We start from the raw sequence: 102269 nt of genomic DNA, 5'->3' as shown, positions 1-102269 counted from the left end.
TATTAAGTGCCCGCTATGTGCCAGCTACTGTGCTAAGCACCGGGGATATGAGGAAAGGCAAAAGACAGTTCTTCTCTTCAAAGAGCTCATTACCTAAAGAGAGAGGTGTCAGCAAGCATTTATTAAACACCGACTGTGTGCCAGAACTGTGCTAAATCGGGGATAGGAGGAAAGGCAAAAGATAGTTCTTTGTCCTGAAGGAGTTTGTGATCTAGTGAGAGAGATGTCAGTAAGTAAGGATTTATTAAATACCTACTGTGTTCCAGGAAAGTTAAAAAGCGATTTGTGCTCTCAAAGAACTCACAATCTAATTGTATAGAGGTCAGAATTATAGATTTGGAACCAGAGGCTTCATTTCTTATGTTATCTTGGCAAAACATTTCTCTGGGGGTTTCAACTAGACCTTTAGGGTCGCTTCCAGCTCGGAATAGATTATCTTTTAAATAAAATTAATAATACATCAATAAAATCAACACATCACAACATGAATCAATAAATGTTTAATTAATAAAGCGGTTTTTAACATTTTAAAATCTTTCCTAACTTTTCCAGTACAATTGACGTCCTTTGTGATCCTCTGTATTTTATTTTGTGCATTAAAAAACATCATTCTGAGAAGGACTCCATGGACTTCATCAGACTGGCTGAACTATGATACAGGGGAGCCTAAGAGGCCCAGCTTTAATTAATGATTAGATGTGGGTTAGCAAACTCTGCCAGCCCAGAACAGGCTTTGGCAATAATCATCAGCTCTTATTAGGTCCTTTAATGCTTACCAAATGCCTTGTGTGGAACATCCCTTTTCAATCACAATCCAACCCTGGGAGGTAATGTAGGGAGAGCCCTTTTTTACAGATGAGGAAAGGGGAAGCTTTTTTTGCCCTGGTCAAACAACACCATAGGTTAGATTCACATTGAGCTTTTCCTGCTTCTAAACCCAGCGCACTAGACCACTATTTACCACAATGCCCAGTAGGCGAATCTGTGCCCCTGCTCTGAAGGCCTGGTACAAAGCAAATCTATTCTTTTCTAGTTTCAGAGGGGATTATAGAATTGGAGCATTTTTAAATCTCAGAGGTGGAAGAGACTTTAGAAATCATCATATTTTAGGATCAAAGGGTCAGTCGAAACACCTACAATATGCCAGGCGCTGAGCCAATAATTGGGGGTACAAAGAAAGGCAAAAAAACAAAGAAGAAAACCCAAAACCCTCTGGCCCGGATAGCCAGGATCTCTCCTAATGATTAGTCTAATAATTAGATTAGACATCACTGGTCTAGTCCATTCCTCCTCACATTTACAAGGAAAAGCTGAGGCTCAGAAAAATAAAGAGACCTTATCAATGGCGAGACAGTGGTGCAGACGGGATAATGGCTAAGTCACCCACCCCTATTAGATCGAAAAGAAACTGAGGTTCAGAGGGTAAATCAGGCGGCCACCCGACAAGGCGATCGCAGGCAGAATTTGTTTTCCAGAGAAGGGGAAACTGAAGCTTAATTAACTTGCTGAAGGTAACAATGTAGCAAAAACAAAGCCTGGAAATAATCTCTGTTGCTCTCAGAACACCTTTGGCAGGCAGGCGGCTCGTTTTCCCTGGCTCACGTTTGAACTCGGTGGTTCTAGAGATGCAGAGCGCTACCCACCGCACCATCCAGCTGCCTCGTGCGGCAAAGGCGGGATGCAAACTCTCGGCTTCTCGGGCGCTTTCCCACAGAAGCGGGAAGAGCTTGGGGAGCCCTCGGCGTCGTAGGGGAAGGAAGAGGCGGCGGGTATCCGTGCGCCCGAGCCCAGGGGCAAGAGGTGGGGGCCCCCCGGGTTGCCCCACGCTGCAATTAGAGAATGGAGAGGCGGGGCTACCGGGAGGAGTTTGCGGAGTAGTGGGCGGGACTCCGGCAAGGGAATTTCGGAGGGATTGGGCGGAGCGCCACGGCTCTGGGCGTGGCTTGGAACTAGAGGGAGGAAGAGACCGAGAGTGGGCGGAGCGCATGCGCGCTATTATTGGCAAGAGCGTGGGGAGGCGGAGCGCGGCCTGGCTCCTCCCCATCCCTCGGTCCAGGGGCGAGGCTAGAGCAGGCGCTGTTCCGCCCCACCCCCTCCTCTGGGCCGGGCGCTCTTCGGCTAGGGCGGTGGCCCTGCGGAGGAGGCGGGGCTTGAACAGGCGCTGTCGGGCCTCACCCCTCCCCGTGGGCCGGGCCGGAGGCGGGCCCGGCTGCCGAGAGGGGCGCGAGCGCCGCCGCCGGGCCCGGCCCCGCCCCCGGGCCGCGCGCATCCCCGCGCGCCGCGCCGCGCTCAGTGCCAGGCGGGAGGCGGCAGCGGTTGGACACTCGCTCGGCGGCTGCGGAGCTTGCGGGACTTGGGCGGCGGCGGCGCCTCGGGCTCCTGGCGCGGGCACCTCTAGGCAGGTGAGCCGCGCGGGCGGCGGGGAGGCCGGGGTCGGGGAGTCGGGCCTGGGCGGGGCCGCCCGGCTCGCTGCTGGGGGGTGGGCGCAGGTGGGGCTCTGCGGCCGGGGGGGGGGGGGCGTCCCCTTCCCTGCCCCGCTCTCCTGCCGCTCCCTTCGCTCTGGGGGGAAGCTCCTCACTGCCCTTCCCCCTCCCCAGCGCCTCCCCCACTTGCCTACCCCTCTTCCCTTTTCCCAGCCTCCCTTCCCCCTCCCCATGCCTTCTTCCCCCTCTCCAGCCTCCCTTCCCCCTCCCCAGCCTCTTCTCCCCCTTCCTAGCGTTGCCTTCCCCCTCCCCAGCCTCCTTCCCTGACCCCCCCCTACCTTCTACTCCTTCCCCAGTCTGCTTTCCCTCTCCCCAGACTCCTCTCCCCGTTCCCAGGCTGCTTTCTCCCCATTCCCAGGCTGCCTTCTCCCCGTTCCCAGCCTGTCCTCCCCCTTCCCTACCTTCTCCCCTCTGCCTAGTCTCCCTCCCAGCCTCCATTCCCCCTCCTTTCCCCTCCCCAAACCTCCTTTCCTTTTTCCTTTTACCTCTTCCATGCTTCCTTTCCCCCTTTCTCTCCCCTTCCCTTCCTTTTCCTATTCTCCCTTCCTTTCTTCCTCTCCCCCTTCTACCTTTTCCTATCCCCTCCCTTTTCCGTTCTCCTTCCCTTTTCTTTTCTCCTTTCCATTCTTTTCCCCTTCCTTTCCCTCCTTCCTCCACCTCTTCTCTTTCCTCTTCTCCTTTCCTTCCTCTTTTTCCCTCCCATTTCTGTACCCTCTTGTTTTCCCCTCCCTCTCCCTTTAACCCTTTCTCTTTTCCCTTCCGTTTTTCTTTTCTCTCTTTTTTCCCTTCTCTCCTCTCTTTCCTTTCTTCTCCTACCTTTCTCCTTCTCTTTCCAGCTCCCCTGTTAATATCTCGGTGCTTCTGTTCTCCTCCCTCTCCCTCCCTCTCCATTTCTTTTCCTAGCTTCAGTGATTTGAATTTGTTCAGGGAAGCAGCTTGACAGGCTCAGCAGAACCTTAGAAAATGGGGCCTTTCCAGGCCTCAGTCCCTTGTAGTCCTTTTTGGGAGGTTTTGGAGCCCTGGGAAAGAAAACCCTGCTGGGTGTACTGTGTGCATCTCAGTGTGGAACATACACACACTCTCCCCCCTATATTTGGCTTTACTGTAGGCCGCCCATTTCTGGAGTGTATGGAAGGGCTCAGCATATTAAAGAAAGACTCAGTCTTAGTTGGAAGCAAATTGGGAGGGGTTCTCTTTGCTCACCCTTATGAGAATTGGGCAAACTCCCTTTTTTTTTCTGTACATTTTTTTTTTTTTTAGTCAGAATTAAGTTTTGTGGGGTTTTTCTTTTACTCTGGTATGGGGTGATGATATTTACTAAGGGTAGTAGTTATATATTTAAAAAAAAAAAATCAGATCCTTTTATGGTGTAGACTTCATGCCTGAGACCACATTTGTCTTCTCCAAATCAGTAATGGCAGAAATCTTAGGCACTCCAAGAAGGAATTTCATTGTCCTCACCCTACAGATCACTCACTCTCCTGACACCATTTAATATAATAGAGGGGACACATCTAATATAATAGAGGGGGGGAAATGATTAAGTATAGGCTGTTGCTTTGTGCTGTCTGCTCAATTGCAGTTCTTGCATTCCATATTAATCTATTCACCATAAAACTAGAGGGGATGGTGGTGTGTGGATTCTTGATAATCCACAGACCGATTTCAAAAGAAAGTGACTTAAGAAAAGGTTTTATTCTTTTGGAGCTATGTGTTGTAGCCTGTGGCCTTGATTTCAGTGATTATGAGAATATCGGTGAACAGAATGAAATAAAACTTAACGTGATTGAATTGCAAATATTTAACTGAAGTATTTTATCGTGGCCTTTTTTTTTTTTTTTTAACAGAAGGTTTTTTTAAAAAGTGGCTTAAAGGTCAGATCCATTTGTTATAAATTGAGAATGGAGTCTTGAGACCTTTTGGATTTTAATCGATTGCAGAAGTAGTGCACGTGATAGCCAATTTTGAATAATCATTTTGTTAAATCGCATGCTGATTGCTTTAAGCAGCATTTATGTCTATCCCTTTACGTATAGTTTGGGGGTCAGATTTTTAGCAAATAGCCTTTCTAAACGCTATTGGATTTTTTTTTTTTCGTTAAATCTTCATGCTTACTGCATCTGTCACTTCTGGGATCTGCTCCAAGCATGAGGTGGAGATTCACTATAATGCCAGTGAAATGGAATGTTCAAAAGGAAGGATAAATGATCAGTTCCTAGTTCTGTAGCAAGGAATGTAAAAAGATGTTATTTGATAGTTTCCTAGATGCTAATTACTTAACATTTAAAGCATGTGTGGCTTTTTGGACACAGTTTTTGTCTCTTTTCCCATTTATCATGTGAAGATGAATTTGTGTTCTTATTCAGAGCCTGAAAAACCTTTCAATCCCATTTGGTGATCTCAACATATGCCACTCCCTCTGTTTAAGAATGCTGTCTCATACTTGAGAAACAGAGCCTTTAAAACCCAAGAAGTATTTTCTAGATAAAAGCCTTGAAATCTTTATAAATACTTCAGCACCTCCTAGTACCTTGGATGTTCAGTAATTGCATCTCTCAGGATTTTCCTTGCCCTAGTTCAGCTCAGATCCTTCACAGGAACAGAGGATGATTCCATATTTCCTTTTCCAGGCTCACTTTGTACTTTGGTTAGAAATTGTTTCAACCTTTAAATCACAGCCTCATCAACCCTTTGAGATCAGAAGCCAAATGTGAACTTCATTAAGGCTAGAGGAGGCTTCAAATTGGTTCATTTTAATGCTATGCCATAGAGGAGAGCTGGATCCGTACCCTGAGGGCAGTGGACGTCACTGACTATTACTAATGAATGAATAAGCTACCCTTCTTTCTTAAGGTTGAAGTAGCTTGGGTACTGGGCCCAGTTTTCTTGCCATTTTCTGCCTCCCTCCTCACCAGCCAAAACCAGTACTTGGGGAAAAAATCATTCAGATGCAAAAACCAAACACGTTAGCGTTTTCCCTAGGTCGGGAATCCAATTTATCCAGGTGTTTTTCACTTTATCAACAGAAATGACTGGCTCGGAGCCTGTATTAGGGCATATTGCCAGGGAATACATTGAATATGACACATTTCAGTGACTAAAGAGAGGCGTTTGTAGATGGCCCTCCCCCGGGCCAACACTGGGGTCGCACCTGGTCTTATCTCAGAGCCTTTTCACAAGGGACGGAAATTGGATTTTGCAGGCGCATGTTTTCTCTTTGGGGGGAAGGAATGGGGTTGATTTAGTCATTTCGAAACCATTTTTAATGTTTTGCTTTGTTTTACTTTTTATATCGCCTATTTTGAATCCATTTGAGAAAAGTTCCTTTGCCCAGAACAACCTCTTTCTGGGCATTCTGAGAAGCAATTTGGCTTCTTTGGGGTCGCATTTTCTTCTGATGGTTCCAGTCCATTAAAGTGATTGGATACCCGGTGTCCAACATCATTTTGGCAAATTGGGCCCGGTGAATTTTTGGTGGTTTTGGAAAGTTTCTTTTTCGGATGAAGGTTCACGTTTTGGTTGTGATCATTCTTAAGGACCCCATTCTTAGGTGGGGTTTAATGAGTCCTGGGTATGAATTCTTCCTTTGATATTTCCTGTAAGGATACTCTTGGGGGCCATCTTCAGATTGGATTTTGGAAGCTATTTAGAGGTTTAACTTGTGATTCATAGATGTGATTCTTTTAAAAAAAAATTATTATTCATTTATTTTTTTCATAGAAATGATTCTTAAAAAAATTTTTTTGATAGTAGGATGACCATGGGCAAGTCACTTAACCCTGATTGCTTTGCCAAAAACCAATTTTTTAAAAAAATAATGACTTCAATATCATTGGTTTCCTTTGATATGTTAACATATTTTATTTTATGTATTTTAAACCCTTAATTTCCACAGTGGTCTGTGACACCAGAACACTTAATGATCTGATTTAGACCCACAAGAACCTGGAAAAGAATCCTCTACAGCTGACTTGACACAGCTATCCAGCCTTTGGTTAATGGTGGCCAGTGAGGGGCAGCAATACATTGTCTCTCAGGATAACCCATTTCAGTTTTGCTTCCATCAAACCTGAATTTGTCTCATTGTACATTGCTCTCCTGGGTCACCCCTCCCCCCAGTTGGCTGACCTCCTACTGTACGTTAGACTTCCTGGTTCCTTCAGCCAGTTCTTATATGGCATGGACTTAAGGCCCTGTATCATTCCGGTGGCCCTCCACCGAACAGTCTTCCCCCTTCCTGAGCCTATTATCTTCGTCTGTAAAATGAGCATCATAGCATCTGTTTCGCTTGCCTCTCAAGGTTGTGACGAGGAACCAGTGAGATCACGCGTGTCATGTGTGCAGTATTCTGTAAATGCTGGGTTTTGTAGCGTCGTGATGATAGATCCTTAGAGCTGCGAGGGCCACTTCAGCTCAACACCCCCTCCATTTGATAGCTGAAAAATTAGATGATAACACAGCTAACCCGCCGGGCTCTAGAAGCCAGCAGAATAAGGGGGAAAATGTCTTTTTTCTGAACCATGAAATCTTAGCCCTCCTCCTGTCAGAACTGAGGTTGAATGGCTAGAGGATTATATGGGGGAGAGCAGGGAAAACCTTTTAATGTGAAGGAGGGGGAGAAATGAGGGGAATGGGACAGTATATTAAGCATGTCTGCAATGCATCAGTAGGCCCAAAGGAAAAAAGCTTCTCCCAGACAAATGGCTCCAACCGAGAACGGACATGCATTTTAAGATCATGGCAAAAAATGGACTCTGCTGTGGTTCTGCAGGAAGTGGCAGCTTGGAGAGATAGCTGCACTTGGGGTTCTAATCGCACAAGCTTGGGCTGAAGCCTAATATAACCCTGGAGAAATGCAGGCTGGCTGGTAGTGATATTAGGTTCTACGTTCACATCTTTTGTGAATTCAGAGGAATGAGAAACTAAGTGGGAAAGGGTGGGTAGACCCTGTTAGACAACCAAAGGTAGGAGTGCAAACATAAAACATAAAATTAACTTGGGGGGGGGGTGAGTGGGATTGCCTAAGTACATTTTCCTTTTTGTGTAATGACTCATGTGTTGTATCACGTGTATATACATATTTTTAAGTGAAGGATTGGACTCTTAGAATGCTAGTATGGGATGAGATAATCTGATCTAACCCTTTGGTTTTGTATGTAGATGAGAAAACTCACGCCCCAGAACTGCTGCTTGCTTAAGGGAGACAATTAGCCTGTGGTTAATTCTGGACACAGGTTCCTGTTGGCCCTAACACTTAGTGTTCTTAAAATACACCACAGTTTCTTAGGTAGTGTCGATTCCTTTGTATCTTTTCACTGATTCATCATGTGCAGTTTGAATCTCGGTATACTTTTTTAGTTCCCCTCTTCAGAGCATTCCCAGCCCTAGTTCACCTGCTTTAGTTCCTGTCTTTCAGTTGGTCGATAATGTTTTAGAAAATGACTATATTTTTGTATTGCATTCTAAGTTTTGATCCAGATTTTTAAGGGATTTGTTGGATTCTGAATTCTGAAGAGAGATTATTTCAGAAATTCTTAACATTGAACTAAGATCATAGATTTTCTCTTGCAGGTGTTCAGATCAAACAGATATACCAAATTAGTTTTTTAAATTAATTAATTGATTTTTAGCACATTATGAATCATGTTGGGAGAGAAAAATCAGAGTAAAAAGGAAAAACCATGGGAGAGATTAAAAAAAAAAAAAAACAGAAAAAGGAAGTGAACATAGCATGTGCTGCTTTACATTCAGTCTCCTTAGTTCTTTTTCTGGATGCACAAATTTAATGAAGTATTTCCTTAATTTCACATTCTGATCACACACATCCATGATAATAGTTGTAGCCTGTTTGCTACTTAGAGGACTGATGATATTTCTGTGTTCTCTTGAGAACCTGTACAGCTTTAAGATATTATGTGGTTCTTGGATCTCTTTTTAATAGAGCCTGCTCTGAGTGCTCAATGCTGGCAGTGCTGTGTAGTATTGATAAGAAAAATATATCAGAACTCAGACAGGAGCAGCTAAAGTCCAGTTCTGACAGACTATACCAGTGGTAACAGACATAATTAAAACCACCAGAGATTAGTAAAAGATGATAATTGGTTCAAAGCTGGACCAGGCTGACTCTCCGGGGACTCAGACCAGGCGTGGTAGTCTGTGCATAGGAGCACTTTGAATATTCACCAACATGGAGTTGAATGTGTATTTCCAGATCTCAGCAACTGTTGAGGTTGACCCCAAAGCCATAGCATTTGAATTATTCTGAATAACTATAAACAGAGACTTAGGTACAGGAAGCAAAATGGTGACATGTGACTTCCAAGTTTTTTTTTTTTTTTTTTTTTTTTTTTTTTTTTTCTATTCAAGATCCTAGGAGTAGCTTAAAACAATTCATACTTCCTCTCTTCCAGCAGGCTCCCCCACAAATAACAACAAAACAAAATAACAACAGTAATTTGGTGTCATTTTAGTTGAGAGTCTAAATGAGTCTTAATGTCTAGGAGTTATTTTTCATTTTTCCACAGACATGCATAAGATAGGATGTTTGCTAATAGGTTTTTGTAAAGTAAAAATTCATTCACTATTTGCTTCCGTAGTAAGATAAAAACCACTTACATTCCTTTGCGTGATCGTCAGAGTCAGACATTCCTACTTAAAGATCTTAATTCCTTTCATTCTCAGAAACTTAAAAGAATGGAAAGCAATTTATTAATTAAAAATACAGTTATCTGATGCCCCATTAACATTTCATAGCAGTAACCATGCACACGTGCGTTGTGTAAATTTTAGTAAATGGGGGATCTCTTAGGAAGCCCTACCCCTTGCCCAGCACCATGTTGTATTAGCTTTGTGGTTAATTCCTTTGCCGTTTGCATATCAGTTTTTCTTGGCCAACAAGAGAGAGCAGAGAGCCTCTCACTGCTGGTTTCATCATTTTAAGGTGGTGCTTGAGGAAATAATGTATTGGTGGCTTTGGACATGCACAGCATTCTGTACTGGGGGCGTGCAGAGTAGTAGTGTTCCTTAGTCTTTGGAGTAGACCTTTTACATTTTAAAAAGTGACATCGTACATTTTAAAAAGTGACATCGTATCCCCCTCCTCGTGACCTACAGCTTTCTTATCCCTTCAACTTTGCTCTTTGAGCTCTGGAAAGTAGTGGAGCTAAAATCTTTGGTGGTACCGATTTTAAACAGATCCCCAGTGGCTTTTGAACTTTTCCCAAGACTGTCAATCTGCCTATCCGGAAGGTTACGGATGAAACAGCTTAAATTTGCCGAATTAAATTGTAAAGTTTATGGAATGAAATTACATGGTGGTCTGGTAAAATATGAACCATGTGATTCTTCAGTAAAGATGGACATACTAGAACCCAGATGTAGTTACTGTTTAGTAGGCAGCTTGGACAGACAGTGACCCCTCTGCTTGTGAATGGATGCTGAGCCACCAATTTCATAAGTCCATTGTTGAAGCCTGAGAATCATTTCCTTTTGAAACCATGTTAGCAATGGCGGGTAAAGTAGGCTAGGCCACAGGAACTGACTTTACCCCTAATGAGGTTGAAATCTCCTACTCACATCTGAAACATACATCAATGTTGTACCTTCTGATGGGGAGGGGGGGGAGAAGTTTAATTAGAGCATCAACCCTTCCCTGGTAGACCTGCCCATTTAGTGGAGGGATGAGCCATAGACACTGACGCTTTACACAGTGTCCCAGAATGAAAGCGTGAGAAACTTGTCAGAAAAGTGCCGTGTGATTTGCCAAGTGAAGGAAGATGGCCACGAGTGATTAGATTTAGGAAAGCTTTATTAGGGAGGGCAGTAGCATTGGAGTGAGGAACAGGCAGAAGGCCATTTTGGGAGTGGGGTGGAGGGAGGCAAGGAATCTCTCTGGATCAACAGTAGTTCGCTTTGGGCCCACACCCATGGTGGAATACATAAAGAATTGAAATAAGAAATAAGGTGGGAAAGTCGAGCTGGTACCAGATAGTGGAGGCTGTGCCAGGAAAAGACTGTTTAGCTGTGGGTTTTTTTTTTTTTTTTTTTTTTTTTTAGGTGTGTGAACTGGTGAAATTTGGGATCCTGAGGCCCATTCAGCACGGGATCAGCCTATGAGACCTTCAGTCTTTTCTAGATGCATGGCTGGTCCTAGACAGAATTTTTAACAGGCCAAATTTTTCTCTTTGTTAACCTTTCCACCACCTGTCTTTTTGTGTCCTAGTATCTGCCACGAATTTCTGAAAAGCTTCTTGATCTAAAATTACCCAACTCTTTCCCCCTCCCTTTCTTGGTTTCTCCATCTTTCAGACTCCGAATTTTAGCAGTAGAAAGGACTTTGGAAGCTGTTTTAGGGCAACCTATACCTGAAGAAAAATTCCCTCTACAGCAAACAGTGCCAATGGCGGGGAACCCATTGCTAAGGCAACCTCTCAGTCTGCTCAGAAATAGGCTGAACAGAAGGGTGTTTTTTTTTTCCCTCTTGTAAATCAGACCTAAATTTGCTTTTTTGAGGCTTCCACTCATTAACCTTAGTCTGGTCCTCTGAGACCAAATAGAATAATTCCATCCACATATCCTTCCTTCAGACATTTGAAGATAGTTGTCTTGTCTCTCCCTTTTTTACTTCCTCCTCCTCCCCTTCTCCAGGTAAACATCTGCAATTCTTCCAGCTGATTCTTATCTGACTTTGAGCTAAGTCCTTTACTATTCCGGTTGTTCCTCCCGGAACACTGCAGCTTATCAATGTCTTTTTTAAAATTTGCCACCCACAACTGAACCTACAAGTCCAGATATGAAATGACCCAAGCAGAAGCCAGGGTAATCACTGCCATATTTTTGGGTGCTCTATTTACCTTTAATATAGTCTCCAAATAGGTTTTCACTTTCTTGGATATCATGTCATACTATTAGCTCATTGAACTTGGGTCCCTCCTCCCCCCACTCCCATCCCTGAGGCACTCACTGTCCTGGAGAGCTGCTTCTGAGTCACATCTGTACATTCTTCACTCAGTTCCCCTTTCAGCCAACTCTGGTGGTTCCCTATTACCTCCAGGATCAAACATAACCCCCCCCCCCCCCCCCCCCCGACTTAGAGCTGGTCTTCCTACCTTTCCAGCCTGACACTTTCTTTACTCCCCTTCATGGACTCTGTGATTTAGTGACACTGGCCTCCCTGCACTTCCTAGAGGAAGACTCTCTATCTCATTTCTGTGCGTTTTCCCTGGCCTCCACCGCGCCCGGAACGTTCTCTCTTCTCATTTCTCCCTCTTGGCTTCCTTAAACTGTCAGCAGAAGTCTGTCTTCCATAAGTGGCCCTTTCCCCAGTCCTCTTTAGTACCATCCCTTTTAGATTACTTCCCATCTATCCCTTTTGTATCTTCTTTGTCCGCCATTTGTATGTTGCTTCCCCTGTTCATTCGTGGTCTTTGAGGACAGGGACTGTCTTGATTTTCTTTGTGTCCTCAACCTTTGACACAGTTCCTGGCAAATAGAAAGCTCTTCTTGCCTTAGCTTGACTCCTTGAGTCGGGCATTTAGACCTGACATCTAGGTTTGAATCCATCTGATTTATGCTGTCTTTTGCCATATACTCCATCTTTTCTGTAAGAACTGCATGAAAGGAGCAGCTAGGTGGCCTAGTGGATAGAGCACCAGCCCTGAAGTCAGGAGGACCTGAGTTCAAATCTGGCCTCAGCTACTTAACACTTCCTAGCTATGTGACCCTGGACAAGTCACTTAACCCCAACTGCCTCAGCAATAAACAAAATGAAACCAAAAAAACTGCCTGAAAGACTTATTAAATGCTCTGTTATCAAAAAGGGAGTAAAGATAACCTAATGGGATTTTGTTTTACTGGAAGTCAGGCTCTTTAGGATCAACACTTCCTTCCATATTTGATTCCTACTCCCATCTTAAGTTATTCTAGAATTTGTCTGGAATCTTAGTTCAGCTCACTTTCCTGTGGTGACAGAATCCAGTCTCTTCCCTTTTTTGAAAGTCAAGACATTTTTCTTCTCCAGTCTTGCTCATGTTTTCTCTCATGTTTTACATGATCCTCAAAGATCACTAATGATGGGAGCTCAGTAGTCCCAATTCCAGTTTTTTTCCTCACATATTGTAAAAATTAGTGATGTAATAACAGTTCGCTTTAAAAAATGCAGACTTTGCAAAGTGCTTGTTTTGTTTTGTTTTTAAATTTTATTTTTTTATTCATGATTTAGGCATTGAAAAAGAATATTTCCATATATGAGGCAGAACAAACAAGAGTCCTAGATGTGAAACTGTCATTCTTTATTTCATACCCCTTGCTTTTTAACATTGGTGAACATTCTATGTGTTCTTTCAACTGGCCTTTTTGAACTTCCTTTTGTTCTCTTTGGTGCATTTTTTAAAAAGAGCACTTTGGGGTTATTATTTCAGCCTCCCCTCATTTCCTTTCCCTCATTAAAAACCAAGAGAAAGAAAAAAAAAAAAAAAACAAAAACCCAAATCCTTGTAAGAAGAGTAGTCCAGGCAGATTAAAGCATATAGTGTCCCAAAATTTACATCTTTGACCTTAGAACTTATCATCCCCCTGTCTGGACTTGGTTCTTAAGTCTGCTGTGTTTTCTTTGTATACATTCTTTTCTTGGTTCTACTCACTTCACTTTGCATCAAGTTTATATTCCCCATATTCAGAATTCTCTTACATAGGCTTGCATTTGCTTTGCCTCCTTATCTCTTCCTGAATTTGGACTTTGTGCTCTGCCATTGTTCTGGGTCTTCCGAGTTCCTGTGCAGGCCTCCACTTCCTGGATCTTTGCAGTTGAACACATTGGATATTCCGGGGCCTTCATTGTTTCTGTAGCCCCAGGCTCTGCTGTCTTGGTTTTAGTGCCTCTTGTTGGTTTTCACGGTGCAGCTCTTTTAGCTTTCTTTCCTTTCTTTCTTTTTTTAATTAGCTTTTTATTTTTCAAAATATATGTGAAGATATTTTCAACATTGACCTAGCAAAACCTTGTGTTCCGAATTTTTCTCCCTCCCCTAGACAGTTAAACAGTGCAATTCTTCTAAACATTTCCTTATTTATCTTGCTGCACAAGAAAAATCAGATTAGAAGGGAGAAAATGAGCAAGAAAAAAAAGCAAGCAAGCACACAACAGAAAAGGTGAAATTGCCATGCTACGAGTCATACTCATAGTCTTCTCTCTGGATGTGGATGGGTTTTTATCCCTCTTTTATAATCTCTTTGGGATACAGGCCCAGTAGAGACACTGCTGGATCAAAGGGTATGCACAGTTTGATAGTCCTTTGGGCACAGTTCCAAATTGCTCTTCAGCATAGCTGGATCATTTCACAACTCTACCAACAATGTATTATTATTAGTCTTCCAGTTTTCATCCTTGGGGCTTTCCGACTCCCTTGGGCTTCCTCCCTTCACTGGCCCGAGACACACGGATCTTCTTTGTACGCCATGTAGACATTTAGTCTACATGTATCGATGCAGCCCTCGTCTCTGGCCTCTGCTGTTTATTGTGTGTACAATTCATGCTCTTTTTAAGTAATTCTGGAGTGAGAGGAGTATTTTTTTAAAAATGTATTTCTTAATCATTAACTGATCAAGTATAGATTTCGGATTTTTTTTGCTAGAGTACATATGTTGGATGGGGGTGGGGGGGTGGTTCCTTGTTCAAATCACCGACCTGGCTGGAAATCTACAGAGAATGTTTCAGTGACTTTGGTGGTCTTTTTTGGGGACCAAAAAGTCATTTTCCTTGTCTTGAATATAGTGGATGGAATTCCTTGTTTTGGCTTTTTAAAATAATAAAAACAGTACAACATTTGAAATATTAAAGTATTACTATATATGGTATACTGATATTTTAGGAAATTTATTTACTTGGTTTATTTTCTAACTTCATAACATGCCCTACACCTGGATCTCTATTGCAAAGTAGATGTTTTGGTAGTTTAGTTTATGATTCCAGTGATAGTTGATGGGGACCTTAAAAGGTTTCAGACTTTCTTAATCTAAAACTAAACTAAAAAAGATGGACGCATGAAACACTTGTATTGCTCCTTTAAATATTTTACTTGCTACGAAAAAAAATGTCTTTAATAAAGAGAAAATGTAATCTTGCAAATTGCTTGTCTTTGTAGTGTAATATCTGGAGCAGCAGTGTATATCCCAATAGCCTGTGTACTCAGGAGTCCCATTTCCTCTCTCCTTTTGTTTTTGTTTGTTTTTTGTCTTTATATGTGGCATGAGATAAAAGTCTACTTTAGGGAAAGCTCTTTCTGCTACTGTTGCAGGTTAGAAATCATTTATATATTTTGTATCTTGTGGTTGGCTAGATTGTTAGACATATATGGTGATGAGATCATTCAGTTAGTGTAGTCACATTCTGCAGAGGGATCAGTTACTAAAATTGGAAGGTGAAAATGTGTCAGAATTCTCCTTCAAGAGAGCAGCATGTTTTAACTGGAGTCTGGGTTCACATAGGGGATATCAGCAAGTGTCGGGATCTAAAAGTATCTTCATGGCCTGGAACATTGGGCTTAGGCTCATGAGGTGAAATTTAAGAAAATTTTACCTTGAATTATCAGCTTTACAAGTCTAATATAGAGGAAGTGTGGCTAGGTAGTGTTTCTGAAAAGGTTTGTGGGATTCTTTATTTGTTTTAGAGAAGGCTGTGAGCCCAGTGTCCTTTGCGTTGGTTAGGTTCTTCTGCAGTTCTGGACTCTCTCCAGGGAAAGTGACCAGCGTGGTGAAGAGTCCATGTCATAGAAGGTTGGTTGTAAGGCATGGGGATGTTTAATTGGGATAAGAGTCTAATTGAAAGGCTGTCTTGTGGAAGAGGAATTTTTATATAAATAATTTTTTGTGGGCTGTGGAAGCTAAAGAGAGGCTAATTTAGGCTTGAGGTTCAGAAGGGCTTCCTGCAATTAGACATGTGTGCCACAGGCTATCACTGGTGGTCTTCTCCTAGAACCCATGCTCTTAAACTGTGGATCCTATAACTGAATAGGGATAGCGAAATTAGGATCTATCATCAGTAAATGTTTGATTAGTGTGCCTATTTTCTATGCTTCCCTGCCTGAAGTCACGTAAACATTTCTTTGATGGAACGGTTCAGGAGTTTAAGAAGCCCTGTCATAGAGGTTCGATTACTATTTGTTGTATATGATGGTGATTTCCTTTGTGTCTGGATTGACCCAGATGGCCACTGAAAGTCCTTCCAACTCTCAGGTTTTGTGATTCTGTATCTTTAAAAGAAGGCAGTTTATATCAAGTTTTGTTGTGGTTGCTATGGAAACAAATGGGTATAAATGTTATTTTTTCCCCTGTACTCTACAAAGCTATTGATGAAGAGAAGGGGTGGGGTGGGGGAGACAGGGACTTGGGCTCAAATAAAAGAAAATAAAACCTAGCAAAGACTTAAGGAGCAGGAAAACTGATGCTTGGGGGGAAAATACCCTTGAAAGGTCTTCCTGTAATAATATTAGAAAGTGATCTCACCACTACTTAACTCTTAGTTCCTGCCTCCCAGTGAGACAAAGGCACTAGGAAATACCCGGGAAGGAAAGCAGCCAGGACTTGGCTGTCCCCTCATTAGTTTCCCCAGCCTAAGCAGGGGAGAGGACTGCTTGTGGGCACAGGGTAGAGGAGTTTGGAATTACACTCTGCCAGGAGCCAGACTCACCAGACCTCGGACAGCGGACACGAGCCAACAGGACCTTCGTGGCTACTGCCTCAGCCTTGTTCCCAGGCCCATCCGAAATCCAGTGGTGTGCCAGAATCACCTGTGAACAAAGGCAGCACGTCTGCTTCAGGCTGTACAAAGCAAGTTTCTGACCCCGGGAACCTTCCAATTTAGACTAACACATAGAACAGAAGAGAACACAAGAAAAAAAATCGGAATAGGGAGACAACATGCAGAAGCATCATACTGGGAGGTAGGGGGGGTCCTTGGGTTCTAGTTTTGGGTCTACCCATTTTACAGTTGGGAAAACTAAGGCCCCCTCCAGAGGTTTAATAAACAAGTTGTCCATTGTACATGAGTGGCAGAGCCAAGGTTTGAACATGAGTCTTTTGATTAAAACCCTGTGCTCTTTGCATTATATCATGCCTCGGGGATTCAGAAAAGGGAGCAGTCAGTATGGCTGGAGTTCTCAGGAACCTAAGCTGAACCTCAAGGGGTAAGTGGGTAGGATTTGTTTAGGTGAGAAGAGCTGGCTGCATCCGGGGCATAGCACCCTTCCCCAGAGTGCTTGGACTCCCATGAGCCTCCATTTCTCTTCATTTCCTGCCTTTCAGTCCAGGATGGGCATCCCCTAGTTTCTGTCTCTAGGGCTTTTCTAGCTCAGTAGTTTGTCCCTTAGTGATCTCATCCCTGTATGAGCCTTGAAGTCTTTAAGTCTTCAGCCCTAACCTCAGATCTGAATTGCAGTTCTCATTACCAACTGGACATTTCTACATGTCCTTTAGGCACCTTAAACCTCAACATGTCCCAAACAAAACCAGGTTTATCCCTCTCCTATTCCCCCTAAAACAGTCCCTTCGTCTGTTTCTTTGAGGGCATCAAAGTGCTTCTACATGACCTCTGTTTCCAAATTCGGGAGTCATCCTGCCCTTTTCTCAGTATCCTCTCCCAGTCAACCCCAGTATCCAGTCAGTTTCCACAGTCTTGTCCATTCTGTCCTTTCATATCTGTCTCCTCTTTTCATCTCACAGCTTCTGCCCCATTGCAGACTCATTCGTTCTTATCTGAACTCTTACAATGGTCTCCTACTTTCCATACCTTCCCTCTAATCCATCCATTAGTCCTAAAACACAGATCTCATCATATCACCCTCTCCCCCTACTCAAAAATAATCAGTGGCTCCTTCCCCATCCAGTCTAAGATAAAATACACCCTCCTCAGATTTGCATCTAAACTCCTCTGCAGTTGACTTCCACCCATCTTAGAGTCTTATTCCAGTTACAATGAAGAAGAAAAACAAAAAGAATGGGTGTGGATGCTCAGAAAACTTATGCTCCTAAGGAGATTTTCAAAGATGGAAACAGGGGCAGGCACCAATACCAAAAACATCTTGCTGGAGAGTGTTAGGAACACTTGGCCCAGAATGAATAATAAAAAAGTGATTGTGATTTTTATCTTTTTTGAAATTTTATTTGATTTTATTGGAAGAAAGAATTAAGGTTTCAGTAAATGCAGTGTGGGTGATGGTGATCAGGCTGACTGTGTGATCATTAGGAAGGCCCAGCTGCTCATTTTTTCTGCTTGGGAGAATGAATGACCTTTGGGCTGAAAAGGGTGAAATGAAAATGTATAAGCCATAAGCTCCGAGGTTGTAAAAGGCCTTGGATGTTCTTAGTGAGTCCAAGTTATCCGGTCCCAAGGAATCACATGTATCTTGGAGGTCCTGAATGAACTGGTTACGTGCAGGTGCAAGTCACTGATAGGAAAAGATTATGGGGAGGTGTAGGGCACACCTGGAAACGGGCCAAGGGTCTAGGAAGAAAATTCAAGGCAGCAAACTCTATTGGCAAGTGAGCTTGACTCGGATTCTTGGCAGAATTTTAACAATGGTGATTAGAGATGGCAGGGAAACTTGTGAGGAGGGGAGGATTCCTAAAAGCTCTCCTGGGGTCAAGAACCCAAATCCTGCAGACTTACAGGCTGGACCTTGTTGATAGGATACAAACAGGGAATCCGGGACATGCTCTAGTTTAAACAGAATTTATGGAGATGTTAGCAGAGTATTTTTCAAAGTCTTTTCTGATGAGGCATTGTGAAAGATGAAGAAGAGTGTGGTCTAGACCAAAGCTTCTTAAACTGTGGGTTATGTAACTGAATATGGGGGCTGCAAAATTAAGATTTATTATCAATAAATGGTTGATTTGTTTACCTATTGTAGATACCTAAATACCTGGGGTCACATGCAAATTTCTCAGGTGGAAAAAGTTAAGGAAGCCCTGGTCTAGACAAACCAGTCGATTGATTTGGAACCGATTGGCTAAACTCAAAGAATAGTTTTTAGTGTTTCACTGTTGGCTTAGCAAGTCTCCAGCAGAGTGGCTCAGTGATCTGTTTTCATTCCTGTATAGATCACCATTTTTTTTTCAGTGATTTGGTTAAAGGTATAGATCTGATAATCTGATTTGCAAATTACTCTAACCTAAGACAAATAGCTATCAAGTTGCATGAAAGTTAGGATCCAGAAATATCTTGATGTAAGATTAAATCCCTTTTTTCTTTCTCCTCCCCCCAACTCCTTTTGTCAGGTCACTTAACTTTAGCCTCAAGAGAAGAGAATTAAATTAAAGATCTCTTAAGGCTCCATTCAGATTGAAACTGTTGGTCTTTGAGGTTTATAAGATGAAGGTTATAGAGGCAAATGTAAAGCCTTACACTTGGGTTCAAAAAAACTGACATATTCAGAGGACACAGTTTATTGAGTTGGAATTGGGAAATGGAGAAGTTAGCTATGGAGGAGGGACGGTTCATGGAAAGTTTTGAAGATCTAGAATGAGAAACATTTGTCCAGCCATTAGCCTGCAAGCATTTATTGCTGTTTGCTGGGTGATACAAAAAGGGGTGAGAACACAGTCCTGCCCTCAGGTGCTCCCTGTTAATGGGAGAAAAGACTTAAATTTAACAAAATCCTTACTAGAGAGGTTTGAAGCAAATAGAAAGGGGTGCGGCGGGGCAGGGCCTGTGGAGAGGGAGAGAGCAAGGGAGCACAAAAGGCCTGGCCTTAGCAGCTGAGGATGGTAGTGGAGAGTTGAAACAGATAGACCAATCAGAGATGATGCAGTAGTCTGGGCCTAAGGTGATCAGGGCCTGGTAGGGCAGATGAAAGCTGTATGAGTCAAGAGAAAGGGCAGACCTCTGGGAGGTAAGAAATGAGAATTGGCCACACTGTATGTGGCCACTGTATGTGGGAGAAATTCAAATGAAGGGGCAAGAATGATCTCAGGATTGGGCAGCTTAGCTGGGGGTGGGGAGGGGGGGGGGTCGGTGCTCTTGGAAGTAATAGAGAAGTAATAGAAAGTAGCATAGAAAAGAGTTTGGGAAGGGAATAACAAGTTATTTATGGGGCAAACTGTGTGAAATGCCTCTTAAGCGTCCAGTTTGAGATGGACAAAAAACAGTGTTGCAAGACTGAGCTCAGGAGAGAGGGTATTATGTAACCTGGCAATCATCTGCAGAGGTAATGATTGTGTATGGGAGCTGAGATAGAATGAATGGGAAGAGAAGACAAGAACTATGACAGATTTCAGGGAGACCTATTAGGTCATAAACTCTTCAGAGCAGTTCTCTGTCTTCTGCCTTTATTTAGATCTCTAGTGCTTAACTTAATACAGTGATTGACAAACTAGTCTACTAGACATTAGTAAATGCATGACCTGGAAGAAGAACCAGCCAAGGAGACAGAAGGAACAGTCAGGCAGGTGGGAGGAAAGCCACTGGGGAGAGCAGTCATGGAACTGGAAAGGGCCAGAGTATCCAGACCCCACAGGGTCCTAGGCAATTGAGGTTAAAAAGACCTTTACACCAAAGAGGTCGGGGCTTCAGGGAGGCAAGGACCTGACATGAAAGTGAGTTGGATTGAAGTGAGGAAGGGCTGTGCAGTCACCAGCCTTACTTTCTCCTCCTTACCCTTACCTCCTGGGTAAGATGGACAGATAGACATATGGATGAGTAGAGGTGGTCCTGGAGGAAGTGGGAAACTTTGGCCTTTTTAAACTAAGCTCTTTAACAGCGCTCGCTCGCTCTCTCTCTCTCTCTCTCTCTCTCTCTCTTTTAATTAAGGCTTTTTATTTTCAAAATACATGCATAGATAATTTTCAATATTCACTCTTGTAAAACCTTGTGTTCCACATTTTTCCCTCCCTTTCCCCCAACCCCTCTCCTAGATCACAAGTAGCCCAGTATATGTCACATATGTGCAATTCCTTTATACATATCCACACTTATGCTGCACAAGAAAATTCAGATCAAAAAGGGGAAAAAATGAGAAGGAAAAAAAGCAAGCAAATAACAAAAAAGATGAAAATGCTATGTTGTGACCCACACTGAATCCCCACAGCCCTCCCTCTGGGTGCAGATGGCTCTTTATCACAAGACCATTTAGGGGATTTCATTTTGACTTAGAACAATGCCTGTTCTATGGTAAACTATAGTAAGATTTAGGCAAAGAATGGCCATTTTTGCCTAATCAAAAACAAAAATTCACCCCAAAATCCAATCTGGGAGGGGAAGACCCTTAGGGTTTGTAGTTTCTGGGTCAGTCTGGGACCAGTCAATGAAAGGCGGGGTGATTTAGGTTTTTGCCTTGGTCCTTTAAGAAATAAATCTAGTCTGTAAACTCCCAAGATACCTTGGGAGAGTTAAGGTATGAAGAAAAAAAAAGATTTCACATGCCTTTGGGTAGAGTACTCTCAGGTAAAGGTATAATGGGGGGGGGGGTGAGAAGGGAAGGAAAGGGAGAAGATGGGAAGTAGGGAGAAATGGATCAGTGCCAGTTATAAGAAAAAAAAAGTAGGGGAAGCACCTCCTCTAGGAATTGTCAGAGAAGGGACTGAGAGATTGAAGGCAGTGGCAAAAGGGAATGATCAGATCTAGTAAGGTTTTTAGTGTGTTGGAAAGATGGCTTGATAGTGTTTGCAGAAATCAGAGAAGCCCCTTGATGGGGATGGGGAAAGATTGACTTTGGGGAACTGGGGCATATGCTGGAGAAATTAGAAAGATGCAGGATTGAAGGGTTTGTGAAAAGGGCCACCTTATGAATGAGAGAAGGCCTCTCAGTCATGGAAGAGGGAGCTTACTTCAGTGAAATGTAAATAAAGTTTGAAAATTGATAACACAGTTGCAAGTGGAAAACTGAAACTGTATTCTAGGCTAAGATCCCAAATTGGGTTAATGGTAGCGTCTGTTAAGTCTTGGCAGTAAGGTTTAAAAAATATACAAAGAAGCAAAAGTGATGGGATGACCATGGGGATAACCTGCAAAGATTTTGAGCTTGTAACTTTTGAAGAGTCACATGTGCACAGGGTTCAAATTCAGGTCTCCAACATCAGTCTTCCTTGCTCAGCAACATTTTCCGATAATGTTTTAAAATCTTCATTGTCCTTTCATGAATTGATGCTGGGTGAAGCAAATAGAGCCAAGAGGACATTGTATACAGTAGCAAGATTATGTGAAGATCAACTGTGATGGACTTGGCTCTTCTCAACAATGTGGCAATTTGAGGCAATTCCAATAGATTTAGGAGGGAAAATACCATCCACATCCAGAGGCAGAATTTTGGAGGGTGAATGTGGATCAAAGCATAGTATTTTCCCTTTTTTGTTTTGTGGTGTCAGGATGCTCTCTTTGGATTCAGAGCTTTGACCTTTGATTCTCAGAATAACCCGGGAGGCAGGTGCTATTCTCATCACCCCTTTTGTGGTGACTTGCCCATTTTCTCATTGCTAAGTGTCTGAGGCTGGATTTAAACTGGTCCTCCTGACACCAAATTTAAAACTCCTTGCATTGTGTTACTGAGGTACTTCTGTGTTGCAGAGGACTTGGCAAGCTTGGCTTTTGACTTTGACCAAGTCTTTTTACCCATAAGTCCTTAATTTCCTCATCTCAAAAATGAAAGAATTGAACTAAATGATGTTCCCCAATGACCTTCCAGTTCTAAATCTTCAAATCTTTATTTAGAGCAGGAAGCTGAAGTGGCTCCTGGTCAAAGCCACTTTTGTCCACATAGCTTGTATGAGTAGCACAGCTCCTGTCGTGAAGGGAGGCAGTGCTGTTTTCCAGAAAACCTCCTAGCTTTTTTTTTTTTTTTTAAACCTGTGAGATAATCTCCGTTGGCAGCGAGTAAGATTATATTTTGGAGGACATTGAATTTGGAGTGAGGGAAATCCAGTTGCCACTCTATCACATCTCTTTGTGACCATGACAGACCATGTCACTTTTAAATTTCCTTTGAATCCTGGAGATCTGGATGAACTTAACCTTTCAGGGTCTTCTATACCTACTTCATCTTTAAAATAAGGAGGTTGATTTAGATTAATATCTCAAGGCCTTTTCCATGTTGCTTAGGAAAAGGCTGGGTTCCACATTCTTCCGTGTTCTATCTAGGAAAGCTCTCAGCTTCTGTGCCATAATATCTGGGAAGTTTGGGGCATTAATTTATATTTTAAGTGAACAGCTTTCCAGAAAATCCTTGCTTTTGTTATTGTATGTGACATTTTGAGTCTAGAAACTTCAGAAGTGAGGATGAGCTCTCAGCAGTGCCCAAAGCGTGTTATTTGTACTCCATTCAAATCTTTTCAGTGTGAAACCTCTGGCTTTCTTTGTGGCATAGTAAATCTTTATTTATTTAGGTTAATGCTGCCCAGTCCACTTTTTTTTTTTTTTTTAAGTTTTAAATTGGAAATTTTGGTGCTGAAACTTTTTTTTTGGTCTTGATATAATAACATATAAAAGAAAATGGATTCGTGGTAGTCAGGATTGCAGTTTTAACAGACGGGTCCTATTGTTTTATAATGGAAATTTTCCTTTCCTCCCTTCTTCCCTCCCTTCCTCCTCAGAAAGTGACCTGCAGTTTTTTGTTTTTTTATGTGTTGGGTTTTTTTTTTTTTTTTCCTTTCTGTTTTTCTCTTGGAGGAGGTTGCAGATCACTTCTTCAGTTTTATTTCTTTGGTGAAACTGGTGTGGTGTTTCCCTTATAAAAAAGCAGAGCTAGCCTGTGTCAGGTGTCAGGAGTGATAAAGTATTTATTTAGTAATAAATTTGTCTCTCCCAGCAACAGGTTATATTATTGAAGTTTTTAGTATTTTGTAAACAAAGGGGAATGTAAATTAATAAGATAATATTTGGAAAACTTAGTAAAAGGCATTAGGTACATATACCTACATATGTTATAATACACAGTATATATATATATATATATATATATATACATACATACATACAATTTTGTTCTCAGTTAAAATGGTCATACTTCCTTCCAATTAGCTTAGATTTGAAGAGCAGAAGTTGTTGCTTATTGAATAAGGAAAAGGTCCCTTTGGTCTCTTTCCCATTAGTGCTGTGGCCAACAGTTTTTTCTAAGCTGGTTTCCAGTCCTTTAGGTTTGACCAAAAAGTAAGAGGGGTTTAGGGTTGACCAAAGACTTTCCTCACCACTATCCTGGGAGATGGGAGTTAAGAATGTTATGCCCATTTTACAATTGAAGAAACTTAGACATAGAATAGTGAGCTTATCCATAAAATTGCAGAGTTGGGATTCAGCCCATCTTCTGGTCCTAAATGGAATGCTCTTTCTTCCCTTTTGATTTAATTAGCACTTATTCAGTGAGAACTGTCACAGTGAAGAGGCAAAGATGAGGTGGAGTGCAAGAACGTTGGCCTAGAAATATTTAACAAAATAAATAAAAATACCCTGGGACATAGATCACATTAATATGTGAATTTTTAAAAGTCAATATGAGTTCCTTATGTACCACCAGTTCTATTGAGTTTGAAACCTAAATTAACTAATCACAAAGGTTCTTTCCATGTCTAACATTCAAGGGACTGTGCCAGGTGTTGGGGGCACAGTGATGAAAAAGTAACATAGTCTTCTGTCCTCAAGATGCTTAGAATTTAGTTCATGGAGAAGAAATGTGAAATGATTATTGCAAAATTTAGACCGTGTAAGGGCATAAGAGGCTCAACACAGAAGAATAAGCACTCTCCAGGAAATAAAAGTTGCTTGCTAAGGGTGTGGCTTTGTGTAGAATAGTATCTGAGCTGGACCTTCAAAGAGCCATACATCCCATCTGTTCTGGATATGAGACCAGATTTACCCAAAAGTATGCTAATGTGGGAAAAGGTTGAGTGAAGAGTTTGAACAGCAAAAGGATTCCTTTCACGGTGATTGGGTCCCTCTAATGACTCCTATTTGCTGTTAACATTTCCTGGGCAACACCGGAGAACCTCCTAAATGATGTGTGCAGGCACGAAAGGGAGGGAGGGAGTTCCTGTCCACATTTTAACAGAGGGAAATAAATACCAGGGAGCAGAGTTTTGTTCTGAAAGCCCACAGGGATGATAATTGGACCTGTTGGCCAATCCATTGTCACACACTTTTCAGAATCAGAAGTAGAGCTATTGAGCCAGAGGTGGGAGGTAGCAAAATACTTGGAGACCTCTAGGGTGGAAGTACATGAAACATAGTTTGGGGCTGGCTACATGGGGGCCTTCAGATTTTTAGTATGAGTTTCCTGCTGCTCAGTGAGCACAGCCAGTTTCCATACTGAAGGGAGGCAACCCCTGCAATCTGGATGGAGATTGTTGTGGTGGGAGCTGGGTATAGAGAGTCTATAAATAGCTGCTCCATCAGGAACTCTCTTTGGGACAAACCCTGCTCTTGGAGAACAAGATGTGTGGGCCCACAATGGAATAGGAAGAGAAGAGTGTCTTGCCCATGCTTCCAAAAGCCCAGTGCTATCCATTTAATATAGCTTTATTTAAAAAAAAAAAAAACTTATTTCCCTGTTAGAATTCTGTTGATGCCTTTGGTCTTTATGGTCGCCATTTCTGAATGCATACCATAGCCCTGAATTCATCCTTCCCTGTGACAAAGAAAAGCAGAGCTAAGCAAAAGGCCCTGTTACGGTGCCCACCTCCAGACCCATGTTGGAGAAACCATCCATCTAGAGCCAAGTGAGATCCAGAAGTGATCCAGATCCAGGCCAATCCCTTCATTTCATTGAAGGAGAAAATGAATCCCACAGAAGAGAAGGACATGACCAAAAGTGCCTGGGGCAGAATTTGAATTCAGGTCTCCCTGATTCTAAGACTTCATGAGATGCCAGAGAGATGGTCCTGAAAGTAGAATTGACAGGACAGGGAAGATGAGGAAAAGGGAGAAATCAGACCTTAGCTGGGTGGGGGTGAGGAGAGAGGTTGCTGGTCCCATCAAAGAGATGGAGAAATTGCGAGGAAAAGATTTTGTGAGCCGAAATGAGATTTCAGCTTTGGACCTGTTTGCCCTCTTGCCTGGATACTTGAAGTCTGACGCCCAGCAGAGCTCTGGGGGCAATTGGGGCTGGAGAGAACAGTTTAAAAAATATTCATAGAAATGATTGGAGCCATGAGTGTGGATGAAGTTTTCCTTGAAGAGAGTGTATGTAGCTAGAGGAGGAGAGCGAAGGGTGCTGGTGGTGGAATGTTACTGGGAGTGAGTGAATGACTAAGCCTCTAATAACATTTCACATGTGCCAGGCACTGCTCAGACTGGAGAGACAAATAGAGACATGAGCAGTACCTAACATTGTTTCTGTTGTTATTAACTTGGTTAACATGAGCAACCCTGGTCATATACAGTGGCCAGAAAAGAAGCTTCTGGGGCACCCACTGTGCAGCTTGTTGTTAAAGTATGTATCACATAAGATATATATATATATATATAATTATTATTATTATTATTACATGGTATATATTATATATTGATATCAAAGTTCCTCGTGTGTGTCTCCTTTTTCATTTCTCCTCAATATATTTAAAAAATTGTTTCATTGAAATGAATCTTCCTCCTCCCCCCTTTCCCCACTCTCTGCCCTCTTCTCCCCACAATGTAACATTCTAATGGAGGAAGAAAACACACATAAATATGGGAGTGTGGTAAGGGAAGAGACTGTTTGGTGAGTCACGGTCATAGGGGTGATGAGTTGATCCTTTTGGTAGTCATTCCCTTTCCGGGAATAATGGAAGTAGTGATTTGATTGCTGAGCCCGGAATCAGAAGTTCAGGCCCTCTGTTTTCATTCCTTTTTAGTTAAACTATTGCTTTCACCTCCTGTTTGCAGAGCTCCCTGCCTGGGCCTGGAGCCAGGAAGAGCCAGCTCCCCATATTCCCTTGTGGCCTCCGACTCTTAGTGGCTAGCTGTCATCTTGGGCAAGTCTGCCTTAATTTCTTCATCTGTAAAATGGCAAACCACTCTAGTCTTTTTGCCAAGAAAACCCCAATTGGGTCACACAAAGACCTGGACACACTGAACAGCGATAACAACCCTGCTTCAAGCCCCTTTCACTTTAGCCCATCCTCTTCTCCCCATTGGTTTTTCGGAAATACAGCTCTGGCCTCGGGACCTCCTTTTTGACTCCAGAATTAAATCTGTCATTTAGATCTCTCTACCTGAACAAACCCTATCTTCTCACCAGTTATTCCAGCATGATCTTTGTTGTTGTCCCCTACTGGCCTGCTGCTTGAGGCTCTTCAAACTGGCACGCCCTCCTGCACCCTCCCCCATGATTGGAATTCCCTCATCACTTCCTGCTTTTTTATCAGTCAGTGAGCCTTCCGTGGCTGACCCCATGCTTGCCTCCCTGGTTGGAATTTGGGCCCCTTTAACAGTACTGTTAATGCCTAATGGGGACTCGATTCCTGGTTGTAGTGTGATGAAGGAGGGGGCACAAGGAAGACCTTGTGGTCTGGGGCCAGCTACATTTACACTTATTGAATTTGTTCTCACTGATTGAGACTAGAATGGGAGTTTCAGAAATGCTTCCACAGCTGGGAGCACTTTTTCTGAATATGAAGGTAAAAGAAGCAGGGAAGGGAAACCAAGAAAGAGCAACCAACAAGTAGAGTAGTGGAAAGGGCCTGGTTTCAAGTCCCGAAATTTGAATTTAACCCTAGCTCTCTGCCCTTTGTTTTGTAACTGTTGATGTAGGTGCGTCATTTTAGCTCACATCCCTCCTATTGAAAGTAGATGAAGTATCCAGACTTTGATTTCCAAGGAGCAGAATAGAGAGTCAGAGAAAACCAGAAGCCTTCTCATTCTCTTTGACCTAACGTGTAACTAAAAAGTGCTTGTGCATTATCTCTCTCTGTTTCTGTCTCTCATTTACTTTGGTCTCACTTTTTCTCTAGAATTCTTTATTCCTAGATGGGAAGCTTTTAGAACTTTGAATGTCCTAGTGACTTCATTTCACAATAGAAAAAAAAAAAAAAAGATTAGCCAAGAGTCATTATAATTTTATAGGAAGAAACAGCTGTCTTTGAGCCAGGCAAACAAACAGTGATGAGAACTGTAAGTTCTAGTCCAGTTATACACTGTAATCTTCAGTGAATTGTTGATAAGGAAAGTAGGTCATCAGTATAGAAAGAGGATTTGTGTTTCTTGACCACTTGTAGGATGATTGTATTGAAATTTTTGGGTTACTCATACTGTGAAAGGTCTACATTTGTTGGGAAAAGTCTTTGAGCATTAATTTGGAACTATGAAGGGCCTTTTTTCCCCCCTTTTTTCTCTTTTTTGAAGTGGAATGGAGAGATTGGACTTTGAACAGAGGTTCACATCAGAGGCAGTGCGGCTATAGAGAGCACAAGCATTTTCTAATGCTTTGGCAATGTTAGTAGTTTTCCCAGGAGCTATCTGGATCAATTTTCTGTCCTGAGGTTTCTTAAAGGAGCTCCTTCAATGAAGACTTGAGGAGAAGTTGCGCAGGGAATTAGTGGCCATTTTATAAGATGATAAATTGAAAGAGACGTATTGAATTTAACATTTATTCTTCTATGCAAGTTAATGTGATACAATGGAAGAGTGGTTCTTTTTTTTTTTTTTTTTTTTTGGAAGAGTGGTTCTTTTGAATTATCTCCTTCCTTGCACAAAAATCCCCTTCAGGTTTTCTGCTACTTGTTAATTTAAATGTGTCAACACATGTTACACCTTGAAGTATCTCTTTTAATATAAATATTTGTTATATATATATATATATATATATATGTATACATAAGTGTCAGCAAACATTTCTGTATGTTGGGTGCTAATCAGCACTTTGCTTGTGTGCAAATTTTCATTTCCCATGAGAAGATAATTATTAATCAGATTTTCTATGCCATTCTTTTCTTAAAATTCCTATTTTTTGTTTTTCTATCTCCTACAATTCCATTCTCCCTTGTTAGAATACATGGGAGAGCTGTTGGAATCCATGGGAGCCACCTAACAGTGGCTGCTGGAGATCCAACCCAGAATGGATCTCCTCTTGTGAGAGGATGATACAAGGAGACTGAGAGGCAATTGCTGTTCTCTGACCTCTCTCACTGAGAGGATGTTGCATTGTCTGACTTCTCTCCTCTTCCCTCTGCCTCCAATTTATCTCATTCCCAGTCCGCAACACCTGTGTCAGCAAAGGCTGCCTTGTAGCTCCTTCAGATGCTATGATCCACAGCTGTGGAGGCTTGTAGAGAATTGAATTGACCCATCCCTTAACACTTCCTTTCGCTCGCAAAGAGCCATTTTCTGATGACAAAAGAGAAGAGAAAAGCAGTCCAGGAAAAATGAAGCAACATCTACTCAATGATCAATGCTGTGATCCAGGGCAGGGTTCTTCCTTTGCCATAATCCTTCACTCCCCACAAGTGGGGAGATGTCTTCTCTATACTGTGGGGCCATACTTGATCATCAGAATTTCACATTTGATTTCCATTGTTCTGATGGGCTTTTTTCCATTTAACCTCATAATCATAGTGTGTATTTTTTACTTTCGCTCTTCAGATTTTATTTTGCATCAGATCATATAAGTTTCTCCATGCTTCATTGTACTCGGTGTGTGCTTCCATCTTTCCTTAATGTTTATTGCTTTTGGAGAGCCTTATTTCAGTGTGGGATCATTGAATGTTAGAAAGGGCCTTGGAAATTTTGTGTGCATTTTCATTGTTTTCCATGATCGGTATTCAGGCTTCTTGAGGGCTGGGGGCTGTTTAAACTTTTTTTTTTTTGGTCTTTGTAGGAGATTGGCACATAGTAGGAGCTTAATACTTATTGATTGATCTAATCTCATTTTAAAGATGAAAAAGTTGAAGTCTAGGGAGGAAATATTTGGCAGTAGCAGAAAGAAATGTGGATTGGAGATGAAGGATTTGGATTTAAGTTCTTGCTTTGCCACCTATCGTCTGTGTGACCTGAATAGACCAGTTTACCTCTCTGGGTCTTGGGTTCCTCGATGTAAAGTGATGGTGGTGTACCAGAGGAACTCACAAGCTCATTTCAGCTTAAATTCTGTGATTTTCCCATAGTCTTGTGAATGACTGGTGGCAACTCCTTTGGTTCCTGAACTTGGGAACCCCTTTTTTTAGTCTGCTGTTCTTTCCCTCCCTAATTTTAAAATTTGTGAGAGAAATAATTGATTTTATGATGTGATCCATTTGTTTTCGGGATCTCTTGATCTTTGGTGTTTTAGCATTCATGTTTATTTCAACTTATTAGTAGTCATTTAAAAAGTTAAAGTAGCTGATCTTTAAAAAATCAATTTGGTCAATAAATATTTTAGGTAGAATCATGGCATTTAGAGTCATTTCTTTTATGATTTTTTTTAACATTGTTTTGACTTCAGTTTTCTGTTTAACTAGGCAGATTCAACTGAACTTGGGGAGATTTTCCCCACACTCTTACTGAGCCTCAGTTTTCTCCCCTATAAGATGCAAAGTTACCTTTTATCCTTCCTAGATCTGATATTCTATTCTATGTTCTCTAGAAGCCTCGATAGGTTTTGATGTTTTATTTTCCACTTGTTATTTGGTGCCTGTAAAATCTTGACAGCATTTCAAGTATTCTAAGAATTTGGCCCAACTTCACACAGGAAAAACTAAATGGGATGAAGAATTCATCTTGTCCAGACTATATACCAGTGTATGTACAAGTGAATGAATAAGCTGGGGAATCTGTATCTTAGTCAGAAATTGCACATGGACCATGAGTTGGGTCCAGAATTCGACAGGAGATAGTTGCTGGGTCGCATTTGGGAAATTGTAAAGTTCTTTGAATGATCCCAGTCTTTTCCTTGATGTGAAGGACTGTCTTTTGAATGCCAGTAGTCTTGGTGAGGATGTATGGTTACAAGTCATGGGACATCACAGTCTCTGATGCTTTGAAGTTGAACATCGCCCAAAGGGCAAAGGAGAGGCTCGTGATGGACAGAAACAAGCTGTAGCACCCAAAAAAACAAGGCCGTAGGAGGGACAAGTGGTCTAAAGGATATCCGTTATACAGACAAAAGTCTGATCAAAAAGAAGCTTGAGTAGTCAGATTGGAAAGTGTGGTGAATAAACGGTGGATAGAATGAAGAAGATGCTATACTGACAATTCTGTACCAGGATACCATAAGAATGACCCACAGCATGTTGACCCTCATGTTGAACTTTTGGGTAACACAAATACTTGGATGGATAGTCATATATATCTGCTCTCACGGCCGGAATGTCCACTTCTATCTCTGTGAGGTGACAGATCCTTAGGAGCACAGAGATATTGAGGCACCTAAGAGGTTTGATTCTTTATTTTACTGTAGTTAAATGGTTTATTCCTGTAGAAAGCTGAATCTGTAGTGGGAGTGCAAGCTGGGGGCAGTCTCCTCTCTCTTCTTCTTGGTCAGATCTGTACTCATTATAGAAGAAAATGCTGGATTTGATGTTAGAGGACCTGGGTTCAAAGCCCAGCTCTGCCTCCCCTTTCTGGTTCTTCATTTCCTTCCTTGTTTCCCCTTCCCTTTTTTAGCTCTTTCTGTGACTCTGAAATGGTACTTGCAAGGGCTTTTAGAGCAAAGGAAGAAAGAAGTGGGTTTTCTTTCTGATGTTTCTATGCTCTGACAGTAATTAGAATTCCCAGGGCGTGCTTCCTGCCTTGTTGTGGTTTATATGAAATACTATAGGTTGTGCCTTCCTTTCTTTTTAGCTACCAGGAGACAAACTGGAAATATCCCACACGCGGTTAGATTGAAGCTCCCAACTTTGGCATGAAATGTATGTGTGTGGAGAAGACATTCCCAGAAGAATTTTGAAAAGGTGGTTTTAAAAAAAAAATTCTCTTGGTATATTTTGTTTTGCTTTTTTGTGCTAGATTTTTAAAAAAAGTATTTTAAACATTTTTTTAGTTCCAAATTTGCTTCTTCCCTGCAGTTCCCACTAGTGAGAAAGCAAGCAGTATAATATAAATTATACATGTGAAATCATGAACAACATTTTTCAATATTAAGCATGTTGCCAAAAAGAAAAAAATATATTTCATGGCAGAATTCATCAGTTCTCTGGAAGTGGATAGCATTTTTCTTCGTGGATATTTTGGAGTTGCCTTGGATCATTGTACTGATAAGAATAATTAAGTCTTTCACCATTACCTTATTGCTGTTACTGTAGATAGTCATAATCTTGGTTCTTCTCACTTCAGTTTGCATCAGCTCATATAGGTCTTCACAGTTTTGTTTTGTTTTGTTTTGTTTTTTAACCATTCTGTTCATTCTTTCTTAGAGTGCAATAGTATTCTATCAGAATCAGCTTGTTTGGCCATTCCTCAATTGATGAACATCTCCTCAATTTCCAGTTCTTTGCTACCACAGAAAGGGCTGTTATAAATATTTGTCATACACGTGGTTCCTTTTTCTTTTTTCTTTGACCTCTTAAGGTCAAAAACTAGAGCCAAACCTAGTGGTGGTGTTGCTGGGTCAAAGGGTATGCATGGTTTTATATATAGCCTTTTGGATGTAGTTCCAAATTATTCTCCACAATGGTTGGACTAGTTTACAAGTTCATTAGTGCCCCATATTTGAGAAATGAGACCTTTATTAGAAAAATTTGCCATAAAAATTTACATTTTGCATGAATGTAATCAGAATGATCCATTATACTTCTGTGATCCTCTCTGTTTAGTCATAAATTCTTTATGGATAGATCTGGAAAAAATTAAAAATTTTCATTTTTATTTTTACTTTTTATCTGGTATAATGATTGAAAAAGAAGATGGGGGGATCATGTGATGAATAGACAATCCTCCCTCCCCCCACCTCCTCCCTATATTCTCTCACGTCAGGAGAAAGAGCCCCTTAGCACAGTAGAGGGCTTCTTATAATCCAGGCTGCAATTTTTTGAATTGTGGGATGAAACATAGACATTGAGGTACCACCATATATTCGAATATTGGTTGACATGGTATTTTCAGTGCTGGGATAATTGAAGACACTCAAGTCGGATTTAGCCGTGGGTTTAAATCCTGACCCAGTTTTTCGGTACTAGTGCCAATCAGGCAAAAGTCACTATCGTTGATCCTCAGGTGCTTCACCTGTAGAATAAAAGACATGGATTAGAAGGATCTTTAAGGTTTCTTGCAGCACTAAATCTGTGATCCTAAGCAGAACATTTCCATGTTTGTTTGGATAGTGATGCTCTTTGGAAAGTTTTTTATTTTAGAATAAGAAGAAAATAAATATAATATTATTATTATTATTATTATTATGTTTTATAATATCCATTATATAATATTATAATTATGGAATATGTTATGTTATATAATTGTATAATTATAATATGTTATAATAATATAACAATAAAATAAAGAAAACGTAGGCATTAATCCAGCGATACCACTACTCTAGCAAGACAATCAATCTCCTCCCTGTGGAGCAAAAGAGGTCCTAAATATAGGGAATGCTAATGGTAAGTAAAGTAGGTGCCCATCATGTGGGAAATGACCAAAATGCGATTCAAAGTAACATGGGAGAACTTTTTGAAATGATGAATTGTGAGTAAACCCCACTAGCAGGCTTCTCACTCAGAAGGTTCTTATTTATTTAGCCTTCATTTTATTTTTCCAAATACTTGTAAAATAGCTTTCAGCATTTTTTTTTTTTGTAAAACTTTAAATTTTTCTCCCTCTTTCCCTTATCTCCCCCCATCCTAAGATAGCATGTAATCTGACATAGATTAGATACAATTCTTTTAAACCTATTTCCATAATTGTCATGTTATGTAAGAAAAATCAGACCAAAAGGGAGAAAACCACAAGAAAGAAAAAAACAAAAAGGTGAAAATGCTATGCTTTATCTACATTCAGTCTCTATAGTACAGAAGGTTTTTAAGTGCAGAAAATTTTCTTAAAATCCCTGTAATTAGAAATATTTGTCAAAATATTGCTAAGACTAGCTCAGGGGCATCATACTAAGAACCCTAACTTATATGGTGACCATGAAAACCGAAAGGAGAATAACATAGAAAGATTTTAGAACTCAAGAGTACCCCGATCACTTCAGAGCATTCATGGAGGAACATGCACCCAGACGTCTCTGGAGGTTCTGAAGAAAGACCATTTCAGACTCTCTATACATACATTACTTTGTTTAGCTGTACTGTGTTACTAGGTAGGGTTCTGGAGAAGGTCATTAGGAAGCAATATGGCTTTTTTTTTTTTTTTTCCTTAAGAATCTATGAAACATTTTCTAAATTTATCTAAAGTTTATCTACAATTTATCTAAATTTTCTAAGTTTGTCATTATGTATAATCCTGTCCTGAAGGACTGTTTGGCTTGAAAAGCTCATGTTTCCAACCTGGGGCACATTTAACCCTCCCAAGCAGGCTCTTCCTGTCCCCCCTACCCCAACCTCTTGAGCCTCCTGACATAGTGATTATTGTCTTGCACAACCACACTCCACCGTCCAGAATAGTCTTAACGTATTTAGTCTTTGCATATTTAAAATTCCATCTTCGTAAATTAATAAATAAATGTTTCTTTGACTTTGTGTTTACATTTAATGAACTTAGAATTCTGACTGGCTTTAGGGGATTTACCTTTGTATGCTCTTTAGCGTAAGAGATGTTGGCTGTCCAGTTAGATCAACCTCCTGCTTTACTCTTGAATCTCTTTTCTATCCCCTGGGATAAATAATGAGCCATTCAGCCACTGCTTCCACACCTCCAGTAACCAGGAGGTCTGTCCCACTCCAGTACATTGTTGTACAGCTTGGACTGTTAGACGTTTCCGGGGGTGCATCAGTTTAGGAAAGGCGGTCATGTGGAGAGGGCTACAAGCCTGGAAACTGTGCTGGGGGGGGGGGGGGGCCTGCCGAAGGCTCCCACTTCTGTGGAGAAGGCTGGAGGAACCTGAAGTAGGTCTTTAGCCATTTGCAGGACAGTTTCTTTGATCCCATGAATGTGCAGCCCTTCTCTCTGTTGATTGTCTCCAGTTTGTCCGTCTCTCGTTTCTCTCACTGGGTGTTGGGACTGTCTGTCTTTCTTATTTGTATCGCTAGCACTTAGCATCCTACAGGGAAAGGTGTCTAATTGCTTATTGACTTGTTTTGCCTTAGAGGTAAATATGGGTCAGTAAACATAAATTGTACCAAGCCCTGGGCATAAAAATCCCAAGACAGTTCTTGCCTTCTGGGAGCTTATGGTTGGGGAAGACTAGTTGGTTGTTGTCCTTCATTCTTGAAGAGGACCAAAATGACCTCATTGTGTTAGACTCTCTAGTACCATGTCCGACTGTGACCAGACCAATTCGAGCTCGGAAGGCTCTGCCACTGGTTGGACATACATAATTCATAGGAACGTCTGAGGTGGATTCTCCAACTTTGTGCATCTCAAGTTTTTTCTGAGCTAATTCGGTTCCGCTTTGCACAGCACCTTCTCTGAGGAGGGCACACCATGCCAGGTGGTGCTGTGCCAGTATGCCATGTCATTGTTCTAAAGTTCTTAAGAGAGACCTTGAGAGTTTCCTTTAATTGCTTTTCCTGACCACCTTGTGAGCACTTGCCCTGTTTTTGCCAATGTATATTTGGTGAACAATGTGGCCTGCCCAATGGAGTTGTGCTCTCTGCAGTAGAGTTAGCACGCTCGGCGGTTTAGTTCAAGAAAGGACCTGGTGTCTTGTCCTGCCAGGAGATCTTCAAAGTCTTCCTGAGACGATTCAGACTGACGTTTACAGAGCTATTGTGCTGACCTCATTATGCCTTTCAAACCTGGATGGTCTGCCAGCGCCATGCCAGGAAACTGAAGCACTTCCACCTGGAGAAGACTAGGCCACACCCAAAAGAAAACTGAAAGGGGAATGGGAAGAAGGATCTCAAATAAATCCAAAATGAGCACAGCCCTGTGGGAAGTTAGGCCGGGCCTGAGAAGTCTCTCCTGAGGAGTAATGGCTCTGCCCTCTGCATCTAGGGGCAGAAGGCCCTGATGGGATAATGTGAGATGAAATTGGTCCTTGATAAGTTCACTTTGTGCATGGTATTACTGATAAGGCCCTGGCTACAAGCCAAAGCAATCAGTTTTGGTATAAGATTAAGAAGGACCTCCTGATATTTTCGAGCTGTGGGCAGGTGAAATGGGCGGCCTCTGGCAGGAGGGGATGCTTGGGCTCTTCAGTTTTACACTTCTAAGCAGAGCCTCTTCTCGAGCATATTGTCACTGGTTTCTGTTTGAGCTATGAGTTATGCTGTGTCCCCGAGGTCTTCCAAATCTGATGTTCTGGGATTCAGTGTGATTCCTTGTTGAGCCAAAATCTGCCTTCTTGGAACTTCCACATATTGGCTCCGGTTCTGCTCGTCGGCGCCAAGAACTCTTGGGTTTCACTACAACTTCTGTGTTGTAGTTTCTTTATTTGAATGATGGGGATCCAGATGTCGACTACCTGACAGTGTTCCCTGGCTCAGATGTGATAATGGAATAATAGCAGTTTTACATTTACTTAGCATTAAAGCTTGCAAAGCTTTTACATACTTTTAATACAACTCCCTTGAACCTCTTAGTGTCCCAGAGAAGTTGGTGCCATTACTGCCCTCCTATTATGGATGAGGGAAACTGAGCCGGGAGAAGTGAAAGGGTTTGCCCAGGGCCGCACAGCCCTGGAACTAAGGGTCTGAGATAGATTGGAATCTGGCTCTTGCTGACTTCCGATCCTTTTTTCTCTATGGGAAAATGTTCTATCTCATCGTGTTCTTTGCTTCTTGACTCAATAACATGTCAGATCTTCAGATCGGTTTTTCATTGTAGTGATCTTAATGTTTATACACACTTGCTCTGAGTGTACAAAAATAAGTCTCCATTTTTAAAGTGTTTTATAATCAAAAGGGATTAGTCCTGCTTGTTTTTTAAGAAGGGAGGATGCATTTTTTCCTTTTTAAGCGATTTGGGGTTTACCTAATGTAACTATCGACCCAGTCTCTCCTTTTAGCCTGCTGCTGCTGGGTGCTGTTGAATAATTGAACCTTTGGAATAATCACATGGATGCCAAGCAGGATTTTGCCATTAGCTGAGGGGTTTTCCTGTGTGTGTTCCTAGCAGGATGCATTTCCTCTGTAATAAACAGACTAAAAGTTCTCAAAGCCCCAGAAGTACATCTGTTTGAATCTTTAGATGGATACATTTTTGGTTAACAGAAAAATCGGCGAAGCTGTGGCCATGTTTCTGCTCCTTGATGGAAATGGAAAAGGAAGGAAGAGAAGGAAGTTAGATATGCAGACATGTGTCATCAGGTGCTTGCAGTTTCTTTGGTGCAGTTTAAAAGACAAATCACTGTCTTTCCCACATATGTTCTCCCAAAGCAAGGGTTTCTCAACTTTTTTTTCCTTTGTCTTAAATTCTTTTTTTTTTTTTTTTTTCTTATTTTTTAGTAGCTTTTTATTTACAGGTTATATGTATGGGTAACTTTACAGCATTGTTTGTCTTAAATTCTTCTGGCTATCAGTCCACAGAGTAGAATAAGTGTGATTATAGTGAAAACTCAGTTTATTGAAATGCAGTTATCAAGGTGTTTAAACAACAAACCAGATTCATGGCCCCTGATTTGTAAGAAGTAAGGGCTCAGCATCTAACTTGGCATGGGTTAGGAGGTACAAACAACCCGGGTAGTAGCTCTGCTGGGGAACAGCTTTGGGAACTCAGGCAAGTCACTTTCCTGATGTTGGTCCCTGTGGGGAGTTGGACAAAGCTGATCTCTTAAGGTGTCAGAGCATTGCTGATATTCTCTGTTCTCCTGAAATGCATGGAAAAACTGCAGAGTGTCCCAGAAATGAAAAAGGCCTATATTGAGTCATTTCCTCAAAGAAACTGCTATTGCCAGAAGAAGTTAAATCACATAAAAACTAGTTTAATGTGTAAAGGCAGAGTCCTTTTGTCATTTAGATGCAGTGGCTTCTATTGAGTAAAAATGTTTAGTCTTTCATTTTGTTTCTTTATATAATTTCTAAAGACTGAGGAAAATGGTGACAAAATTTATAGATTAAAAAAATTTTTATCTGAAGGTGAAATAGGAACAGGATTATCTGCTGGTTTGAAGTTGGTGATTCCTGGATGTTCAGTACTATTCTCTTTCTTGACCTCCAGTATCACCTTAAATAATAAAATTCTTTTAAAAGCCAACAATTTTTAGTTATCTTGACCATCAAATTAATGACCTTTCATTAGTGGACTTATTAGAACTTGCTTATCTTTTCTGTTTTGTTTTATTTTCCTGGAGAAGAGCCAAATCCAGATGGCCTTGATCCAAAGCCAAGTATCATTCTCTTTGATATGGAAATTGGTGCCAGTAAATCTCTCTAGCTGGTGTTTAATGTACACGATTCCTATAGAGAACAGTAAGTGGGGGTAGGTGACCTCAGTATGTACTTTGTGTACCATTCTTTAGATCGAATTAGGTTTCTTAATTTTAATTAATTGGTAAAAATGAGGGCGATCTTTTTTTCAATCTCAATAGAAAACAGAAATTGAATGGAAAACCATAGAAAGACTGAGTTGGACAATTTCAAGTTTGAGGCAGTGCCTGGAAAATTGCAAATCGAGAAGGCTATTGTAATTCCTCAGAACATTAGCTCGAGTGGGTTGAAATGGTTCTGTCACATCCCCAGATCTGCCAGTTTTCTGGATTCAGAATTTTTTGTTTCCCAGTTGTAGCACTTTCTTTAAAAATTAGGGTGCAAGTTTGGAGAAACAGATTTGCCTAGTTCATTGCATGACCCTGTTAGTTTAGGGGAAGTTGAACTGGACTCTTGGGAAACCTCCTGGTAATCAACTCTTGCAGCTAAAGATTTCTAACTAAAAACAGGGAATCTCCAAAATGAACTCTCAGATGGGGCCAGCTTCCTAGCAAAGGGAGGAGTGGGGAGCGTTCCATTCTTTGCATGCATGCCCATGTTGCTTTTCCAATTGGGGGTGGTTCTCTTTGCCTTAAAAATTATTAGAGTGCTCTATTCTAATGCTCAGAGGAGTCAGTCCCAAGCTTGGTGAAGGGCCCATCATGCTCCAGTCCACATCTCTTTCCTGTGTGAACAGAATGCTGTTGACCCCTCAGCATGGGCCATTTCTCTTCTGGGTTTCCATTGGTGGCGATTGCCATTCTCTGGTAGTTCTTAAGTGACCTGAGCCACCTCATCGTGCTCCTAATCATTGACAGCACTGAATCCCCAGGAGACCAAAGGCCTTTTGAATACTGAGATAGTGCTCCCGGATAACTGGAAACTGTCACATGTGTTTGTTGTATTTGCCCCGGGGGAGAAGGCCTCTCATTTCTGACTTCTCATTATATCAGCTCACTTCTTGCCTTGTGTGGTGAGAGAGTGCCTCTTCGGCAGTTATGATGTCTGTGAAATAGTAAATTAAACGGAATTGCCAGTGAAACCTGACAAAAGCTAATGTTCATCCACCATCAGGTTTGATTTCAGTGAAGGGGCTGATGGCCACAGAACTCCAGCTGCCCTTTTGTACCAGACCTGTTTGTTAATTGACTCTTTTTGGAAGGCTTTCTGTAGGTAGAACCTGGATCCTTGTGAAAGGTGGGCTGAGATCTAAGGATGCTTGTCTGTTGTGAGGGACAAAGACATCCCTTCTCCTTCATTCCAGGAGTGTGCCTGTACCTAATGGAAGGCTCCACAGCAGCTCAGAACTGACTCTTACCTTGTACCCCTTGCAGTTGGAGTGGGTGGATCCATGCAGAATTTTGGCTTCCTGCAAGTTGGTCTGTTTCACTCATTTGTGTTTCAGCAGTGCTTTTTATTAGAAGTCATTTTTAACCATGTTTAAGTCTATAATTGACTATCATTTTTTCATCTTTTGAGTTTTGTCTGACTCTTCATAACCCCATTTGGGGTTTTCTTGGCAGAGATATTGAAATGGTTTGCTGTTTCCTTCTCTGGCTCATTTGACAGATGAGGAAACTGAGGCGGGCAGGGTGAAGTGACTTGCCCAGGGTCACACAGCTGGGAAGTGTCTGAGACCAGATTTGAACTCAGGAAGTTGAGTCTTTCTGACTCCAGGCCCAATGCTCTGTCCTCTGCAGCACCTGACTACCAAGTACTTAAAATATATGATGACAGTAGGCAACTTTAAAATCCTCTCATTGAGTGGCTTGAAAAAAGCAGATATTCCCTGCCCACATATCTGTGGCTACAGCCCAGCCTCATGCCACCCGAGTGGAGAGGACCTGCTTTGTACCGGACTCTGAATTGAGACACTGAGGCCTGGGTGGAAATAATTGGTCTGCTTTAGGGTGGGTGTACGGTAATCTACTGGAAAAATCTCAGAAGAGAATCTGAAGATTTATTTCTGCTTAAGAAGCCTGGATCCCAAGTGTATATGGGTGCCTTCTTAAACTCCCACCATTGTCTTTACTTTCTCTTATTGAAAGGCAACTATGTCCCCTTGTCCCTTTCATGGGAGTGAGGGAATGGTGGGAGTGACCAGACGGAGGATTTTAATTTTATGCTTTAAAAAAATTTTTAATTTTGTTTTTGATTTCTTATCAATCCAGCTTCTATGTAAGCCTTTCTCTTCATTTTATTTTAGCCAGTAAAGGAGGAAAGACTTGTTTTGACCAGCCATTAGAGAAGTGAAATGAAGATTTAGACCCTTCTTTGTTGGGTCATTCAGGCCCCAGTTCCAATCTTACTCCACCCCACACAGTCCTAGCTCCTCCTCCTCTGAGCTGCCACAGCCCCTGAATCTAAATCTTTTAATCTCTGTTTTTCATGCTTTTCTTTAGTCTGCCCAATTTACCCATAAGTGATTTAGTGCTGGGACGTTTATTGGACTCATTTCTGTCCTCTAACATTTGGAGCTCATTGCTGGGCCCATGAGGGAGATCCTTAGAAACTTGGGGGAGGAACCCTGACCCTCCAAGGGCTATCTCAGAATGTGGGAGGCGGGGCAGCCACAGAGTTCCCCAGCTCCTTGCTTTCAGGTTCCCCTGGATTCTTTCCTCTCTCCGATCCTCTCTAGGGTGGTGTTGCTGGTGAATTTTCTGGATTCCAACTTAGAAAATGCTCACTTGTAGATGACTTTCTCTGGCCTATTATTGCATTTTCTAGTGAAAGTAGTTTAGGTGGCAAGTTGAGCAGTTTGTGAGAGTAAGGAGAGATTCAGTCTCTCCTCTTCTCCTCTCCTCCCCTCTTCTTTCTCCTCTCCCCTCAACTCTTCTTCCTCCTCTTCCCTCACCTCTTCTTCCTCTTCTCTCACCTCTTCTTTCTCCTGTCCCCTCACCTCTTCTTTCCCTCTGCCCCCACCCCTTTCTTCTCCTCTTCCTGGCCCTTCAGGGGTGCTGACTGACCAATGCACCCCCTGTTCTTCCTCCACAGACACCATGAGGCGAGTGGTACGACAGAGCAAGTTCAGACACGTTTTTGGCCAGGCTGTGAAAAATGACCAATGCTATGATGACATCCGGGTCTCCCGAGTCACCTGGGATAGCTCCTTTTGTGCGGTCAACCCCCGATTTGTTGCCATCATCGTAGAAGCTAGTGGGGGCGGGGCATTCCTCGTGCTGCCCTTGCACAAGGTAGGTGCTCTTTGGGTCAGCTCCTGCTCTGGCCCAGGCGGGTCTTGGGGATGATATTTGAAGTTAATTGAATGGCGAGAACCCTAGATGGGTGCTATGGTGCTGATGGATGAATTCCATGCACTTTGGAAGGCATATTTGCTTTTCTATGATAGAACTAATCATTAAGTGGTTTATTGAGCTTTGTTCTAAAGATGAAAACATCTCTTTATTGAAATAATGTTTGAGTCTGAGGAATATTCTGCTTCTGTTACTTCTCTTCTGCTTTTCACAAATGTTTTTCTTTTGGATTTAAAAATCTTAAAACATTTGGATGCAATAAAATTGAGTTGGACTCTCTCAGGCCCGTCAGCATCTTTTTAGGGAGTTCCACAAAGGACAAAGGATAGGCTTCTTTTTGAGAAAGGAACCAAAACTTTGTTTTTTTAAGTATTAAAAGCTGTCTTGGAGATTGTAGTTTTTTTCTTTATCTGTTATTGTCAAGCAGCAAGGAGCCACGTTAAAGTGGAGAAGCCTGGTGCTCATTTTAATCCAAGTTTGCTTTAACTTTCCAGACAGCCACCATCCTTTTCTTCAGAGTCAAGGTGGCTTTTGAGAAACAGTTTTTGTGCATTCACATGGACAATTGTTGACATTCAGAGCAAGATTTATTTTGGCTTCCATAGTTAGAAACAATGAGAGAATATTGAATGATGGAAGAATTAGCGAAGGAAAAGAGAACCAAGGAAAGATCTCTTGAGAATTTTAAAGGGAAAAAATGAATTTTCCGTTTATGCTGCTGAACTTAAGCAGAAATGTCTACTTGTATTCTGAAGTTTTATAGCCTATGGAAAGTGGGAAAGTGAATTGTAATGGAGGGCTGGTTGTCTTGTAGAGAAATGGAGATTTGGCCTCTTTCTATTTTGTCCCAGAGGGCAGAGTTGGGAACAAGATGATCCCTAAGTGGAAGAACTTAATGCTATCACCATGTAAAAGGATTTTGTTCAGAGATATAGCACAAGAGAGTTACACAATTGAGAATAGCATTTGAAGACTTGATCTTCGTTCTTCTATTCCAATTGGCCCATCTTTTTTAGAGAAGTTTATCTCTGATATCTAAAACAACATGCACAAGTTTGATTTGGTAATGCCTTGCTGCATGAAATCAAGCCCCAGAAAAGTCTCAGCAGAAAATGTTCTTTTGTGTGTGTTTCACATGGAAAATTTCTTAAGAAGTTAGGATGTTGGTATTGCACTCAGGCTAATGTTTTCAAGTTTGTTGAGGAACTAGAGTGGAGAAATCAGTCCACAAGGCAGTCGGTGCTGCAGGACTGCAGTGAGAATTCGAGAGGGGGTTCCTTGTATGGACTGTGGTTTTCTTATTACCCTGGTGCACAGCCTGTCCTGGAGTGTTAGAGATACATGCAGAGACACTGGATGTGGAATCATCTGCATGGAGATGCTAACTGAACTGGAGCTGGGGAAAGCTACAAAGTGGTATAGAGATAAGAGGATACAGCCCAGGACAGAGCCTTGGGGGTATTCACAGTTAGAGGGAGTAAAGCCACTATTAGAAAGCAGTGCTGTGAGCTCCTGTCCACAAAAGCTTTCAAACAGATGTAGAAAATAATACGAAACTGAATCTTTTTTTTAAATTAAAGCTTTTTGTTTTCAAAACATGCATAAGTAATTTTCAACATTCACTCTTGCAGAACCTTGTGTTTCAAATTTTTCCCCTCCCTTTTTCCCATCCCCTCCCCTAGACAGCAAGTGATCCAATATATGCCAAACATGTGCAATTCTTCGATACATATTTCCACAAATATCTTGCTGCATAAGAAAAATCAGATGACAAAAGGAAAAAAAATTCAGAAAAAACAAAATGCAAGCAAACAACAAAAAAAGGTGAAAATACTATGTTGTGATTCACACTCAGTCCCCACAACCCTTTCTGGGTGCAGATGGCTCTCTCCATCACAAGACCATAGGAACTGGCCTGAATCATTTCAGTGTTAGAAAAAAACCAAGTCCATCACAATTGATCATCGTATAATCTTGCTGTTGCCATGTGGAATGTTCTGGTTCTTACTTCACTCAGCATCAGTTCCTGTAAGTTTCTCCAGGCCTCTCTGAAATCATTCTGCTGATCTTTTCTTATAGAACCATAATACTCCATAATATTAATATAGCCTAACTTATTAAGCCATTCTCCACCTGATGGGCATTCACTCAGTTTCCAGTTTCTTGCTACTTCAAAAAAGAACTGCTACAAAGGTTTTTGCACACATAGGTGTCCTTTTCCCTTTTTTGTGATCTCCTTGGGATATCGGCCCGATAGTGGTACTGTTGGATCAAAGGATATGTATGATTTGATAGCCCTTTGGGCATAGTTCCAAATTGCTCTCTAGAATGGCTGGATCAGTTCACAACCACCAAGAATGATTACTAAGACTGAATCTTGATGGGAAAACCTTGCCATGAGGCAATTGTTCAGTCTAGCTGGTCATAGGGATATAAAACAGGTTTGGGGGACAGACATCCCTGGAGATGGGCCAAGGGCATGTACCACATGGAGCACTCTGATACTCCAGGACGTGCACCAGGCTAATAAGAAAACCACAGTCCATACCAGGCATCCCCAAACTCATACCAGGGTACTGCAATGGGGATAGATGTGAGCTGGCAGTTTTGTCATCCACTATCCAGTTTTACCTGCTACCTGAGGGAAGTTCATCCTGAGTTAGAGAGGCCCTGAACTGTGTATGGAGAAAGGAGAAAGTTCAGAAGCCAGCATCAATAGCAGTAGTATTGTAGCAGAGCAGGGTCCAACTTGCTGAATCTAGCCCTCCCTGTAGAGGAATAACCAGGACAGAAATCTCAGATCAAAGAGGAAGCTACACTTCTGTTACTGAATCAACAAAGCTTTATAGTTGGCTGATAGGAGTTGAGTCCAGCAGTTATTCTTCCAAGAAGAAGAGAATGACTCTAAAATATCTACAAGCAAAAACCTCAGAGAAAAATTACAGCTTGGGCCCATTTAGTCAAATAGAATCCTTGGAAGAAATGAAGCAAGAATTTTGTAAAAGAGTTTAAATTTTTCATTTATAAATACTTGAAGAAAAAATTGGAAAATAAGTGTGAGTTATGGAAGAAAGAATCGGGAAGAGAAGCAACAGCTCGTCAAAGGAGGCATAAAATCTTGCCCAGACAACAAAATCCCTTAAAATTAGAAAGAACCAAACAAAAAGAACATATAAGAGATCACAAGCAAAAAAACTATGAAAAAAGATCAAGGAGAAAAAAAAGTCCAAGAAACATTGAACTGTCTGAATGCTGTGATGAAAAAAAAAGAGCCTAGAAATTAAAAAAAGTAAAAGCAAATTAAAACAAAAAAATTTGCTTAGCACTTTTAGAAGCATAATAGGGCAAAGTGGATGTAGAAAGAATCTAGTCCTTTCCTGAAAGACATTTCAACATTAAAACTCCTGGGAACATCATAGTCAAAATTCAGAATTTCCAAGTCAAAGAAGCAGTAAGAAAGGAAGTCTTGAAGGCCCTGAAGAGTGACAGCCAGGGATTGCATATTATTTAGCAGCCACAACTTTATAGGAGAGGAGAGCTTGGAATGTGATATTCTAGAAGTCAAAGAATATGGGCTGTCAGTCAGTAAACATTTATTAAACATTTAGTACTATGTGCCAGGCACTAAGATAGGCCCTAGAGAGTAAAAAGCAAACAAACAAAAGACAGGCCCTGCTCAGATTGCTAAAGAAACTAATGCATTTGTAAGATAAAGAGTAAATTAAAAGAAAAGACACTAGAATTAAGAGGAGTTTGAAAAGTCTGAAAAGATGGAATTTAATTGGGATTTTAAAGGAAATCAGGGAATGCACTAAGTGGAGATGATGAGATCAGCATTCTAGGCATGGGGACAGACAAGGAAAATGCCTGAAGATGAGGATGATGGAGTGTCGTGTTTGAGGAATACCAAAGGATGCCAGTGTCACTGGACCAAAGCATAAACCACGGGGTAATAAGGTATAAGAAGACTGGAAAGTTATGAAGGGCTTTGAACAGAGGATTTTTGTATTTGATTTTGGAGAGGATAGAGAGTTACTGGAGTTTATTGGTAGGAGGTAACATGGGAGGGCCTGTACTTTAGGAAAATCACTTTGGTGGCTGAATGGAGGATGGATTGAAGTGGGGAGAGACTTGAGGCAGGGAGAACCACGGGCAGCATCGTCTAGCCATGAAGTTATGAGAGTCTGCATCAGAGTAGAAGCTGGATCGTAACAGACCCAGCAAAAACCCTGTAGCATTAGAGGGGGACAATGAACCTTTAATGATATTGTAGACTTGCAAACATTCCTAGTGAAAAGACCAGAGCTGTGAAGAAACCTTGACTCACAGGTAGTTGGGACAAATGAAGAGCCAGCAAAAGAAACTGAGGAAATTTTAGATTGAGAGGAGAGTCAGGGGATGCTGTGGCAAGAACTTATGACAGGAGAATATATCCTGAAGAAAAAGGGGATCTGCGAGAAAAGGCCGTTCATTAGATCTGGCAGCTCATTGGAGAAGGCAGTTGCAATGGAGTGAAGAGGTGGGAAGCTAGATTGCAGGCTGGGTACTAATTATAGGGCATTTCTGTTTCAGGTAGGGGTTTGTTAAGAAAATCGCTGAGACCATTCTGTCTGTGGCTGTATTTGGATTGACTCTGCTGGAACTCTGGGGGCTTCCCCACCGGGGGAGAGGAGGTTCTTTCCTTTTCAAAGTACCTGAGAGTAGTCTTTATGGTATCCATTCCCTTGTCCTTTTTAAGGGCCCAGCGACAGAAGCTTGTTTAGAAGGAATATACTCGTCTTAGAGTTTAGGCACTTGGACTTTGTTTTCTGTGGATATATTAGATGGTGATACTATAGCAACACATTCCTCATGATCAGCGCACGTGACCTCTGTAGCTATTAGAGGCAGCATTGGGGTCGAGGAGTGAGAGGCTGAATGGGTTCCTTTGATGAGCCCATCTGCCAAGCTGCCAAATGGTGCTGGAGGAAGTCACACTACCATGATGAGTCTGCCACAACTCATGGGATCTCTTTTCAATTAGGCTCTCAGTTGATAGAGGTCCTTTCTTGATAGTCTGTCACCCTTCCCCCACTCCCCACCCCTTTTCTCCTTCAACTCCCAGACATCTCCAAGTTGGAGGAAATAGAAGCCAGGCTCCCTACCCCTAAACCTGCCTCTGCATCTCCACCATCATCCTCTCCGTTATCCCCATCTCTGAGATGTTCCTCTACCTTCCAATGCTAATACTGTCCAGTGTCCTGCTCCCTCATCTAGGGGCTTGGACACTGGCCATTCCTTTTCTGCCATTTTCAGTGACTTAGATGTACAGGTTTTTCTCTCTACAACATAATTGCCACTCCCTTCTTCCCTCTCCCCCCACCCCCCACCTATGTTTGACCCTGCCATTCTTTTAAGTTTTTGTCTTATGGCTCTCCTTCCACTGCCAGATATCCATGAATTGTCTGCCCCTGCTTCCTCACTACCCTTTCGTATTCTTCGGAGTTATCCTCAATGTCCTTGCCTCCTCCCAGCCATTTCTTGCAGTCGTCCTCTTCTTTTTACTCCCATTCAGTCACCCCCAGATCCCTGTTTACCTCCCACATGACTTCCAAAGCAGTCTTCCTAAAGCATGGGTCTAATTACCATTCCCTTATTCCAACACCTTTTGTGGCTCCGCTTTGCCTGACATTGAAAGACCTTCCCAGTCTTGGTTCCAAATGAATGATTCCCCCTCATCAGATCTTTAGGAACTAGAATCCACATCCCAGCTTTCCTTCCTCATCAAAAGCAGTCTGTCTTTGAGGCTCTGCTTGGATGCCTCTTCCTCTCTGAAGCACTCTCGATTGGCCCCAGTGGTTAGTGCTTTCTCTTCTGCCCCAGTTTTCCTGACTCTAGGATCTTCAAGGGTTCCTGATTGTCTCTGGGATAAAACACAAACTCCTTAACCTGGTATCACAAGCTCTTTTTTTTTTTTTTTTTTTTTTTTTTTTTTTAAACCTGGCCCAGCCTTCCTTTCCAGATTTGTTTCTTCTTAACTCCCCTTCTCATACACTGTTTTAGTTTTGGTCAAATTGGTTTACTTGCCTTGCCCAAACTCCATGTTTGGCTCCCACTGTCATGTTTGCCTAGAATTCTCTCTAGTTGTTAGTGCTTTTTTCTCCAAATTAGCCTATACATACTTGTCTGGGTATTGTTTGGGTAGAAGCTTCAGTTCTCTTGAATTGAAAGGAGGGAGATTTTATTTATTTATTTATTTGCTGAGACAATTGGGGTTAAGTGTGATTTACCCAGGATCACACAGCTAGGAAGTATTAAGTGTCTGAGGCGATTTGAACTCAGGTCCTCCTGACTTCAGGGCTGGTACTTTATCCACAGTACCACTTAGCCCCTGGGGAGGGAGTTTTTCAATTAGCAATTGTATAGTCTTTTTTTTTGGGGGGGGGGAACTTAACTGTGGGATTTTGGAATAGGAGAAGGTAAGAGGAAGAGAAAAGAGATCTTTATTTGAAAGCAAGATATAATATAATGAAAAACTAATAATAAGCCAGAAAAAAAAGCTTTAAGAAGAAAATATCTCCTTCCCAGCACAGTGCCAGCGCCTTTTCAATTTGGAAAAATAGGGGTGCTCCTGGTGGGAACATGCTTATGGGAAGTTTCTCATGCTGACTATCAGCTTTACAATTTATCGAGTTGCATGGCATGGACTTGTCCAATCAGAGGCAGGCCTTGGACCCAAGCTTCCACAATGCTCTCAATGCCTCTCTTCCTTGTACATGGTAAATGTGCTTAATAGAAATATTTGTTGAGAAAGAAACAAAATCTGTCAACACACAAATAACATGCTCTAAGTTATTGTTGATTAGAGAAATTGAAAACATCTTTGAGGTATCATCTCACACCTATTGTATTGACTAACATGACAGAGGGGTGTGGGAAAATTGGGACACTCCTGCACAGTTGAAAGAGTTGTGAACTGGTCCAGCTCTTTCTGGAGAAGAATTTAGAACTCTGCCCAAAGGGCTACAAACTTGCATACCCTTTGACCCAGCAATGTCACTAGTAGTTCTGTTTCCCAAAGAGCTCAAGCCAAAGGAAGAAGGACCCCTATGTACAGAAATATTTGTAGCATTTCTTTTTGTGATGGCAAAGAATTGGAAATTGGATCCGTGTGCTTCTCCACCGGGGAATAGCTAAACAAGTTGGAGTATTTGATTGTGTTGAGATATTGTTGTGCTGCCTGAGAAATGATGAGTAGGATGATTTCAGAAAAACTGGGAAGACGTATATGAAATGATGCAAAGTGAAGTAAGCCTAACTAGAAAACACAACAGGAACAACTCTGAACAGTGATCACCTGTAAAAGACTTAGCAGCTACTCTGAAAAAGACAGGGATCCAAGACAATTCTGAAGGACTCATGATGAAAAATCCTACCCACTGCTAGAAAGAAAATAGTGCAAATTGAAGTTTAATTGTTCTTTATTTTTTTCCTTGTACTTTCTTTTCTTTTCTTTTTTTTTTTTTTTTTTTTTGAATGTGACTGATATTGCTTGCCTTTTCAGTGAGTAGGGGAGGGCCTGGAGGGAGGGAGAGAATTTGGAACTCAATATTTATTTTTTTTAAAAAAGCACAAAATAAATACTTTTAAGGTCTAGAAATATAAACAAAAATATTGAATGGAATTGACTATTATAAATCCCCTTCCCTGTAGAATACAAACTTTTTGAATGTTGGGACCTTTTCCTTTGTCCAAAATCTGGCATAGTAACTTCCATAAACAATTCATTGTGTAGCCAACTGCTTTGAGAGGTCCAAGTGGATCTTGGCCTTAAAAACACAGACAGTGTGGAGACCTAGACTCCATAAGGCCAGGAGACCCAAGGTTGTGCACGAGCACTTCTGTGGCTCTGTGGTTTTCTTGGTATTGGTTTTCCTATCTTTGCTAAAGACCAGATTTCTGTTCTTGTTCATATTCTCCCATTGATAACTTCCACCCAAAGTAGTGAAGGCAGGTGTTTTGCTTTGACTCAGCACAGAAGACTTTGTGAACAAAAGGCTTTATTGCACGCATTATATACCTCTCTTCCCTCCCTTTGCTCCTTTCCCTCTCTCCCCTTCTCCTCCCCCCCTTGTGTTTTGCCCATTGAATCAACTTAAGATCACTGTTTTAGACCTTGGAGGTCCAGACACTTAAACATTTAACACTTTTATAATTTTCAGTGAATGGTAATACTAGGTCTCCCGACCCATAATTCTGATCTGTGGTTTTGTTTTGGCCATGAGGGATTTCTTTTTCTCCTGAAATCTAGGTGGTGGATTTTTTTGTTTGTGTTTTGCCAAAATTGCAGAATCCTGTTCCTCTGAGAATAAGCAGATTTTCAGCCCTCTCTGGACTCTTCTTTGTTTGGCTGGCAACATGTCTCTTCCTGTATGGAAGGTAGCTGGAGTTGATGATATAGGCCTGACTCAACACCATGCCTTACTGAGATAGGGCAGCCTGATAGCACGCTGATCCTTCCACACCCTCAGACTCTAAGGAGACTGCTCTGGACTTTGTGGTTCTGCCTGGAAGTGCAAGGGCATGTCTGGTTTCTTCCATGACTGCTTCCTCCCTGGCCTCCGCTTTCCTCTTCCCTGCTCCCCCACCTGCCGGGAGTGTGTCAGTATGAGACAGTAATGAGTTCTGCTTCTTAAGGTGCATTGATAGAAAATCCATGTTAGTCATCTGGGAGAATCACCTCCTTCCTGACTGCTCCCCTTCTGGTAACTTTGGGTGTGGTATTGGCACCTGCCTCATTCTTTTGACTCGTTGCCCCATCACATGCTCTCTGAACAGATCCGTGCCAGTGTGCAGAGCGGGCAGGAGCTCCTTTGCCTTCATTTATTTATTTATAACAGGTTGTCTGTTACAATAATTGAAACCTGTTTTACTGGTCTCTTAGAATTGTCCTTTCTGCTCATCAGAGATGCTCAGTTCTGACTGGGCCGGTGAGGAGAGGCCTGGCTGTAGCTCCCCAGCTCCTCTGAGAGCCTGATAGTGTGGGGGCCTCCTGTTCCACCATGCTGGAACCAACAGCACCTGGAGCCTCTTAAGGGATATTTTCCAAAATAGCAGCAGACATTTGGTTAAAAAGCTCACAGGGAGACTTATTATGAGGATGCAGAGGGTCTTACTGACAGCAAGAGGGATCCTGTGCCCATGTGACAAAACTGGTTTAATATGATTTTGTTTTAAACATTTGTTATAAGGTTGTAGAAAAACCTGCTTTTGTGTTTTTCTTGTAAAAATTTTTTTTAATAGTATTCTATTTACATACACACACACACACAGAGTTTTCAACATTAATTTTTGTAAGATTTTGAATTTCAAATTTTTTTTCTCCCACCTTCCTCCCCAAGACAGCAATCAATCTGATATAAGTTATACATGTACATCTCTGTGCGTGTGTCTAGGTTATATATGTGTGTGTGTGTGTGTGTATATATATATATATATATTTATTTATTTTATGCATATATATAATATGCATATATAAAATAGGTATAACATGAATCCTTTTAAACACATTTTAATATTTGATATGTTGTACAAGAAAAATCAGACCAAAAGGGGAAGAGGAGGGGACATGAGAAAGAAAAAGTACACAAAAAAGGTGAAAACATTATGCTTTGGATCCACATTCAGTCTTCATAGTTCTCTCTCTGGGTGCAGATGACATTTTCGATCCCAAGTCTATTGGAATTGTCTTGGATCACTACTTTCTTGTTACTGTGTACAGTGTTCTCCTGGTTCTGCTCACTTCACTTAGCATCAAGTCGTAAATCTTTCTAGGCTTTTCTGAAATCAGCTTGCTCATCATTTCTTATAGAAGAGCAATATTCCATTATATTCATCTATCATAACTTACTCTGCCATTTCCCAATTAAGGGGCATTCACTTAAGTTTCCAGTTCCTTGCCACTTTTTTTTTTGGCACATGGGGTCCCTTTCCCTCTTGATCTCTTTGGGATACAGACTCAATAGTGATATGCTTAATATTGATTATCCGTCCTATAATAATGTGTTTGTTTTGTAGATAAGTGCCTCCGTCCATACATCAGTCTGTCAGTTCATTCATCCATCTGTCCATCCGAACACATGAACATGGACCCATTCCTACCTGTAAAATGAAGGCAGGGCTGTCTTTTTTTGTCTGTGGATCCCTGGTACTTGGTATTTTGCCTAGCACAGAGGAGAGATGTTTAACAAATGTTCATTGATTCATTGAATTCAAAATATATGAACTGTTGCAAAATTATGGTATTGATAGAGTGCTGCAAAATTGTGTTTCCTCCTGATAGATCCACCTGCTTAATGGGTAGCTTATGGTGCTCAGTCTCGACCTACTTCCTCCTACCAGTTCTTAGGTATTCTTGGGGAGTGGGTGGGGGAGCTTAGCTTTTTTTTTCTGGCTCTAGTATTTGGGATATTGGAGGTGAAGGTGAAGGGACAGGAGGAGGAGTTGATTAGTAGTTATTTGACTCCTAATTGGGGTTGTGGAACAGTAAAAGCAACCTTAATGTTCCATGAAGAACTGTGAATGATTTAGCTATTCTCAGTAATACAGTGATCCAAGATGGTCCCAAAGGACCAATGATAAAGCAGACTATCTGGTATTGATTGAATACAGATGAAGCCTACTATTTTTCACTCTCATTTTTCTTTTATTCAAGTCTTGTACAAAATGACTAACATGGAAGTATTTTACATAATTGTCCATGGATAACCTTTATCTTACGGCTTCCTGTCTTAGGGAGGGGAGAGGGAAGGATAGAGTTAGGAACTCAAAACTTAAATAAAAATGTTTAAAAATTGGAAGAAAAAAACCTAGGACTGTGAAGTCTCAAGAGCTGCTGCTCAGCTCCCTTCTGGCTTCCAAGGGAGGTACTAGGGTGAAACTGGGCAAGAGCTTAGGTAAAGGAGCATTAGCCAAACATCCAGCCTGCTCCTTTCCAAGAGCCCTCACAGCCTTGGCTGTGTATCCTTAAGAATTGTGGCTCACCCCAAACCAATAGAGCATTTTCTTTGGGGAAGTGTGTGTCTGTAGTTTTGTTATAGGAGCCACCCATAATAATATACCTTTCACTTATCTCTCTAGGTCTTCATAATTTTAGGGTTATAACCTTTCAAGCATTAGGGACCCTTGTAATTATCTTGGCACTGCCCTTAAGTGGGATGTCTGAGGTCACCCTATAGAGGCAAGATGAGAAAAAACCCCAAGCCTTCCATTCTAAATCCCAGTCTGGATCCTGTGCTCCCTCAGGGGACTCTTCTCCCCACCTCCTACCCCCCACTCCCAATCTGCTTTTGAGAGCTAACATTTTGAGAGATCGGATTTCACCCTTTCCGGGTCATAGATCAGGTTTGTTATTATTGATGACAATAAATCTAGCACGTGAAGTTCTTCGTAATATCTTCCTAATTACCCCGAGACATAGACGCTATTATTTATTATTCTCGTTTTCTGATTGAGGAAACTGCCTAGCCGCGTGACCCTGGGCAAGTCACTTCACCCTGTTTGCCTCAGTTTCCTCATCTGTCAAATGGGCTGGAGAAGCACATGGCAAACCCCGCCAGTATCGTTGCCAAAAAAGCCCCAAATGGGGTCACAGAGAGGAAAATGGCATTGTGTGTGTGTGTTATTTTTGTATTCAGAAACTGTTGTGAGAGAGGGTTCCGGGGCTGTCCCGAGCGGGGAGGGGGCTTGAATGAGTCCACCCCTCCCCCTTTGCCGGGGCCCCAGAAGCCCGTCTCGTGGCTCCCCCGGTGCCGGAGCCTCCTGGGGTGCCGGGGTGGGCTGCGCCTCCAGGAGGGGACCGGGGCGGTGCCGGGGCGCAGAACAATGACTACTGGCTGATGACGTCAGTGGCAAGTGGGGTGCCGGCCGCCTCGGGGGGCTCTCCTCCGCTGCGGGGGGGGGGGGGGGTCTCCTCCGCCCCGATGCTGCTGGCCCTCCCGCAGACCCCGGGGGTGGAAAGCGCCCGGCGGCCTGGGGCTGCTGGGGGGTGGGGGAGGGCGGCGGCCCCCTCCCGTCCCCCGGGGCTCCCGTCTCTCCGGCCGCAGCCTGGTGCCCGGGCGCTGCGGGCTTCTGGCCCTGCTTTTTACCTTATATGGGCATCAGGGCTCGGAGATTGTCTGTCCGAGCCGTTTCCTCCCGTGCCTTTGATTGGCCGTTCTTGGCCCGGCCTTAGGGCCTGGGAGATCTGGGGCAGCCCCTGAGTCAAGTGCGGGCCGCCCTTGGACCCTCTCCTAGAGCCTTGGGCTGGAGGCGGCCCCGCCTGCTTTGGGCCTGGGGGCAAAAGCCTTCGGAATGGAAGGGCGGCGGCTGCGGGCCGCGGGGGTCCCGCTTCCTCTGCTCCCGGCTCGGGGACAGCTCCTGTGCGCAGCCCGGCGGGCTTAGCTCTCGGCGGGCGGGCGGGGTCCCTGCCTCCCTCTCCCCGGGAGGGCTCGGAACGTGCCGGCCGGGCAGCGCTGATGGGCCCGAGAGCAGCCGCTGCCGGAGCAGGCGGGGGCCGGGCCGCCGCGGGCTGCTGGGCGCACCTTGGGGCCGGGCCCGCTTTCGCACTTTCCCAAGTGAAGCGCTTGCCCTGCCAGAATCTCGGGGCCCGGGCCTTGAACACTCTCTGGCCACCCCTTCCTCTGGGGGAGGGGGAGGAAAAAGAGGTTTGTCTTAGGCCGCTGGCTGCCCAAGCCCAGAAGGAGCTCTTAGGTCAAGAAGGGCTCCCAGGGAAAGAAATCCCCAGTGCCGGTCGCCTGGGGGCCCGCTGGGTAGAGCTGCTCGGTTTCCCTTCCTGGCTTAATACCGAACACTTTGTCTTAATTTCCTGTTTTTGCCCAAGTCTGTAGCTTTGTGGCCAGCACCTCGAAGTGGGGATGTTTTATTTTGACTAGGTTCCTCCTTTTTTATTCGGTTTTTTGTTTGCACAAAGGCATCATATGGAAATGCATTGTTTGTGTGTAAATAAAACAATGTGCAGGGAAATAGGACCTTCGTTTTTTCAGACATCTATTAAAGCAAGGAAGTTGGGTAGCGACAGCTTTTATAGGTGCCTCTGAAGAATGAAGCCAACTTCTGGCACTTTCCTTTAAGAACTTTATGACCTGTCTCTGTAGTTCGTTAATCCCATTTCCCCCCAGAGAAGCAGCAGTACCAAAATGCACAAGTCTCATCCTTGCTGCCTCCCACTCCTGATCTCCCAGGAAACCTCAGCTGTGGCCCTCTTGGCAGCTGGCCTCGAGGGGGCCTCATGTTTTGTAGGGACTTTTTCCCTTGCCCTTTCCCTTCCTTGTCCACTTCTCCCAGAACACGGATTTTATGGCTTCCAAAGCCCAGATTCCAAGGTCTCTTCAGTTACCTACAGTGCTGGGGGCTTTCAAAATGGCATTCAATTTGTCATTTATTAGCACATGTCATTGCCAGTGGGTCAGTTCCCTTCCCTGGGCCACCCTCTGTGTTTATAATATTTGAGAGCTCTCTGATTTTATCACTGGGGCTCCTCCACTCCACTGATCAGATAGCAGCCTCCCCTCGACAGCGCAGCAGATAGATGGTCTTCAGGAAGATTCATTTTTTATGAATTCATCTTGATGTGTCTTTCTGAAAGTTAGTTAGGGGGATTGACAGGCCCATGTGTGTGTAGTAGGGCCTGAGAGACTTTGTACTTGAACTGCAGAGCCTACAAGAATTCAGATTCCTGGAATTCAAATGCAGCAGAGATGCTGCAGCTGGATTTCTCCCTCCTCTCCTCCCACCCCCAGTCTCTCTTTCCCTTCTGCTTTTCTCCTTTCCCTCCCTCCCCTTTCTTCTGTGCTTCCCTCCCTCCTCTTTCACTCCCTCCTTTTCTGTCTCCCCCATCTTAAAGATAGTCAGGATCAGGACTTGGTCCGCCAGCTCCAAAGGCATCAAATGAGACAAATGTAGGCAAAGAATTTTGTAAATTGTAAAGATGTCACTTAAGGGTCAACCTATGGGCAGCCAATCTGGATTTGCTCTGCTGCGCATCTGGGGCCGTTCAGTCGCTTTGGCTCCTTGGAGCAGGCCTGAGAGCCAGCTCAGAGATTCTGCCTTACTGGAGTTGAGCATGACCTTTGTCAGTATGAATAGTACTGTAAGAAGAAAAGGATGTTGGAGGAGAAGGGAAATCAACTTCAATAGACATCCTTTTGACTCCTTTGAACTTGGTACAATGTGAATGGAGCCCTTATGCTTGAGTAGAAATTTTCTTCTTATTTCCGCAGCACATGTTGGCTCACTATCCTCTTTGTGAGGACTTTAACAATTCTATACAATTTATGGCTCCAAACGGCAAAGGGTTTATTGTTGAGACCTAACAAAAGGCCCCAGTTTGGTGTATAGTTTAACAAAGTTAAATTGAAATGTGGTCTGCCTCAGTGACTCTCGAATCATCAACTGTTCTAAACATCAGAATTTGTTAGAAAAGGGACCCGGTGTAGATGACTAGTTAAAACATCCTCCAGATGGACCTTATTTCTGGAGTGGGGTAATGCCCAACCAGATGACGATTCCTTATCCAGGAAGCAGTGAAGCCTGAGGGAGCTGGAGCATCTTGGTGGGATTTAGAAGCACCTTTGAAAAGTTCAGGTGTCAGTTGCTCAGAAGGGAAAAATATTGGAAGAAGAGAGAGGAGTAGTAATGTCTGCGGAGAGAGGCATTTGTATCTTTTGTCAGAAGTAGTTGGGTCTTATGTTAACTGAACTCTACAGGAGACTGTAAGAACGAGGTTCCCTGTAGAGTAAATACTAAAGGGCTTGGAAACTTTAATGTTCACCCTTATTGGGCTTACGTTATTACTTTAAAAAAAAGATTTTTATTGATAATTTTTGTTTTTATATTGCCTAGATTGCCTGTTAGGTCCTTCAGAATAGAAAAATAAATCAATAAAATCCCCTCTTGCAGGAACTTGTAATTGAATGAGTGCAGATATGCTCCTGACCTACTGTCTGGCAACTTTTAGACATGGCTGGTCACTGAAAATTGACCTTTCATCCCCTTCATATGAGCCACCATGTTCCGTGAGGGACATATTCCTAACGTCTTCGTGTTCTGCCTTGAAGATTGGCTTGGGACAGTGATCATCTCTGTGGCTACCTGTGTAAGTTGTTGCAGATATCATCAGCGCTTTCAAAAAACAGATCCTAGCAGACCTTCTAGCAAAGAACCCCAGGGAATGACAGTTGCTATATATTTGTACTCTTTGGATTTAAAAAATGAGTAGTTGCTGGTTCAGCACAGGGTCCCATGCAGCTGTTCACAGGTTGGAGAGGCTGTGCTGATTTATGGATGTAAATGGAAACAGCTGGAGTCTTTCCGCAACCTGCCCCCTCAGCTGAAATCTGGCACCCAGAGTCCCCCACAGATCTGGCCCCTGCTGTCTTTAGCTCTGCTGCTCCCCTTTTGCCCCGCTGCTCCCCTTTTGCCCCCTCCTCTGCAGCAGTCCTGCCAGCTAGCAGAGCCTACCTGCACTTGGTACCTCTGCCCTGTCCCATGTATGCCAGCAGGCTCCCTCCCTCACCATCAGCTCAGGCTCTCTGTTCTTAGTTGTCATTTCTGAAGCTGAAACATCTTCACAGTTACAAGGCACTGAGAACTTTCTTTTCTAGGTATAGAGAAGTGGATCATTCTGCAGACCTCTATGTAAAATAATCTTAATATATGTCTTTGCCCATTGATGAGAGGAAGGAAGGGGGCCTGCACATAGTTCAGAGCCGTATGGGGGCTGGGGATAGCGAAGCAAGAGGAGGAGTATGGGGGACGGGGGCAGACACGGGAGGGACGGAAGACAGATACAGGACAGATGGGCAGAATAGAGCAAAGGGCTCGGGCTTTGGGCTTCATTCTTCTGCTCTCATGTGAAAGACTTTGGAATGATTGATTCTTATCTTTTTGCTTTGGGAGGGGCCTCGGTGCTGAGCCGAGGGGCAGGAACAAAGAGGGAGCACAGTACTATGCAGTAAAGTCAACATGGCTGTTTTGGGACAAGACTTTCTTAGAGAACTACTTACATAAAGTGGAATTATGCTATGCAAATGTATGTAAAGTGAGAAGTGTCTGTTTCTAGTAGTTGTGGTTGTGAGGAGACTGAGGCTGCTGCAGGTGTGGAATGGCAGAAATGCCCACCTTGCTGGCAGACAGCGAGAGCTAATAGTTCAGACCCTCATGATGTCAGCTGCTCTTTCTGGGAACTCGAAGCTCCCTGCTTACAATCTGCACCCGGTTATGCCATCCCTGCGTCTGGGCAGCTTTCCTCCCCTTCCCACCAAAACAAACCCCAGCTCTTGGTAACGATTTGCTCTCTTCCGATCCATGATAATACCCTCTTAGTTCCCACTCTTGCCTTTATTTTCCTTTGTGGGCCTTGTTTGTGCTTTTGTAACTCCTGCCCCTCTGCACGGAGCTTTGCTTTGTTAAAGTATCTGTATCTGTCTGAGAAAGTTGCTGAATGAAGTCTGAGTGTTTCTGAGTTTTCAACAACTTTGAACTCCAGGGAGATGATTGTCAAAAAGTTACTGCCCCCTGTGTGCTACATCTGCTCTGCTAACAGGGACTATCCTTTCCCAGTTCTCAGCCTAGTGTTTCGTACACAAGTAAGTACTTAATAAATACCTTTTTGTCACTTGGCATCTTTCTTTTTAACTACCTGTATTTAAGAGCTGTGGTCACTATACTCAAGGACTAGCAGGGATTCCCAACTACAGGTGTAATTATGCAGACACGGTCTCTCTCTGTGTCTGTCTCTCTGTCTCTCTGTATCTCTCTCTATCTCTGCTCTCTCTGTCTCTCTGTCTCTGTTTCTCTGTCTGTGTCTGTCTCTGTCTCCGTCTCCTGGCTGAGCAGCTGTGCTGTTTAAGCCCGAGATGCTGCACGATCCGATCCCCCCCTAAGATCAGGTTGCAGTACACCGGCCAGGCCACTGGATCTCTCTGATAGTTCTTACAAGCCAGTGTTACTGACCTTATTTCCATTCAGTCTTGAACTTCTTTTAGACACTTTCTTGACTTGGGGCCATGTCTGATTATTTTCCTCCCTTTTTCAGGAGTGTGTCTGCTATAAAAGCTGGAAATTAGAAATGTGGTTATCTTAAAAAGGCCTCTTTTTCTAACAAATGTGATTTTTCAGCTAAGAAGTAAAGGGGAACCTGGGTGGAGGATTGCTGCCTTGCCTGCGTATCATCTTTCAGCTGTGCTGCTGTTGAGGGTGTTTGCACCTTAGGTAGCAGCTGGCTCGGAGGACCTTGGAGGTTTAGAATGCGATTCCTCCATGCAAAGGGCTTCTCTTCCGTACATCTGTGTGGAAAATCAGCTTGGGCTCCCATGCCAGTCGTTTCAGTTGGTTGTCTCCTGAAAACAACGTTGGTCTTATGGGTTCTTAGTCCTTTCCTTTTTAGGTCAGTTGTAAATCCAGGGCTGAGAGACTGAAGTCATTTTGACTCGTATAATTATTTTGTCTCCCAGGAGCCTTTACATAAACCTGCGTGTTGAAAGGGCTTTGATCAGTGCAAATACAATTCCGAGAATCTGAAGGCTGGATCGCAGCCTCTTGCTTACCAGACTTGCTCACATTCCCTGGTCAGTGAGTGGCCTTAGGCTACGGTAATTGGGTGGCTATGGGCAAGTCACAGAAACTCAAAGAGCCTCAGTTTTCTTCAGTTATCATGGATCAGAGGATCATGTTTTCTTCTTTTGAGAGAATTGTGGTAAGTAAGGCACTTTGTGGAGATAAGCAATCAGGTTATTGATATTTAACATCAGTCTTCATAGCTAGACAACAAGGCAGCTTTGGACTTGGAGTCAGGAAGACCTGAATGAAAATCCTGCCTTTAGATGAATTTACTAGCTTTTTGATACCAAGCAAGGCATTGAACTTCTCTCAGCCTCAGTTTTCACATTTGTAAAATGGGGATGATAAAATAACACTTGCCTCCCAAGATTGTTGTGATGAGCAAGTGAGGTAATAAAGCGCAATATAGTATAATAATATTTAATATTTGCTTTTTAAAAAAAATAGCTTTTTATTTTCAAAATATATGCAAAAATGGTTTTCAACATTCACTTTTGCAAAACCTTGATGGCAAGGAATCCAATATAAGCCAAACATGCCCTACAAGAAAAATCAGATCAAAAAGAGGGGAAAATGAGAAAGAAAAAAGAAGAAACAAACAACAAAAAAGATGAAAATACTATGTTGCAATTCACATTCAGTCTTCATAGTCCTGTTTCTGGATGCAGAGGGCTCTTTCCATCACAAGTCTTTTGTAATAGACCTGAATCACCTCATTATTGAAAAGAGCCATGTCTACCACAAAGATCATTGCATGATCTTGTTGTTACTGTGTACATGTTCGCTTGGTTCTACTCATTTCACTTAGTATTAGTTCCACGTAAGTCTCTCCAGGCCTTTCTGAAATCATCCTACTGGTCATTTCTTACAGAACAATAATATTCCATAATTTTCATATACCACAACTTATTCAGCCATTCCCCAATTGATGGGCATCCACTCAGTTTCCAGTTCCTTGCCACCACAAAAAGGGCTGCACAAACATTTTTGCACACAGGGTCCTTTTACCTTTTTTTGGTTCTCTCTGGGATACAGGCCCAGTGGAGACCCTACTGGGTCAAAAGGCTTTCTTAATAAAATAACATAGATTAGTTTGGAAGTAAAATGAAATTACTCTGTACACAAATGACCCCATTTATTTTAGTGGGGAAACATTCTAAAAACCATTGTCAAGCACTCCATAAATACTCCTCCGAAGCTAAATCTTATTTTTGCACTTGCTGGGTTTAGCCATGGAGAGGTTGGAGTAAGTGATCAGGTTCTTCTAACATGTGCCAGTGGCTGTCTTGGGGGGCAGCCCTTTGGAATTTCCAGAATTAGCTTCAGATGCCTTAGTAGTTACTGGGTGATAACAAGGATTTGTCATGGTCACCCCGGGAGCTGGGTCATTTCCTTAGAGCCAGCTGTGTGAATCCATATCCTAGAGATGATAGTTTTCCTAGGTTTTGCCCATAGTGATTTTAGTTTGAGGATGTCCTAAGCAGTTCATTTGCCCAGTTGTGCATTTTTGTGCCCCTTTTTTGACTTAAATGAAACCCAGTAAGGTAGAAAAAGCAGAGTTGGGCAGAAGAATATTTTGCATCCAATTAGTATATTCACTTTGTGACTGGGCCATGTGATTCATTAGAGAGAGGTAGTATTGTAAAGAATGTAAGGGAAAATGCTGAACATTGGAGCCTCAGTTTCAACATCTGTAAAATGGGAATCACAGGATTTAGTGTTTAGAGGGATCTTAAACCTCTTCATTTTCTACATGAGGAAACTTGAGATTTGGAAAAAGTGGTAGAATGAGGCTTTGAGAAACAGATTATAAAATCCCTGATCTGGAACCAGGTAGGACTCCAGAGACATTGTGAGCACACCATGCCCATGAATACACACACACACACACACGCACTGCTCTGCTTCAAAATGTCAAACCTGCCCTAATACTTGGGCGACCTGTTTTGAAGGGGTGGTTCAAGCATTACAGCTCCTGTGTAGGTAGTTGTCCCTTGTTTCTGGATTTGTGACTTGGACCCAGTAACAACCATTTTGTGCCTCATTTTTCTCATCCACAGAATGGGTGCTTCATTAAGAATGCCACATGTAAGAAATATGAGGTATAGCTGATTTTTGTGGGTTCCCTTTTTACAGAAAGCAGGAATTGGAAGCACTGATCAGATCAGTTAGTCAATTACTCCATCAAACACTGTGGAGACATTCAATTTGCATTTCAGATCCTTATGTCTCCTTTCTCCCTCCTCTTCCTCCCCCCCCCCCCCACTTGCTTTTGAAATCTCTCCATCAACAAATAGTGGAAATAGTTTTTCTAACCCCGGGCCTTCTGTGTCTCAGATGGCCGGCTGCCAATCCTTTTTAACTCCCCATTTCCTGGGCTTTTTCTTCCTTCCCCAGCCTGGTTTAGACCAAAATTTCTCAAACTGTGGGGCATGACCCTCATGGGATTGTGTAACTGAATGGGGGGGGGGGGGAGTGTCACGAAATTCTGATTTATTCTCAGTAAGTATTTAAGATATAAGCCTGGCTTATACACCTATATACCCAGGACTGCATAAAAATTTCTCGGAAAAGGGGCCATCAGTAGAAAAACTTAAGAAGCCCTGATTTTAGATAGTCAGTTCCAGTGTGGACTCTGGCTTTTAAACCTTTATGCTTTGGTGATTGCCAAGAGAAATAGTACAGGTGTTGGTTAGCCAAGGAAAGGATATCCAGGCCTTTGGTAAAACTTGGGGCCCTGGGACTTTGTGTTCCCTTTTCCTAACCAATAATAATTCTTGCTCATACCCTTTTTTTATGCATAATCCTAAATATATTTTAGCAGAGGAAAGAGCCCTTTACTGGGCCTGGAAGACCCAAATGCTGTCATTCCTTTGCTACTGAGGGATCTTGGGAGTTGGATTGAATGAGCTCTCCTGACCTGGCTCTGCTGCCTTTTCCTCCGTGGGTTTTCCTGGCACTGTTCTCTCCCGAGTCTCCTTGTGGCTTCTCCCTCAGACTGGTGGAGGGCTTCCCCATTATTCTCTTCTCTTTCTCTCCTGAATTATCATCTCTATGCAAAGAGTATGCAGGTAGCTACATCCAGGCCAAGTCTTTCCTGACTCCTGTCCTGCATCACCATCTACTGAATATTCAAACTGCGTTATTTGGAGGCATCTCAAACCTTGGATCATGTCAAAACTCTGTCATTTGCCAAAAATGTCATATGTCAAAAAAAGGCTCATTTTGGTCTCCAAATCTCTTCTACTAAACTTAACAATGTCTGTTGAAGGCAGCACCATTATTTCAGGCTCCTAAGTCTATAACTTCAGCCCCCCAGTCCATCTAGTTCCTCACCAAATCACTGTCCTTAACTCCACAGCAATTCTCTCTGACCCCTTCTTACTACACACAATTATTGCCGCACTTAGTCAGACTCTCATCCCTTCTTGATTAGACTCATTTCAGGAGACTTTCAGTTGTTATTGATGTCTTTCCCCCCTTCAGTCCATCCTCCACTCAGCAACAAAAAGGATTTTTCTTAATTATGGAGCTCACAATAACACTGTTTAAAATCCAGTGACCTCCTGTTACCTCTAGGATAAAATAGAAACTTTGCCTTTTAAAGCCCTTTGAACCCAGCCTCTGCCTATCTTTCCAGCTTCCCCTTCTCACACTCTAGCTTCTGTCTATATTTTAGCTCCACTGCCCCTCGGCCTGGGTTCCCATACTTCTTTAAGATGCATCTGAAACACCAGCCATTTATCCAAAGCAGGGGCTTCTGCCTTCCTAACAGCCTAGTGGTTATCTTGTATTTATTGAGGATATACTTATCCACGTTGTCTCTCCTATAGAATATATATTCTTCAAGAGCAATGATTATTGCTTTTTTTGGTATTTGAATGCCAAATGCCTGGCACAAAGTAAGTTCTTAATGTATGCTTAATGATTGATTGACTGTGGCAATTCCTTTTCATCCCTTTAGTTTTATAATTCTAATCTTAGGGCCATGTCAGCTCCTTTGTGTAGGTATTGTCCCTATTTACAGATGTAAAATAAAGTCCTTAGCTACACAGTTAGATGCAGAACCAGAATTCCTAACTTTCAGGCCCGAGCTTGTCCCATGGTGAAAGTGTTTAAGCAAAATTTGGGAGGGAAATAACTCATTTTGAAACAGACTTGCCCCATGTGTGGCAGCTCCCTGGTGTGGAGGCTTAAGGATCTGTGGCATTTTGCCTTAATAAGGAGCATCCCTGGGAGCCAGGGCCATGGGATGAGCTATGTTGTCAGGAGAAGGGCAGATTTGCTCTTTTCTGTGGTAATGGGAAATGGTGCAGGTCAGAGCAGGACCCCTGGTGTGGAGGGGGAGATGCAGGGTTCCTCCCCTCTGAAAGTCATAGAAGTGGCATTTGTGGACTGCACTTGTGTTCTTTCTAAAAGAGAACACCTGCATTTTCCGCCCCCAAGTCATTCATTCACTCTACTTATTTCAGAAAACTGGGCGATTTCTGTTTCCGGAGATGTTCTTGTTTCTGAGATGCCCCAGAGCTTATTTTCATGTAATAAGAAGATTCATCCTTGGTCACTTAACCTTAACTTGTGTCCAGGGACCATGGCTGTGAGCAGACTTATCCAGAACAAACCCCTTCCAGCCTATGAGTTGGAGAGCACTCTCTGACTTGATTTGGCAGGACTGGCAGTGCTACTTCTGCTGCTTTGAAAAAGACTGAACTGGGTGAGTCTGGGAATTGAACACTGGTTAGCAGAGGTTGGTCATTTTACTCGATGATGTTCAGCCTGAAAGCCCAAGCTTAAACATTTCCTCTCTAATGTTTTTCAAATATAAAATTACTCTTTTGTAAAAAAGAGAAAAAAACAAACAAAAAAAGAAATCCAACTTTATTTGATAGTTGTATCTGTTTTTCTTACCTATCCATTTCTTACCTATCCATTATTCAAAGGCCCTTAATAAGTCTTGCTGCTATACTGAAGTACCGAGATATATACTGGGAAATACAGAAAGGCCCAGTTTATTTACCCTTGTGGAGCTTGCCAGGTTGGGAGAGAAACTGCTAATGAACGGCGCTATAAATGGTTGGTCAGGCTTAGATGATTGAAGGTGACAGAAGGAAAGGATCATTGTAGAAGAAGGTTTGTGGATGGATTCCTGGAAGCTCTTCAGGAGATCTGGGAGTTAGCCATGGGAATTTCTACTTCTAATCTGGGGTGGCTCCAGTTGACCTACCCAGGGCTTCTCTATTCCAAAGGTGATGCTCCATTGTTTTATCTAGGAAATATGCAGGAGGCAGAATCCTTTCCATTGCAAAGCCAGGGTACACTTTGGGTCCTTAAGTGTCTCTCAAGGGAACGCTGCTGATGAACATATTTTTCCAGGTGAGGATTATCGGTGTTGATTTTGCACCACCGAGGCCAGAAAGAATGCCCACCCTCACTTGGTGCTTTCAGATTGGTTTTTGATAGGATTGAGGATTGGAAGGGATGGAGAGATTGTCAAGGCTGTCATTTTCTATATTAGGAAGTTTAAAATCTTGGTCAACCAAACTGAAATTGGTCAGAACTCTGTTCAGGACCTTCCAAAACACCAGATCGTCTGGTAATTGGCCGAAGGAGGGAAGTGGTCTGAATCCAACGGAATTTCACATTTAATTGGGAAATGTTTTGCTTAAGAGACAGCCACTTGTCATGGAAAGATCACATGGGCTTGTGGAAGTCGGGAGGCCCAAGTCCTGGTTTTTGCCCCTCTTCTAGCTCCAGTATTCTGTAGATAGATGAGCATTCCAGGAGCATGCCGGGTCATGCTTCTGCTTGGGAAACTTGCCAGACCCCTGTTTTAAATTGATTCTATGTATTAGTTTGCTTTGTAAACTCTAAAGATACATTGATTGGAGGGGGGAGGGGCAAATAGAAGTTTTAACTGTAATTAAAATGGAAGAAATTTTGCCTGTAGTTATCTCCGATGGTTCTGTTGATTCAAAAGCACTTGTAATGTGACCAAGGGCCCCTTCTTTTTGTCTTCGGGATTTAAAAACTCATTGTCCTGTTTCATGGTTCATTAACTAGACTTGACAATAAATATGCAGGTTCAGGATACGTTTCCCTAACAGGAAGTTGATAGGCTTGCCAAGCTTGATTATTTCCCTTTTGAATTAGATTACCCCGATTTTCTCCCACAATCAATTCAAATTTACCTTCCCTCACCTCCCAATTACTCCACCTACCCCTCGGATCTATCTGGGAAGGGAGAGTTTGAATGAGATCTGAATCTGCTTTTAAGGTAGTTAGAATAAATTATGCTTCAACCTCTCCCTTCCTTTTGGGCCAAGGGTGGTTACAGACCTCTTTTAAGATGCAAATACTCCCTTACCTTCATGTAAATTTGAGAGTAGGATTTCGGGGAGGGAGAAGAGAGAGTGAAAGACTTCAACCTAGTCTCACATGGCCCATAGGAGCAGTGGCCTGGGCAGACTGCAGGAGGACAGGGTAGGTCTTCAAGAGTTGAGGCAAGGGAATGTGAAGAAAGAAGAGAAGGATTTGCTGTGTCTGCAGGTATCTAGGGTGAAAGGCTTGATAGCTCTCTTCATCCCTTTTGATTTACACTTGATGATAGCTTCTATTTCCCTTCCCCTTTAATGATTGTTATTGATGTTAAAGGGTTTTGAATTGCCAAGAAGGAACGCCTCATTGTTTTGACACATTGCCATCTATTTGGAAAATGAAATCTCATCTTTAAAAAAAAAAAAGGTGGGAGCAGAAAAAGATAATCTGACCAGAAGATGGTCATTTTAAGTGTGTTGCTGGCTGCCTTTAGGCATTAGTTACCTTCCTCCATCATGATCTTTCAGGATGTTGGATACATAGGATACACAAGGAAGAACCTCCACAGATCTTTACAATCTAATGGATAGAATTAGCTGTTTTAGTGGGAAGACCACTCTTATTAGGTGACAGTGTTCCTAGAGATGTCACATTTAAAACGGGAACATTGGCTTCGTGGAACAGATTGCCATTTGAGGTGCCTACAAATGGTGATGATCCTTTTTAGGAACATGAACTCATTTCAATCTGGTTGAGATTTGACATCGGGTGATGGAGGACATCTCAAGTACAGCTCTTGGCCCATCTAACTGGCATTCTGCTTGACTGAATTAAAAGAATAAAATGAGACACTTGCCTTTCTTTTTCACCCCTCATCGAAGCTTGGTTTTTGTCTGTTTTTTGTTTCTTTTGTTTTTAATTTCCTTCCCCTGTACTTTTTCATTCAAAAAGGGATGTCAGTTTCCAGAATCTTTTCATGTAAAATAAAATCTGTTGTGGTCCTGCTTTACAATTTAGGTAATTTCAGAACTTGTTAGATGTTGGGCTCCAGTGTTTGGAGTGGTTTAATGTCATTGTGAGTCTCTGGGAATTACCCTAGAGATCTGTGTTCAAGTTTGTTCTTTTAAAAATGTCTTATCAGTGATTTAGGAAAAGGTACCAAGTGACCTCATTTGGATTTGCAGGTGCTGCCAGGTTGTGGTAGAGTGGGCAGGTTGTGGCAGGGGGATAGATTGGGAGATTGACAACGCAGGGGACATCGAACTTGATGCTCTTTGTTAATAGCTTTCCACCCTTTTGTCACCAGAATCAAAAGTCCTCGACAACCCTCAGTGAATTATAAGAGGCAACTCTTCTGTGCGTAATATCTACCTATGCTAATTGTTTTTTGTTAGCTCTATGTGAGACAGTTTGGTTTAATGGCAACTGTGGTCTGTTGTGGCCCTTGAGGCCTTTGGCTTGAATCTCTGACCCTAGAAAGACTGGTCATTTATCTGTGTAAAATGGGGTTCCCCTCTCCCCCTGGATTTTGGGCACAGCTGTCCCTGAGGTAAAAACTTTGACATTCAGCCTCTGGTTTTTATTATGTCTTCGTAGGAGGTCATAGGAACCGAGGACTTGGTGAGGACAGTGACAGTTTCTAGTAGTGGGAGTTGGAAGTGCTCACCTATTGATCTTCACCACATCTAAACATCGCATCTGCCTCAAGTGTTTCCTCTCTCTCCCCTCCCCCCCCCAATTACAGTTTTACAGGTTTGGGATGGGCGGGGCATGTGTACCTGACAGGAATCCAGAATAAAGAAAAGATGTTTATAATATATTTCTCTCTCTTTTGCCGCAGACTGGTAGAATCGACAAATCCTACCCAACAGTATGTGGCCACACGGGACCCGTGCTCGACATCGACTGGTGTCCACACAACGACCAGGTCATTGCCAGCGGCTCGGAGGACTGCACAGTGATGGTGAGTGCGGCAGCCAGGTCTGGACCGTTTCACGGCCTTTGGGCCTTTGAAGTGGGTGACCTCATGTTTTGCCTAATTATAATGTTGAGTAATGTCAGTTCAGCTACGAACATGCCAGCCACTGGAGGGCAAGCGGGACCGGTACCTATAGGACCCCCGAGCCCGCTAGGAGCCTTAGGAAGGATCTTGGGCATCTTTTGGATCAGGTATCGCCAGGAAATAGGAGAGAAACCCAGAGCTCTCAGAGTTTCCCTTAGAGTGAGGGAGGATTCAGAGATTGTAGCATGGGGAAAAGAAAAGGACTGGATTCAGTTCAACAAAGCAGACCTTTAATAAAGGCCCTACTGTGTACAAGACAACACTATCCTAAGCCCAGGCGATACTCACCCAAAGTGGTTCTGAGGAACTTTTTAAGTTTTCTTGCTAGCAAAAGTTTTGAGAGGTGATTATGTGGGTATTGTCTGTTACGTAGGAGTGAATTCAGGCACTACTTTTACTTTTGTCTTTCTAAAACCTATAATTTTAAGTGAATCTTTAAAGTTAGGGTGCTTGAGCAAAGGTTTGTTAAGAGCAGAGGTTAGGTTGTGACAGCCAAGTTGGGCCAAACTGAAATTCAGACCATCTCTGGGAGCTGACCCCTCCCACCACCCCCCTATCCTCCAAAAGGGGTTGTGGCTGTGGGAACACAGCTGTGCACAGCGAGCGCTGTAGCATGGCGTGCTGTTGGCGGGAAGGCTGCGGGCCTGAATTAGAAGGTCCCTTCTGATGCCTCCCTGTTGTGCCGTCTGGGGCAAGTCATTTTTCAGGGCTGTATAGCATTCAGTCATCTTTACACAGTGTGACAAGGGTCCTGCAAGAATATGTGGGTTCTATTGACATTTTTCCTTTTGAAATAAATAAATCATAGGCTTTTAGAAATCTACTTCCACCTAATGATTGTATAGGAGAGGGCCAAAGATGTGGCGGTTCTGAACTGAGGTCTTCTCACTTCATGACTGGTGTTTAGTGGGACATTTCTCACTCGATAGAGCAAACTTGTATTGTGAAAAAAAAAATCTCTGGTTCCACATTTCCGCAATTCCCATAGATCAGGGCTTAGGAATCCTTTTCAAATCTGCCCAGGGCCATTTGGATATTGATAACATTATTCGTGGGAGGTACAAAATTGTCATCTTAGAACTCAAAACAGTGTAAAGTTGTCTTTCCTCGCTTGCACCTCATCATCACCTGCAGTTGCCTTAGCAAATGATTTCACAGGTCCCATACGGTCCACAGGATAGCTATTTCCTGCCCCCTCCATGGAAGCATAGACATGGATGAGCTAAGCCAACTTGCTTATTTTATGGATGAGGAGCCCAAGGTGCCATGGCTTTCATCAGAGGCTGGTGACCTCTTACCCTGAGGCTGGTGACCTCTTACCCTGAGGCTTCTGATATGGGTCTCCATGTGCCTCATTCTTTTTCTGTGTAAAAGCTAATTAAAAGTTTCCCAACTTTTTCCTGTTTTTTTTTTTTTTTTTTTCTCCTAAAGGTCTTTTATAGGTCTAGTCTCCCTGGAGGTGTATAGGCTGCCCTAAGTTACTAGATTTATGATTCCAAGACTTTTGTTTTGTGCCTGTCATCCCTCTTACACTTTGCAAACTCCTTATCGGTTTGCTCTAATTTTTAAAAATGCTTATTGGGATCATTTGGAGGAGCAGTAGCTCAGAAAGCTGCCATAAGAAGAAATGTGGGCATGGGGATGGGCTTCCTGTGGGGGCCTGGAGTAAGGAAGACCTTTCTGGATTTTCATCCTGCCTCTATTATGGCAGCCATTGGGCCATGACCTTGGGCAGTTTCCATATCCATGAGATGGGGATCCTTTTTTTTTTTTTTTTTTTTTTTTTTTAATAGCCTTTTTTGGATATATATGGTAACTTTACAGCATTAACAATTGCCAAACCTCTTGTTCCAATTTTCACCTCTTTAACCCCTCCCCTAGATGGCAGGATAATAGATTTAAATATATTAAAATATAACTTAAAATACAAAAGTATACATAAAAACATTTTTTGCTGTACAAAGAATCAGACTCTAATTATTGTACAATTAGCTTGTGAAAGGAAATCAAAGATGCAGGTGGGCATAAATATAGGGACTGGGAATTCAATGTAATGGTTTTATATCTCCCAGGTTCTTTTCTGGGTATAGTTAGTTCAGTTCATTACTGCTCCATTAGAAATGATTTGGTTGATCTTGTTGCTGAGGATGGCCTGATCCATCAGGACTAGTGAGATGGGGATCCTAATGCTCAGAGGACCCACTTGCCTCAGAAGGTGGACAACATGTTCAAATACGGACCCGAAGTATCCTTATTCTCTACATTGTGTATATAGACCCACATTTACTGATAATTTTGTAGGCCTTAACTAGTTGAAATCTTGTGGATTCAGAGAAGTTATCCCAACTCTCCATTTTTCTACATGGAGTATTTCTTAGATGATTTCACTAGTAGTGAAAACATACAAACTTTTAGGTTGCTCTTCTCCAGAAGAATTCTTCGTTTTGCAGGGATCCTTTAGACAGGGTGGTCTGCCACCTGCAGAAAAGATCTCTTAAGAAAAGAGGTTCAATAGAGGCGGTCAGTGGTCACATGGGGCCAAGCTGGAGGAGAAATTCCACCCTGCAAGTACTGGTGAGGGCTGATGTCCTGCTACTCCTGTCCCCACTTCTCCCTTCCCCAACGGAGATTTGTATGATTCAGAATTTTGCTCTTGCATTTGATTTTTTGATGAATTCTTTTTTTGTTTGTTTGTTTTTTAGTCTGAAAAAAGTTTCATTTTTATTTTTAGCCATCACACTAAGTTCTCTAAACTGAATTACTTAGAAATCATATGTTCTCATTGTTGTGGCCACAGAAATGAAAGTTTGTTGCTTAATAGTGGAAATGAATACTTTTAAAAATGAAGTACTTAGATGTTTCTTCACTGGTCTTCAGAATTCTAGAATTCCTCAAGAGATGAGGCCCTGGATTCCCCATTGTTTTCTTTCTTACCTTCCAAGTCTTTGCTTTGTAGCTTTGTTTTAATTAAATATAAAAACAAATGATCACTTTTATCTCAATCAAAAAAGTATTTACTAAACCCGTGTGCTAAGTTGGCCACTGGGTGACATGGCGGATAAAGCACTGGAGTCCAGAAGACCTGACAGCTGTGTGATGCTGGGCAAGTCACTTAACTCTTTTTGCCTCAGTCTCCTGACCTGTAAAATGATCTGGTGATCCAGTGTCTTTACCAAGAAAATCTCACATGGTCACAAAGACTCAAATGCCATGGCACTGTGCCAGGCATGGGGACATGAAAGCAAAAGATTGTCCCCTCTGCTGCAAGTTGTGTTCTGCCAGGGGGCTCTCAGGCCCCATCTTTCCTCAGAACACGGGGAGGGAGGATGCCCTGGAATACAAGCTCAAGGCATTCTCGCCTTGCCCCCAGAGCCCCCACCCACCTGGCCTGTCAAGGTGCATTTTTCTCTCAGGTCTTCTGAAGTTTGGAGAGGCTCAGTCCTGGGTTACACTCAAGTATTTGTTAATAAGTCACATGAATGTAGGACTTTGCGGCTGATAAAAGGTTTTCCTCCCATTTTTAGAGGGTTTTAAAGTTTACTTGGCTCTTTCTTCACAACATAAGCCTGTGAAGTGGACAAGGTGAGTAGATCCTTGGTAACCGAGGAGAGCAGCTTCACGGATGGATGGGAAGGCAGACCAGAGAGAGAAGCAAGTGGAGGTATGGAAAGGAATCTGGCCGGCCAGGGAAGAAGAGATAGAGTGATGATGGGGAGGGGGAGCAGTATTGGGAGCCTGGAGTCAGAAGGAGAATGAAGATTAGTGACAGAAGGAAAAGACCCGCTGGAATTTTGGATCTCAGCGATCAGCCTCAGTTTTCTCCTACGGATTAGGTAGTGTTTCTTAAGAGGAACTGGGGGAATGCTGGGTGGTTTGAGGAAGGATGAAAAGGTCTGGAAAAGCTGCTGTGGTTGGGAGAGGGAGATTAGAGAGAAGGCGGAAGGGATTGCTTGGCAGCAGTGAGGGCCCAGTTATGAATATCTGACCCAGATTTGTAGCTTAGCCAGTGAGTACAGTTTCCTGAGCAGAATCAGCAGGTGGTGGGACTCATCCAGGGTTGAGACATGGCCAAGTGGGATGTGATTTCTCTACTTTGCCCACAGCTGTCCTCTCAGTCACACTCTTTCTTCCAACAAGAGATACCGCATATAGTGGCAAGAATCCTGGACTTGGGATTTGTTGGTCCTTACTCTCTTCTTGACCTTGAGCAAAACTCTGCCTCTCTATGGGCCACAGTTTCCTCATCTGTAAAGTGCTTGCCATTATCTGATTCTGTGAAAATCCCTTTGTTTTAAGTGCCAACACAATACATGTGATATATGGCAAGTGCCACCAATAAATGTGGATTGAATCAACTTGAATATGTTGTTATCCTCACGGTTAAAATATTTATTTCAATATTATTTGTCAAGAACTAAAAATCCTGGAAATGTTAGAATTGATGACTTACATAGACCCCCTCAAAATTATTTCCTGGAAAATTCAGAGATATGGCCCCACCCTTTGGAGGAAGAAATCTTTTGGGTTAATTTAGGAATTAACTTCTAAGAAGATTATGAGGTTGGTGGTTTCAAAAGGGGACGGGACCAATCTGAAGCTGCAACAAGGTGCCACATGTGTGGTTCACCATCTTTCAAGATTTCTTCTTGGCTTTGCTTTCTGTTTTAGACCTTTTTTGGAAGGCTGGCAGGGTTAGTTTGAAATCCAGTGCATGTTCACAATAGGTAATTTTTGGGGAACGGTTCAGAGAGGAAACCAGAGTTTGTGTACAAAGAGGAAACCAGAGAGAGGGGAGAGAGGAGTGAGGGGTGTGTGTTGGGGGAGGGGAGATCAGAACAGTTTTGAACAGTTTTGGAAGATGTTGTCATTGAGGCAAACACAAATCTCTCGAAGATCAGCCCGGAGGAGCCTTTCATATCTTGCTCCTACTATTGCTTTCTTTTCTCCTTTCTCATTCCTCTGACCTTGGTAGATAAAGATAATAGTGGTCCACCATGTCTCTAGAAAAATCTTAGAGTTATCTCAATAGATTTTTTTTTCTCCCAGTTCCCCTTCTGCCACTTAGGACTACTTGTTTTTTAAGATGGTACGTGAGTGCAGGCCAGTGACATAAGGCTCAGACAGACCCGCAGAGCAATGACCTTGACCTCATTTGCACTCTCCTCAAATTGCCAGGGCTAATTAACTTGGGCTCCACCAAACTGGAGCAGACACCAGCTTTTGGACTTGTGCTGGAACGAGCCGTGTTCCGTGTTAAAGACACAGAATCGTGTGTTTGAAGTTGAAGCCGAGCTAGGAAGGAAATCTGACCGTTCTCAGTGTCCAGCCTGAAGTGGAAGAGCACATAAGTGAACGAATCCTCTTGGTGCTCTTTTGCCTGTATGACTGCATGGTGATTGCGTGCGCTGGGGCCAAGATAAGATCAGATTCCTATCTTTAAGGAGTTTCTAGTCCAGTATGAATAATAAGACAATGATGAATGACAGATATCTGAACTTAAATTCAGTAGAGGAGCAGCACTGGGCTCGTGATTTCCTCGGCCTGTGGTGCCCAGGCATTAAGTAGCTGCTATGTACCAGGCCCACGCTGGGGTGAGGGCACCAGGTGCTGCAATAGGGCCTACTTGTTTTTTTTTTTGCTTTGGCACATTATCGAAGAAGGTTTCTATATTTATAGGTACAATAAAATTGTATTTGAAAAATGCAAACCCCATAAATTTGCTGGCTCTTGGTATTTATTTCCCACTTTCTCTGTAATTTAGAGTCTTAGTGGCTGGCCTTATGTGCATTGAGAGGTTGCCCTGCACCAGGACTAATCCAAGGGGGAGTTGGAGAAGCCGGCCAGCCCTTCCAGTTTCTGAGGCTGGTTCTCATTCTCCTGTGACACGTTGTCTCTCAAGAAATGCTAATAAATTAAGTACGTGACATAGTGGGGAGAATACTGGACTTACTTGGTAGGAAGACAGGTTTAAGCTTCTCTCTACCTCGGTTTCCTTATCTGATGTAGGATTTGCCTCACAAGCTTGTTGAGTCTTAAATAAGATACTAAATTGAATTAAAGACAGCCGTGGAGATGTCAGTTTTTAACAATTTCTATCAAAAGCCTTCCCGTTGGCTTGGCCAGCTCCTACCACATCTGAAGAGGCTTCGGTGACTTGTCAGGGCCTGCCAGGCGATTGCCATCTCTCTCATGGGCAGAGGATGTTTCCTTGGTCTCCATGTGTTCCATGTGTGTTCCATGAAGGCTCGGCGTGTGAGAGGAAAAAGTCAAGGCCTCCATCATGAAAAGGGAGCGATCTGTGTTTGGGGGGGTTGAATTTGGCAAATTCTAGAGTTTTCTCCCCCGAGATTTCCGTTAGCTCTTTCTGCTGTTCCTGTTGGAGTGATAACTGCAAGTAACCCATTTTCAGTGAGGATTACTGGGGAGCCTCAGTAGCCGGCCCAGCCTGATCAGGCTCGGAAACGGAGACAGCTGACCCTGGGCAGTCCAGGGAGCCTGGGGAGCTGCCTCCATGGCCAGGGGGCGGCTGCAGGGCAGCTTCTTCATGCACAAGCTTAGCTGTTCACACCTCCCACGGCTGCAGAAGGGAAGTCCTTCAGAGAGATGATGCTGCGGCTTCCGAGGAGTCTCAGCGGGCGGTCCCCACAAACTCGGCCTGTTTGCTTGTTTGACAGAGACCAAGCCAAACTTCTCCCCCCTGGGAACTGCTCAGCTCCCCAGCGTCTGGGGTCATGCTTGGTGGGGTCAGCGGGCCGGGTCCTGTGTGTCCCCCCGGGGGAGGGAGAAGTGGGCACTCGTGGAGGTCCCCCTGGAGGGGAGGAGGCAGAAGGGGGGGGGCATCGAGAAGGTGTCATCTGGGAGCTGAGGCTGAGTGAGGGTGGGCAAGAGCCTGCTCTAAGCAGAGCCACTTCACACCAGATGGACCGAATTCTTGCATGTCGCTTCCCTTTGGGTGCTAGCTGGCAGCACAGAGCACGGGCCTGGAGTCGGGAAGCTCTGAATTCAAATCCAGCCCCAGCTGTGTGACTGGATAAGTCACTTCTCCCTGTTTGCCTCAGTTTCCTCGTCTGTGAAATGAGCTGGAGAAGGCAATTGCACCTGAAGTTTGAAATCTAGGGTGGTCAGCTGACATCGCCTTTCTAACGGGCACTGATTGACTAGAGGGAGAGAAGGATAGAAGACTTCCTGGACACGTGCCGCTGTCTGGGGCCTGTCAGCACTCATCAAGTGGACTGGGGGTCAGCGAGCTGTCAGGGGGCTCCAGAGAGGGGCCCTGACCCCCCGAGGGCCTGGGGAGCTGCCGGGCTCTGCCCTGCTGGAAGGCTTCTTGTGCCAGGCCCCACGGCCCCCTCCGGTGCCTCCCTGCTTAAGCCTGGGGGCTCCTCTGCCGAGCAGGGCTTACCCGGGGCCCCGTTACGGTGAGAGGCCTTCGGAGCGAGGTCTGGAGCCCGGTAAACAAGCCGACTTTCCCAAGGACTGACGGTCTCCAGGCTGATCCTTCTGGGCTGAGGGATTATTTTTAAGTGAGCCCGGATCACTTCCGCCCCAACCAAATGGGAGACACTTTGAGCCCTGCCCCTGCCCAGGCCCTCTCCCCTCCTGCCTCCAGCCAGCCTTTAGCTGGCCCGCAGTGTGCATGGAGCTCTGCTGCCCCCTGGAGGCCGCGGGCCGCCATGACCGGGCCGACAGCCCAGGGCCCTGCTGGCTCTGAGGTGCTCCCGGTGGGTTGTGGGAGACGGTGTCGTGGCCGGCCCAGGGCCCGAATCTCTGTGTCCCCCCGGGGGCTTTCTCAGCAAGGACCTGCCCCTCCCTTCTGCAGCTCATTTGCAGATAAGGAAGCTGACCAGGGCAGGGTGAAGTGACCCATCCAAGGCCGAACAGCCGGATCACTGCCGAGTCCTGCTCTGTGCTGGGGAAGGAGTCCTCCTGGCTCCCGGCCCCGCCTCCCGGCCAGTGCTCCTTCCAGAGAGCCCAAGACCGATGTCCCCGGGGCAGCCCCGGTCCGAGCCTCGGGCACAACAAAGAGCTGGCGGTTGCAAGGCCTGTGCCCGTGGATTCTGGTCCCAGACGCGGCCTGGCACTGAGCCTGGCAGAGAACCGCCCCTGCGGGTTAGGCAGCTCATAGCAGCAGGCGAGGAATTTGAGCCCAGGCCTTCCAGCCCCCACAAGACCCTGATCTTTGTTGCCTTCTGGGTCACAGCAAGCTCCACTTCCCCCAGCAGCCTCGGGCTCTTGAGCCTCCTGGATCTCTGCATCCGCCCCCTGACGCAGTGTGACCTGCAGAGGGAGCCGTACGTGGGGGCAGAGGCCGCCGAACGGCCGGTCCGGTGGTGCAGCGGCTGCTTGCTTGGAGGGAGGGGCCAAGGGGCAGAGGCCTCGAGCAGAACGCCAGCGGAGAGCTCAAAGGGAGCCATGTCTGGTCTCAGAGATGAGTGACAAGAAACGTCATGGGTGCCACGGGTGGCCTGTCGTGCAGCCTCCTAGAATTTGGTCGTAAACAAAGGGAACGTGTGAACTCTAGACCTTTCCCACATTTTGCTTTTCCTTTTTCTTGATGAGGCAGTTGGGGTTAAGGGGCTTGCTCACTTGCGCCCTATCCACTGCGCCCCTAGCTGCCCCCTAGCTGCCCCTTTCCCCACATTTCAGGACGAGGGACTTTTTAAAAGTTCAGTGTGGGTAAGACAGGAGAAGCTTCAGAAGGCGGACAGCACAATTGCCGTCTAGTTACCCAAGCACAGCGAGGCCGTCGGGAGAGCCCTGCCATCGGTCTGGAGCAAGCCTTAACCGTCAGGAGGGGCTTCCTTGGGCCCACACAAAGCTCTTGCTACACCGAGTCGGCTTGTTTTTTTGATCTCCTGGTGCCCAAGTCTGAGGTCAGTGAGCTTGGAAGAGACCAAGGAGAGGGAAATGTGGGCCAGGGAAGGACGACCAGATGCTCGCTCGCTCACTGGTGAACAACTAGCAGAGCTGGGCCCGGAACTGGGTTTCCTTGTGGAAGAAAAATGGCCCGCCCTTGTTCTCCTTCCCCGCGGTGGCAGCGACCCTGGATTCTTGCAGACGGGGGCGGCTTTTCCGAGTCCAGTGTTTCCCTCAGTCGCTGGGGGTTATCAGGCCTAGCGCTGGGCTCGGCTGAGCTGTAAGTACTTCCCTTAAGGGCTTCGGAGCTTGTTCTCCCAGCACCAGAGTGCTAGGATGCTGGAGCAGCAGCGGCGGCTTGTGCCCCCCAAGGCACTGGCAACCTGTGTCAGTGCTCAGGCGATCCCGGATACTTCAGGAGTCAGGTGGGAAGGTCCTGGAGAGCGGGGCCTGGTTTTCTTATTTCTTTCTCTGGCATATTTTTCATTGAACTGAAGTGTAAATAAGCCATACATATGTCGGTGATAATCACAGAGAGTCTTTTGGCCTTGTCATACTGCTTGATGTTAGCTGAGGCTCCACAGTGTCACGTACAGTGGGCTGTTACATGAGCCACAGGGGATGAGGCCTTATCCTCCCTCACCGTCCAGCCCTGGCCTCCAAAGGTGGAGCCCTTAGCCGAGCAGAAAGCTCTCAGGTGGCCCCTGACCAGTATTGAATGAAGCCGGTGGAGGCCTTGGTGCTTTCATCGGCCACTTCCCAGTCCCATCATTCTTGCCGTGTTGCGTCATCCTGGGATCGCTGTGTTCAGCAGGTCCTAAAAAGGAAGACTCCAGCCTCTTTGACCATCCAGCGCATTCTCAGCTTTTCTGTTCCTTTTTGTCTTGTGCAGGTGTGGCAGATCCCAGAAAACGGACTCACCCTTTCCCTGACGGAACCCGTGGTGATTTTGGAAGGCCATTCTAAGCGGGTTGGCATAGTGGCTTGGCATCCAACCGCACGCAATGTTCTGCTCAGCGCAGGTATGAGCGTCCTTGCCGCCTGGCTCTCTTGGCTGCCTTCTGCGGGAAGGCTCCGTGCCCTTCTGGCAGAAGGCTTACTCTTTTTTTCAGTTCCTCCCCGTCCAGACCTCTGGTCCAGGGCTGAGTCTTCACTTGCTGTCATTGAACAAAGACCACCTCCTTCTGGTGTCTTCTTCATTGCTGCCACAGCGCACCCCTTTATTATTAATATTTATTATATAATTTTTAATATGTTACATAGCAGGTACATAGCACACACGGTGGTGATTTCTTGCTGGAAATAATTTCCTGGTCATTGTCCTGTCCCATGTGCTCACATTTGGACAACGACAGGCTCTCCAAATGCTTGTCAGTCATGACATTTTAAGGTTGCTTATTTCTTATGGTGTCATGGTGGACAATTCTAGTCCTCCCAAATTAATTTGGGGGTTCTTGTCCATTGTCAATTTGCTCCTTCCTTTCTCTGATTGACAATAAGATCCATTGTGGATCAAAACATAAATTTTTTTGGTCTTGCATTCATTCTCAGAAGTAACTGATCCACTGCCTCATTTGAGACTGTTACCACTGTTGGTGAGATACCCTTTCCCTTTGCTGAGTGGCTTCCAATGGTGCTTCAGTCCTTGCTTCTTTTCTCTGTAAACACTCTCTCTCTCTCTGTCTGTCTCTCTCTCTCTCTCTCAGTCTCTGACACACTCTCTCTCTCTCTCTGTCTCTGACACACGCTCGCTATCTCTCTCTCTCTCTCTCTCACACACACACACACACACACACACACACACACACCCTTAGTGTTCCAGCTTTTCTTTTACTCTGGAGACAAAGCTTGCTTTCTAGAAAAACTTCTTAGTTAAGAACAACATTGGATGGTTCAAACATTGCTGGCTTCTCCTTCACAAAAATCCTTGTTTATCAGTTGGTTTTGAGTCCTGAATAATCAGTCCTGCAGAATTAGAAGAGCTGGGAAAAACCCTTAGACACCATCAAGTTCCCGCCCTCCGCTTTACAGTTGGGGAAATGGAGGCACAGAGCCTGGTCTGGAGCCCTTCTCCTTTTTGGTTGCTTTGACCCTTCCTCTTCTGCTTGTAGCTTCCTTCATATGTGTCCCCTCTTTAATGGAGGATGTTTCCTTCAGGTTGTGATAACGCTGTCATCATCTGGAACGTGGGGACGGGGGAAGCCCTCATAACCCTGGATGACATGCACTCGGACATGATCTATAACGTGAGCTGGAACAGAAACGGGAGTCTCATATGCACGGCTTCCAAAGACAAAAAAGTGAGAGTGATCGACCCCCGCAAGCAGGAGATTGTGGCTGTGAGTATGGGGCCTGTGCTGCCTGCCTGGGCACACACACAGGGGTTCAGAGCAGCCTTCCCTTCTCCCCCCCCCCCCCCCCCCACCCCCGCCATTTTTGATGTGACAACAATCAGTTCCCATCACTTCCACTGCCTAGTGTAGTCGGCACCTGTTGTCACGGTAACAAACGGAAACCTGCCTGAGGCAGCTGAGCCGTGGCTCGCGGGGTCTACCCGGGGCACCGTGATGCCTCCTGGCTTCCCTTGGGTTCCCTCTCTGCCCACTCTCGCCTCTCACGGCCTTTTGAAGGAGTTATTCATGTCTTTTTTAAAATTGCATTCTAAAGTCACCCCGCCTCCCAAATGAAACTCCCCACCCCTTCCCTACCCCCTGCCCCTGCCTTCAGATCCCAGGGGGAGCGGGCCTGGCCTTGGTCTGTATGGTCCCGTTGTTTCTGTGGTCTTGGTGGGCATCCTCACTGTGCTTACCCCATCCTAAACCCGGTCACGTTTCTCGGTTCCTTGCTTGGCCAGTGCTGTGACCTCCTGTGGTCGCCTTCCCGGGTCACTGCCTCCAAGCTGTCCCTACTGAGGACCGGCTCTGACCATGTTGGTCTCCGTGGGCCCGTCCTTCCTGCTTCTGACCCCGAGATCCCCGAGTCCAAGAGTGGGAACGGCCCGGATGGTTCCCAGAGGGATTGGTCTCATTAGCACCAGTTTTGTGACTGTCTTCCTGTAGTCCGTCCATCACGAGCTAGTCAGCATCTAGGCCAGGCCGTGGGGCAAAGCAGAGCAAACCCTGCCACCTGTGGAGGAAGTGCCCGGTTCTGTGCCTTGGCTGCTCCGCCTTCCCTAGACCCTGAGCAGCAGCCGCTCCATGGGGGTCTGTCCTGCCTGGCCAGGTGGCCAACGGTGCAGCCGAGGCCTCGCCTGCTGGGGCATTCTCGGAGACCGGGTCCTGATTTTTCTTGGTGAATGTGTTTCAGGAAAAGGAAAAGGCACATGAAGGAGCTCGGCCCATGAGAGCCATCTTCCTAGCGGACGGCAACGTCTTCACCACCGGTTTCAGCCGCATGAGTGAGCGGCAGCTCGCCCTCTGGAACCCGGTAAGACCCTCCCCAGGTACCCCTTATATGTGTGTGCTGAGTCATGGGGCCGCCAGCCCCCTCCCCCCTGGTCCCCTGCTTTTGCCCCATAGCCTCTCCAGGGCATACAGCAGGTGCCTATCAGAGTCCTTTGCTGCAGAAAATTTTAGAGCCGAGTGGGACAGCCCTGCCACGGCAGCCATCACTGAGGAGGGTCTCCCACCCCCCCAGCAGTGCGACCGCCCTCCCACCGGACACTTGCCCACAGGCCAGAGTCTGACGGAGACGCGCCCAAGCGGGTCCTCTCAGGAAAACGGAGACCCGGAGAAAGGACCCATTCTGACTGCTCACCCCCCACTCTGCTCTGGCTGAGCTGCGCTGGCCTGGGCAGTCGCTGTTAACCTTCTGCCCGTTTATTTGCAGAAAAACATGCAGGAGCCCATCGCCCTTCATGAAATGGACACCAGCAATGGCGTCTTACTGCCCTTCTATGACCCTGATACCAGCATCATCTACTTATGTGGGAAGGTGAGCAGCGCCGTGGGCGTGGGGGGGAGGGGGGACGGGCGATGGTGTTTGATCCCTCCCTGAAGTCCCCCCAAGTGCTGGCTAAGTCTCTGGAGGAAAACGCCCTTTCTCCCTTCCCATGGAGAACACTTTCTTTCCCAAAGTGTGCCCGTCCCCCCCTTTCTCCCCCTCTGGAGCACAAGCCCCCTGCCCAGCACCCCTGGGCTGCTCCTTCACTTGGGCTGGAGCTCTCCCTGTTTGGAGGCTGTGACTCTGCTGCCGATCCCTCCTCTCTGAGTGGAGCTCTGGCTCTGGAGGTCTGGGCCAAGCCCACTGGGTCTTGGGGCCCTGATTGACTCAGGGAATCTGCGTAGTAATTGTTTGTTTGGCCTTTCCCCCCCAGATTTTGACATGGGCTCATGTGTCCGTGTATTTGACTAGTGTGAGAGGCCATTCTTTGTCTCTTTTCCAGCCTTAGTCACTGAAGGGGCTTCACCTCGGTCTGACTGAGACACTTTAGGTCTTTGGCGCTGGCTCTGTGGCCAAAAAGACCCCCCTCCCACATGACCAGCCGTAATTCCCATTTTCCTTTTTAAAAGACAAGAACCGTGTCCCACTCTTAAACCTCCTGTCCCGCGGACTAACAGTCTGTGTGGCCGCTTCTTCAGGGGCCTCCTCGGGGCTGGCGCCCACCGGGTCAGCCTGATTAGTGGCCCGAGCGACGGGAGAAGAGGTGCCTGCCTGCTTGGCCCTCGTCCACTGACGGGACCACGTCCTGTTCTTGCCCCTGGCAGGGTGACAGCAGCATCCGCTACTTCGAGATCACGGATGAATCCCCCTACGTCCACTACCTCAACACTTTCAGCAGCAAAGAGCCGCAGAGGGGCATGGGCTACATGCCCAAGAGAGGGCTTGACGTCAACAAATGTGAGATTGCTAGGTAAGAGGCCGCCCGACGCAGCCCTCACAGTCCCCGCCTGGCACCCGCTGATTTTCTTTCTTGTCCGAGTTGAGTTGATCTCACGGAGAATTGTGCTTTGCCTCGATGGCCCCTGGCAGCAGGGCCCTGAGCACTGAGTGCGGAGCACTGTGCCGGCCATCAGGAGATGGGCCGGGATCCCCGGGGGCCGGGCTCCGGGCTGGGCCATTAGAATGGTCCCTCTTTGGGGACCCCAGTCTCGCTGCTTCATGCATCGTGCTGCCCACCAGCTGCCCCTTTGTCATCTTAACTGGGGTAGAAATTCTGCCAGAAGGGACAAAGTGGAGGACCAGGCTTGGGAGCAGGAGGGCCTTGGTTCAGATCTGGCCACGGACCCAGGGGGTGTGACCCTGTGCTTGTCACTTCATCTCCATCTGCCTTAATTTCCTTATTTGTAAAATGGAGCCAGTAGAGGTGCCTATCTCCCACAGTTGGTGGCTATGTAAGAGCGCTTTGCAAACTTAAAGCACCAATAAAAGGCAGCTATTTGAATAAGGGGGGGGGAGGACTACCTAGGTGAGTCAGGCTGGCTGGGAGCCTAGGGGATCGAGACGCTCGGGGGGGCTCCTGGTTGTGTGACCACAATGTCTCTGGGCGTGGGATTGTGAAGTGGCCTTTACCTTGTTGATCCACCCTCTGAAAGCCTCGTTTTCTTGCACCCCCCCCGAGTTTGACCATCAGTCAGGGCGGTTGCTGAGGGCAGCCTGGAGGTCTCTGTGGTCAGGATGGAGGTATCGGGGCTTTCTTTGCCCAAGAACGTCAGTAAAGCTTGAGCAGGCCCCCGGGGCTTTGAAGAGATCCTGGACTTGAAACTGCAGCTCCCCCTCCCCCTCCCATCTCTGGCACGGGGATGGCACTGCTGCCAGCTCCGACCCCCTGCCCCTCCCGGCACAGCGGGAGCTCTGGTGGCACAGTCGGCCGCCCTTTCTTGAACGTTTTTCTTTTCCTTTCTTTGAAGATTCTTCAAACTCCATGAGAGGAAGTGTGAGCCCATCATCATGACTGTTCCCAGGAAGGTAAGGGGGCTGTTTTCCGGGCAGTGGGTAGGACAGGGCTGCTCTGCCTCGACGCTCGGCTCACCCACCTTGCTTCTCTTGCAGTCTGACCTTTTCCAGGATGACCTGTATCCAGACACGGCGGGACCGGAGGCCTCTCTGGAGGCGGAGGAGTGGTTTGAGGGCAAGAATGCCGACCCGCTCCTCATTTCCCTGAAACACGGCTACGTTCCTGGCAAGAACCGCGACCTCAAGGTGGTCAAGAAGAACTTGCTGGACAACAAGCCCGCGGTCAACAAAAAGGGGGGCCTGATAGGCCCCGCCAAGGGAATGGCTGACGGCGTTGGGGCCATGGTGAGTGGGTGGGCCGACAGGCCCAGGGAGGGTGTGACCACCGGGGCGGGGCCTGCCGATGTGCTGCTGGCGGCCACCCCAACCTAGACCCCAAGGGCTGGAAGTGATCTTGGGCCAGGTCATGGAGTCCAACAGCCTCATCTTACAAATGAGGAAATGGGCTGGTGGAGTAGTGTGGGGTCTTGTTGACCCCGTGGCCCCCTCCGATGGGGGAATGCAGGGAGGAGAAGGGGTCTGCAAGGACTGAGACTCTTGGGTGTGTAGTGCAGGGCCCTGCCTCCAGAAACCCGTTAAAAAACGCCTTCCAGTTTCATCCTAACTGTCGGAGCTTCCCCCATTATAATAGTCCGGTTTCCCAGGGCCCGCAGGACCGTGTTTTCATTTCTGTCTTCAACATCAGAGTTGGGGCTTTTCCCCACTCACAAAGCCGTATTCCCGACACCCTCACAAGCTCCCCCTTTGTCTTCTCCTTCCTTAGCAAAATGAAGCCAAGTTGGATGAGATCCTGAAGGAGATCAAGTCCATCAAAGACACGATCTGCAATCAAGACGAGCGCATTTCCAAGTTGGAGCAGCAGATGGCGAAGATAGCCGCGTGAAGGCCCAAGAGTCGGGAAAGTGGGCGGGAGGCGGGAGGCGTGGGAGACTGCCAGCCATCGGTCACCTTCCCCGCGCACAGGGAGCCGCCATTTAAAAAGGGGAGCTTTTTTATCAAAAGCCTTTCTGATGTTTTAAGTGTTCCGTGACTGTTTGTTGAACTTAAAAGAAACAAAAAAAAAGTGCTACTTTTAAAGTTCCAGATATTCTGAATTTTGGAAACCAAACCATTCAGATTCAGTGTTGTGCCCGGCCTCTTTTTAGCATTATCGTTGTCGTTGTCGTTGCAGAATAGGGACCAATGGATGCCACGTCGCTCTTTAGAGTTTGTTTTTTTAAACTTGCCAAAACCAAAAGTAGCTTTTTTCCCTCTGTATTTTGCTACTTTGCAGTATTTGTGTGTGTGTATTTTTCCTTAATTTGAAAGGGACAGCACTGTGTATGTTTATAAAATGAAGATAAAATATTATTTTATATAAACATTCATCTTAGAACAATCAGAGCAGTAGCCACTTTGTGCTGCCTCGTCTGTGGCACGAAGGGAGTCGGGGAAGGACTTGGCGAAAGGAAGCTGGGAGCAGTCCCAAGGGTTGCCTGGCCCGCCCTCCCGGCCTCCCCCCTGGGCTCCTGGGATGGGCCTCTTCTCGTTGCCCTCGGGGGAAGCCAGCCATTCCCCCTTCTCCTGCTCCCTCCTGCTGTAGACGCGGGGTGGGTGGTCCCAGGCCTTGGGCTCTCGGGCGGCGGCTCTGTCCAGACTGGTGCAGGTGCTGGCATCTTGACCGTTTCTTACTTGAAGCATCATGTTTTCAGGTTCGGGGCTAGCGCCTGGCAGGCGTGGGCGCCCCAGGACGAGGATGTGGGCGAGCGGCGACCCTGCGCCGCCTGCCCAGTGCTTGGGCACCGACCACACAAAACTCGAAGGGGAGCTTGGATCCTGTAGTCTTGACTTTTCTGTTGTTTGCTGTCTTGCTCTGATGCCGTGCCAGAGGGAGAAATTGTCTTTTCACTCCCTGAGCGCCCTTCCCTTTGCTAAGTCCACACATACAAGTTACTGTACTCAGGGCCCCCTCCCCCTGCATTTTGTTCTCCCTCCCTCTATTTCAAACAGACTTCCCATTAAGCTTCTGAGATCCGTGGAGATGGTGCTTGATGCATGTCAGAGCAAGTGGTCGGTGACACGAGTGAGAAAGTGGCTGAGCCCGGTGAGGCCCCTTCTGCCCTTCCCCCCCACCCGGGGCCGCCCTTCCTGCCCCCCAGCCCTGCATGCCTGCATGAGCCGGCACACTCAGCCTTTCCGGGGGGGGCAGGCTCAGGCAGCGGGGACCCGGCCTCGATCATCTGTCTCATGGCGTGGGGAGCCGGGCTTCTGCAGAAGGACTGAGTGTCTCAGGTCGGACCTGGAAAGTCTGCGGGTGGGGCGGCAAAGGGAGCTTCGGTGGGGCGGCAAAGGGAGCTTTGGGGGCGCTGGCGGGGTGGGGGCTGTGGGGATGGGCCAGGGCGTCGTCCCCCGTTTGTACGGAAGTGGCCGATGGGGTGTGTGAGAGGGAAGCAGTCTGTGGAGCGACTGGGGTGCGGAGAGGTGCCTGCTGTTTCTGGGCCTGGCCCGGTCAGCCTGGGGCCCGGGCCCGATGCCCGCCGGGCAGGGAGCTCGAGGGAACGTGGTTCTGAGGTGCGAAGAGGGCAAGGAAAAGTCACTCTGATTTTCATTTGTTGCTTGTATCTTATTTAAGTGAATGGATGCCTAACTAGGCACAAACAGTCAGTGCCTGAAGCTGGGGGGCAGGAGAGGAGTGCGCGGGGATGGCTGGTTGTTTGTTTTCTTAAGTCGTGATAGCCCAGAGGAGAACCCGTGAATTATTCCACGATCGGCTCTTATAGAGCGGCCATAGTATTCTGTCAAAATATTTGCTTCCATTTTCAACGATAAAATCATTGATTACAAAATTGTCTCCGTGTTTATTTCCTGCCCCCGCTGTGATTTTTGTGGCAGCCGCCTCTGTTCTGAGAAGCGGTTCTTGGGCTTCCCGTTCCGAGAACGCCGGTGGCAGTTGTTCTCTGTTAAGGGTAAGCACGAGGAAGGGAGGGAGAGAGAGGGAGAGAAAGAGGAAAGGTGACGGTTGGGGAGACAGGGAGGAAAGGAGCAAGAAACATGAAGCAGCCACATCAGCAGATGCCACACGGTGGCCCTTTGGACCACAGGGTGGGCGGGTATGAGCCCCGGCCTGGAAGCGCTAAGGGGCCAGTGTCCAGGGACTTGGCTGCTAAGGCTGCTCTGCTGCTCTCGCCCCGATGGCTCAAGATAGTTCTGAGGGGACAGATGCAGGGTCGTCAACCTTGCCTCGGTTCTACCATCTGTAAAAGTGAGGGGCTGGACCTTTGAAGTTCAAGCAGGGATCCAGGGAGAGGAGGAACATGGGGTGTCATGTCATTGCTGCAGAGGATGCTTCGCTGGGCGGCCTGTTTTTCCTCCTCGGCCACCGGTGCTTTCTGTGCAGTCTCTCAGAAAAGGATTTAGCAGGACGCTCCTCCCCCCGGTTGTCGGTTGTCTTGGTTTGATGGGATGACTGGCGGTACAAGTGGCTCCTCTGGCCCAAATATCTGTGGCCGCCTGTGCCGATGTGGGCGCGAGTGAAGGGTCGGGCAGGGCCACTTGTGCCACTAGTGACACTCCGAGGGTCAAGTGTGGCTGAAGGTTGGGCTGGTTTGGAGCCCACTTGGTTCTGGGCCAGGGGGGGTTTGCCTCCGAGAGTCTGCTCGCCATGGGCGCCAGACGGTCAGGCAGAGCTCGTCTGGGGAGCACTTCCATGTTTTTGGGTTTACTTCCCTTGCTATGTTTAAAGTCCCCCCCTATTAAAAGGCTGTTTGGCCAGCGCTTCTTGTGTTTGCTTTTTAGGAACCGTTTGTTCCAGACTGTGGCCCAATAAAGGCGGTAAAAGCCCTTGACTTTGCTCCCCCCATTTTCCCCCAAATCGATCATTGCTGTGGGATCGATCATAGGCTTTACAGGAGCTCCCTACTTCTCCCTCCTCGGAGAGAGGTTATGGCGCAGGGAAATTGGGGCTTAGAGGGGGGAGTTGAGCTAACTTTAGCACTGAGGCCACACAGGTCAAAAGGCATGATGGGATCAGCAAGGGGATGGCTTGGCTGGCAAGGGAGCAGGATCAAGGCGGGGGGGGAAGGGGGGAAAAGGGGTAGGGGGGTTGGCTGGCCTGAATCCCATCCATAGCATTGCCTGTGTGATCTTGGATCAGTCCTTTACTTCCTTTAGGCTTCTGAAGTTGGCAGAGGGGAGGGGGTCAGAAATGGACGAGGTGATTTCTGAGGCCTCTTGTGGCCTTGCGAATTTGATACCCAAGTCAACAGCCTAAATTCTAGAACAGATCCCACATATGGGGTGGGGGGTGGGGAGGCTTAGAAAATATTGAAAATGGAGCCCACACAAAGGGAAATGAGGGACATTAGGTTGTGCAGCAGTTTCAGCGCTTGCTCACACAAATTGCCACAGCTTGAGAACTGGACTGGGATATTGGCTTAGAGAAATAAGTGGGAGAGTAGGACAAACGGGACGTGGGACAGCAGATTTTAGGGGGGGGGGGACTGGAGAGCAGGGTTCCCCATTGGCAAGGGAGTTAAAAAACAAGATTTGTGGGAGGGATGGCGTTGCCTCTCTGCTCTACCTCAGAGGAGAAAAAGGAATCCAGTTCAGGCGCTGATGTTGAAAGAACAGCCCAGTCAGCAAGAGGGGTTCCTAGAGTGTTACAGGAAAGAGTCCCACCAAGCCCATGGGGCAGATTATTGCTGCTGAACAAGTCTAATAGAAATGAGAGGTAAAGCCCTCGGTTTTATTATGCTTAAGCCACAGGTTCAGGATTCTGAAAAATAATTCCGGACAAAGTTTGGTATTTTGGATAAGGTTTATAGTGACAAGGACCAGGTAGGAAAATAAGTTGTTCAGGCTCTACAGATTTATAATCCCATGTTTTCTTCAGTGCTTTTAAAGTTGGAACAAATTAGTCAACAGTGATTTAAATACCGAATTTGCAAAATATTAAATTTGCAAAATCCCAAGGCTACATTTTAAAGAAAAGGGCATTTGCTTGTCACAAATAACTTAAAGCTTGGCCAGAATAATTTTTCCACAAAAAAGATGATGCTGTATACCCCTCTTTCTCTTCTCAGTAATGTCAAAAGCCTTCATTTATTGTATCATCTGATTTTAGCCACGTGAGGTTAATATTAAGAGGAAACAGGTTTCAGTTATCAAATGTTCTGGAGGAACGGCATTATCAATGTTGAAGAGAAGGAAAAGGGAAAATTATCATCACACACAGGTATTCTGAACTGTAGGTTGCAACCTCAAGTTGGGTTCTTATAACTGAAAATGGGGCTCACAAAATGATGATTTGGTATCAGTAAATGATTTGTGTACCTATTTTATATACCTATGTGTACGAGTTCCCATAAAGTTTCTCTGGTGGAAAGGTATTGTGAATGGCAAAAGTTTTAAGCTGTGGTCTAAACTAGAGCTAGAAAGTATAAGAACCATGACTGATAATCACTCATGTGTGTAAGTGTGACTTGAATTAGTAAATCACATTTCCACTTTCTCACTTGCGCTTTGAGGTAAATCTTTTTTTTTTTTTTTTTTAGAAAATTCAAGTGTTGTTTATTTTATTTTATTATTTTTTTTAAATAACTTTTTATTGACAGAACCCATGCCAGGGTAAATTTTTTACAGCATTATCCCTTGCACTCACTTCTGTTCCGATTTTTCCCCTCCCTCCCTCCACCCTCTCCCCCAGATGGCAAGCAGTCCTATACATGTTAGATAGGTTACAGTAGATCTTGGAAAAAATATATGTGTGCAGAACCAAACAGTTTTCTTGTTGCTCAGGGAGAATTGGATTTAGAAGATATAAATAACCGGGGAAGAAGAACAAAAATGCAAGCAGTTTACATTGATTTCCTAGTGTTCTTTCTGGGTGTAGCTGCTTCTGTCCATCCTTGATCAATTGAAACTGAATTAGGTCTCTTTGTCAAAGAAATCCACTTCCATCAGAATACATCCTCATACAGTATCGTTGTTGAGGTATATAATGATCTCCTGGTTCTGCTCATTTCGTTGAGGTAAATATTTACAGAGCTGTTGCTTAAGTTTACAAATCAGGAAACTGGGGCTCATGGATTGTGACTCCTTACTATAGTCATGCAGTGTTGGGGGAGAGACTCAAAAACGGAGTGACCAGTTACTTTGGGTGGGAGAGTCAGAAGAAGAAAGCTCTTAACAAGAGTCAACTAGATGTAACCCAAGTAAGAGTATTTGGTGAGAGGGGTTCAGAGGGCTGTGGGAAATAAAGCTCTTTGCAATATTCAGCACGAATACAAATTCAACAGCGATAGTATTTCCTGTGTGCAGGAGGCTTACAGGTAGATGTACCGTATATTTGATGAGTACAAACACCTTCTATGTTACTATCTAGAACCCCTGGAGGTAGACACTGCCCTATTACTCCTGACTTGTCTTCCTTCCTAGTTTGGGGATTGGAAGAGGGGAGAGTGAAGTGGGTGGTTGGGAAATCGTTTCTTGTTATTCTGAGTTGGAAATTTCCATGATGCTTTAATCCCTTTAAATGCCTAAGTGTAATTTTCATAAAACTAGCTTTCAGATGCTTTAGAGTAAATTGGATTTTGTGAGTTGACCCGGAAACCGATGTAAGACATTGTTTCTGTGGACAAATGTATTATTTTATTGTCAAGCCTAGAAATGTGCTCCGCATGGGAAGATAGAAGTTAAAAAACCACATAAGTACCTCTAGCGTGCTAATCTTGGGGAGGGGTGTTAACAAAAAATGTGAAAAGGGAGCCATGGCTCTCCAGGAGCTCCCGGTTGTAATGAGGGAGGCTACACAGAGCAACAGGTTAAAGTTGGAGATAATCACTGGCATTAGAGGGAATCTAAGGCTTCTTGAAGAAAGGGACTGTCCAGTGTCATTGGACTATAGCATATGCAGAGCTCTGGGAGGAAAGTGTGAGAAGACTGGAAAGGCAGAAGGGGACTGGGTTTTGAAGGGCTTTAAAAGCCAGAGAAGAGGACTTTCTATTTGATCTTAGATGTGATAGGGAACCACTAGGGTTTATTGGAAAGGATGATCCAAAGAACTAGGGCTGAAGTATAAGCAAACCACAGGATCGTGTTTCATAGGAGTTACAAGGAAACATAAGAGATCATTTAAGATGTCCAGCGAGAACTCAAATTCAGATCTGTCTTTCCAGTGACTCATGATGGGAGGCCCTTAATAAAGGTTATATTGAATTGAGACTCAAAAGGTAAGGAATTTTTTTGAATCCAGGCCTCAGATGTCTGCTGTTATTGAGGGATGTAGGCTATTTAGTCATAGAAATTTATAAGGGGAGCAACTAGGTGGTGCAGTGGATAGAGCCCCAGCCCTGAAGTCAGTAGGACGCGAGTTCAAATCTGGTCTCGGACACTTAACACTTCCTGGCTGGTGACCCTGGGCAAGTCACTTAACCCTAAGTGCCTCAGCAAAAATAAAAAAGAAAGAAAAGAAGAAAAGATTTACATGGGGAAATTCTTCCAGCGTAGAGGAATGGATCGTTGGCTTGGACACGGTAAGAACCTTAGGGAAAGCCACCATTACATTGAAAAGTAAGTCTGTCATCAGAGGGAAAAACCAGATATAGTTTTGAGTGGAGGTCTGAGAAAAACAGATTTCAAAGTGTTTTCAGGAAAAATAAAATCTCTTGAACTAGCAACTGATGCTTAGTTTTTGCCTCGGAGAAGGAATTGAAAAAGAGACGGCTTAACTGGTGAATAAAGAGATATTAAGAGAACACCTTGTTCCCTACTCTTGGTGAGTTCAATGCACCAAGCCCATAGAAAAAATTGGTGGGATTGTTGGACCATAGTCCATATCCTTTGAAAGGCTGCCAGAACCCGAGAGCTGCCTCAGAATTGGAAGCAAAAATGACAGCAACACGCAAATGATAGGCTGATAAACTTGCCTTCAATCCATAGCCTGATATAGAAAAATGAGCCGCGATCCCCAAAAAGCCAACAGGGCTTCGTCAAAAACAAGATACATCAGACTAACTTGATTTCTTGACCTAATTCTCACTCAGTGATCTAATATCATCTATCTAGATTTTAGCAGAGATGTTGACAGTCTTTTCTTGCAACTGGTTAAACAGTCAGATTCAAGAAACAGACATTAAAAGTTTATTATCAACAGGGCAGGGAGCGGATGCCCCAGTGACCTCTGCTTTTGAACATTTTGATCAAAGATTTAAACCAAGGCACAAATTTGTTCGGTCATTTTCAGTCATGCTGGACTCTGCAACCCTTTTTGGAGTTTTTCTTGGCAAAAGTACTGGGGTTTGCCATTTCCTTCTTTAATTCATTTTATAGATGAGAAAACCGAGGCAAACAAGGTGAAGTGACTTACCTAGAGCCATTTACTTAATAAATGTCTGATTCCAGAGTCTGCACTCCATCCACTGTATCACCCAAGCTGCTCTGAAGGTACAAATGGTATATACCAAAGGATATTGCTATGGGAGGGGATCTTAGAGGATGCCCTCTAAAGTCCCTCCCAAAGCAGGTCCCAGAAATAAGGAGAACGTATAGAGAGTAGGCGATCAAAGGGCTTTGAGTAAAGTGATGTGAGAGTTGTAGCTTAAAATTCACCTGTCAGTGAAAGGAGATTGTGCTGAGGAAGGAGTGAAACAGGCACCAGTCAGGATAGTAGGCTAGTGGACCCCAAGTAGCACTAGCCTTTTGTGGATGAAGACACTTTTATTTGTAAATCACCTAGTTGACAGTATTAGCCATCATATCACCCCAATGGCAGAATAATTGTTTTCTTCAATCCTAACCAATCCAAAAACTAGAGGAAAAAAGGACTCATGGGTCAGCTAGAATAATTAGAGCCAATTTAATTCAAAAAGCCAAGTCAAAAAGGAGTATATGAGTCACAAAGTCTCATGATAATGTTGGAAAACCTACTCTACCCATCATCAACTGGGGGGACAGGCAAGAGGAGGCAGCATATGCTAGGCCAGCCAAACGATCATCTCCTTGACTGCCATCTTGCCTTGGATCCTGGATAGCCCAGGATCCTGGATGTGAAAGCTTTTGGAGTAGTGATGTTTCCAGTCCAGTGTCAAATGGTTCAACTTCAAAAACTAATAAACTTTTGTCAGTGGAAATGAAATTTAAAAAGAGCCGTTTACATCTTTGCTGCTACACCCAAGGACCATGGGATCTTTTCCACCTGATATCTTATGCATTGTCTCTTCCCTTGGGATGTGAGCTCTCCTATATTCCCAGTTCCTAAATCCAATGCTTCGGCTAGAGTAAGTGCCTAATTAATACTTTATTCATTTAAAATTAATACAAAATAATCACAAAGCGGGGAAACATTTTAAAGAGTAGAAGAGAAATAGTAATATAAAAGAAAGACTTTAGAAGGGATTAAAACTTTTTTTTAAGAAGGAAAAAAAAGGAATAAATTGTAAACTGTGTTTTTAAAAGGGAGGGAAATTAAGATGGAGAAAATGCAATCATGAGAAGTAAAGATGATTCAAACCTACACATATTTATGCTGGTAAAGCTGATGATTTAAAAAAAAACAAAAGTCCTAAATAAACAGAACACAAGATGCTTCAACTCAGTCACAGACAAATTGAACAAACTACAAAACAAAGGAGAAAGAGAACTGGTTCAGAGGGATTTGTAGGTTTATTCTCAGTCACTGAAAGCCTAATTAATGCCTGTGTTGTCCAAATTAGTTTCAAAAAACTGAGAAAGAAATGTCCTTACTGAAAACTTTGAAACAATATTATACCTAAACCAAAAAAAGATGAAAGAGCAATGAACTGAAAAACTAGTATTGCTAACAATTGCTGATGAAAAAATTTTAAATAAAATCCTAGCAAAAAGCCCCAATACTATTTCCTTCAATGTTACTCATTATGGCAAAATTGGATTTATACCATGGATCTAAGGATAGTTTTACATTTCAAAGGCAATTTAGTTCTATTAAAAATAAACCCCTCAAGCTACGATATCAAAAGATACAGAGAAAGCTTCTATGCTAAAACAAAACCGTAAGGCACAGGCTATTTAAAAATAAGACATGAAATACTCTATAAAACCTTAGAGTGGAACTAGGAGTGTTATTTGTAAAAATAACTTTCTCAAACAAAGGAATAAAACACGAACGCCTCCTTTCTCTAGTTCTTTGATGTGATTCTAGAAGAGTTCAAAGGAACCCGAGTCAGCCATAACTACAGCAAAGGGAACATAAAATTAATCTTATTTTCAAATGACGATGATTCTCTTAGAAAAACGCAGAGTTAGCTCAAGACAATATCTTAAAAAAAAAAATTAGACTGCAAAAGTAAATCCATAAACATGGTCAGCATTCCTATATCATAAAATCTAGGAGAAAATAGTAAAGGAAATCTATTCAAACTACTACAAAATGTATGTATAATACCCTTATGGACCAATGATCCCAAAGTTTCTGATTGGGTTTAAAGGGACAATTTACTACTTTTCTCTAGTAGTCCTGGGCGCTAACTTGAGCTGGGGAGAATTTTCTAATATAACACATGAACTGCTTCCATTGATAATTCACTAGTAAGAAGAAGGATATTTCCTAATGCAGTATTGGGTAGAGTTCTAAGCCTGGAGTTGGGAAGACAGTTCAAATCCAGCCTCCGATAGCTGTGTGATATTGAGCAAGTCACTTAACCCATTAGCCTCTATTTCCTCATCTATAAAAATGAGCAGGAGGAGAAAGAAAGGGCAAAATTTTCCAATATGTTGGTCAAGAAAACTCCAATGGGGTCGTGAAGAGTAGACATGACTGAAATGACTAGACAGAAGCAAAATAACTAAGAACAATTGAAAATATTCTCCCCAGAAGTCTGGGACACAATCTTCCGAAAGTAGGCAGCCAGGTACTCCAGTAAATGGTATGTTAGACCTGGCAACCCTAAAGATCAGAATTCAAGTCCAGTCACGGACAGTAGCTATATGACACTGTGCAAGTCCACTTTTATCTGCCTTGATTTCCTCATCTATAAAAGATGGATAATAATAGCGACTACCTCTCAGGACTACTGTGAGGACTAAGTGCTTCTGAAGTACTTTAAAACATTAAAGTACTCTCTATTAGAAACATTAAAAAGTACACTAAAAACATTGAAGTATTATCTATTATAAACACCAAGCTATATGCACCCAGACAGAGCAGGGAGAAAAGACCTCAAGTTTGATGAAAATATGTGGCAAACAAAAAATATGAGTTGAATGGAGGGCCTTTCTCCTTTAGCAAAGTTCCCACAAAGTTCTGGGGTGTAGTTCTGTTTGACTTTGAGGAACAGTTCTCCCAAAGTTATTTTTCATTGGTGCATCTTAGTAGCTCCCATGGGAAACCCAGACCTTTTGATTCAAACCCGAAATTTGTCCTCTGGTCAAAGGTTGAGTGATGATAGTCTACATCAGTCTCATTCTCTTTTCTGCTCTTGTTACAGATACAAGGGTTTGGCTTCTCAAAGAACTCCCAAAGTTTAACTTCTGTTGCTGAAATTCTTTCCCTAATACTGCCCAAAGGTAGTCTCATTCTTTCAGCCAATCCCAAAAGGTCAGCTTATATAAACCTTTGATTGAATCCTTCTTGGGTTTAGCACTTATACATGTTTAATTGTTACTCCTTTGATACTATCACTCAAGCAAACTTCAAATTCTAAAATGAAACAATCTTGATATAAGTTGAGAATGGATAACTAGACAAATGGAAGAGTTTAAAATAAAAAGAAAAATCAGAAAGAATTAAATTGAAAAACCCAATACTTGACATACCTGAGGACATATTTTTTTTTTTGGCTGAGGCAATTGGGGTTAAATGACTTGCCTAGGGTCACACAGCTAGGAAGTATTAAGTGTCTGAGATCAAATTTGAACCCAGAGTTCTCCTGACTTCAGGGCTGGTGCTCTACCACTGCACCATCTACCTGTTCCAAGGATATAATTTCTCACATAAGAATTTTCTTTTTTGAAAAGACCTGGAAAAAATTGACAACTAATACCATGTACCATGATAAGATTCATGACCTGAATATTAAAGGTCACACTGGGGAAAAAAATAATAAGAGAACAAGATCAAGCAGTCTATAATTATGACTAGAGGGAAAATTCTTAACCAAAGAAGGGATAGAAGATATCACAAAAAACAAAATAATCATTTAATTACATGGTATTGAAAAGCCTTTGCACAAACAAAATCAATGTAGCTAAAACTAAGGATGGCCATCAACTGGGAAAAATTTGCTTGAAATATCTCTGATATTCAAGATTCATAGAAAATTGACCCAAGTTTATGAAACTTATGAAATATGATTATTCCTCCATGGTCAAATTATATGAACATGTATTTCTCAAAGGTATTACATTTACAGTTGTATAAAAGATAGTTCCAAATTACTAATGATAAGAGGAACGGATGTTAAAATTCTTCAGGTTTCATTTCATATCCAACAAGTTAGCAAAGATGACAAAATATGGGAATAATAAATATTAGTGGAGCTGTGCAGAACAGGTACATGAATGGAGAATGGCTAAATGAAGTTGAGCTACATTAAAGTGATGGAGTATTATGGACTTGTAATGGGGGAGGGACAAAACATTAAGCTCTTCTTATGTGCAAGGTATTGTGCTAAATTCCATTTCCAGCACACTCTACCCACCGTACCACCTAAATGTTTAGTATTTAATAAGAAGAATTCAAAGATTCATGAAAGGTTTATATAAATTAATATAAAATGAAAGGAAGGAGAATTGGAATAAATGTCATACCTATTGATTTTTTTCTAATTTTTTTATTATGACTTTTTATATTCATGGTATATGGTGGCTCTTTCATTCTTAGGAGCATCATATCAGGGAGGTGATGCCATGGCATGCAAGTGAATTGGATTGGAGGAAGGGAGGACTGGGCAAGGTCACCAGCCTTACTCTCTCCTCCAGAGCCATCTGGGTCCAGTGACCAGACACAGATCAGAACAACTGGAGATAACCCTGGATGCAGTGGGAAATCCTGGCCTTTTTAAGTTAAGGTCTTTCCCAAGTCTCAATTTGATTGTGACAACTCCTGTTTGCTGAATAAAGCTAGGTAAGAAATGAGGCAAAGAATGGCCCTTTTTAACTAGTTAGAAAAAATCTGGGCAGAAAGATCCTCAGGGTTAGGTTGTTAACCATCACCACGTTTCTGCCACTTGTGAGTACCGAATCACTCCCTCAACTTTTCCACTCTCCCACAAATGACACCGGTCTTTGTAGCTGCTCCTTCATTCTAGGTTGCCTTTATTTGTTGGAGTTTACCGTTCCAGTTTAGTCACACATTTCAGGTTTTCTATTCCATTAAACTTATATATTGTTTACAAATTGAGAGCCCACCATAAGATTTTAATAAGTCACTCCTCTGTCCCTCATTTGTCCCCATGAGGAGGATGTACTAGACCAGGGGATCTTCGCCCAGGGTTCATAGATCCAGGGGGTCTGTTGACTTAGATGGGTGAAAATTACATGCTTATTTTCGCTAAACTCCAACTGAAATTGAACATTTCCTTCAAGAATTAAAAAATATATATGTTTTTGAGGAAAGAGAAAAATTTGCAACACAAGGTTTTGCAAGGATGTTGTAAACTATCTTTGCATGTATTTGGAAAATAAAAATCTATTAAATTTTTTTAATGTTTCTGAGAAGAGACCTACAAACTATATCTCAAGGACTCTAAGACAGGCCAGCAATAATTTATTTTTAAAAATTTTTTTATTAAACTTTTTATTTTTCAAAACATACACGTGTACAATTCTTCAACATTACCCCTTGCAAAACCCTGCGTTCCAACGTCCCCCTTCCCTCACGCCCTCTCCTATATGGCAAGTAATCCAATATATGTTAAACATGGTAGAAATATATATTAAATCCAATATATGCATACGTGTTTATACCATTATTGCAGCAATAATTTATTAAGTACTTATTATGTCTTAAGTATTGGAGTTACAAACATGAGCAAAAAGAAACTCGGCCCCTGTCCCCAAGGAACTTATATTCTAAAGGGAGAAGATTCCATAGATTGTCTCCAAAAACACAAATTCAGAAGAAAAGGGATCGGACCAAAACTGTAAGATCCAATTCACAATCTGTGATCTTACGAATTGATCTGTGATCTTGTCATCTTGGTGACTCCTTCCATCCATGTCTTTTTATGCTGTGTAGTCATTGTTCACGTTCTCCCATAAGTCCTCTGATCACTGTACCGGAGGCTGGGCTCATTCTTTCAGTATTTCGGGGGCATCTGGTTATCCCTGCCTCTTGCTGGGCCCACTTTCCTTCCTGGCATCTGCCTTCACGTCCTTCCTGCCCCTTGGCTCACGCCTGTGGTCTACCCTCAGCCACCAACACTTGTCCGTTGCTCTTTGGGATACCTGGGGTTTTGAAGCTTCCGAGATGGTGACGTCCCATTGGTATGTAGTCATGGAGCATCCCTGGGAGACGGTGAGCACTGGCTTTTGCATGGAGAACAGCTTGGGGGCACAGAGCAGGGAGGGGGGCTGAGGAAGCAAGCATTTATTAAGCACCCGTGTGCCAGGCATGGTACCAGACATTTGAAAAATATTATCATTTGATTTTTCACGAAGTAGGTGCTTTTACTATCTCCATTTCACAGATGAGGAAACTGAGGCAAACAGGGTTAAGTGACTTGCCCAGGGTCATCCAGCCAGTAAATGTCAGAGGCACATTTGAACTCAAAAAAATGAATCTTCCTGACTTCAGGTCCAGCACTGTATCTATTGTACCACCTCACTGTCTGATATGATGTTTGTGTATGTATATGTATATAGATATATAAATTTCATATATTATTGATATGTATATATATATGACATGACTAAATCAGTATATCATTTGAAATAGATCTGGGGATTTTCCTAAACCACATGCTCATAGAGTTAACAGTGTGATATAAGAGCTCCAAAAAGCTCATTGGATTCTAGATACCGACAAGCTGATTCTCCTTGGTGCACCCAAATTACCTTGAATTTATTTTCTTTGTTGGTTTTGTAGTGTTGGCTCTGAATTCAGAAGACTCGGATTCAAATATTACCATTGACGCTCACCACGGTTGGACGATTCATTTAACCACCACATATAATGGGAGCATTAAATCTAGAGACTGCAAGGTGACAATGAACTTGGAAAACATGAAGCCCCGAGTTCCAGTTCTGTGTGACTTTGGAAAAAATCACTGTTTCTCTCTGCTTCAGTTTCCTTGACTCTAGAGTAATAGGAGCAGTAGGAACTACATAGCAGCTTCCTGGGCATTTTCAGATCATAGACTCCCAAACTTGGAAAGGACCTTCCCTTGTTGTAAGGATCCCATAAGCTAAATACTTGTCAAGTGCTTCCCTTAGTGCCTAGCACACACACTTAAAAATGCTGATTTCCTTCCTCCTGGGTCTCAGTTTCCTTGTCTGTAAAATGAGAGGGTAACTATATGGTCTCTGATGTCCCTTCTAAACCCAAGTCTACCCCCTGATAGATGTCTTTCAGTTTCCTTGGGCTTGTGTAACACACGGACTTTGGATGGTGGAGGGTGTAAAACAATGTGGTTGAGTCCTCTGGGCTACTTTCCGGCTCAAGATAGAGGAACTCTAAGCTGGGAACGGTTCCCCCTAAGAGACAGTAAACTTCTCAATATATGTGGGATTGTGGGTTTTTTAGGCTTTTTTTTTTCTATAAACCCCACATAATGCTGGTTGGTTGGTCGATTGAGCTCAATGTACCAACGTGGCCAATAGCCCAGCTCAGTGACTGCAGGAGATTGTGTCACTTCTATGGGTTGATGATCTGGAAGCCGTGTCCTAGTCCAGTAATGCTACAGATGTTGTAACAGAACAGAAAGAGCCCTTCCCATTGAAAAAGAGAAGTCGGTTGTAGCTGTTCACTTCACGGGGTTATGTGGAGCGATTTCATTTCCTGGATTGCTTACTTTTCCCATGGCAAATAAGGAGAAGGATTTCTCCCAGAGAGAGGAAATTACATTGCCAGCTTCCTGGGCATTTCCAGATCATAGACTCCCAGAATTACAAAGGACCTCAGAGGGGCAGCGAGGTGTGCAGTGGGAGAGCATCCACCCCAATTGCAAAAACAATTTTTAATGACTTGTAGGCCATCTCGTTCCCCTACATTTGGTCATCCGTCCTTCATTTGAAGACCTCCAGTGAGGGGACCCCACTGCCTCCCAAGGCCTGTTTCCCTTTTTGATGGAAGGCAAGTTTTCCTGACAGCTCTACATAAGCTCGTTGGATCCCTCTTCCAAAGCCCACTGGCACGGAGGAGTCTTCCAGAGGGCTTGGCTGGCTCTCTCTCAGGTCCTAGGAGTGTGACTCTGAGGGCTTATCCAGTGTCACTGCCCTGAGTCTGCAATCCCGTCACTTGCCAGTGATTGGCTCTCCCCTGTCATTTGACACATGAACATCAATTAATTTTTCACAAAAGGATATTTAGCGAGAAGATACAGGGAGAAAAAATATGAAGCATTTCCTCCTGCATCCCAAGGTACATTTCTCATGGCTTATACAGCCTGGGTCCCTGTCGGGAGCAATAGGGAGGCGCTGGTCCCTCTGAGTTCTCTCTGGTTGTGCTGTGGTCACTGGGCAGAACTGTAGGGTTTGGTCTTGGCTGGGGCAGCTGCTCCTCAGGACTGTGAGGGCTCGGGTTCTCCCTCCTCTGGCTCACTCACTCTTTTCAAATCTTTTCTTCTTTAGGCTAAACTTCTCCAATTCCTTCAATTCTTCCTCATGTGCAGTGGACTGGAGGCCCTTCATCAACCTGGTCTCTCCCCCTCCCCCCCCCGGACATGTTCCATCTTTGGTCAGTCAGTCAACATTTAATAAGCGCCTACTATGTGCCAGGTAAAAGTTAAAAAAAAAACACAAGAAAATAAAAAACAAACCAGAAAAAATCAGTGTCTGACCTCAAAGAGCGTACACTCGAATGGAGGAAGCTGAAGGCAGGAGGAAGCTCATAAATGGAAGCCTTTGAGCCCATGACCCTACTCTCCAGTCAGATGGAGGATATATCTTGTTAATATTATGGCCGAAACATTCATTTATTTAATAGATAAACTGACCTCTAGATGGGAAGCATTCTGTGCTTGCTCACAGTCACACCACTGGGAAGAGATGGAGCTTGGGATTCAGACTCACATCTCGTGCCTTCAAACCCATCATTGTTTCCCCAAGGCCACAACCTTCACTTTTCTGCTCTTTTAAAAGCAGTTCAAGAGAACTCTCCATTTAGGAACGGGCTATGTTCTAAAAGTTCCTTTGAAAATAAATCTAGATAATAAAATTTTTTTAGGGGCAGCTGGATAGAGCACCAGCCCTGAAGTCAGGAGGATCTGAGTTCAAATCTGACCTCAAACACTTAACACTTCCTGGCTGTGTGACTCTGGGCTAGTCACTTAACTTCAATTGCCTCAGCAAAAGAAAAAAAGAAATAAAGAAAGAAAAAAGAAAAAGAAAAAAATCTGGAACTTAAAACACATTTCCCCCCTAGACATGTGTAAATGCCAGCCTTGTTGTTATGCTCATTCACATAATCATATTCAGTCCCAATATAAGTTATTTGAGGAAAGAAACTAAGTTTTAGCTTCATTTCCCTAATATCTATCACAATGCCTGGCATACAGTAGGTACTTAATAAATGTTTATTGATTCATTATCTTAGAAAGTTTATAAAAACAAATAAAAAGGATCTGGGGGTCTTAGTGGATTGTAAACTAAAACAAGATAGAAGTATGATATAATAGCCCTCTCCCCTTCCAAAGAGGTGAATATTCTCCTGGAAAGTAATGTGCTCAAGGATAGAGAGAGCAAGCTTAGAAGCTAGGAATACTGGGCTTTGAGATAGTGGCTGTCAGGTCCTGGGCAACACATTTTGTTTTTTGAGCCTTTAGGCAATAATCTGGGAAGGTGCTCTGCTAAAGGGAGCTCTCCTCTACTCATAACTCACAGGTCCAGGTCTGAGCTTAAGATGAACAGTGTAGCCCCAGAGTCTTTATTATGTACAGGGCAGCTAGGTGGACTAAGCGCTGAGCCTACAGTCAAGAAAACCCGAGTTCAAATCTCCCTTCAGGCACTTAGTAGCAAGTCACTCACTTGCTTCAGTTTCCTTATCTGTAATTCTCATTTAATATGTTCAATTTTCACTACATCCCTGGCTGACTATATATATCCAGATTTCCATTATCCTCAGGTGGGATCACTAGATGGTGTCAGAACCAGAATTAAGAGTTCTCTTTCTAAGGCACTAGCCATGTGAACCTGGACAAGTCACTTCATCTTGTCTGCCTCAGTTTCCTCATCTATAAAATGAGCTGGAAAAGGAAATGGCAAATCAGTCCAGTGTCTTTAAAAAAAAAAAACTCAAATGAAATCACAAAGAGTTAGACACATTATGTACAATGATGATGAAAAATAACAATTATAAAGCACTTTAGAAATAAGCCAGATAGAACCAGATTTCTTTCTACAACGAGCCTTATAACAGTTCAGAGAACTTTAGGTGCTCCTCCTGTGGGCTGCCTCCTCTCTGGGCACTGGGCATGCCCTGGTTCTCCTGCCTGGCTCTGGAAATGCCCTCTGCTTCCTCGCTTTCCTCCAAATTTGATTCAGCTCGGCCTCCCAGATCAGTTCCCGATATCTCTGTGCTTGTAATATTCAATGGATCAATAAGCATTTATTAGTCAATCAACTACTATGTGCCTACTATGTGCCAGACGTTGTTAAGCACTTTAAATGATCTCATTTGGGATTTTTTTTTTTGCCCTTTTAATGAATGGGGGAGAAGAAAGGGAAAAGGAGAAAATTCGTATTGTTAAATAAGCTAAAATTTAATTTAAAAAGATAATAAATGGTATTGGGGGGGAAGGAAAAATAACCCCCCCATGATCTCATTTGATAGATATTATCCCCATCTTAAAACTGGGGAAAATGAGGCAGACAAAGGTTATGAGATTTGTCAGGGTCGCCCAGCCGGCTTTGAATTCTCCTTGACTTCCCGCTCAGCACTCTATCCCCCCCTTCCCCTCCTCCCCCCCACCCAGCTGCCAGGAAATGCCTAAAGAACTGGGGAGTGTAAATATGAAGACTGAAACCAACCCAAGACACCAGGGTGAGACGGGGCCCTTCCCTCTGAAACCCAGGCCCATTGTCTGGTTTGGCTGGAACGTGACATCAGGCCATGTGCCTGGTACTGATGGGGATGGATGCGGGCTAGCTCAGTGCAGGGGACCATCCCCAACCCTCCTCCCTCTGTTTCTTCCTGCCACCCCCTCCAGACCCCCTCATTGTCCTGTCTCTACTCTCTTAAATGCTGTTGCTTCCCAACACTTTCTTGTAGTCCTTAAGCTTCCCCCATATGTGAATGAATGAAGACATCAGGGTAGGAAGTTTCCCGGCTGCAGCAGCCAAGTTCTGGTGGTCACGAGCATGGGAGAGCTTTGAGTGGTGGGATTTCAGGGAGCCGGACGGGCAGTGCGGTAAAAACACTCGGCCTCTGGGTCGCCAAGATCTGGGGGCAAGTTCTTTTCTCGTTGGTACCCTGGCTCACTTAGCGACCCTCTTAAGGGTCAGAGGCAGGAAAGTACTGCTGTGTACGGGGTAGAGGGCCTTCCCTCACCTGGAGTTCCCTACAGGGATGAAAACACAGATTTGATTTGATTTTTTGGAAGAGGAACTTAGTCTCTCATTGCTGTCTGTCATAACAAGCCCTGTTTCACAGCCTGAAAGAGGGAGAACCTCCTGCTGGCGCTCTCCAGTGCTGCAGTCACCTGGGTCTTGATGAGCGACTATGGACAAGCTAATAGGAAGCTGGCTGAGAAGAGCTCAAAGGTCCCTCCAGGTTCTGTCATTTTGAAAAGTCACTCAGGTTCAAATGGGTGTGTGGATTTGAGGATGTTGTTCCCCCCACTTTGCACCTGCTGCCCCCAGCTAGCTTCAGCTCCACAGGACCAGACTCCCCTCCAGGATAAGCCCAGAATCCCAAGCCTAATTAACGCCTCTTCTCCCTTCTGATGGGAGGGCTGGGAGGCAAAGGACCAAACTCCTCCCAATGCCCTCCTTCATAGAGGGCCAAAGTTGGACCCTCAGACTATCCCACTGTGTATCTGCTGCTTCCAGCTCCTGGAACAAGATGCTCCAGGCTGGCCGGGCACCCCCTGGCATCCCTTTCCCAACTTCCTTTGTGTTTTGTTTCTCCCCTTTAGATCGGAAGCTCCTTGAGGGCAGGATCTATCCTTCTTTTTTTAAATTGTAACCTCAGAACTTATCCCAGAACTCGACATGTAATAAATGCTTCATAGTGTTCATTAAACTGGATTGATTGGTCCTTCTCTCCTGTGT

The 102269-nt window shown here is 44.1% G+C and overlaps 1 protein-coding gene across 1 annotated transcript; it reads left to right on the top strand.

The window, feature by feature from the left end:
- The first annotated feature begins 2322 nt into the window (after positions 1 to 2322).
- On the top strand, positions 2323 to 84712 carry CORO1C (coronin 1C). Its single transcript, XM_031948751.1, has 11 exons — positions 2323 to 2402; positions 40842 to 41041; positions 66855 to 66977; positions 76825 to 76954; positions 78090 to 78271; positions 79239 to 79358; positions 79761 to 79865; positions 80639 to 80784; positions 81782 to 81839; positions 81924 to 82172; positions 82651 to 84712. The coding sequence occupies exons 2-11, from the start codon at positions 40847 to 40849 to the stop codon at positions 82768 to 82770; spliced, it is 1428 nt and encodes a 475-aa protein (XP_031804611.1). The 5' UTR covers positions 2323 to 2402; positions 40842 to 40846; the 3' UTR covers positions 82771 to 84712.
- The last annotated feature ends 17557 nt before the right edge of the window (positions 84713 to 102269 follow it).

The sequence above is a fragment of the Sarcophilus harrisii genome, chromosome 1 (assembly GCF_902635505.1).
Source record: "Sarcophilus harrisii chromosome 1, mSarHar1.11, whole genome shotgun sequence".
Classification (NCBI taxonomy): Eukaryota; Metazoa; Chordata; class Mammalia; order Dasyuromorphia; family Dasyuridae; genus Sarcophilus; species Sarcophilus harrisii.
Note: the sequence above shows the minus strand (reverse complement) of the source record. Positions and strands in the feature narration are given on the sequence as shown.

Bases quoted from the DNA above. Each gene is read 5' to 3' on its own strand.
- CORO1C (XM_031948751.1), top strand. From the start codon at position 40,847: ATGAGGCGAGTGGTACGACAGAGCAAGTTCAGACACGTTTTTGGCCAG. The intron at 66,978-76,824 runs GTGAGTGCGGCA...TGTCTTGTGCAG, and splicing joins CGGAGGACTGCACAGTGATG to GTGTGGCAGATCCCAGAAAA. The intron at 82,173-82,650 runs GTGAGTGGGTGG...CTCCTTCCTTAG, and splicing joins CTGACGGCGTTGGGGCCATG to CAAAATGAAGCCAAGTTGGA.